Below are 144,179 nucleotides of genomic sequence, written 5' to 3'. Positions count from 1 at the left end.
ATCACATGGCGTGTTTCCCATGTTGCATATATATGACCGTGGCTGTCACACAGGGAAGTTGTCACAAGCACTACATCTCAGTAACAATAAGATTTGAGCAAATGTGTGTTTTCTATAGCTGAGGTTTTGTATGTTGCTTTCAAACACATAGTTGAAAACATTCTTAAATTTCATAATTTTTGTGAATTCTATGCTAAAATGTCACTATCATCATATTTTTGTTATAGTTCTTTTGGTTATTTCTGTTGTTTAATGAATCGTTTTGCACCTCATAATTGTTTAACTTGTTCATTTTTGCTCAATATCCAATAATAGGCTGTTTATTGCAGGTGTATTTTTAAAGAGAGCCGTAGATTTAACACCACTGGTTAAATGGCAAGTTCCATTGTGGCAACTGACCCCATGAGTGTGTTCAACGAACAGTTTGTTTTTCTCTGGCATAAACGGTGAAAATGTTCAATAATTTTTTTTTTGTAGCTTGGACTTCAAGGTATGTGGCTATATAGAAATTGACTTTCAAAAATAAGCCTACCTTGAGAAATATTCACTGGAGTAAAAAGTGTGACAACTAGCCCCAGCCTTCCCCAAATGCAATGATCCACCCCTGACTGTATTGTCAGACATTTTTTGAAAAAGTCATCACACATTCCCTGTGATGAGGACAATAAAGATACTATTTTTTCTTGGCATCGCTTTAATCACTGGATGGATGGATACATTTAATTCACCAAAATGAAAGCTCGCAAGGACACAACACACCACACTGGCTGAAAACATTCATTATCTGTGTTTCTGCAGATCATGCGGCTCTCATCTGTTGGCATACGGTGCCAGCCATGTTGTCTGACGGTGTTGGTCGTGCCAGCTTCGCAGACACAGCCTGTAATGCTGAAAAAAGGCACTTCAAATTGGCTCTTTGATGCTCTGAGACAGAAGTAGAGGAGGGAGGGGGGAGTGCAATGATAGTGGGTGAGTTTGAGTATGGAGAGATTCTAAAAGAGAAAAATATAGAGTGCAAGTAATGAGACAGGAAGCAAGTATTCAGAAGACATCGTCAGGAGAGGATGAAGGAAAATGTGGAGCTGTGTAGGATCAAGAAAAAAAAAAGGATGACACCCTGAAACAAGAAAGAAATGTATACACTGGGTACACTGCAAAACACATTGTCTTTATCAGAATGTATGTCTTATTTTCCAGTTAGAACATCTAAACATATATAAATACATAACTTGAGAAGCAAAATCGAGATATTAAGAAACATAAAATATTGATATTATTATTTACTTTGGAGCTGTACAAAGATTGCACGACATAATGAATTCAGATGATACTGTGAAACAAGGAATGTACCGTATGTGGTTAGATTATTAATTGACTTTTTATTATTATTATTATTATTTGTACAGGGGAAACACTCAGGCTTTGTAGACATTTTACAAAAGGAAACTTTTGAGACAAAAGACCCCCATGATATAATGTCAGATGATTTTTGTTAGATTTAAATTTAACAAAATAATTATTAATTCAAAGGATTTTCCGGGTTCAACAAAAGTTAGGTTCAATCGATAGCATTTGTGGCATAATTTTGATTATCACAAAAATGTTTATATCTACAATATAAATAATTTCCACTAGTCCCTCCTTTTCTTTAGAAAACGCAAAAATCGAGGTTACAGTAAGACACTCACAATGGAAGTGTGTGTGGCCAATTTTTGGAGGGTTTAAAAGCACAAATGTGAAGCTTATAATTTTATAAAAGTGCTTATATTCATTTTTCTGTATTATTTGAGCTGTAAAGTTGTTTAAATCATCCTTGCGCAGACATCGTGCAAAAGTTAATGGGATTACAGTGTTTATGACATCACATCGTCATGGTAACAATGTTGTAAAACTGGAAATCGAAATCAATTTTTTATTAATCAACATTACTCCAAAAATGCTGTTGATTGAGCTTAACTTGCTGGAATTTATCACTGGAAACATTCTAGGGAAGTCTAAAAAAGAGAAAAAACATTAATCTTTATTATGAAATTCCAAATGTACTTATTCTGTGATGACCATTTGAACAGACAGCTCTTTGAATATGCCCACTGACTTAGAATCTCACCGCAACATTGATTTTATAACAACCCCATTTCCATTCTGCTCATTCCCTGCATGCAGATATACAGAACACACTCTGAGTGGAAGTATTTTGAATACGGAATTATTCCATATCCCGGTGCATTAGCCATTTAGAGATTATAGCATACACATGCCCTTTGGTTAAAGCTAATCATTGCCAAACACTCTGCCGCTCTCGGCATAACAGAGAAGAACATTGACATAACATTGAAACTTCAAATCCTCAAATGATGAGTCTCAGCATGGAAAATTGTTGATTAATGATGCTATATTTTGTACATTGAATAACAGTTTATGCAATGATCTAGAGTTCAATTTGAGTTACAACTTGTATTGAACCCGGAATATTCCTTTAAAGGAGCAATATGTAACATTGACCTCAAGGGTTTAAAATGGGTACTGCAGTCCAAATTCAAAATATTGGAGAGAGTTTTCTCCCCCGCCCCCTCCTCCCCAGACTCGAAGCTCACGGGGGTTGCCAGGTTGAGGACACGCAACAGGAATGAGCAAACTGACAATGGCAAGCGGCGAGCCTTACACTGTAAGATGGTCAGCTGATGTACACGTTTGCAATGTTTTTATTGTTTGCAAATTATAAACCAGCTCATGTGGATTTTTTAAAACTCTGTCAATGTTAGCTAGATGTATTGCTGGCTTCCATGGCTGCAACGTGCTGTGTTTGCCCACTAACTTGTTTCAAATCTGCAACCCGGGGTGTCCAAATACTATTGGGAAATGGGCAGTGGGCGGGATCACACAGGCCAAAACACAAACAAAAATTCCGGCTCAGAACGGACATTTCAAAGTAGAATATACTGGCTGTAGCATTGTTTTCGAGAGAAGCCAGTATTTCAATTTAGCATGTTTCCTAAATCTCTGATAACATATTGTGATAATTTTATGCTTTAGTACAGTAAATATATTACATGTTGCACCTTTAAGCTCAATCGACAGCATTTGTGGCATAATATTGATTACCACAAACAATTATTTTGACTTGCCCCTCCTTTTCTTTAAAAAAAGCAATGATCTGGAAGTGAATGGGGCCAATCCGTAAACATTAAAATATTCACTGTTTCAAAAGTTTAGCCACAAGACATAAACAATAAACATGATTTTAGTGAGATAAAAATCCCCTAATAAACTTTTCTGTGTAAAGTTATATCCAATTTTACAACTTTGTTGCCATGACGATGTCAACAAACCCTAAAACGACTGTAAAAATTGCAATTTAAACAACTTTACAGCTTAAATAATAAAGAGTTTTAACAGAAGAATTAATGTAAGTGCTTTTAGAAAACTTTAAGCTTCACATTTGTGCTTTTAAACCCTCCAAAAACAAAGATGGAGCTTAACTAGTATTGAACCCGGAATATTACTTCATAGTCAACATGAAACTGCATTTGCATCCCATTTTATTTCCGTAATTTGACATATTTCTGAGTAAAACAGGATTTTTGTAAGATTGTAATTGTTGAAATTATCAGCATTCCACACATTAATCCACAAGTATACACACATTTCCTGCCAAAATGTGGCTGCCATGAATCTCTTGTTCCTGTTTCTTTATCTGTTCATCCCTCAGAAGTGTTTATTTACTAGTCTTCACTCATATGCTTTGCTATCTACCTCTCTCTCTCTCTCTCTGGCATTCTCAATCATTGTCACCTTCTCATTCTTTCCCCATCCACGGTGGTTATCTTTGTCTCCATTATTTTTCCCCTCAGTTGCTTCTCTTTCCTTCTCCTTTCCTTTTCCGATGATCAAGAAGACGGTAAAAAATTGGGCCAGAATTACTGCCTGAGATAACAGGAAATGTGTGTGTGTGTTTGTGTAAGTGCGTGTGTCTCTTTGTCTCTGTATGTGTGTAAGCGATGTACTGCACAATCCTTTACAGCGTCACAAACATGCACTTGGAATCAACAAAGATAACTGGTTTCTTTCAAATGGGTAGAACAACGAGAAAATGTAATATAGTAAAATTATAATTCATTAATTTGTTGTTTTGTGTGAGGTATTTCAGAGCAAAAACCAACATAGTCTCATAACAATGCACAATAATTCATAAGAGATGGCGAAATTGTAAGATATCGTACAACCTCCTTGTACGAAAAGGTGTGACTACTATGTATAGAGCCCAACCAATCAATAAACAATACAGTAGAATTGTGCCAATAGACGATGATCTCGGGGATCGACGATGGTCAGAGTGATCGCCAACAGCTGATGCCTTTGACCATGTCAAATATGATATTTGGCTCGTTTTCCCATTAATGTATTCAATTATTATTATTATTATTATTATTATTATTATTATTATTATTATTTTTATCAAATTAATATTACAAATAATTTGCCCTGCGGCACACAGACACGCGCTTGAAACACACTTTATTATATTATTGAGAACAGATGACAGAAAAGCCGTCTATGCGCATGTATGACACGCTGTTTGTAAGGAGGAGTGCAGTCTCGTGAAACACGCTCATGTAAAAGGTTCTCACTCTTTCTTTGTTTCTGTCTTCTGAATTTTTTTTTTGTTGCAAGAACAGTATCGTCTATGAGTGCTACAAATGACCTCAGACATCTCAGCTCAGGAGATGCTTTGAGTTCAGTTCACTTTATTTCCACAGAGCAGTTCATTGTGACCACAACTCTGCAGCCTGCAAAAACATATTCACCTCGAACCATGGTTTATATTTCAGTGATTATTATCATCATAATGATTATTTTTACATTTATAATTGTTTTTATGTCTTCATTTGTGTAAGTAATTTTCCACCTGCATGTTTAGACGGATACTTGCCTGACGGTAAACGGAAAGGTGGTTACTTACAGTATATACAGTTGTGCTCAAAAGTTTGCATACCCTTGGAGAATTGGTAATATATGTACCATTTTTAAAGAAAACACGAGTAAGCAGGTAAAACACATTTCTTTTATTTCTTATGGGATTCATATCCAACTGTAGGTTATAACAGAATGGCACAATCATAAAACAAAACATGGCAACAAAGAAAAAAATGAAATGACCCTAGTTCAAAAGTCTGCATACCATTAGTTCTTAATACTGTGTATTGCTCCCTTTAGCATCAATGACAGCGTGCAGTCTTTTGTAATAGTTGTCTATGAGGCCCCAAATTCTTGCAGGTGGTATAGCTGCACATTCGTCTTGGCAAAACGCCTCCAGGTCATGCAAAGACTTCGGTCGTCTTGCATGAACCGCACGTTTGAGATCTCCCCAGAGTGGCTCGATGATATTAAGGTCAGGAGACTGTGATGGCCACTCCAGAACCTTCACCTTTTTCTGCTGTAACCACTGGAGGGTCAACTTGGCCTTGTGCTTAGGGTCATTGTCATGCTGGAAAGTCCAAGGGCGTCCCATGCGCAGCTTTCGTGCAGAAGAATGCAAATTGTCTGCCAGTATTTTCTGATAACATGCTGCATTCATCTTGCCATCAATTTTCAAAAGATTCCCCGTGCCTTTAGAGCTCACACACCCCCAAAACATCAGTAAGCCACCACCATGCTTCACAGTGGGGATGCTATTCTTTTCACTGTAGGCCTTGTTGACACCTCTCCAAACATAGTGCTTATGGTTGTGACCATAAAGCTCTATTTTGGTCGCGTCACTGCTGTGAGGCGTGTCAAGGTGTTGTCGGGCATATTGTAAGGCAACTTGACCATGCAGCTAATTTTTGTTCAAGTATCATCATATTGTGCTCCTTGAAACAACCACACCGTCTTTTTCCAGAGCAGCCTGTATTTCTCCTGAGGTTACCTGTGGGTTTTCTTTGTATCCTGAACAATTCTTCTGGCAGTTGTGGCTGAAATCTTTCTTTGTCTACCTGACCTTGGCTTGGTATCAAGAGATCCCCAAATTTTCCACTTCTTAATAAGTGATTGAACAGTACTGACTAGCATTTTCAAGGCTTTGGATATCTTTTTATATCCTTTTCCATCTTTATAAAGTTCCATTACCTTGTTACGCAGGTCTTTTGACAGTTCTTTTCTGCTCCCCATGGCTCAGTATCTAGCCTGCTCAGTGCATCCACGTGAGAGCTAACAAACTCATTGACTATTTATACACAGACACTAATTGCAATTTAAAAAGCCACAGGTGTGGGAAATTTACCTTTAATTGCCATTTAAACCTGTGTGTGTCACCTTGTGTGTCTGTAACAAGGCCAAACATTCAAGGGTATGTAAACTTTTGATCAGGGCCATTTGGGTGATTTCTGTTATCATTATGATTTAAAAAGGAGCCAAACAACTATGTGATAATAAATGGCTTCATATGATCACTATCCTAAAATTTACATGATCAGTCATATTTTCAAAATCAATGCCAAAATTTCACAATTTCTGCCAGGGTATGCAAACTTTTGAGCACAACTGTATATATTATTTTTTTTATCACTTCGTTATTTTAATTGCTTTTTTTGTTTCGTTTGAAGTGCATTTTGAATTTTAAAATGTATTTGATATATATATATCATGAAGGAGGGATCAAAATAAAATTTATTCACACACGATGTATTTTCCCGGACAACAAAATGTCCGTCTGGTAGAGAATGTACAGATGAAGTAGGTTCTTTGCCAAAGAGATGTTGCCCTTCACAACTGTTGAACAACACACATTTTAAATACACAAATTTTTTTTCCAGTTTAATTTTAATTTTAAGTTAGAATAAATAAAGTTCAAAGTTTGAAATCAAGGTGTCTTGCTTTATTGTGTAGGCTTAACCCTAACCCTGCTTAACGAAAATTACCCCGTAGTACCACCTAGCATCCAACCAGCGGTAATACCGGTGTTCGTCGGTTTGAACGTGAACTTCGCACATCTGAACTGAATTTACTGATATAATAAATCAGTCAAATCCCTTATGAACAAAGATCTTTGTTCAGTTCGTCAAGTCATTCGTTCAGGTTGTCTAACTCGTTGAACAAGAAAAGGGGCTGGATGAATTATGAACAAAAGTGAGTGATGACCACACATTACAACAACATATAGATGTTATTGAAACTCATTACTTATTAGGCTAGTATTGTTGTCTTTTTTGTGTAGCTTGATAAAACATTGTGTTTAGCAGTTTACAATATGATAAATATTCCTTGTTGTCATTTGTGGGGAAACGCTTATGATGCTTAAACACTAGAACTGAAGTCTCTTAGTAGATTTGTAGACATGCAAATTTTAATAAAGGATAATTGAACTTGTTCTGGTCATGAATGAATCTGCTTTGGATTAAATGCAAACTCGTTCAAAAGGTAAAAGATGGTCATTTGATGCCATCTACTGGCGCAAAGTCGTAATTTGCAGAAATTGTCAATGAACGAATCAATGAACAAATCTTTTCGTTGAACGTATTCAAAAGACTCGAATCACTGGGATGAATCAAAATCCCCACCACTACTATCCAACATTAATTTAAGAAAGGAAATTTCATTGAACAAATTTGGTAACTCAGGAAAAATCGTAAGAACGCTCATTCAAAACCCTGATGTTTCTCTTCCATGGTACACAACAATTATTTTTCTGTTAAAATCATGGTTAGTATTGGGTTTGGGTAAGGTGTTAGACTTTATGGTAAGCTTGACGTTTAGGTTAGGGGTTAAGGGAAAAATCGTAATTAGGTTTGCAACTAATGATTATTTTGATAATCGACTAATCTAACAGTTATTAGAACAATTAATCGACTATTTCGACATGTTCGATAATCGACATTTATTGCAACAATTAATAATTAGCTCTTAACCAACTATTCAGCTTGTGCACAGACTTAAAAGGTTGTATTAAATGTGCTTATAAACAATAAAGAGGACAAAATCATCCTATGGAAAAATACTTTTTATTAAGTTTCATTCAGTAAAAAAAGTGTTTTTGTCTTGTTTTCCATTTAAAATAGTTTAAAAATCCTTAAGATACATTTAGAAACAATATATAAGATATTTAGACTTTCTTTCAGAGAATGTATCTTGAATAAAAGTGTATTTTGTATTTAAGTTAGAGCTGTTAGTAGATTGTCAGTAGTAAAAATTTTAATCGCATCATTGTTTTCCATAGTTAATTGCGATTAATCTTTTTATTTTTTAAATGTGCTGAAATTTGACTCTATATATACTTATATCCTGTCAAAATGCATTTATTTCCTTCTTTGGAAAGAACAATACAATAGAAAAAGCTATAAGTAACAATAATGCTTTATTAACATTTTCCAAACTGCACAGTACAAAGACAGAAATTCACTAAAATAGCACCAATTCAAGTAACAATAAACATTTACCAAAGTCTAAGTGGGATGTTGACTGATTGATAGAACTACTATTCACTGCAATGCACATTACTCAAATCAACTCAACTTTATTTATATAGCATGTTTTAAACAACAATATATCTCTTAAACCCTCATCCTCCACAATATTTATCGCCATCAGATAATGCATTTTTCTTCTGCAGTATAGTTCCTAAAGTAAATGTACATTGTTTGAAAAGAGTTTTCGATATTTATATTAAAAAACAAGCCAAAACAAAAACAAATCAAAAACTTATTTTGTTGCACTGTTTAATGGGCGAATACCCTCTTTTTTGGGTCACTTCACGCGACTCATAAAAGAGGCACTGACCGCACAGAGAAATTCGGAGTTTGTGCTTATTTACATGACTTGTTTCCTTATTATTTTAATTTTAATAAAGGATGCATTAAAGATATAACACCGGGGTGTTTCCTTTAAAGACCCATGACACGCAAGATTTGCTTAAGTGGAACTGCAGCTCCGGCTCCACAACGAGAGTTCTTCTGCATTTACTTATTTTGTATTTTTGTATAATTTCCTCATCCTTTGCGATCTACATCACCTGAAGCGGTTTGGGAGTCTGGAGTGCATCTGGACTGTGAGCTATGCCTTCGTCCTCTCCTCAGTCAGGCGTGAGCTGGGGTGCTCCTCTCGCATGCTATTATTAGAGTTTCATATGATCTCATGTTATGTTAAATGAGATCAAACAACTATTCGACAATTAAAATATTTGTCAACAATTTTTTATTGTCAACGTTGTCGATAATGTTGACTAATCATTTCAGCCCTAGTCATTATAACATCGTTCCTTGGTTCGTTTATTTTTCTCTGTAAGAGATAAAGTCATAATATTTTGTATGAGCCAACACATACAATTTCATCATTTTTTACTTTTATTACGACCTGCCATGAGACTGGGTAGCAAAAAACCTGCATATTATTCACTGACAACCCACAATCCAGTGTAACCAGGTGCTAAATGCGCTGAAATAGCGCTGCGCCATAAGTATTAAAATGAATGAATTACCATTAATTTCAGCATAAACACTTCTCCTTTCTATGCAAATTGGGCATTTTATTGATTGTGCTTTATTAACAAAATATAGCCCGATCAGCCTGCCGCAATTAAAGTTGCATTATTACCAACCATGGGAAACAGGCAGTAAACAAAAATGTATTTAAACATTTTTGTTCTTAAAAAGTTTGTGAAAAATTTCTGTTGATCATTGCAGCAGATCAAATAATGATAAAATGATGGAGATGACCATTTTAACCGATCATGTATGTATATAGATGAGTGCGCTTTCAGCATTTTAAAGAGCACATTTATGTGTCGCAACCAACCCGCATAATCGTGTTCAGCACAGAATTTTGGCTGTTTTCCAAAATTCCTTTAGTGCTAAAACAATGCTGAAAGCTTGTGCAAAATAAATCACGCTTTCTGCAGGTGCAATTCAGTCTTAGGAAATTCCCCTCATAATCCATGTTTCGCCTCGCCATCAAACATAAAACTGGGTCAGGCATCAAGCAGGGCACAGACCAAGACCGAACAGCTTTTTTTATTGTGTAAATAGTGCTGTCTTACTGACACCACCAGTATATCATAACTAGCTTGGTTTGTGTGGTGACACAACTCATACGGTACATACGGTCAACGCAATGATCAAACATACGGTCCCTGTCCTCGCCTTTCCCTAGAACTATCTGTCTGCATAGCTTAAATCCTTGCGCAAACACATTACAAACAACAGATGCTCTGTTTTCAAGCACAAAGGTAATATAATCAGAGTGAAGGAACCAAACTAATAAAGTAAGAATTTTCAAAACAGAAACAACAAAATAAATAAATAAATAAATAAATAAAGACAACACAAGATAAGTAAAAATGGGAAAGTGGAATTAGAGAAAGATGAATATATGAACAAACAAGGTCATGTACACTAAGTTTTGAAACACTTATTCTTTATTATCTTTTTTTTTTTTTTTTTTTAACATTTTAGAATAACAGTAAAGTCATCAAAACTATGGAATAACATAAATGTAACTATGGGAATTATGTTGTGACTAAACAAAATCCAAAATAAATCAAAACTGTGTTATATTTTAGCATCTTCAAAGTAGTCACCCTTTGCCTAGAATTTGCAGACATGTACTCTTGACATTTTTCTCAACCAACTTCTTGAGGTATCACCCTGGGATGTTTTTTTAAACAGCATTGAAGGAGTTCCCATCTATGTTGGGCACTTATTGGCTGCCTTTTTGTTTGTGTTTTTTTCTCCCTAATTTGGAATGCCCAATTCCCAATGTGCTTTTAAGTGCTTGTGGTCAGTAGTGATTTGCCTCAATCCAGGTGGCGGAGGATGAATCCCAGTTGCCTCCACATCTGAGACCACCAACCTGCGCATCTTATCACGTGGCTTGTTGAGTGTGTTGCCATGGAGACATAGCATGTGTGCAGGCTTCACACCGCGGCATCCACGCTCAACTCACCACACGCCCCACCGAGAACGCACCACATTATAGTGAACACGAGGAGGTTACCCCATGTGACTCTACCCTCCCTAACAACCAGGCCAATTTGGTTGCTTAGGAAGCCTGGCTGGAGTCACTCAGCATGCCCTGGGGTTCGAACTAGCAAACTCCAAGGGTTGTAGCCAGCGTCTTTTACCACTGAGCTACCCAGGCCCCTGGCTGTTTTAGTTTTATAATGAAATAAATTAATATGGTGGCACAATTATATTTTTGCCTACAAAACTAATTTCAAACATTTAAGCATACGCCTTCAGATCAAAAGATTGTTAAGATCGTTAGAAACATTTCAGTAAAGTGTTTTGACCGGTAGTGTAGATGGATGAACATGGTGATATAGATAGTAGTGTAGATGGATTAACATGGTGATATAGATAAATAAATAGGATATGAATCAACCAATCTGGATGTTGGAGGATAACTGCCACCCCCAGATGATTTTAATGTTTGCATTACATGACCAGCTACATTAACAAGTTTGTTTAAGTGCAATCAAATTGCGCGGTAGCTCAACAAATAGTATGAGCAGTATGGTGGTGTGCCTTTCTGAACATACCCAAAGAATGGACATCTTAGAAGTGAGTAGATACTATGGAACAGAATGATGCTCTGCTGGAGCTGGAAATGACTGCCAGAAAACTGGAGCGAAAATTAATCAGTATGGCACTGTTTTCATGATGATGGACAGTAGTATCCAGCTATCCATAATACAACAAAACACGAATTAGAGCAACACTATGGCAAAATAATAGAATACACATAAACAGATAAACACTCAATATATTGTGGTCAATATGACATCACGTTACTATACCTACATTTTTGCTAAATAATTTTAACATGGCTCGAGACTCCTCCCCCCTCAACAACTTTTGGGCCAGTTTCTATGTAAACTCCTGAGCCAATTTCTCTTCCCAGTCCGCCCCTGATCATATTTAATCAAACTACACAATGATGACTCTAACACTTTATAGATATTACAGTTTAATATTCTGTTAATGCATGATTTTCTGTAAAGCTGCTTTGATACGATGTGTGTTGTGAAAAGCGCTATACAAATAAAAATGACTTGACTTGTTGGTACAGCACATCCCATAGATGCTCAACACCTTGAACTCTTTGTAATGTTCCTCAAACCATTCCTGAACAATTTTTGCAGTGTGGCAGGGTGCATTATCCTGCTGATAGAGGCCACTGCCATCAGCGTTGCACTGTGTGTTCTGACACCTTTCTGTTATGGCCAGCATTACGTTTTTCAGCAATTTGTGCTACAGTAGCTCTTCTGTGGGATTGGACCAGACGGGCAAGCCTTCGCATCCCATGCACATCAGTGAGCCTTGGGTGCCCATGACCCTGCTGTTGGTTCACCGGTTGCCCTTCCTGGGACCACTTTTGGTAGGTACTAACCACTGCATACTGGGAACACCCTACAAGACCTGCCGTTTTGGAGATGCTCTGAACCAGTCGTCTAGCCATCACAATTTGGCCCTTCTCAAAGTCACTCAGATCCTTTCGCTTGCCCATTTTTCCTGCTTTCAACACATGAAATTCAAGAACTTGACTGTTCACTTGCTGTTTAATATATCCCACACCTTGACAGGTGCCATTGTAACGAGATAATAAATGTTATTCACTTCACTTGTCAGTGGTTTTAATGTTGTGGCTGATCAGTTTATTTATCTTTTTCTTTTCTCACAATGGTGCATTTGTGTGCTTATCCTGGATGTCTCAACCGAGAAGAGAATGTGAGATTACCTCTGTATCATGGCAACGCGAATATGTCACATGAGAGATTGCGTGATCTCCACCCCCTCGTGAAGCTTACTGGAAGCATTGGAATATAGTTAAAAAGTACTTAAATATTGATCTTTTTTCACATCAAAAGCAATCGTTTCACTTTAGAAGACATTAATTTAACCGCTGGAGTCGTATCAGTTATGTTTATGCTGACTGTCTGTGATTTATGGAGCATCAAAAGTCGGATCACTTACATTACATCACTAACTACATTTACAAGCTTGTTCAAGTTTGATCAAATTGCAGGTTAGCTCAACTGATGCGTGAGGCAAACGACTGGGGTACGGGTCCCCCTCAGTAAGCAAATCAACATGTTAGCTGAAAGTTTCAAAGAAGCAGCACAAAAAGACATGGTTGCTTCAACAATTGCATTTTTCATCACACATTTGCTTTCATTAAACTATCGGTTACGTTTAGGTTTAAGGTTAAGGGTAGGGAGGTCATTTTTGTTGATTTAAAACAAAATTGAGAACAGATAGAACAGCCGCGATGTGTAAGGAACAGCCTAATCTCATGAAATTTACGTGAACATGACAATATTTGTGCAATTCAAAATTTACGGTTCTCGCCTCCTCCTTTCCATTGAACTGTGTTACACTGGTGCCGAAATCCGGAAAGGAGGAGGCGAGAACCGGCTTAACAATATAAATAATATTTAATGAGACACTGAACCAAAAAGACAAACACACACACACAGGTGTCAGACAGCTGTCCGTAACTCTCTCTCTGCTGCACTGCGGTCTCCAGTCGGCCTTTATCCCTCTCGGGCTAATCAGCCCAATTAGGGGCCAGGAGTGTGGAATCATGACCCGGCCCCGCCCTCCGCCCTGCCACAATATTATTTATATTGTTAAGCCGGTTCTCACCTCCTCCTTTCCATTGAACTGTGTTACAGTGAGCTACCACGCAAGCTAATCATATTGGAATAAGTGTATATACTGTATATAGGTGGGTCTGTAATACAAGCATTAAAATGTACTGTTTTTCAAAAGATGCGTTAGAGTAAAAGTGTGTCGATATCATAAAATAGCACGGTCTGAGTAATAGAGAGAAAAATTAATGTTTATAAAGTCATAATCAGCCATTAATGTCATGATTTGAGTGAAAGTGAATAAAACACACAGTTGTTGTAGCGCCTCTAGTGTTAATTTCACCTGGAAACTGCAGTCACGTTTTCACTATGAGGCCAGGTTGCAGCGGAGCCACTTAACATCATTGTGTTTTTCCTGCGAATTGAATCCATGACATTTACATTTCTAGTGCCATGCTGTGTACTGTAGATGAGCTACAGTAACTCTTTGCTCAAGAATACTACAGGAAGGGGGCCTGGGTAGCTCAGTGGTAAAAGACGCTGGCTACCACCCCTGGAGCTCGCTAATTCAAATCCCAGGGCGTGCTGAGTGACTCCAGCCAGATCTCCTAAGCAACCAAATTGGCCACCCGGATTGAGGCAAATCACTACGCAACCACGAGGACTTAAAAGCACACTGGGAATTGGGCATTCCAAATTGGTTAAAAAAAAAAAAAAAAAAGAATACTACAGGAAAACTTTGCTCACAGACTATACTTTGATTGTGATATAGGCCAATTCATTTGTACAGCATTTCAATTGTATTTTGCCAAGATACAGTATAAAATAGCATCTGAGTGTCACTTTGAGTGTGTTTGAATTATACAGGTTTGTGCTTACCTAACAGTTTTACAGTAGGCAGAAGGGAAACTTTCTTGGCAGGTGGAAAGAATGGAGACTGCAATAAACTGACAAGTTGGGTAATGGACATGCATAGGATAAACTTGTGCATTATATACACCTGTCAGCCACAGTTTAACTAGTGCCATGTGTATCACTGCCAATGCACACATGCACTCATGCAAAAATGCGGAGGTCAAGGGAATAAGCAAAGCAAAGGGCTGTGGGAAATAATAAAGGGGTGGCAATCTCAGAGCACTGATATTATCGCTAATGTAGTGTGAAAGCCTTCTTCCTCCCAGTGCTATCTGCTAATTCGGAAATACCTACAACACTCAATGGCACTTTCATAGAGGAATCATAAATGGAAATCATACAGAAGTGGTGGTGGTGGTAGTGGGCTAAAGCACATAACTGGTAATCATGGGGTTGCCAGTTCAATCCCCACAGCCACCACCATTGTGTCCTTGAGCAAGGCACTTAAATCCAGGTTGCTCCAGGGGGATTGTCCCTGTAATAAGTGCACTGTAAGTCACTTTGGATAAAAGCATTATACAATGCGTGCATTGAAGAAACAGTAAGTCTACTCCTCACAGCCTCGTTTTCATTCTTGTTAAAAATCAAAGATGGCGCTACTATGAATAAGGTCTATCGCGAATGCAGCACTTAAAATAAACGTCTCCCTTATATTTAACGTTGGGAACTCTGATTCATGATTCATTATGGTGACTTTTTTTTCCCCCACACACGTTTCATGTAAATGAACTAGTTCACATAAATGATTCACTGATTCACATGAGCCCTGCACAGCCTTAAAGGGACTTTGCTTTCATTTTTTGTGGTTCAGTAGTTCGCAAGTTAATGTAATCCTGTGGTGATGATAGTGTAAACGAGTTTGGCTTGCTGTCCCTGGAAGAGGGCTCGAGGCTCGAGACTTGACCTGAGCTTGAATACCCCCAAAAGAAGCCAATACTGGGCAGCAAGTCGCTAGTGTCGGAGCCTTGTGAAACACGGAAAGCAATGTGTTTGGGTAGGAATATTGAGATGCTGAACGACAGTCGCTATGATGCTTCTACATTCGAATTTGCTGTGGTGGTGAATTCAGAGCAGCGGAGGAGACAGAAAAAGCGAGAAAGAACATGGCATTGAGCGTTTTGGTGTTGTTTTCTGAAATGTATCCCCGACAGAGTGTGGTCAGGCATCTGGATAAGAAATCAATGGTTAGAGGCTGTCTAGATTTGATTCTGGTGGTTTGGGCTTTTTGGGTGCCCGTGACTAGGAGTGAGATTTGAGGGTGGTTTGTTGAAGAGGAGTTTTTTGCCAAAAAGTATTTTATGGGAAAAATGGATGCCGCTCAGGCACCCCTTGATAGTTCCAGCATAAAGATTTGGATTGTTTGAGATTTGAGATGAAGGATGAGATGGAAATCTGGGAAAGGCAGTTTGTAGGTTTCGTTAAATTGTTTTTTAAAAACATTTCCAGGCTGTCCAGTATGTTTAGAGGGTTCGCGGAGAGATGGCTTGGAGAATGGAGTCCAGAGATGCTTGATGGAGGATTTTGAGTGGGTGGTTTAGTGGAATTTCAGCTCTGAACAGGGAGGAACTGGGGTTGGAGTCGGGTTCACCTCTGGAGTCAAGGTTCTGAATCTCTGGAAGAGAAAGTGAGAGAGAGAGTCATCGATCAGATTGACTTGAATGTGCTCGGTCTTAATTATGAATTGGTTGCAGATGGAGATCCATATTCTGCCTTTGTAAATGCACTGGTGGTTAGGTTGACGTAATGGACAAAAATGTTTTTAGCGGTCCATTCCGGCCCCATAGGGAGGCCGATACCATGATGGGGTAAAGTTCAAAAAGGGTGGAGGAAGCTGAGTGAGGAGGTAAATCAATCAGATCGGAGGGCCAGGTGGACGCGAACCAGCAGCCCTGGTAGAATCCTCCGAATCCGATGGACGGGGCAGCATCTGTGTACAAATGGATGTAATCTGCGGAGGAAATGAAATCATCATAAAAGAAGGTGAGACTGTTCCAGTGGTTGAGAAAATGTAGCCATCGTTGCAAGTCTACACAGCATGATTTGTCCAGGGTTACGGGGTCGTTTAATGAACTGACGGATGAGGCTAATGAGAGGAGATGAGAAATGAAAGGGCGGCCTTGTGGGATTATGCGCATTGCGAAATGGCGAGAGGTATGGCTGTCTTAAGTGTAAACATAGGAGGACGAGCTGGAAGTGTTAGGGGGTAAAGAATTCGGAAACATGGTCGCTTGCGGGGGGGGGGGGTGGAATAGTGACGAGTGCTCCGCGACTGGAGAGTATTCTCAGGCCCCGCACTTCCGTGTTTACTTTGGGAGAAATGTTTTTTCCACCTGTTGGTGCTGGTTGGTTGAGAAGGAAGAATTGCTGGTGTTTTGGATGTTTTTTGGCTAGAAGCAGCCGATTAGGAGCGCTTGGAGTGTTTAGGGGGTTAGCAGATGGAGTAGGTGTTGACGGGGTGAGTAAATCACCGAGTTTTGCTGAGACATACAGATCGTAGAGCTGCATTTTGTTTGAACACCGTGAGAACCGGATGTGTGCGTCTGCTAAAGTGTGTTGCAAACCATTAACGGTCCACTTGGAATGTTGGGAATCGCTGGGTAATCGGACATGTTGGAGGTGGCGGTCATGGAGGAGAAGATGTGTTCCTGCGGCCATTCCAAGTGAATAGCTTGGCGACCCCGATTCGCATCTGGAGGTTGAGAAACAGCGTTGGAAGAAAGATGATCCCAGACTCATCAAGCTGTTGTGGAGAGTCACCTCATCGGAGGTGAAGAGTTTGAGTTCGAGGGACATCTTCAGGTTAGGACGGGGCCAAATGCCGGAAGAATCGTCACCACCACAGAGGTAAGCAGCTGTTCATATATGTTTATATACTGTATACTCTGATGATGGAATTGGTTGGATTAAATGAAAATGCTCCTCCCAAACTTTGTTATGAAACTTCATATTTAATTGCTGATGTTTATCACTGTATTTCAATTAAATTTTATAAAATAGGGTGTTTTCCAGTTTATAAGTGTATTTAAGTATAAATTTATGTTCAATTTAATGTTGTCACCCTATTTGTTTAACCCAAAAATTAGCTATGGTTTTACTATAGTAATATTGCAGTAATATTGCAGGAATGTTGTAACCCGGGATTTTTGGCGGAAACCATGGTTTTGATACAATTAATCATGGTTTTACTACAGTAATACTGTAGTATCCATAGAGTAACCATGGTTTTACTATAGTAATATTGTAGTACCCATTACTGTATGAACCATGGTTTATTTTGTGGTTACTATGGTTTCACTACAAATACCATGGATAAAATATGGCTACTGTAGTAAAACCATGGTTAATTTTCACAAGGGAATGTCACCTTGATTAAATACATAACTATCAGATGATATTCTTGAATTTTGCAATCAGAACTTGTTATATATCTAAAAACTTTTTCTTTTTTAAATAGCTTCAATGTAGTTCAATGTAGATACTTTTTGTTAGTAGCTTGTAGTGTAGCTGAGTAATGAATAATTTTTTTTAAAGAGTAGCTTGACGGTAGTTGAACTACTTTAAATTATGAGTAGCCTGTAGCTTGGAAAGTAACAGTTTTAAAGTATCTTCCCAAACACTGACTGGAAGAATATGTGATATTGCTAACATATGCTTTGGAATTAGTTAAAGACATCTTGAAATTTGGTAGTAAATGTCCCTGGTCTTTATTCTAATGAAAATAATTCCATATTCATTCATCATTTGCTTTGAGTCCATGTCTATTAGCTTCAGAGGCCATCTGCTAGTGTACTTCTAAAAGATTACTAAACGTTTTAGCAGAAATGCACTTAAAATGCACAATATTTCTCTTCCAGGAAAACAGACCAAAAATACTGATGACTCATCTTGCACTCACAGGTTTATAAAAAAAATTTCCAATAAAATCACCAGCAATAGCAAGTAGCAAATCATGGTTCATATGTTTGACGTAAACTAAAGGCTTTCACTGATGTAAAAAATAAATAAAACTAAAACTAGCACATGCCCCTTCGAATTGTTCCACCCAAATTTCCTGTTAGGAAATACATCAACATATATCAACATAAGAAATTATACACATGCACAAACTATGCACATCAAGCCACATCATGGGGTATTTAACCACATGATAAAAATTTCTTGCTTTAGAAGACTGAAGGAAAGGCTTGAGTGAAAACTAAGTATACTCTGACAGAAAAAAAGGTTTCTGCCTTTTATTTGCCTGTCAGTGAATGATTGTAATTGCTATAATCTCACAGTCTCTCACAAAAAACAAATCCACACACTGCCAGAGAACATTCACATTATTGCTGGGCCAGAGCAGGTTTCCATTGACACCAGTGCTAAAGGGGAGCCACGGCAGAACACTCTGTCAGGCTATAGTTGCACAGGGCAGCAGGTGTCTTAGTGAAAATCTGAGGGGGCATTGCTACATTTCCATCACAGCAGGTGTGAGCTGTAAGGTTGAGTATAAAGGTGGATTCTAAAGGCTTGTAGCTGTCAAATGGTGGGTATATTGATCAGGGGTCTGTTCTGATAGGGTCAGGGAATGCACAGTGAAAACAAATATCTGTCAAATTGATGGTAAATTACCAGCAGATGTGGTTGCCAGACATTTACCATAAAAATACTGTAACCATGTTTCAGAATTTACGGGATGTTATTTTGATGTTCGTATATTCTATGGTGCATTACCGTTTATATTATTAAATGATAAACTTGATATTAACCTTCTGAAACAGTAAAAATCTGCTTTTCAATTTACAATATATTGTTAATCACCGTAGTAATTAAAGAAGGGCACATGCTAACATGAAGTTCTCAACAGTGGCCTTTCCAGGAGCAATGACCAATAAACATGTAGAGACAGTGCTCAGTGTCACTCACACAAACTCTAAGAACCATCAGAGTAACACATGTGAAATTTAAACATTAACTAAACTACATTAAATATAAAACAGAACACCCCAATGTACGTAACTGATATTAAAAATAAGAAGAAACATAACTATTCCCCTAAAATAGGGGGCCAGTGGTAAAGATGCTGGCTACCACCCTTGGAGTTCGCTAGTTTGCTAGTTCGAATCCCAGGGCGTGCTGAGTGACTCCAGCCAGGTCTCCTGAGCAACCAAATTGGCCCGGTTGCTAGGGAAGGTAGAGTCACATGGGGTAACCTCCTCGTGGTCGCTATAATGTGGTTCGTTCTCGGTGGGGCACATGGTGAGATGAGCATGGATGCCACGGTGGATGGCGTGAAGCCTCCACACATGCTATGTCTCCGTGGCAACACGCTCAACAAGCCACGTGATAAGATGCGCGGGTTGACAGTCTCAGATGCGGAGGCAGTTGGGATTCGTCCTCTGCCACCCAGATTGAGGCGAATCACAAGGACTTAAAAGCACATTGGGAATTGGGCATTCCAAATTGGGAGAAAAAGGGGAAAAAAATCAACAACAAAAAAAAATATTCCAATAAAATATAATGAAATGTAATGGGGAATTCTGGGAACACCTGATTATTGTTTTTTACCATGATTTAAACAATAATTTACTGTAAAAAGTACTCTGTTGACAAAATCTCTTGTTAAACATAATATACATTTTTACCGATAATTATACAGGAAAATCATACTTTACACATCTAAAAGTAAAACTATTTTTACAGCATTTTGCAGTAAAATTACATATATTTTCTTACAATAGAAGTGGCACTTACAATAGAAGTGAATGGGGCCAGTCCATAAACGTTAAAATACAAATTGTTTCAAAGGTATAAGTACTAGATGTAAACATTATACATGTTAACATGATTTTTGTCTGATAAAATCACTTACTAACCTTATCTGTGTACAGTTACATCCAATATTACAACTTCGTTGCTATGACGATGCAACACATTAAATCCTTTAAGCGCTTTTATCACACTAAAATAATGTAGAACAGAAATTTTAATCACACTAAAGTCAGGTAGTCACATATAATGATTACGTCTTGTGGCTATACTTTTGTAACAGTGAGTATTTTAATTTTTATGGACTGGCCCCATTCACTTCCATTGAAAGTTGCTTTTACTCTAAGTCTGTCTCATAAACAACTGCTGAGAGATATCAATGTTGTGTCACCCATATAGCCTACAGCACAGAAATCACTGACTATATAGAGTGTCCTGTTGTTTTCTGTCACAATCATATAAATGAATGCTGCATGAACAAGCTCACATGCAGAGTTTACCATTTATTTATCTTTCTTTCTTCATCCATAAACATTTGTCATATGGGTTCATCATAACATAACCATTCAATAAGTCAGCACTGATTGAATAATCAGTTTTTGTTAATTTGCTTTCGTCTCTATGATTGTGAATCAACATGTAATCAGAAGCATAATGCATCAAATATTACAACTGTATAAGCATATTGACTGGATGTTTTGGATATTAGTAAAACATAGTGATTTGTGTTTTTGATCGGCTCCTTATTTCCCACGCTATCATTGTCGGAAAGCTAAAGCAAGACGGTTTAGTAAACTAATGGGTCTTTTCCCAATTAGGTTGAAATCAATTACACTGTTATGTGAAAAGAACCATCCATACTTTGTGCTGGCAGTAATCTCAAGCATGACAAAAAGTATCAATCGACCGGTCTGAATTTCCTGGGGCACAGCAAATGTTCTCAAGCTAACACTTAATTAACAAATGTTACAGATCAACAGAAAATGCATTAATGCAAGTCACATGTGAGAAAATCAAGCAATACTGACAACTGGGATATTTGCACTCTTGCAGCTAATATAAGGTCAGAAATCCAGAAGGAAAGTGTGCAAGATTCTTATTGGAATTTGTATAAAAATTTGGAACCAATCATAAATATGACTCCTTCAAGAAAGGGGTCCTTCTGGATAAAGTTAAATTCCTACAGTATTTTTTTATTCTTATTGAATTACAATAGCCCTATTGGATTTTGTGTTACCTTTATCAGACCTCCTAATTGTTGTACTGGAATAATGCCTTTCTTCTGGACAAAATTTATTTTGATGTTCTACCGAAGCATATTATAGTTGATCTGAACAGTCCTATTGGGAACCATATGCTCTAGAAGAGCTCATATTTGCCTATTATTAAATTCCAAAAGGAATCCTTTAGGATTGTTTGACTTAAGGATGCTATTAATCTGCGTGTCAATCAGAATGCCACAATGCCAGCATTAATTAAGTGAACTTGACTTGAGGTTGCTCTGTAGGGAAGCTCTTGTTCAAGTGGTGCTGATAATGAATAACTAATATGGTATACACTGGAAGGTTCATCTTGATATAAACCAGACAACTAAGTCAACGTTTAGACACGCTCTGATAAATTAGAGCTGATATGGACCAATTTGAGGTCCAATCTACTCCATGGTAAAACACGCACAGACTCTTTCAACATCTGCGCACGTGAATCTATCTTAGGTGTGGTACACTGTAAAAAGTGGTAACCTGTAATCATTATCTTAAAGGGATAGTTCACCAAATAGTGAAAATTCTCTCATCATTTACTCACCCTCATGCCATCCCATATGTGCATGACTTTCTCTCTTCTGCTGAACACAAAATAAGTTTTATGTTTTTAGAAGAATATTTCAGCTCTGTAGGTCCTTACAATGCAAGTTAATGGGGTACCAAAATTTTGGAGCACATAAAGGCAGCATAAAAGGCTCCCACTGGTTAAATCTAAATCTTCAGAAGCAATATGATAGGTGTAGGTGAGAAACAGGTCAATTTTTTAGGTCCTTTTTTACTATAAATTCTCCTCCATGCCCAGTAGGCGGCAATATGCACGAAGAATGCGAATAGCCAAAAACAAAAGAAGAAGAATGTGAAAGTGAAACTGAAGATTTATAGTAAAGAAGGACTTAAATATTGATCTGTTTCTCACCTACACTTATCAAATCGCTTCTGAAGACATGGATTTAACCACTGGAAGCGTATGGATTACTTTTATGCTGCCTTTATATGCTTTTGAAACTTGAAAAATTTGGGACCCCATTTACTTGCGTTGTGAGGACCTACAAAGCTTAAATATTCTTCTAAAAATCTTCGTTTGTGTTAAGCAGGAGAGAGAAAGTCATACATATGGAATGGCATAAGGGTGAATAAATGATAAGGAACTATTTCTACTTGAAACTTTAAAATCTTGAAATTTTTGTTTGTGCTATAGGTTGATTTTGACATTTTGAATATTTCTTTTTTTTTACTTCAATTAAACCTATTAATTTAGATGTTGCCACACGAAGCACATTTTTAGGTTAACAGTGCACCTGTAAAAGATCGAACATCAAATCGCAGTCTCGAAATCTGTAGCGAAATAGCGAAAAACATCGCTATTTTACACAATATTTACAGCGGTCTACGGGTATCTCGCGTCAACCAGTTTCAACGGACACAGATCGCATTTCCTAAAGTTATCATTTGTAATTTTATTTGGGCATAAAAAACGAATTATCTCGATATTATGATCATTTTCTCATTAAAATCGACATGCACGAGCAGTATCGTACCAGTATTGCAACCCAGTGAGTACTAAACACGAGCTCAAAGTTTAGATTATTTTGTGAGTGGACAAGGAAAAATGCTTATAAATAAATAAATAAAAAACAGTTACGCGCAATAATTTTCGGTATGGGATTATGTAACATCGCCTGGTGTTTCGCATCTGAACTCCAGTGGGCTTTAAACCAGGTTCCTCGTGTCATGTTTGATGAATAAGTGCTCCGTCACAAGCACAAAACACAATAAATAATGCAATACACATTGACACACCAAAATCAGCTCTATCCCATATGATAACAACAAACTCTAATGATGCTTCATGGACAAACGGCGTCTTCTAAAATCCAGGTTCATGAAACGGGAGAAGGGTGGCATATACAGTCGCCAGGGCAAAGTCATCATTACTCTACTAGTGCAGCATTTAAATGACCGAGCGTGCATCAGCAGACTTACCTTGCAGAATGATCACAATCCACTAGCGAGCGTCTCCAAAAAATCTTGTTTATTCCTTTCTCCGGCCCCAAAGCCCCTCCGTCCACTCTTATCCAAGTCTGGCAAACGTTGAGCAATAGAGTCTGACAGCGGCGGAACCCTCCGTGAAGTCTCCGGTTGCGCGAACGAGCAACTGGGCGGCGCTTCAGTTTCTTCACCAGTGCTAATTATTTGACATTTTCAGGCGCACCTATTCCGATTAATGGTCTGGTATTCTCCCTATATCAACATATAAAGAATCATGCAGAATTCATTTTTATTATTATATCTTTAGAAAAAGGTAGCAAAAAAAACAGTTTTAAAATATTAGGCTAATATTTGAAAACGTTTTGTCTACCAAATTAAAGTAATTTGGTTTAATCAACACGCAGCTTGCCATTTTATTGTCAAAAAAAAAAAAAAAAAAAAATCGACATTTTACGAAAAGGTACATTTTGTTCAGGTCATATAGAGTAACCTTGACAAAAGTTCTTAATATTCTTGAAAAAAAGATTTCAAACATATTTTTCAAGTAATATATATATATATATATATATATATATATATATATATATATATATATATATATATATATATATATACTTATATATTACATATATATATATATAAAATATATATGTAATATATAAATTATATATATATATATATATATATATATATATATATATGTAATATATAAGTAATATATATATATATATATATATATATATTACTTATATATTACATATATATATATAAAATATATATGTAATATATAAATTATATATATATATATATATATATATATATATATATGTAATATATAAGTAATATATATATATATATATATATATATATATATATATATATATATATATATATATATATATATATATGTAATATATAAGTAATATATATATATATATATATATATATATATATATATATATTACTTATATATTACATATATATATATATATATATATATATATATATATATATATATATATGTAATATATAAGTAATATATATATATATATATGTATATACATATATATATATATATATGTAATATATAAGTAATATATATATATATATATACATATATATATATGTAATATATAAGTAATATATATATATATATATATATATATATATACATATATGTAATATATAAGTAATATATAAATTATATATATATATATATATATATATATATATATATATATATATATATATATATATATATATATATATATATATACATATATATGTATATATATATATTACTTGAAAATATTTTGAAATCATGAAATCTTTTTTAAATTAATGAAGCAAATTGTGTATACAAATGTTTAATACCTTTTACTTGATGGTTACACAACATAACATTTTTAAAGTTATTAAATCTATATATTTTTTTGTAGAAAATGCTACAAATGTTTTTTTTTTTATTTATGAAACCAGTTGTACACAAAAATTGCATTTCACACGTGTGCTTTAAATAAGGTTTTTAAAAGATTTCTCATTTTCATCACCATGGCCAACCTTATTTGTCAATGACCCTTTAAGTAAGTAGAATTATACAAAGTGGAATGAAATACTAAGAAATTGCTCAAAATTAATTACATAACTGTTTATGCTTTGTCTCAAAGTTTGTGTTGGACTAATGAAATTCCTGTTTGGTGACTGAATTCCTCTTTCTGTTATGTCATCTCAAACTGCATTTCAACATCTTGTGGGGTGTGGACAATTCAATTCAGATTTCAACTTATGAATTAAAAGGGAACCAATTCTTAAATTCTGACTTTTGTCCAACTCTGATAGACAGATAGATGGTTTTAGCCTATAGGTAGAGATTTAGGACACAAATCTACCAGTTCAACAGCACAAACTGTAAATGCTGTCTCACCAGCTGAATTAATTTAAATGCATGCACACACATTTAAATTTTAGGTGAGCAGTGTTACACTTGATTACAGAATGCACACAGAATGCACAGACATGCTTTACACATGGCACATTTTGAGCTAAAGAAATGAACATCACATGTCTCCATGTAAACCAAACAGACGTTGTCTCTTCCTTCTATGTCAATATAGCTGAAGCCAAATATTTTTAGAAGAATATTTCAGCTCTGTAGGTCCTTGCAATGCAAGTGAATAGGTAACAAAATTTGAAAGCTCCAAAACAACACATAAGTGCAGCATTAAATAAATCCATAAGACTCCAGTGGTTTAATCCATGTCTTCAGAAGTGATATGATAAGTGTGGGTGAGAAACAGATGAATATTTAAGTCTTTTTTTTTTTTTTACTATAAATTCTCCTTCCTGCCCAGTAGCTGGCAATACGCACAAAGAATGCAAATCGCCAAAAACAAAAGAAGAATGTGAATGTAAACGTAGAGATTTATAGTAAAAAATACTTAAATATTGATCTGATTCTTTTTTAAAAGATAGACTACCACCTAAACATAAAATAATAATAAAAAAAAAAATAATAAAAAAAAATCAGTCATAATTTACTGACCCTCATGTTGTTCGAAACCTGATTGCCTTTCTTCTGTGGAACACAAAAGGGGAAGCTGGACAGAATGACAGCCTCAGTCCCCATTCACTTTCATTTTATGGATAAAAGATGCAATGAAAATGAATGATGAGTGAACCTAAGATTTTGCCCAACATCTTTTTTGTGTTCCATGGAAGAAAGTAAGTCATACGGGTTTGCAACAAAATTTATTTTTGGGTGAACTATCACCAAGAACAACCTCAGACATACTGTATCTTGATGTGTTCTGATTTGCTAATTATGTCGATGTAAAATTTCAGTTGATATATCCCCTGGAGACATCAAAACAAGCACTTAATGATCTATCGTTACATAAACAATACTCTGGATGAAACAGTTGTCTTGTCTGCTGCCCGTGAGACCCAAATCAATCGACCGTCACCAGAGCAAACATTGGCACACAATGCCTAAACATAGCTTAGTGTTGCCAAGGAGAAGCTTCCTCCACATGCAACATGCACTGCAAATGTCCTTAGTGCAATCCAAGATTAAACAATTTCTCTAATTACCACTTTCCCTTACTGAGACAATTGTCATCACGATTCAGAGAACTGCTTTCTAACCATTTTATCTCTGCAGGCACAGAAAATTATACAATTCTGCACTGAAGGATTAATATGGGATTTGTGAGTATAGTGTATACTTTATATGCTGTGAATTGCAGTGCAGGGGATTGTTATATACATTCTCATAATCTGCCCAGTGATTATAAGCATTTACAAAGATGTATTTTTTTGTATTATTATTATTATTATTACCATAATTATTATTATTGTTCTTATTATTCTTTGTTAAAATACCTTCTAATATCCCAGATTAATGTGCAGTGTGTAATAAGATTTCCCAAAAGAATGTTGAACACTGTGGCTCTGTAGCACAGGGGGTCAAAGTTTGGCTGGTTAGCATAGGCAGTTAACCGCTGCTGGAAGATGCCATTACTACACCATTAAGCAGGCAAAAAGCATGATTCTTGATAGACAGCCTTTTAAAAGTCAAGTCAATTTGATCTGTATAGCGCTTTTTTACGATATGCATCATTTGAAGCAGCTTTATGGAAGGTTTTGACTTAAAGGGATAGTTCACCCAAAAATGAAAATTATCTCATCATTTACTCACCCTCATGCCATCCCAGATGTGTTTGACTTTCTTTCTTCTGCAGAACACATATTATGATTTTTAGAAGAATATTTCAGCTCTTTAGGTCCATACAAGGTAAGAGAATAGGTGCCAAAATTCTGATGCTCCAAAAAGCAAATCAAGGCATCATGAAAGTAATCCATACGACTCCAGTGTTTTAATCCATATCTTCAGAAGTGGTATGATAGATGTGGATGAGAAACATCAATATTTAATTCATTTTTTGCTAGAAATTATTCTCCCTGCCCAGTAGGGGGCGATATGCAGAGAAGAATGTGAATCACCAAAAACAGAAGAAGAAGAATGTGAAAGTGATCTGTTTCTCACCCACACTTATCATATCGCTTCTGAAGACATTGATTTAACCTCTGGAGTCTTATGGATTACTTTTATGCTAAATTGTGATTTTTTTGGGGCATAAAATTTTGGCACCCATTCACTTGCACTGTATGGACCGAAAGAGCTGACAGATTTTTCTAAAAATCTTAATTTGTGTTCTGCATAAGAAAGTCATACACATCTGGGATGGCTTGAGGGTGAGTAAATGATGAGAGAATTTTCCTTTTTGGGTGAACTATCCCTTTAATGTCCCCATTGAACAGCTTTATGGAAAATCATGTCTCAAGTGTAGCAGTGTGAATTCTGATTAAATAATTCTTCCTAAATTATATATACATAAAGAATTTCATTATGTTATAGTAGAAGTTCTACCACTGAAATAATATCGCAAAGGTTACTATGCATGCTATACACACACAGATACATAAAATATATTGATGTTATCTTACCATATTCAGTGTGAGGGTTTAGCCTGTTTCTGAGAGCCCATCGTACCAATTAGGGGTTCACTGATCGATCGGCCTCTGATCTAAATTGCCCGATCAGCGTCCTTAAATCTGTGATCAGCGATTGGCTGATCGTGCCTAGATTCATGTCTGATCTTTTTTCAATTGCATCATGCATGAAATCACATATACACTGCTACTCTAATATATGAGCCCTTGCTCAAGCATGACATTGCGGCCACTAGGGGGCAAGTTGATGGAATTTCTAAGCATTTGCAAATTTAAAATTTCAGACATGCTGTAATTCAGAAGAATATGCTGGTATGTTTTAAAAATATGTAAGTATACTGTTTGTATTATATGTGTATAAACTGTAAGGTGCCCATTTTCAAGAGTCATTGTCAGGGCTGTATCTAGCTATAAGCGGCATAAGCGGCAGCTAAGGGCCCCCGAGCCACCAGGGGGCCCCACAATGCAAGGTTGTTTTAATTATTATTATTGGTTTTTTTTTTTTACTAATTAATAAAAATTAAAAAAAACATTTTTTTAATATATATACTAAAAGCTGCTAGTAAGACTCAGGCAGCTGTGATGGCTCAATTAGACAGTTATAAGGGCCCCCTTGTGGCCTGAGAAGGAAGGGAAAATGTAACTGCAAGGAGAGAAATGTAGCTAGATGTGACAGGCACGCTCAAAGGGTTTTTCATCATCATGAAGTGCATTAACTGCAACATATAACTTGCAAAAATGTGGCAAAGGGCACTTTAAAAAGAAAAATCAGGGATCGATATTGGCCGATGTTTTGGTTGTGAATGATTCTGTTTTTAACGAATCATAAAAACAAAAGGCTTATTTGTCGCTGTCTACTCACCATAAATATACTGTAATCTATATAACTGGTGACTGAATCAAGGAGCTCAATCTCCCCACAGGTTGAAAAACCCTTGCTTTCGCCAGGTGTGGAGTTTAGTCAGAGTAGCGCTATATTTAATTTTTGATGAGAATGAAAACGGAGTTGTGAGGGATAAAAACGGTTTATTCAGTGGGTTATACTGTTGTTTAAATTGGGCGGTGGTGAATGAGATGTGATCTAGGACCTTTATACAGTGCATGCCAGTGCCAGTCTATACTTCACAGTCTCCTTTTAATCCCTGTGCAATTCAATATGGTGTCTTCCCTAACTAAGGTCTATTTTAGGGGTGCTTCTCAATCAGAAGGCTGCAGGCTAGTTAGGCTGTGTCCTTTCTAGACCAGTCCTTCTGAGGCTGTATGCTTGGCTCGTTCTCAGCATTCAGTGCTAGAATGACACGGTCATGGCGCAATAACAAGCGGCATCAAAGATGACAGATGTGGAAATTGTGCTGATCACCTACAAGTTCTTTGCACTGTCCTGGTTTCTTCATCCATATCTTCACAGTCGTACAATAGCACGCAGAAGGACTTGTTTTCCCAATTATTATTATTTTTTTTTTAATAAACTGGGACATGTGCAAGGGATTGAGAGTGATTGAAGTCCATGAAGGATGCACTTTATTCACCCCTCAAAATATGGCAATTGAAGGCTGTGAAACAAGGCTGCCTTCCAAAGGTCCTGACAATTGAGATGGCCTTCAATGTTGCTTGATGACGTGGCAGCCGTGATATCCAGACTAACTATGCTTTGTTTTGGTTGTCTGTTCACATCTTTTTCAGGTTGTGCACTTGTGATATTCTTTTATAATCACTAAATGATGTGTTTAGTGCAAAAGATCATTTGCACCAAAAACAAGGTGAGGCAGTGACATATCATCTCATGTTATGTCAGCTTGAAAGAGAACTGTTTCAGGAAATTAGCATCACGGTGGAGGTGAGATCGTTTGATTGTACATGAAAGAGAATGATATGTTGATGCCTATTTGTGTTTGACTGTGGAGAGGAATATTGTCCCTCAGGGATCAATAAAGTGCATCCATTCAGCCGTCTTTCCATTTGTGTATAATTGTCTGTGTGTGTCTCTCTATATATTAAATTAATTTGCTTATCTTTGCAATGCAAAGCAAGTGAATTTCCAGGGAAGACAATGCAGCAGATTTATTACACCACTGGCTTTATTATCCACTCATTTACCAATTGAATAACTATATTTTTACATTTTATGAAGAAAATGTGAGTGGTTCTTGCCCATGCAAAACTACCCGGCACAATGCTAGGGTGATATGGATGGTTGCCAGGGTGTTCTGGGTGGTTGCTTACACCCCCAAGTCTCTAAAATATAGTTTCTAGATTATGCAAAAGCACCTTCAATTTACAGTGACCCCAAAAAGTACAGTATTTTGCACATTTAGGCCACACCTAAAGTATAAATGTTGTTGCATTAGAATCTATACAAAATATCAATGCCAGTGTCATTTAGCTGAGATAGAATAAATGATAGAATAAACACACTTTTCAAGCTATTCAACTATTTCACAAAAAAGTTGTTTGGTAGGTTAAACAAAGCTAAAACAAAAAATTCAATATCAGGACAATCAAGTAAGTTTCAGAAACATACATCCACTAAAACTCACCTAGAACCAGTTTAAAACATTGCAAAAATGTGTTCAGAAAAGTGGTTAGTTCAGAGAAAAGTTCGAGCATAATTTGTTTGATGATGCCACTTACTTTGATATTTTGTTATCTAATGCAACAAAATCCATACATTATGCTGTATGTGTGGTTAGAGTGTCCAAATACTTTTTGGAGCCACTGTAAATGCAGTGCTCATATTTGCATTCACTAGGTAAAATAGTCTGACCGCTTAGAAAAGCATCAGTTAGTGAACATATACAAAACAGGGCTGTCAATGGATTAAAGATTTTTATCAAAATAATTACAAGATGTGCCAATTAATCAAATCAATCGCAATTAATCGCACAACAATATTTATTGAGAAAGGTCCCACAAATAAAAGCTAAATATTTAAGTAAAATTATAACAAATATAACAGGCTATATAATAAATGTTATAATTCAGATGATTCAAATACATTAAATCATATAAATATATTGTGGCAGCAGACAAGTAAAGCATTTCAACAATACAAAAAGTGGTTTTAGAAGTCAAAATATAGTTTGTTTTATTTCTATATCACTGAACATAACCCCATTATTGGCCTACTTCCATCTGCGCTTTTTTTTAATTGCTGGTCTATCTGTGTAATCATGTATCAGACAAGTGCATCTCACTTTGGTTGCATTGTGTTTCACAAGTTTTTAGCATCTCTAGTCACAAATGCTGCATTTTTAGAGTGTTAAACCGTAGAAAAACGCATCTTGAGATCCCTGCATTCTGTTGTGCTCAGTCCTGCTGTCTTTGGGTGCATCATCCCTGGAAAATACTAATAGAAATAGAAAATACTGCCAAAACATCAGTCAGGCAAAATAACAAATATACATTCCCTCACAGAGCCCAAGCACCCTGTACATCATTACACTGGCATTCAGCCTCTGTTATAGATTGTTCAGTCCTCTGCGATCAGACAGCTGGGTAATATAGTACATATTGGCTGGGTCGCTTGGAGGTATGATGAGGCTCTTTGCTGCCTACAGTTTGCTGCACTGTCTAAAAACAGATGTATACCTATATTATCTAGTCCACACAACTATAGAAAACAATACAGTTTAGTGCTACCATGTAGTTTGGCAAAGGAACTGAACCAACTCAATAAAAATTGACATAATAAATATCAACTAGTCTAAAATTCTTTAGAAAAATATTCAAATGATGTAATTGCTGATATACAGTTATTATGGTTACTGGATACAATAGCTAAATTATAATTTGGTCTATAAGAATGTTATGAGACGACTTCCATTTTAGACCTTGGTGTCCTGGCAAATGTGAGCAACGTTTGCAGCATTTCTGAGATCTCTTAGTGGTGATGTGAAATTACTGGAGTCTTTTTCTCATGAACAAAATAAGAGAAGCAGAAGACTTGAGTCTCCATTTAATCTCATTGCATGCTGTCTAGGAGAAACAGTTGAGATATTAAAGAGATCTCATTTGTGATTTTGTGAGACGGTCAGTTTGACAGACTTGCTGGCCTTTGCAATCTTGGATGGAGAGCATCCATCACATATTCACATTTTAAATGGCAGTTTCCATATCATACCCTGTGATAAACATTATGGTATAAAAATGACTAAATTCGCATTTTGCCTGCATATAATACATTCGTATTTGTGTGTGTGTGTGTGTGTGTGTGTCAACAAAAATCCAATCTTTTCTAATCATATGTGGTGCAGCAGTAACAGATCACAGCTATGCATTAAAATGCCACCTGCTTCTTTTTATATACAGTTGTGCTCAAAAGTTGGCATACCCTGGCAGAAATTGTGAAATTTTGGCATTGATTTTGAAAATATGACTAATCATGCAAAAAAAAAAAAATGTCTTTTATTTAAGGATAGCGATCATATGAAGCCATTTATTATCACATAGTTGTTTGGCTCCTTTTTAAATCATAATGATAACAGAAATCACCCAAATGGCCCTGATCAAAAGTTTACATACCCTTGAATGTTTGGCCTTGTTACAGACACACAAGGTGACACACACAGGTTTAAATGGCAATTAAAGGTTAATTTCCCACACCTGTGGCTTTTTAAAGCACAATACGACAATTAGAGCACAATATGACGATACTTGAACAAAAATGAGCTGCATGTTCGAGTTGCCAGAAGGAAGCCTTTACTGCGCCAATGCCACAAAAAAGCCCGGTTACAATATGCCCGACGACACCTTGACACGCCTCACAGCTTCTGGCACACTGTAATTTGGAGTGACGAGACCAAAATAGAGCTTTATGGTCACAACCATAAGCGCTATGTTTGGAGAGGGGTCAACATGTATTGTGCTCCTTGAAACAACCACACCGTCTTTTTCCAGAGCAGCCTGTATTTCTCCTGAGGTTACCTGTGGGTTTTTCTTTGTATCCCGAACAATTCTTCTGGCAGTTGTGGCTGACATCAAAGAATGACATACATTTCTTGCAGGAAAAGAAAATCACATTCTGAATAATAAAATGTGTGGAATTGTTCTGAAAATGGTACATCATTCAAACACATGTAAGGATGTCAGTACAAATGTCAGAATACAATAGCTATGGAATATGGCCCCATGTTTTAATAGAAAAATGTCATTCTCTTATATCAAAATTTCATCATATTCTATCAATAAACTACAAAAAGTGGCCACTCTTTAAAACTTTAACAGTCTGTCTGAAACTTTATTTACATTTACAGTGGGGTCCAAAAGACCATTAGAGAAAATGCTATTTTCTCATTTAATTCCAATTTATTATTATTATTATTATTATTTTAGAAATTATATCATCAGTAAAACAGTTTGACAGAAACATTAGCACTTACTAACTCTAGCTTACTCTTGAACATTTATTGTGATGTTCCTCATGTGAAAGTCGCTTTAGATAAAACATCTGGTGTATGATTTAATGCAAACGTAAACACTGAATTTAAGAATTTCTTAGTATTTGGGATGTAGCCCTTTTGCTATAATGACAGCATGCACTCAAACTGGCGTGGACTCCACAAGTTTTGCACAATCTGATAATGTTATCCAACATGACTGGAAAATGCTCCAAAGAGCATCTTGTGTCCTTCATTGGAAGCAAGGAAATCTGACCTTTTGTACAAGAGGGTTAACATTTTACATCATAACTGTTCTTTGTTTTAAATTATTCAAAATCCTAAAAATTGCAGTTTATTTCATGGTTAAAAATACAAAATAAATTCCAAAGTGATCTCAGACTTTTTTATTTTTTACATCTTTGTACATTTATTTACTTAGCAGATGCTTTGATCTAAAGTGACTTAGAAATAAGGAATCACACCACAGTGATTAATCCATAAGAGACAATAACATTACAGGCAGTAGAGACATCAAAATTCCCAACACTCTGTTCGGATAGAACAGAACTGACCTTGTTTGTCCCCCCATCACAAGAACGGCAACAGTTTGGATGGATTGTGGGTAAAACCGGATGAGTCAGACAATGTTCTTCATACAGCTGTCTCCCTTTTTAAACAGTCTCCAATCCTGCTAGAATATGTTTGACAACCCTCAAACTCATCCGCAAGGACACAAAGATCATTGTGTTAAAAGGCAAGACAGAGAAGTCAATTATATATGTTATACAAAAGAGGGCATTGTTCTTATAACATATTGGAACAATAAAACAACACAACCAGGGCTGTAACCACAATATACATTGAGGGGGGCAAGTCCCCCACAATAATCAGTCTGTCATGTACAATTCGTGATTCGTATGTCATTCATAATTGTGAATGTGAAAACATTAACGGAGTCGTTTTCAGCGTATCAGGCTTAAGATAAAGAGCAAATGTGTGTACATTATGAATGCATTGAATGAATGTGGTAATCTAGCAAGGTTTTGAAGTAGCTTTTTTAGAAAATTCACTTGACCTTGTCTAAGAAAAACAAAGTAGAGCGTTATCACCCACAGATTAGAACTAGAACATGGTGAGACCTGTGACTTGTGGCTTCCATTGAGTTTTTAGGTTGTGGCAAGGACAGTGTCATATATTTTCAATGCAAATATTATTAGGTAATAATTTACAATCAATTTAAGATTTTCTAAATAATTTCTTTTTGTCTTTAATTCTGAATTTTGTACAACATCTCCTAAGAGTCTTCTTTTATAAGAGACTATTTTATTTTTAGTATGTCCTTGTCATGTCTGTGCTTAATAAAATGGCCACAAAAATAGCCACCAGTTAAAGTAGTTCACCTAAAAATTGGAAAATGTACTTTTACTCACTCATTTACTCACTCTTATGTTGTTCACATCCCATATGCTGTTGCTTTTTCTTGGAACATGAAAATAGATATTTTAAGCAGCTCTATTCCATAGAATAACAGTTTATAGTGAGCAGGAGCTGTCAAGCTTTATAAAGGACAAATACTATAGAGCACTATTAAAAGTTCAGTATAAAAACATCATAACAGTAGTCCAAATGACTTGTGCATTTTATTCCAAGCTTTCTGGTGCCATTCAACAGCTATGTGTTGAATGGACTACTTTTATGGTATTTTTATAATGATTTTTTTTTCTCTCTCTTTGGACCTTGACAGGAGTGCTCAATATGAACTGTTTTTGTATAGAAAAGAGCAGCATTATGATTCTTGAAGAAAAGAGTGTGTTAAGATTCTACTGGGAGGAAAAAATACAATGAGGGGCAACTTGAGGGCAGTAAATAATTTTGTGTACTTTCTTTTTGCTAGCAAGCTGACACAGTCAGGTCATTTTACAGATGCATCAGTGATGAAAAGAAATTCAAATTATATTAATATTTTCTTTGAGACAGCACAAAAAATAAATAAAAGATGACTGAAACAGCTAGCAAAGCAGACACAGTTTGTCTTGCCCTTAAAAAAAAAAAAGTAAACTTAAAAAAAAAAAAAAGATCAACTGATCAAATTTTGGGCCTTTTATCACATTTAAAGCATTTATTCTGAAAATTATCACATTCAATGCCATCACTATTTTAAAGAACCAAATAGGGCCATTATATTTGTAACCTCAACACCAGCAACCCCCCACCCTCCAAAATGTTTTGTCACCACCAATGTTCAAGATATGATTACGGCCTTGAACACAACCACAAAATGCAGTTATGTGCTTAATTTGACAGCCATTGTTTGGTACGATCGATATAAGATAGACAAAAATGTTTGCTGGTAGTACTTTACACTAAGGCTATATCCATTAAAGGGATAGTTCACCCAAAAATGAAAATTCTCTCATAATTTCCTCACCCTCATGCCATCCCAGATGTGTGGCTTACTTTCTTCTGCTGAACACAAAGATTTTTAGAAGAATATCTCAGCTCTGTTGGACCATTCAATGCAACTTTGAAGCTCCAAAAAGCACATAAAGGCAGGGTAACAGTAATCAGTATGCCTCCAGTGGTTTAATCCATGTCTTCTGAAGTGATATGATAGGTGTAGGTAAGAAACAGACTTTAAATTCTTCTTTTGTTTACTTTAAATTCTCTTCTCTGCCCAGTAGATGGTAATATGCAAAAAGAATGCAAATCTCCAAAAACAAAAGAAGAATGTGAAAGTGAAAGTGGAGATTTATAGTTAAAAGTACTTAAATATTCATCTGTTTTTCACCCACACTGTTTATCATATCGCTTCTAAAGACATGAATTAAACCACTACAGTAGTGTGGATAACGTTTATGCTGCCTTTATGTGCGTTTTGGAGCTTCAAAGTTCTGGCCACCATTCAGTAGCATTTCAATGGACCTACAGAGCTGAGATATTCTTCTAAAAATCTTTGTTTGTGTTCTGCAGAAGACAGAAAGTCATACACATCTGGGATGGCATGAGGGTGAGAAAACAAGTGAATTTTCATTTTTGGGTGAACTATCCCTTTATCAGTAGTTAACGCAATAATTAACATGAACCAAAAAATAACAATTAACTAACAATTAACAATTATCTTTTAACAGCATTTATTAATCTTGGTTGATGTGAAATTCTACATACTAATGCATTTTTAACATTTAAAGTTACATATGTTAAAATTAGTTAAGAATGCATAATGCACTAACATAAACAATGAGCAAGTGTATTTATAAATTAAAGCAATAGTTTACCTAAAAAAGAAAATTCTGTCATCATTTACTCACCCTCGTGTCGTTCCAAACCCATATGATTTTTTTCTGTGGAGCACAAATGGAGTTATATTTAGAATGTCAGAGCTGCTCTTTGGCATTTAATGACATTAACCCAAAAATGTCAATATTTGCGGGGGTCAATAATTCCTGTAATTGCATTAACTAATGTTAATTTATAGAACCTTACGGTAAAGTGTTAATGCTTTGTTGTATAGTGAACCTTAAATATGTTTTAATGCATTATGAATACTGCACCATAAGTTCATCAGAAAGACAACCAGCTTTTAAAATTTGGATTTTCTACAGTCTGACCTTTTCCTTTATATTTTTTAGCGTTCTCTGCACTATTTTTTTCTCACTGGTGTGTTTAAAGCATTTAAATTTAGCCTCACTCTGTGTATCTGAGCTTTGATGAGGTTGAAAGCGAGAGTGCTCTTCACAGAGCAGAACACTGCATTATGGGATAAATGCAGCTGTATATTGTGGCTTCTTTCACACAAAAGCCATTGTTGACAAAGGCTGAGGGAAGGTAACTGATGTATGTAAACACAAACATGTGCAGACACATACACACACATTGCAGACTGGTAGCTGGGTTCATCTGCCCAGCAGGGATAACAAAACAAAGGCAGACGAGAGAGAAGCAGAATGGAGAAACGAATGGACATGGAAAACATTAAATAAACTTGGTTGGAAGCACCAAAGGAGTGGCATGCATACAAGTGCTAATGTGTGTGTGAGCATGCTTGGGTGTCTAAAATGCATGTTGGATGAAACTGGTTGGGGAGAGCAGAGAGAGAGAATGACAGTGGGAGGATGGGGAGGGAGGGAGGGAGGGAGAGGGGCATGAAAACACAAAGGATTCTGAGAAGAGAGAGATTGTTATTGCCATAGTGCAGTAGTATACGAAGGCCTGCTACAGCCTCAGGGTAGATGGAGAGAGCACAGTAGGACTGGCCTGGTATGCTCTTGGTAAGTTTAATGGCCGGCCTACCTCATTCTATTCTGCCAAATTACTGCCAAGCAGCATCACCCATCAAATATTTTTGCATCAGTTGAACTGATACAAAAATCCCTCTAGCACTACTGATTGTGCGTTACGCAAGTGACCTCCGAGAAGACGTGTTCTGTGGGAACCAGGAAGTAAATGCATCAACAAAAACAACGGTGAGCGCAATTCATACGTTGCATTTTTGCTTTAAAATGACAATTTTACTGCACTGACCATTAGGTTTAGTGTTTTGGTTAGGGCGAATGGTTCATAAAATATGCGTTCCTGTTGACTGTTTTAAATTGTTTACAATTACAAATACAACCTGCTTTTGGCACCACTCTGTAAACATTTCACCTGGAAACTGGAGCTCACATGTGCCCATACATTCAAGAAAATTTCCAGGTTCAGCCACTGGGGGGCAGTGATTTGAATTAACGCAAGCACATACCAATTTCAGCAGCAGAACTTAACTTTTGAACCTACTTTTGTCGAATTCACAAAGAGATCTGAACAGTGTTTATTTCCACGGTTTTTACTTTTTAGTCTTTTTACGAAAAATTCCTTTAAATTGAGTCAATATTTCATCATGATATATTCTTTAATAATGGGATATTACAGGTTCAATACAAGTTAAGCTCAGTCAGCAGCATTTGTGGCATAATATTGATTACCACACAAATTAATTTTGATTGGCCCTCGTTTAAAAAAAAAAAAAAAAAGCAAACATCTGGGTTACAGTGAGGCCCTTACAATGGAAGTGAATGGGGCCAATTTTTCAAAAGTATAGCCACAAGACATAACCAATATGCATGTTAACATGATTTTAATGTGATAAAATCACTTACTAACCTTTTCTGTGTAAAGTTATAGACAATTTTACAATTTTGTTGCCATGACGATGTAATGTCAACAAACCCTAAAACTACTAAAAATTTTCACAACTTTACAACTCAAATAATACATGGGTTTTTTTAACAGAAGAATTAATGTAAGTGCTTTTATAAAATTACAAGCTTCACATTTCTGCCTTTAAACCCTCCAAAAAGTGGCCACATTCACTTCCATTATAAGTGCCTCACTGTAAGCTCGATTTTTGCTTTTTTAAAGAAAAGGAGGGATGATTCGAAAATAACTTTTGTGGTAATCAACGTTATGCCACAAAAGCTATTGATTGAGCTTAACTTGTACTGACAAGTTAACGTGAATTCCTCACATTTAGTCAGTTTAGGATATTGCGTCACGTGTAGAGTGTTTTTAAGGAGTGGCCGCGGCCCAAGCAACGAACACAACTATCATGACTGTCTGGCGACTGGATATGCCTTGGAACACTTGCGGAATGAAGTCTTTAAAAAGACACATCCACGTAAGCGGCTCTTTTTTGATACATATATAAACACAATATCAGCAATAATCTTATAAGGATACAAAACTCCTGCTGAAGCGGCCCGTTCACCAGTGAAGCGTCAAGCAGCTAGGTGGAGTAAATGTTCGGCAGAACACTGCAGATGAGCGGAGATTCTTCTCGTTGCCGTGAAGATCGTGCCGCTGACTCATGTATGTCGACGGTGAAGTCGTACAGGGCCTCTAGACGAGAGAGATGCTCGCAGACTTGAAGAAAATTCTGAGGAATGGTGTTTGTGTGCCCGCTTATATACCGGACAGCTTCGCACCTAAAGGGGCAGGGCTTAAACGCCATAGCCAATCTTAGGATTGCCGTTTCTGTAGAATGGTTTCAACTAGGTCGTCGGAAAAGGATTTCCCATATGCATCAGCATGACGCACTGTCGAGTGAACTGAATCGTAAAGGAACTGCACATTCACAACGCAAGTTACGCATTCTGACTAGCGCGTAACTTAAAGTTCACCTGTTCAGTGGCTTCATTGTCTGTGCAGATTTAAGATGTAATATTATTTATGTTGTGGATATAGCTGATTAATCTCACATACTGTATATAGAAAACAGAAAAACAAAAAGAAAAGGTTAGAGTGGGTAAAGAAACACAGACATTGGACAACAGATAATTGGAAAAGAGTGTTATGGATCTTAACTCCATTGAGCTTTTGTGGGATCAGCTAGACTGTAAGGTGCGTGAGAAGTGCCCGACAAGACAGCCACATCTATGGCAAGTGCTACAGGAAGTGTGGGGTGAAATGTCACCTGACTATCTGGACAAACTGACAGCGAGAATGTTAAAGATCTGCAAAGCTGTCATTGCTGCATGTGGAGGATTTGTTGATGAGAACTCTTTGAAGTAGTTTAAGAAGTTCTGAATTTTTTTTTTTTTTTTTTTTTTTCAGTGTAATAGCAATTTTCACGTTATTAATGTCCTGACTATACATTGTGATCAGCTGAATGCCATTTTGGTGAATAAAAGTACCAATTTATTTCCATAAGAGCAAAATCTGTACATTATTCCAAACTTTTGGCCGCCAGTGTATAAAACCACTGTAAATGTGATGAGTGGACTTTTTAGAGAAAGAGCTAAAATAAGTGCTTTATAGTTCACACAAATAACATGTACGAAAACTTTTTTTCCAATATTCAGATGTTAGGTTCAAATGTACATGAAAGTACAAGGGAAAGTGAGTAGATTAGGTGCTGTGACAAGTCAGCATTTCTTAATCTTAATCTTCTTGATCTTAATCTCCTTTCAACTTTTTTTCCAGAAGTGCAAATAAACTATTGTCTTAGTTAATATGAGGTTGTGGAAACAACAAGTATAATAATAATATATTATATATGTATATATAGCTATACAAGATCATAAAATGTGGTTTAAAATAGTTAGATGAAGAAAGTGTCACACAGCAGGACACTGATGACAATGCTTAAAATTTAATGCCAATTACCCACAATACTATGTGTAAATGTTTATTTAAAAAAAATATATATATATGAAAACAAAGTTGGCCATAATATGTACATATATAAATATAAACAAATATTATATTTGTTTATAAATATATGTAAAAGTAATAATAAACATTCCTCTTAAAGTGCAGATCTTTGCAGATATTTTGCAGATTAATTGCCAGTATTTTCACTCTATGTGTGTTTGTTTCATCTTTATATCTGCAGTTTTAATTCCTTCCCCAGATTATTCTTGAGAAAAAGTGAAAAGCCCAGTGCTTTGACAAGCACTGTTTCTGCTATCCTTTAAACAAAGTAAGCCTCAAAGACTCAAATAGCCACAAGGTAATATTTTTCATGACTTATTTTCTGCATTTTTATCAGGTGTGAGCATTATTCAGCAAGCTGTACGTCAGCTCCCTGCAGTATGAATAAATTACGCAAATGACTATGTACTGCTCATAGCTTTACTGTTTGCAGATATTATTTACGTTCCTGTTATTGTAGTTGTTGTAATTTGCAGTTAATTGTCATTTTGTGATTATTCAGAGCTCATCTTATCCTTAATATGTTGTTTTGGTTGTCACCATTATTGTGATTTGTATGTCAAATAAGTCCATGAGTTACAGAGTAAATATGCTTAAACAAAAACCATGCCACTGTGTAAGCGATTTCAAAATAAAAGTCATTTCATGATTTTAAAAATAAAAGCCATTGTATTGTTATGACCTTACTAAATTTATTGAATTCTTGCTCTGTTTCGGGTTCTGCGTGGCCATGTTGGAGCCCAGAACGGCCGCCTATATCACCTGTAGGACGGGCCGGTACTTGCCAGCGGGCCATTCCAAATTACCCAGCTGCCCATGAGGAAAACACTTGGTGCTCCCAATGGCCAGTCCGCCCCTGGTTTTACGATTACATTTAGGAAACAATTGTAATTGCATTGTTTGTTGGTTTGTTTATTTTTCTCTTTTGGAGTGAAGTCGTACGTTTTTGCATGAACTAACTCATAGAACTTCGCCATCTCATACTAATATTACTAATTCATTGTGACGGCAACTTCTGCACGGACAAAGACCACTTACATTTTCTTGAGAAAATTTTAAAATCTAGTTATTTGTGAATGTCATGTTTGGGTAGTGAACTAATGATATTTAAAAATTCTCAAAATGTTCAACTACGGTTTTTGCCCATGGCTGGTTGGCCCAGAATAGCCTGAAAATATGAAGCTGGTTCAAGATGATGAATAATTTGCCCTACTGCATCTTAATGGCTCTAATGCAGTGTGACATGTCCGTAATCACTACAGGCTCAGTTCATACATACAGCACAGCTCTCCAGAAACTGCCTCTGCAGTTGAAAACATGTGTTCATTATGAAAGTTCACAAGCATGCTGCTGCTATTGTTTAACTAATGTACCATTTTGTCATTGTTGGCTGTGCCGCTCGCTCTCTGCCAATTGTGGCAATAACGGATTGCACTTTTAGAATAAGATGTGTACTAGATAAACAAAAATACATACAGCACTATCATTTGAGACACATTCAGAAAAGCTGGAGATAAAAGATGGAAACTACAAAGGTTTTGTTTTTATTATTATTTTGCAAGAATGAAGCCTCATGGACATTCTGACCTTTGAAAGTAATTGTTTCAAATAAAGTCTCAAAGATAACAGAAGAGAAAGTACATGATCACATTTTCGGAGGTAAATTTGAGTGGTGCTCGTCCATACAAAATTTAGCTGTTTAGATCTCTACACTGGAATATATGAACTTTAATTAATTAATCATCACATCTGGAAGACATATTTTGTTAGGTTGTTTGCTCATCTGCAATATGTCTATGTGAGACAATTCTGCAAAACGCTTCCTCTAGGATGCCTTTTCGCTGTCTGTAGGTGTAAAACAACGTGTTTGCACTATCTGTGAGTGTATGCGCACAAACTGTGGGTGTATTGTATGTTAATGAAGTAATGCAAAGTGCAATTTGCTAATTTCCTGAGAAATAGGTCATTGCGCTAAGACGTTTCAGAAGAACGTCTGTTTTCAGTCTAAACTCAGTTCCTGCATTTGCAGTATGGCGATTCCACAAGCAGTTGGTCATAAAGTTCATGACCAAACTCTAAAAATATAGTGGAACCTCAAATCATGTCCCTTATAATCACTGTTTTAGCCGTTTTATGAAACAAATTTTTTAGATTTGTGTAAAACCTTCCAGAGGTCATGGTTTATTTTTCAATTATTATGATTTTCACATTTATATTTACAATTGGATTTATGATCTAATTTGTTTTTATATTTTTTGTTACAGAATGTTTTTAAGTCACTGCAAAAGAGGCTGGTGGAAGAAGTTGGAGAGGGTAAAATGGATATTACGGGAGGTGGTTATACAGGATTTTTTGACTATTTTGTTGTTTTGATTTTATTTTCGTATTGTTTGATGTGTAATTTGAATTTATAAATATTTTTGGTAAAATATTTTGTGTGTTACAATAAATACATTTTTAAAGCAAAATCTATCAGTAGAAGTGAAGTGTGTGCAAAAAACCACAGCCTAACATCCAAATCCTGTCAAGAATCACATTTTCTTTGCATTTAAAAGAAGCATGTCACTAGAAATACAGTATACCAGAAATTCAACAAGGACGCAGTTAATGCACAAAGGAACGCAAGTCCATATTTCTATTCTTCTAATTCATTGCATACAGTCCATTTACACTACCAGCTTCTAATGAATGTGCCATATTTGTTTATATATCACTGGTACTTGACAGGGAATGAACTACATAATAGGATGCAAACAGTGCAATAACCAAAGAAGAACCTCAGAATTAAATTGCACTTGACCCAGCCCATTAGCGCTTTGCCCGTGCGATTTCACCAAACCTACTTGCACCTAGACTAAGCGCATGCTTGCACAAAAATTCCATTGACTTTGTGTGTATGACTTAACGCATAGATCTGCACTTAGCGTTCTTAAAATTGGGTCCACTGTCTGTCAGTGTATTCGAGAAAACGTATGCACATTAGCTGAACCAGCCTGAGAAAGTGTTTTTTGCATGATCTGAGCAAAAGATTTATAGATGATGCTTTTATTGTTGTAACATTTTATTGCTTATTTGAAATTTTAGAAATTGTATTGCTTTCTGTCTTTTCCCATTTAAGTAAATAAGAGCTGTACTTGTATCCATAGAAAATAGCTGCCTGGAGCAGTTATGCACATGGCCGCCGAGTGACCTAACTTCCGTTTACAAGACAAGCAGGAAGTAATGTGTTCACAACACTAAAGATCATATTTTTCCTAAGAAACTGTCATTCCTTAAACATTGTAAATTTTATATTGATATATACAAAAATGTTGCAAGCAAAACAGTGGCATTAAGACTGTAGTGTGCACTGAACGCTGTATCAGCTTAAGGGTGTTTCAATACTACGAGCTAAGCTTATTTAGCTTACTAAGTCTACAGAGGAGGAAAGCTTAGCTGGACTTTTAATTAGATGATATTACACTTTTAGCTATCCCTTTCCTTTACTCTCGCCATCTCTTTCTCCCAGTTTTCGTTCTCCCCCAGTTCAACACCCCAAAATATACAACCGCTCTTTTGCCCACGAGGACAAATGGGCAGATGAGTTTCCAAAACCCCATAAAGAAGTGATTTACGTAGGCTCATATTTTGAGATTACTTTGGTCTTCCAAATGGCAGAAACCCACCCTCATCCAGACTCTCACTCTCAGAGGAAAAACCATGCAAAGTGACTCTGGATTTGACTGACATGGGCAGGCTAAGCTGATATTATGCCTGCCGAGGCTGCCTTTCACATGTCACTCTGTATGTCATGCTGCCCTGCTAGAGGAGCTCAGAAAAAACTGGCACTGCAAATACTGATTGCTCTTTAAAGGGATAGTTCACCCCAAAATTAAAATTCTCTCAACATTTACTCACCCTCATGCCATCCAGATGTGTATGACTTTCTTCTGCAGAACACAAATTAAGATTTTTAAAAGAATATTTCAGCTCTGGCAAAATTGGCAAAATTTGGCAATTTTGAAGCTCCAAAATCCACATAAAAGGAGCATAAAAGTAATCCATACGACTCCAGTGTTTGAATCCATCTGATCAGATACGATATGATAGGTGTGGTTGAGAAACAGATCAATATTTAAGTAATTTTTTATCATAAATTCTCCTCTCTGCCCAATAGGGGGCGATATGCATTAAGACTGTGAATCACCAAAAACAGAAGAAGAAGAATGAGAAAGTGAAACTGAAGTGGAGATTGAGCAGTGAGAATTTATTGTAAAAAAAAAAAAAAAAAAACTTGAATATTGATCTGTTTCTCACCCACACCTATCATATCACTTCTGCAGACATTGATTTAACCACTGGAGTCGTCTGGAGTACTTTTATGTTGCCCTTACGTGGATTTTGGAGTGTCAAAATGTTGGCACCCATTCAAAATCTTAATTTGTGTTCAGCAGAAGAAAGTAAGTCATATACATCTGGGATGGCATGAGGGTGAGTACATGATGAGATAATTTTCATTTTTGGGTGAACTAATACTTTAAATGAACTATACTTCCACTGATGAACAATGGGACAAGGTTGTCCGCTATTACCTAAAAATATAATTTTAAGATAAGGTATTTTTCATGGGTCATAATCTACTTGTATTAAGGTATCGGTCTTGGAGTGCATGTTTGTACAGCCTGACCTCATAAAAAGTACGTGAATGTGGTGACATTTTTACAAAATTAACTCTTACAAAAAATATAGAGTTCTAGCAAATTTGCCACAAACTTGCAGCAAATTCGCCACTCATTATTTTCACATGAGCTTGTTATGCGCTGCAAATGTTTGCCAGAAGTTTGCAGCTCTTCACTGGTAGTGGTGAACCTGCTGCAAACCTTTGGCAACAATAAAGAGTTTGCTGGAAAACTCAATTTGCATGTTAAAATTAATGTGTCGCTAATTTGCAAGTCAAGTCAAGTAATTTCTCTTTGTATAGTGCTTTTCACAACATACATTGTTTCAAAGCAACCTTACAGAAAATCATGCTTTAACAGAAAATGAAACTGTAATATCTATAAAGTCTTAGAGTCATCATTATGTAATTGTAAATTGTGTATAAAAATAAATAATGAAATAGTTAAATAATAATTGTATTTAGAACCCCAGTGAGCAAGCCGAAGGCGACTGTAGCAAGGAACACAAAACTCCATAAGATGTTGGTTAATGGAGAAAAATAACCTTGGGAGAAACCAGGCTCACTGTGGGGGCCAGTTCCCCTCTGGCAAAACAGCATGAATTTAATGCCAATATTAGTTATTTATGTGCAGTACAAGTCATTGTTTAAAATTTGTAAACTAAGTAAGTGTTAAGGGTCAGTGTTTAAACAAAGATTTTGTATGAACTATAAGATTAATGACTAATGGACTAAAATCCATCCTGGATTAACTGCAAAAGTTCACATTGATGCATCGTCCTTTGTTAGTTGGCTGATGAAGGCTTATGTTGGTAATTAATTCATAGTCTATGTATTCCATTTCAACAGTGTAGTCCATCAATAAACAAAGGTGATGCAGGCAGAGATCAATGAGGTGCATCAAAGTTCAACCGGCAGGTCATTTCGGTGAGGTTCGGTGGGGTCCATCCTAAGTCCAAGGTCCAGGCAGTGGTATATGAAGTATCCAATGTCTTACAGTTGGAGTTGGCATCTGTTCATCCTCTGAAGTCCATCTTAAAAGACTGAAGTGATGTCTGGCTAGCACCGGCTGTATTTTGTCGTCATCACTCAGCGACACGTAGCAGTGGAGTCTGACACCAAGCAGGAACGGAGCTGGATCTGGTCGGCTCTAGTAACCTCGGTATATGAATCCCAAAGTTGAGACAGATTTATAGATTTATTTCAGATTTATAAATTATGAGAAATGTTTCTTAGAAATGTTTCTGGTTCTGGCAGACCTAACTAAAGCAGCCTAATTGTGAGTTGATGGATAAATTAGGTGTATTCCTGGCTAAATAGATGAGTCTTTAATCTAGACTTAAACTGATTAAGTGTGTCTGCGTCCTGAAAAGTGCAAGGAGATAATAATATTAAGAAGAGGTTCTGAGATTACAGGGAATACCTCTTTTAAGAGCTTAGTTGGTATTGGATCTAAGATAATGTTGTGTCTTTTGATTCTTTGATAAGTTTTGTTAGCTCTTCATGACCTATGACAGTGAAGGATTGAAGTTGCTCATGAGGAAAATTATGAGACACTGTTTTCTGAGGTGCTGTGACTGTTGATTGCATAATTCCAATTCTATTTCTGATGATTTCTATTTTATCAGTAAAGAAATACATGAAGTCATTACTATTGTGCTGCAACGGAATATCTGGTTCAGTCGAGGCTTTATTCCTAACCACTTTAGCCACAGAACTGAATAAACACCTAGGATTGTTGTGGTTATTTTCTATGAGTTTGCTAAAATATGCTGACCTAGCAGCTTTTAGTACCTGTCTGTAGCTACAGACACTGTCCTTCCATGCACCACAAAATACCTCTTATTTTGTATTCTTCCACTTGCGATCCATTTTCCGAGCTGCTCTCTTGAGAGCAGAGTGTGATCATTGTACCATGGTGCAGGGCTTTTTTCTTTAATTTTCTTTAATCGAAGGAGGGCAACACTATCAAGAGTGCTAGAGAAGACTGTATTTATATTTTCTGTTATTACATCAAGTCCTTCTAGACTTTTTGGCTTACTGAGTAAGTAAGACAATTCTGGAAGATTATTAGTGAAGCTATCTTTAGTGGTCAAAAGAATAGTTCTACCTGAACGATAGAGTGTAGATTGAGTGACATTAGCTGATCGCAGCAAACAAGAGACGAGGTAATGATATGAGATGTCATCGCTCTGCTGAAGAATTTCTGTAGTATCAAAATCAACTCCATATGACAGAATTAAATCTAGCGTATGATTATGCCGATGAGTTGGTCCTGTCACATTTTGTCTGACTGCAAAAGAGTTGAGAATATTGATAAATGCTAATCCCAGTGTGCCATTTTCATTATCTATGTGAATGTTGAAGTCACCAACAATTAAAGCTCTTTCTACAATAACTACTAGATCTGAAAATGTGCAAATTCACCAACAAAATCAGAATACGGCCTGGGTAATCTATATACTGTAGCAAGGGCAAAAGACGACAGAGATTTTTTATTTATATCTGATGGTGTCACATTAAGCATTATTATTTCAAAAGACTTAAACTTGGTTGGAAGAGATCTAATGAAAGAGATCAAGTTTGCAGCAACTCAAAATTTTTTGTAAGGGATATCACGCAATTCCTTACACATATTGCTACAGTGGCACCAAAAGTGAGTTGTATTTTTAGTTGTAAATGTAATACAGTCAACAGAAATGCATATCTTATTTACTCTACCCCCTTACCTAGACCCCAACCCTGAACCTAACCATCGGTGGAGGAAATATATAATTTTTAGAGTGAAAATGCAACCTCTAAATTGTGCTCACCATTGTTAATGTGAACACCATTACTTCCTGTTTCCCACAGGGCAACACATTATCAGTAGCAGTAGAGGGAAATGTGATCATGCTCAAATTGATGCACAAATATCTGATGGGGGATGGTGCTTGTCAGTAATTTGGCAGTATGGAGTTGATTTCAGGGTACTTGAACCTTTAGAGGCAACATGTCAATTTCACACATGTTGGCTTTTTGCCCCCCATTACGGTATATACCAGCAGAGGCTAAATGGACCATGCTAGTCAGCTAAATCTTGACTCCTTGGACTCAACTGCACTGTAAATGCAGGCAACATCGGCTATGAAATGGGTGTATTAAGACTTGTCAGTAACTTGCAACATACCTCACTGTACTTAAAAAAAACAAATTGCAAACTTGCCAAGAAAACATATTTAATCTATACAGTTGCTATTTTACTCTGTATGAGCTTTATGAAAATGATCCAATGTAATTCTTCAACCAAATATGCCTGGTGTTTCTTGACTGTTGTCCCGTGAAGAAAAGTAATGTGTCAAACAGTCAACAAACATGAGTGACTACATAAGTGTGTGGGTGAACGACTGTTGTCATTGGGTGTGCCTGGTAGAGTACACTGGTGGAAAACAAATGAAAAACCATGTACCAAAAGGACAGAGAAAGTGGGAGGGAGAAAAGAGAGAGAATTGACATAAGGAAAAAAGAAATAAGAAAAGATTGTGAAGTCTTTCTGAAGCTTCAACTAGACACGTTTGGGGACTCAGATAAGTGCAGGGGAGAGAAAAACGTTCAATGGGTGGCAGCAAGGGAAAATAATGACAGTTCCCTGTGGAGTTGGATAAGAGAGCTTATATTTGGCTGGTTTCTGCACGACAGAGCCTATGTCGCCAATGCATAATTGACAAAAAAAAGTGATACATAATGGAAGCAGTAGGAGGGGTTGTGAAAAGCAGGAGACAAGGGGCGAACGGGGGCAGCTGAATAATTTATTTAAATGTAGTTTGGATCTGGTTCTCACACATCTATTATTGAACATTAGCATGCTGTCAGAAACCGAGACAGCGGCGGCAATTTCACAGATTTAGCTGAAGCCTTGTCTTCAAATCGGAACATGAAGCTTTTAAGGGATGAATTGCTTGCTTTGAAGTCATTAATAAATGTTAGGCGAAATTAATTTTCATAATGCTGAAAATATGGCACAATATCACTAGGCCCTCACGGGAGCATTTAAAATGTATTTGACCACACGTTTGGTCTGAGGCTCCCATGTATGCAATGATTTCTTTCATTTACAATTAAACATTTGTCAAACGCTATAAGTCTTCATATATCGGTATGCATGTTCACTGGGAATCGAACCCATGTCCTCGCCATTGCAGTTAAGCAACAGACACACAGCAAGAAGAGGAAGATCTTTCTGTTGAACAAAGCGTAAAATATTAGGCACCAAACAAAGTTAATGAATGAATTTAGAATTCTATTAAATGTAAAGAGAATGGCCTCTCAGATTGGTGACCACCTAAAACTGCCCCATGGGCAAAAACATCTCCTAATTAAATATTGATCTCTAAAGAAGGTAATTAACCAGCTGTGAACGTAACAAGGCAAAAATGATTTTATTTGAAAGTGTTGCTTATATGATTTTGGGAGAGATCAGCATGCTTTTACACTGACTTAGGAGAACAATTTCCTTTTTCTGAACAGCATTCTCAACCGAGAAACCGTACAGAATATCTGTGCATCCAAAAGTAATAAGTACAGATAATTTTGCTGACATAACTCAAAAACATAAAGGAATATACAGTTCTGCATGTGGATACCTAGTGATGTGATGAAAATATCAAAATTGATGATCATTTCCCTTCAAAAAGTAATTGAAATTACTCATTTTGATTAAGAGAATTCACATTTTGTTTACGGCAACTGCAAGCCATATTCTTTATTAAAGCTACACATCCAAAAACAAGCTGAGAACTGTGTTCACATCAAACATAAAACATGCAGATTGCGCTAAACAAAAGTCCCTTTCAAGGAAAGTCAGTCCATTCGGTAGCCATCTTGGAAACGCATAAAAGTACAGCTGCTATCTCTTTTTTTTTTTTTTTTTAGCTTTCTAGCCTGCCTAGCATTGCTTATTCCTCTACATTCATAATTTTGTCCTTTGCCATTTTACCACATGCTTCTGTTTTTTCCCCCCGCTTTTCTACTGTTTCAACTGCGTGTATATTACTGTGCGCACAAGTACTCTTTTTTTCCTTTTTTTTTTCTGCTTGTCTACATCTTGCATTTCGACTGCGTGCATTCGTTTTCTCCTCTGTGTTTTACACAGATTACTGCATCAATCTCAAATCTCTGCTGATCAGGAACCACCACAACAACAGCAAACAATTGTGTGAGGGATTCTCATCGATCTCAAACCCTCGCCGCTCAAGAAAAACCAAAACAACAACAACAACAACAAACAATTGCGGTAAGTCATGGCATTTGCTTATGTTATTGCTTCCTGCATTGCATGCCACATGTTTACTATAGCTTCTTTCGTCAGCAGTAACGGATTTACATGTGAAAAATGTAAGGAATTAGTCAGGCTGACGGAGAAGGTTAATGAGTTAGAGACACGCATCTGAATGCTAGTGGAGGTCAGTGAGAAAGAGAAGCCAGTAGATACTGTTTTGGATGCGGGTAATACAACGAGCAACACACACACATTGGTTCTGGCTGGAGCCCCTGCAGCAGGGCGTTTGGGTGACGTCTCGGCGGCATACTCGCTCAGCAAAGTGACACCACTCTCCTGTTCCTGTTAGGGTTTCCAATCGATTCTCCCCACTCAGTGATGCACCCACTGAGAATCATGTTGAAAGTGCCCTTGTTATAGGAGCTTCTATTGTAAGGAACGTGGAAATAGAGTTTCCAGCCACTATTGTTAAATGCATTTTGGGGGCTTGGGCATCTGACATCAGATCAAATTTACAAGTGCTGGTTAATGCTAAACATAGATTTTCTAAAATTGTTATTCATGTCGGCACTAATGATGTCCGTCTTTGCCAGTCGTAGATCACTAGAGATAATGTTAAAGAGGTGTGTGAACTTGCAAAAATGATTTCAGACACTGTAATATGCTCTGACTCCCTTCCTGCTCGTGGTGGTGATGAGGTTTATAGTAGATCAGTGTCACTGAATGGTTGGATGTCTGAGTGGTGTCCGGAGAATAGCATAGGATTTATAGACAATTGGAAGAGTTTTTGGGATAGACCTGACCTGCTAAAGTGAGACAGACTCCATCCCTCCAGGGAAGGTGCCGCTCTCCTCTCTAGTAATTTGGCTCATATTCTTAATAGTCATAGTATTTGACTAACTGGGGCCCAGGTCAGGAAGCCGACAACCTGGCTAATCCGAACGTCTGCTAGCTGCCTTGAGATATCACACAGGTCACATAAACTACGACACATGGGACTGTATCACCTATATATCACACAGAGACTGTGTCTGTTCCCCAAACTACCAAACACAAACCCCTCACTAAATCATTTAGAAAACATTTGATTAAGGTAAAACTTTAAAAAAAAAAAATGAAGATAAACATCATATAAAGGTAGGGTTACTAAACATTAGATCTCTTTCAACCAAAGCACTAATTGTAAATAAAATTATTACAGATCATAGTTTGGATGCACAGTTTGACTGAAACCTGGCTTAAACCGGATGAATATATTATTTTAAATTAATCTACTTCCTCGGGTTATTGTTATAAACATGAGCCTCATCTGAAGGGTCGAGGAGGAGGTGTTGCTGCAATTTTCAGTGAGGTTTTGGTATTACTCAGAGGACAGGATATAAGTTTAAGCCTTTTGAACCAATAATGCTTAATGTGACACCATCAGATACAAACAAAAAATCTCTGTCGCCTTTTGCCCTTGCTACGGTATACAGATCAACCGAATCGTATTCTGATTTCCTTGGGGAATTTGCACATTTTCTATCAGATCGAGTAGTTACTGTGGATAGAGCTTTAATTGTTAGTGACTTCAACATTCACATAGATAATGAAAATGACACATTGGGATTAGCATTTATTGATATTCTCAACTCTCTTGGAGTAAGACAAAATGTGACAGGACCAACTCATCACCATAATCATACGCTAGATTTAATTCTGTCATACAGAGTTGATGTTGATACTATAGAAATTCTGCTGCAGAGCGATGACATCTTGGATCATTACCTCGTCTCTTGTATGCTGTGATCAGCTAATTTTATTCAATCTACACCACGCTATCATTAAGGTAGAAATATTCTTTTGACCACTAAAGATAGCTTAACTAATAATCTTCCAGATTTATCTCATATACTCAGTAAGCCAAAAAGACTAGAAGAACTTGAAGTAATATCAGAAAATATAAATACAGTCTTCTCTAGCACTCTTGATAGTGTCACCCCCCTTCAATTTAAGAAAATTAAAGAAAAAAGCCCCGCACCATGGTACAATGATCACACTCATGCTCTCAAGAGAGCAGCTCGGAAAATGGAGCGTAAGTGGAAGAATACAAAATTAGAGGTATTTTGTGGTGCATGGAAGGATAGTGTCTGTAGCTACAGACAGGTACTAAAAGCTGCTAGGTCAGCATATTTTAGCAAACTCATAGAAAATAACCACAACAATCCTAGGTGTTTATTCAGTACTGTGGCTAAATTGGTTAGGAATAAAGCCTTGACTGAACCAGATATTCCATCGCAGCACAATAGTAATGACTTCATGAATTTCTTTACTGATAAAATTTTAATCACCAGAAAAATAATTTGAATTATGCAATCAACAGTCACAGCACCTCAGAAAACAGTGTCTCATAATTTTCCTCAAGAGCAGCTTAAATCCTTCACTGAAGAGCTAACAAAACTCATCAAAACATCAAAAGACACAACATTATGTTAGATCCAATACAAACTAAGCTCTTAAAAGAAGTATTTCCTGTAATCTCAGAACCTCTTCTTAATATTATTAACTCCTCGCTATCCTTAGGACATGTCCCATGAAACTTTAAAATGACAGTTATCAAATCGCTTATTATGAAGCCACAGCTTGATCCTGGGGAATTGGCAAATTACAGACCGATTTCAAATCTCCCGTTTATGTAGAAAATACTAGAAAATGTAGTGTCTTCCCAACTATGTTCATTTATACAGAGAAATAATATATATGAACAATTTCAGCCAGGATTTAGGTCCCATCACAGTACAGAGAGTGCACTTATCAGAGTATAAATTACTTATCAGAGTTACAAATGACTTGCTCTTATCATCTGATCGCAGCTGCATTTATCTTCTAGTGTTTTTAGATCTTAGTGCTGCCTTCGTCACCATAGATCATGACATTCTCTTGAATAGGCTTGAGAATTATGTTGGCATTTGTGGACTTGCATTAGCATGGTTTAGGTCCTATTTAGCAGAACACTACCACTTCTGTGTAAATAAGGATTTGTCAGATCAAACAAAGTCTGGAGTGCCACAGGGATCAGTTTTAGGGCCTCTGCTTTTCTCCTTATATATGCTTCCCCTGGGAGATATTATAAGGAATTGTGGAATAAGTTTCCACTGTTATGCTTTTTATATTTTTTTACAATTCTCCAAATTAGCAGAGTGTATCAATGAAATCAAAGATTGGATGGCCAGAAATGTCCTTCTACTCAATTCCGACAAAACAGAGGTACTAATTACTGGACTAAAAACCTCTAAAAATAAGCCGCTAAAATCAAATTTGACTCTCGATGGATGTACTGTTACATAGTCTTCTACAGCAAAGAAATTAGATGTTATACTTGATCCAATCTGTCCTTTGAAAATCAAATTTCCAATGTTTGAAGAACAGTATTCTTCCACCTCAGGAATATTGCTAAGTTACAACACATGCTCTCTATTGCTGATGCCGAAAAACAAATTCATGCATTCATACTAGATTATTGTAATGCATTACTGGGAGGATGTCCTGCAAGTTAAATAAATAAACTTCAATTGGTTCAAAATGCAGCAGCCAAAGTGCTAACTAGAACCAAGAAATATGATCATATTAGCCCCATTTTATCGTCATTACATTGGCTACCTGTTAAATTTCATATTCATTTTAAAATTCTGTTAACTACGTAGAAAGCTTTGAATGGTCTAGCTCCACAGTACTTAAGTGAACTTCTACCATGCTATATTCCGTCATGTTCATTAAGATCGCAAAATTCTGGCCAGTTAATAGTTCCTAGATTCCAAAATCCACAAAAGGTGGTACGTAGATCCTTTTCTCGTTTGGTTCCTAAACTATGGAATAGTCTCCCTAACACTGTTCAGGACGTAGACACACTCACTAAGTTTAAGTCTAGACTAAAGACTCATCTATTTAGCCAGGAATACACCAAATGTATCCATCAACTCACAATTAGGCTCCTTTAGTTAGGTCTGCCGGAACCAGAAACATTTATCATGAACTATACCTCTGCAAAAAATATAATGGCATCTACGCTAATATTATTCTATTTTTTTCCCATCTCAACCTCAGGAGTCATATCCTGCGGTTACCAGAGCTGTCCAGATCCAGCTCCGTTCCTGCTTGGTGTCGGACTCCACTGCTACATGTCTCTGAGTGATGATGACTAAATGCAGCCGGTGCCAGCCAGACATCACTTCAGGCTATAACAATGGACTTCAGAGGATGAACTGATGCCAACTCCAACCATAAGACATGGGATATTTCATATGCCACTGCCTGAACCTTGGACTTCGGATAGACCTCACCAAAATGACCTGCCGGTTGAAATGCGATGCACCTCACTTATCTCTGCCTGCATCACCTTGGTCTAATGATGGACTACACTCTTGAAATGGAATACATAGACTATCAATTAATTGCCAACAAAAGCCTTCATCAGCCAACTAACAAAGAAAAATACATCAATGTGAACTTTTGCAGTTAATCCTGGCTGAACTTCAAAGACATTAGACATTAATCTTATAGTTCATACAAAATCTTTGTATAAACACTGGCACTTAACACTTACTTGCTTTACTGATTTTAAACCATGACCTGCACAGCACATAAATAAATAACATTGGCATTATATTCATACTGGTTATCCAGAGGGGAACTGGCCCCCATTGGGAGCCTGGTTTCTCCCAAGGTTATTTTTCTCCATTAACCAGCATCTTATGGAGTTTTGTGTTTCTTGCCACAGTCACCTTTGGCTTGCTCACTGGGGTTCTAAATTCAATTATCATTTAATTATATATATTTATACACAATTTACAATCATATTTAATTAAACTACACAATGATGACTCTAAGAATTTATAGATATTACAGTTTCATTTTTTGTTAATGCATGCTTTTCTGTAAAGCTGCTTTGAAACGATGTATGTTGTAAAAAGCGCTATACAAATAAAAATGACTTGACTAGCTACTTGAATGGGGAAAGACCAAAATCTCTAAAACATTTGGACAAGATTATGATCAAAGAACAGATTTCAAATCAGCAGTAAATACTGACAACACTGGTATCATAAATCATACTACTTTAGCTCAGATCACATGAAAAAAAAAAAATCTATTTTTCAGGCTGGCCCAGCTAATGTGCATGCACATTCTCAAGTTGACTGACTGTATCTGAAAGGCGATTGGCTCTTTTACCTATAAGGCGTTCCTTTTCTAAGGAGTTCCTTTTCTACATCTGCCATATTCTGTGTTCCAATTCCTCCCAACTGCTCTGGCTCGGGCAAAATTGTCTCTGGCTAATTTCAGTCTTTAAGACTATTTCTGATAGCCATGTGGAATCTGCGTATACAGAATTTAGTGGAAAAACCGCAGATTTCTGCAGAATTCTGACGTGCATCATTCACAGATTTCCATACATTCACTGCCACTTATGAGTTTGTGCAATTATTATTTTAGCTGATTTAATAATACCTTCAGGCAAGGGCACATTAACACATAGGCTTACATGGGCTGAAGCCCAGCACACCCCCGAGCCCGATGAAACTATGATTCAGCATTGCATTCATGTGCACAATGAATATGAAAAAAATTAGTATAACATTATAAATAGAAAATAGTCACAACTGGAGTAAACCTAAAGGGTATTCTGTTACTGACATTTTTTTACGATTCTTTAATTGCACCAGCCTTAACTGTAATCTTGATTATATTTATGATTAATTGTGCAGCCCAAATCAGACAGTCAGTGAAAGAATAAAAAAACTATAGGAGTTGCTGTAATTTTAGCACCTGGTTACTTTTTGTACCTTTGAGTTATTTGCCCAATATTTTGGCATTGTGCTGAAAATTTTCAGTGCTGAAAACTTTTCTGCTTTAGAGTTTAGCAAGCACAATATCAAACACACTAGCAGATAATAAAATGGACAGTATGATTGAATCTCGCAGCTCACTTCTACCTTTGATCAAATCTATAAGTTTAGTATTAGCTGCCCATTCCTCTTAATTATTCAGCTATCACCATCCCAGTGCAAACAGAGGATGTGGGAATGAGGACTGCAGCACTCTGAGCCCCAGGCAGTTTCCCGGGTGAATATAAAGGTGCTGACAGTGAGATATATGCCAGACAGTTTTACCTAAACGTTTGCTGCATGAATATTTGTTTGCGCCTGTGTGTGTGTGCGTGTGTGTGTTTGCAAAAGTTATAGTACCTGAAAGTTGCAGTAAAAGGACCAAAGACAAATATACTGGCGGCCAAAAGTTTGGAAAAATGTACAGATTTTGCTGTTTCCGAAGGAAATTGGTACTTTAATTCACCAAGGTGGCGTTCAACTGATCACAAAGTATAGTCAGGAGATTACTGATGTAAAAAACAGCACCATCACTATTTGAAAAAAGTCATATTTGATCAAATCTAGACAGGCCCCATTTCGAGCAGCCATCACTCCAACACCTTATCCTTGAGTAATCATGCTAAATTGCTAATTTCGTACTAGAAAATCACTTGCCATTATATCAAACACAGCTGAAAGCTGTTTGGTTCATGAAATGAAGCTTAACATTGTCTTTGTTTTTGAGTTGCCACAGTATGCAATAGACTGGCATGTCTTAAGATCAATATTAGGTCAAAAATGGCAAAAAAGAAACAGCTTTCTCTAAAAACTCGTCAGTCAATCATTGTTTTAAGGAATGAAGGCTATATAATGCTTGAAATTGCCAAAAAACTGAAGATTTCATACAAAGGTGTACACTACAGTCTTCAAAGACAAAGGACAACTGGCTCTAACAAGGACAGAAAGAGATGTGGAAGGCCAGATGTACAACTAATCAAGAGGATAAGTACATCAGAGTCTTTAGTTTGAGAAATAGACGCCTCACATGTCCTCAGCTGACAGCTTCATTGAATTCTAGCCGCTCAACACCAGTTTCATGTACAACAGTAAAGAGAAGACTCAGGGGTGCAGGCCTTATGGGAAGAATTGCAAAGAAAAAGCCACTTTTGAAACAGAAAAACAAAAAGAAAAGGTTAGAGGGGGAAAAGAAACACAGACATTGGACAACAGATAATTGGAAACAAATGTTATGGATCTTAAACCCATTGACAGTTGCTAAATTTGACAGCTGAGGGAAAAGAAGTCCCACCTTATAGTTAAAAGAGCCAATCACCTTTTGATAGAGTTTACTCCAGAATGTGCATGCATATTAGCTAAAATAGCCTGAAAAATAAAAACAATGTGTGCGATTTAAGCTAAAGGATCATAATTTATGATCCCATTGTTTTCAGATTTTATAGCTAATTTGAAATATGTTGTATGTTCGTAATCTTGACCAAAGGTTTTGAAGATTTCGGTACATTCAAGTAGGTAGAAGCTGTACTTGAATACATAGAGAATAGCTGTCATGAGGTGTACAAACATGGCCGCTGAGTGATCTGACTACCCTTAGGGCACTTACACACTAGGGAAAGCTCAGACGGAGCGTTTGATGCATGGGAATGCGAGAGGTCCATTTGGAAGGTGTGTACTTGAGGGAGAAGCTGGTTAAGTTTGAAAACAAGCAGCAAACGCAGACAGAGATGGCTATCTAAAATATAACTTTTCGACTATGTACCAGTAAACATAAAAACGTTGTGTGTTGAACATGTGCTACACGGACGCATTTCGCGGTTGCGCTCCACCTCCGTGTCAACAAATGTGTCTCTCTCTGAAAGCGTATAGACACGGTCCTCCCACAAACATGGATAGGGGAAAATGGGGTGGCGGATGCCACGAGCTGGGCCCCATGGGAGTTGTGGGCCCCTGGGCTTCAGCCCATGCAAGCCTGTGCGTTAATGTGCCCCTGCTCAAGTCTTTTTAAAATCTTTTTAGCATGGCAGAGAAAAAGAATTAAAGGACAGGGAGTGAATACACCGCATGTATGAATTTGTCCGCCATGTTTTTTTATTTCACAGTGCAACTAGTTCCGATCTGAGATTCTCATCATTGGTCAACACATGCCTATGTCAGAGTGCATTGCAGCAAGTTAAAATGCTTTCAATTTTGTCACATGACGGAGTGTCACTATCGCAAACCCTTGCGTTAAACTCTCTGTACCAACGAAGCACTATCCCCATTGAAATCAAGCATTCAGAGCGTTCTCTGACGCAACGTAAACTCTAGTGTGTAAGAGCTCACACTTCTTGGTCTGTGTGCGCCAGCCGAGCGACTGCCATTGAGATGAATGGGAATGTTAACAGATAGGTCTTTGCCCTTTAGTGGAATCACACCGCTCCGTTAATTGATGTGAACAATCAAACCCTGTACGCTGTAATTGGCTCTGTTAGTGGTGTCTATTTTTGATTTGTTGACACTTATATATAGAAGGAAGGCAATTAGAAAATGTTTGGAGCTGGGGGTGGGGGGCATATATAAGTTGTATACATATGTCTGTACATTTAAAGTGAAAGAGAACAGGCTGTGCATTTAAGAGAACAGAGGTTCTCATCTGGCTATAATGAGTGCACATGTGAAGGGCCAATTTATAAAATGTCGGCGTTGTTCTCATAACCCTGTAGGGGAGGGTTTATGAAAAATGATATTGTCAGAAAACAAGCACTCTGCCTTAGTTGCTTTGGGACAGAAAAAAAAAATGTCATTTTATGTGTATCTCTCTCTCTCGCTTAACTAACACATATGGTGTTTCAAATAAGAATTATATTCTGAAATGCCCGTAATTGTCCACCGATGCATGTGTTTTGGAGGCGCCAGCTGTCAAGGATGATAATTTTTCCTTCTCTTCTCACTGAATGTGTATGTTTGTGTTTGCATGGAAGTTATGGTAGACATACACTTTAATAACTACCCAAGAGATTTAATTAGACTATATAAGGGACTCCATCTAAATCTATATGCTGCTGAAATATGCCACCCCTTATAGAGCAATTACATAAGTTAATGCATTATGAACTAACAACGAACAATTGTACTTTAAGATAACATTAACCAAGATAAAATAAATTCTGTGAAAATATATTGTTCATTGTTAGTTCATGATACCTAATGCATTTTACTCATGTTAACAAATGGAACCTTATTGTAAAGTGTTACCAAAATGATAATACGTTTTTTTCTGCACTACTAATATCAATATTTATTTTTGTTAAAGAATTTCAAGATTAAACTTTTCTGTACTGTCTCTCCGATCGGTTACACCACACAAATATTCTACCCCAGAAAAATCATAAAATGTCTTTGAACTCCAGATTAAAGTATTTTTGTGTGTGTGTGTGTGTGTGTGTGTGTGTGTGTGTGTGTGTGTGTGAATAAAATGTTTGTCTTTTTGAATAACAATAAATCTGGAAAAAAAAAATAATAATAACATTTAAAAAACGTCATTGACGCATAAAGGGCACCCAAAATATAAAAAAAATGCTTTTACGTTGCTGTGAAAACCTAATTTGCAAGCCTTTTGAAATGAATACAGAACTACGAATCCAAAACACCTTAACAGGTAACATTATGCACTGTAAAATTTTAAAAAGGTCACGGTGTCAACTCCAGTCAAAACTGCTCTGCACATTTCAGACAGCATCTCCAAACGATGCAACAGGAAAACAGACTCTACACAGTTAACAAAGCCCCTTGCATCTTGAAACCAACTCAATATCAACAAAGTTTCGTTGCCATGGCACTAAGAGGTTTCCCCCGGTGATTTTAAGAAATTCCAAATGGATCCGACATCTGGGCCAAGCACCAGCTCTCCAGCAGGGAGCTTCAGCTGCACAATGACAAATTATACAGAAGCTGCCTGGATGTTGACTGCCACAAACTAAGGAGCTCTAAGGATGGCATCGCATGAAAGCAACAAACATTTAACTCAAGATGTTTCCCACACTCAAGGCATTTTGTTTCAGTGACATCCGTTTAATTTCGAGAGACTAGGCACAACATCAACATGAAAGGCCTGTCTCATCTCTCCATGTATAATGGAAAGGAATCAGATAGACTTCAAGAGAACCTTCATTCTTTGATACAAATATATGAAAACATTTAATTACACCATGATGATAGCTAACATCAGACAGTAATGACATTTACTGAAAAGAGTATATATACCTAGCAATTCACATACAGACAACTGAGAGGCAGATTTCTATATAACTGTCATTTTGCACACAGTATTTAGCAATTTGGGGAATTTTCTCAAGGGTACGCATTGCTTTACAACACATCTGTAATAGCATTGGTATGGTATTGTACTGGCTGTCTTTTGGCAGTAGTGTGTTAGCTGTGAATTATAAGAGCAAAACAGTACTGCATTAATTAGCATTGGATTTGTGCATGCATAACATCTAGTGTGTGCCCTAGAAATGATCCTCGAAATACATTATCTCAATTTATGGTTGACAGTGGACCGATGGAGGTGAACATCTTTAGAAATCCTTTTCAAACACTTTCCAGGCTTAGGAACGTCAACAACTGTTCTTCTTAGATTCTCCGAAATCCTCTTTAACCTGGCCAAAATGGCTCTTGAACTGAACGATATAGTGAAGATCAAATTTCCGACATTGTGTTTTTATGGCAGTAGGCCTATAGGTAGAACCCACAAAATTTAAGGAATCAGTAAAATCAGGAAAAAAGAAACAAGAAAATCGTACCTTTCCTATCTGAAATTCTGCGCTGCTCTTTGTCCAAGCTCTAGTCATTTCAAGACTGGACTACTGCAATACTCTGTTGGCCGGCCTCAAGCTAGCTAGCACAATTTAGAAACTGCAGATGATCCACAATGCAGCAGTGCATCTGGTTTTCAATCAACCAAAGAGGGCTCCCATCACCCCCCTCTTGTTTTCACTCTTCAGGCTACTTGTAGCTGTCCACATCAAATTCAAGTTTGACTCTGGCCTTCAGGACAGCCAATGGAACAGCATCCTCTTACTTCAACTCACTCCTACGTGTCTATGTCCCAAATCGCTCCCTGTGATCAGTGAACAAGCAGCGCCTGATGATCCTATAGCAACGAGGCACAAAGTCAGTTTCCTGATCATTCACTTTCTCTGTTCCTCTGTGGTGGAATGAGCTTCAGCTGAAAACTCATCTCTTCCATGAGCACACAGTAAAGTCACTTAATATTTAATTTAATTATTTAATAATAATAAAAAAAATTGAAACTTCCCTTGTCTGTCTCTTTCTTCTGTGCTAGCTTCTATAATACTCTAGCTACTCAATTTACTGTATATGTCAAATTGCTTTTTATGTTCCTCATTTGTAAGTCACTTTTAAGTGTCTGCTAAATGACTGAATGAGACCACCTGATTTCACTTAACTACCAGGTCAATAGACAAGTAGGCTACTTTTTGCATCAATGACCTTGATTACTCAAAACATTGGCCCACAGGGCACTTTCAAATGTTTGTTATTAGGAATATATCTTGAAATAAGGTCAATGAATGTTTACATATACTGTATGTCTTGTCATTTAAAAATAGGTTTGATAATCTTTGAAATAACCCACTAACAATAGTACAATGACAATGTCATGTTTTTTGAATATGTACCATGGTAGCACAATGGTATTCTTTGAAGTACCTGGGAGTGCCATGTAAATACCATGGTATGTGAATATGGTAATCATTCAGAGCCATGATATCACAACAGTACTTTTTTGTAAGGGTAAGCACAGAATATTCAGTGGTTAGATTTCAAAAGAGATTTAAGAACTTTAAAACTTTAACAGAATTGTCAGATAAATCAATAAAACCTCACTGACCATTATCCTTTAACCACTACTAAATAACAATTGTGTTAGTGCTGTACTTCTTATTGGCTCAGCACATTTGCATGAATGTTACACTTATATATTTCTGACACTACACTCAAAGCACTTTACACAGTGAAAAGGGGACTCTCCTTAACCACCACCAATGTGCAGCATCCACCTAGATGGTGCAACAGCAGCCATAGTGCACCAGAATGCTGCACTATGGAGGGGAGAGGAGGGATTTTTTATGACCACAGGTGGTTTCCCATCCAAGTACTGGCCAGGCTCAACCTTGCTTATCTTCAATAGGAAACCAGTCTAGAGCTTCAGGGTGATATGGCTGCTGACCATTTCAATTTCAACTGTGCTCAACCAAAGACTACTTAGCCCTAGAAGGAGCACTTGTATTAAAATGAATGGGAGATATTGGAATGTCCAATATGGAGGATGAAGAAAAGGAAGTCTCGTCTTATAGGTAAAAAAGCCAATCACCTTTTAGATATAGACATCGCCTTTCAGTCAACTCAACAACGCGCATTAGCTGGACCAGCCTGAAAAATAGCGGTTTTTTTAGCGTGATCTGAGCTGAACAAGCACTATTTATGATATCGTTGTCATGTTTAACTGTTAATTTGAACATATGTTCTTTGATCGTAATCTTGACCATCTGTTTTGGAGATTTTGTTTTTTTCCTCATTCAAGTAGATAGGAGCTGTACTTTTACACCGCTTGTTTACTCTGAAAATAGCTGCCCGGAAGCGTTCCAAAAATGGCCGCCGAGTGGACTGACTTCCTTTGGGTTATAAAAGGGTTCAAAACAGTGTTACTGTGAATGCAAACTTTAATACAGTGAAAAAGACACTCTATTAGCATAACATAAATATATATAAATAAATAAAATTTCCAACATTCTTTTGAATGTCCATGTGCTAAAATAAATTATTTGATGCCATGAGTGTACCTTCATTTACTATTACTATTATTTTGAATGGCCATGGAAAATGAAGCAATGTGATAACAATTTTACCTGGTTGCAAAAGGTAGTCTGTTAATTTACCTGATGTACTTTCACCTTTTGCCGACCCTTTATGCTTCACAGAGCTAATGTGTGCTTCTAAATCACTTGCACCTTTATTAGCAACTGACACAGAAGTGCCAGCTTTACATGTCATACATTCTGCTTCCCACGGATCTCGATCTGGATGAAAGCATGGGAATTTTTTGTGTAAATCTTCTGTAAATTTGCACTTTCGTTTGGGCATTGTTTCCACTCAGCTGTCATTTGCCACTGCTGTCAAACAACTGTTTGATGCCGAACACAACAGCGCTTCGCGCGTTCACGGAGAGATTGACAGGCAGGAATTTGGCCAATAGTTGCTGCAAGCCTCATATAATCGACCAATTGGTGTGCGAGAAGGCGGGACATACATACATACTTTTTTTTAAAGCGTATGGGAAAAAGAGGACGTATGGTCACCCTATACATAGCTATAAATGTTAGCCTACTCATTATAGGACATGCATGCAACCTGTAATTATTTTACATAATGTATATTTCTCGGAGTATGTATACTTATCAAATTTTGCCCTATAACTATTGCCCCTATATTAACACGATTTCACTATAAACCCCCCAGGTGGCCTTTTACACTTTTGCTCCCTCGCCACCTTTTATATATATATATATATATATATATATATATATATATATATATATATATATATATATATTATCAATTATGATTGATATATTTGGAAATAATATGTCGTTGATTGTCATCCTGTTACGCAATTTAAGGCATAGAGATGCGTTCAACTTAATGATGTGATATTTACTACTCTTGTGCCCTCTACTGTGCAAAACGAGAGAACCGGCCAGTTTGAGCAAGTTGTCTACTCCAGACAATAGCAACCAGGGTCACACATAAACCAGGGCTAGGGGACAAAAATGCCACTAAAAGTGACAAAATTCCCCAGATGTTTAAAATGTGAGAGCAGAAAATGTCGCTGTAGTGTACACCTATTTTTTATTTTATCTAATTGTTTTGCATATTTTTTAGAATATTCAATTCTTGGCCTTTCTAGTGAGACGTTTAGTGCTTTTCCTGAAATCACTTAGACCTGTAGCTGATCTGTCTTTGCTGTCTCAGAGGCAAATGTTGCTGAATGCATAGCTTATATAAACGTTATATAATACGTAATTCCCAAATGTGATAATCCTCAACAGTTGGTCAGAACACCGTTATACATTGGGTTCTTCAACTTATTTTGTTACTTTGGAAGAAAAATACCCATATTGCTATGAAATATTGGTGTACAATATTCTCCAGATTGACTTGAATTACTTTCTCACACAAAAGAAAAATACGAGCACCAACATTTTCCTATTAAGGCTTGCTCCTATACTGCCACATAAGTTGAACTTACCTTTATGCAGTACTAAGGAATGTACAGGCAACATAGGGCCACAGTTAGTGTATCAAACCTTAATTATTCTATTTCCAGTGCAAAAAAAAAAAAAAAAAAAGATCAATATTGTTTAAAACAGTGAACCATCAAAGTATGGGATATTGTTTATTCCAGACCAAAAACAAAAAATATTACAAGTTTAGAAAAATTTAAATTATGCATACTGTGGAAAAATAAGGGTTAAAAAGGCAGTTATAGATGCATATTAGAGACAAGATGGGGTTTCCGTGCTTTCCAATGTAACCCTGAAGCAGGCAGACCCACATCATAACTAAAATGCAGGTTCTGTATGGTGGTATTTAAAACAGGAGCTAAGAAAACAATCTTAAACTGCCTCATCTGCTCCCCGCCCATCAACTTAAAAGATTGTGCAAAAGTGGAATCTGAAGGTTTTATTGAAATGCCTCATACAAAACAATGATAAAAAGTTACACAGAATTACGCTTATGAGCAGCACAAGAACTTAAAGGACTAAAGGATGGGACAAGGAACAAAAATGATTCATCCCGCATAATTTGCCTTGCAAATGTCAAGTCCATGGTTGAACAGGACTTGACATTTTGAGGGTGCAATACTAAAAGTCTCAGATCTGAGGTAATCATTTTCAGCTTTTTTTCCTTGAAGGGGGGCTGCTGGGGTGGGGGGTAACCGCACCACAGCAGTAGGGTAGGTTGGGTAAAGTGTTGGGGGAGAGGAGGGGTCAGTTCCAAGCAGCTTCTAGAACCCGTGGACTTTGAGCTGCTCCTCTTTGGCCAGTTCAATCTGAAAGGGAAGAGGAAACGAGTTGGTTGAATCCAAAGTTAGAAAGGCCAATGGGTTAGTGATTTCGAAATCCAGAAACTCACACTTACATCGGTCAGAAACTGGCAAATGTTCTTGCGCTGATCACCTTGCAGCTGAATTACTTCACCATACTCTGGGTGCTCAATCACAGTCCCATTGCAGGCAAATTTCTGAAGATGCAATTTGGAAAATGTTAAAAATACACTTCACCCAAGCAACATAGCAAGAATATAGCATGAAACCATCAAGCGAAAATGGTAAGGCGAGCGAGTCTCAAATGAGGACAACCTTCTTGAAGGCCTTGACTAGCTTCTTTTTATCATAGTCGTCAGCTATGCCCTGAACCGTGGTCAGAGTCTTCCGCCCGTTCCGCTGTTGGATTCTTATGTGGATGTAGTCCTCAGTCCCAGCAGGGAGCCGATCATCACCCTTAGTTGCATCAGCAAAGGGGTCTAAGCAAGAGAAAATGCAAACGTTACCATTTCCTGCTTTGCTGGTTCTTGTCAAGGCTGAAAGTACATTTTTCACCACAAAACTTGAACTAAAATTAATTGTGACCCAATGATTTACGTTTAAATTGACGTTTTTGCGCATAAACGTGCACTTGAACGAACATGTTGGGACAAAGAAAACCATCGGGATTACGTCAGACCTGGCTGTTTCGTTCCGGGAGGAATATCGTCCTTACACTGGATTTTTATTTACACGCTTTTGCTTTGAAGTGACCTTTTGGGATTTTGTTTTACTCTGAAATCAGCCAAAAGGCGCAGTAAACTCGAGACGTGTCCCCGCGATTGAGTCTAAATAAATAAATAACCCGTCATCGAGTCGCGGAAACCATTTTGTTCCAAGTACAGAAAAACAAGCTCGCTATCAAAATGGATTTGATGTTCGTCGACAAGGAGCGAAATTATTACGAATTTCGGTTTAAACCAAAAACATGACCATAAAGAACCGAAAGAGTTCTATAATGATTAAACGTGGATAACTTTCCTAAATTAAGCGATTAATCGATATTAACTGCGTCAAAAACCAACGCTACTTTAATTTAACTAAAATAAGTGCTTTAATGAATATGTACATATTTGTGGTAAACAACGTGTCCTTTTATAAGATGTAAGAATTATTCGTTTAAGATTAAACTGATTGTGTAGTTTCCTTTCGCCCTTCCCCCCATACACACACACAAGACAAATATGAATATGTTTTATCAATATGTCTTACCAAAGGTTTGGAGGTTCTGGATAGCGGACATACGATAAGATTCCCTTTCCTTTCGGACGACAACGGTTGGTCTTGCGGTTTATTGTCTTGAGAATCTGGCCTGACTTTGCTTTTCGGAGAGAGGGGGGGATTTCGTCTCACTCGGAGCCTCTGAGCGTTCGCTGAGCTTACAAAATGACGCCTGTTGGTGTCACGGTCTTGAAAATAGCTCTTTATAGCCCCGCCCCCAAGTGAGTGCGTGACATTGCTGGCCCTGTGCCGATATCCACTCTAGCGGTCTTGGCCACTTGAGTGCGCGTGCACGCGACAGGAAGTAAGCGTTCAAGACTGTCCCCGTGTCTAAAACATGCCAAAGCTCAGTACACTTAACCCGCACTAAATATTCACTAGTGCGAATACCTCTTCGGAGCGGTCTTTCAGGCTAAGGGTATCCCAGAGCTCATCACGATCACGGGCCGCACCCCTCCTACCCGAGCGATAGGTGTATTTTCGACATTATGACGTCAAGGGAAGCTTTTCAAAAAAAAATATTATTATTATTATTATTATTATTATTATTATTATTATTATTGCTCCTTTTTTATTATTTACAAATTAAACAATTTATAATATCAATATAGAACGTAGAAAGAAAAAAAGGAGGAAAAAGGTAAAAGACAATACAAATAGTAAGGGGTTTCAATTCAAACAGCATAATGTTAAATTATACAATTTAAAGATCTTTACAAATCTTTTGGCTTTAATGTTTTTTTTTTTACAAAGTTTAATCATGTTGTAATATCCTTGTAAGTCTATCAAAAATAGGTTAATATTGGGTTTCTTTTCTGACCATTTCAACTTGTGTAAAAAGTATCTTCCATAAATAATTATAAAATGTACAATAAAAGAAAAGTCATTATCTTTGTTATTGTGATGAAAATAAAGTAAAACGTTGTTTTCTTCAATGGAAAAAGTATAATTTGTTTTTCTATACATAAATTGATCGACATAGTTCCAGAATCTTTTGACAAGATGGCAATTCCAAAATAGATGGGATAATGTTTCTGGTTCAACTTTACAGAATGCACATTCATTATTAATTTCAATTTTACATCTTTTAGTAATATAATCTTTGAAAGGATATATTCTATGAATAATTGTAAAAGTTACCTCTTTAATTTTATTAGTTATAATGTATTTATTACCAGGGTTGTGAGCAACGGAATACATGTAACAGGATTACATATTTAAAATACAAAATATAAGTAACTGTATTCCACTACAGTTACAATTTATATCATTGGTAATTAGAATACAGTTACATTCAAAAAGTATTTTGATTACTGAAGAGATTACTTTGCATTTTATTGTCATTTGTTTCATTTAATATTTAGTTCTTTCAGATGGAAAACATTTATACATATAAATGATGTGATCCAAAGTGCATTTGAACAGCGGTGAAACACTTTCTTATGATGTGTTACATTCATACGAGCAGACAGAGAAGTAAGTTTGAAGTAAGTTTGGAGCAGAAGAAATAGAAATAAACCTTGTGTAAATTGTCAGCTTTATGCTAAGCTAAAATGCTATTTCTTGCCATTTTACATGCACATGTTACCAGACACGATCATATTTTTTTTATCAAGAAAATTCACGTTGGATCATAATTTTTTTCTAGTAAGATCTTTAATATTAGGGCAAAAATCTTATTCTTGATAATAATGTTTGTATTGTTTTCCTGTAAAAATACCCAAAAATCCTTAAAACAAGATCAGTTTGATTTCTCTCATTTTAGAAACAACACTGCATAAGATATTTAGGTTTTTCAGAGAATGTATTTTTAACATGTTTATTTTGTCTTACTGTACTTGCAGAGTTTTTATAGTCAAAACAAGTGAAAAAAATCTACCAGTGCTGAAGAAGTAATCCAAAGTATTTAGAATACATTACTGACTTTGAGTAATCTAACGGAATACGTTACAAATTACATTTTACAGCATTTATTCTGTAATCTGTAGTGGAATACATTTAAAAAGTAACCCTCCCAACCCTGTTTATTACATTGATTCCATGTATTTTTCCAGTGTATATATTCCAAATTAATATTCCAGTATATGACAGTAGGGTATTATTGTTTCCACACATAGATCTGATATTGCTTACATTTTCTAATATCTACACCTTCTAGAGGAATCTTCTTTTTTACAGATTGGAAAATCTGATAAATTCCTGAACAGCAATCTTACTCCTCAAGGGATGGATCTCAATACTTTTTCCAAACTCTTTGTGAGTAATGGAATTACCAAAACGGATCAAAAACTCTGAATAATTTAAAAAAGAACCATCCTACTTAATTAACTGTATAACTCATATTGTCTTTTTCAAACCAATCTTTTAGGAAAATTGTTTTTCTATTATGTTTTATATCTCTATTATTCCAAATTGTATATTTGTGAGGTGAAAAATTATGTTTGTAGGTTAGGGTCCACAAAAGAAGCACCTGTCTATGAAAGTTTGACAGTTTCATTGGTAGTTTCCCAACATCAAAATTGCACTTCAGTAAAAACTCTAGTCCACCAACCTGTTGAAATATTAACTTTGGGAAAATATTCCACATAGAGTCTTGTTTTTTTGTTGTTGTTGTTTTTTTTTTTAGATAATTTTGTATCCATTTTATCTTAAAAATCCTATTTGATGTCCGGTAGTCCAAAGCATTTAGGCCTCCTTTTGGATATCACATATTATCTCTGTTTTTAGATAATGAGGTTTATTCCTCCATATAAAGTTAAAGAGCTTGGAGTCAACCTTTTTCAAGGGCTAGAGAAGCATACACTAATCTTGACAATCCTTCAGATTTAGAAATAAGTACACGGCCATACAGTGAAAGGTCCCTCAGTAACCACAAATTGAATTTTTTTACAATATTCCATCAAATTTGGTACAAATTTTGACCTGTACGTTCTTTCTGGTCTTTACAGATTTTGATACCAAGGAAGGTGACTTGATTCCTCACAGGAATATCACATAGAGCTTAACGTGCAATTTTCTAAGTGGTAACAATTCACATTTTTTAACATTAATACATAAACCAGACACTTTGGAAAAAGCTTCTAAACACTCAATTGCTTTATGAACCTCATTGCTATCTCATAAAAAATTAAAATTTAAAATTAAATAATAATATTTAGTATCGTCCGCAAGTTGACGAAGCTTTTCAGCATAAGTTATTTATTATAATCAGTTAGTGAAAAGTGAAGCATATATTTATTTTAGTATAAATGAAAGTAGTCAACATTATGTAACGTGTTTGGGATGACTTAATATCAGCGTCATAATTACAAAATATTATTTATGTGTATATTTATATACCTCTTTGTTATACTTCTCACCCAATAATCACATTATTTTGTTTCTTCTTGCTTAAAACTGCTGGTCATTTTGCTCATTTATCAGCCAGTGTGGCATACAATATACGGTCTAGCAAATGTTGTTTTAAAATTAAATATTTATCAACTATTACCACAGGTTCTTTCTCATCTTTATATATTTAAAAAATAAGTTTTAATGCTTTTTATTTGTTGTATGAAATCACATACTGATAAGTTAAGTAAAGCAGTCTTTGGTCATCTTATATAAATGTCAAGCCAAATCATATAATTTAAATGGTTTGTATTAGTAGTTATTAATGAATCACACAGGTTTATAGAATAAAGTTTTTATTTTCTTAAATTAAGTTTTATGCAGTGTATTGAGAAACAAAGTAGAAAGAAATTGCTTATATTTCATATTTTACAGCATTTATGGATGATGAAATTTTACAGTTAAACTTTTTTTAATGTGCAAAGTATTGAAAATCAAAATGAGTAAAAATAATTAACTTTTACAATTATTTACACACAATAAAAACATTATAAAAAATGTTACTTACATATTTCTATACAGCACAATACACTTCCAATAACCAGTGGTGTATTAATAAATGAAAAGATGGGTAACATTTTCAGTTATTTATTATTTTAAGTAGGCTGTAACAGTCACTGCTACTAAAAACAATCAGTCTTCAGATGAGTGAAAAGACAAAAACAGCTGTCACATCCAGAACCAACATCTTTAAATCTACAAGTGTCCCAACATGCAATCAAAAGTCATCCACACACTCGCAGTCTTCACGTCTAATTGCACACTAGTGGCCAAACACCGGAAATACGTAAGACAAGTGAGTAAGTAGACAAGACCAAAACCGCAAGTGGGGGTATTGGGACACGGCTGCTGTTTTATGTAATTTTACCGGAATAGACCTTTTTCACAGACTGTGATGACGCGTTTCCGCCTTATTTAGCATCGCAAATCTAGCAACATTTTTTATGTTATAATTTTTTATATATATTGGGAGTAAATTTATAACATTATATTTTGTGTTATGTTACCCTGGAATTAATAATAAAAAAATAAAAAATAAAATAAAATAATAAAAAAAATGAATTACCACAGCTGTGAGGGGGTTTCTATTACAGATGCTGAGTGACAGTAAATTTGGCATCTTAATTTTAATCTTAATTTGGCGTCCTAATCCACCGCTCTCTATTTTTTAACTCTTCTGGAAAGTCATTCAGATGTAACAGTTGATTTTTTCTTTTGCTCCTGGAGCCAAATGGGTAAGTGAAAATAATATTTGCTGTGCTATCTCCCATTCACTCCCATTCACCGCTGTTGAAGTTTACCCTGCAAACATTCACTTCCGCCTTCCAAAACGCGGAGTGTGAAAAGGGTCTTTTAAACGTCTCTGGACTTCTTCTTCTAGAGTTTTATGGCAGATTGAACGACATTCGGCGCATTGCCGCCACCAACAGGACATTTTAAACCTCATGAGAAAAATGATAATAATAATACAAAAATATTACATATTTTGAGGTTTCAGATAGTTTGTCTTTTGGGCCAAGAAGTGAGGATAGGGAACAGGGTAGGGTTGCACCAGCTGTACGTAAGGTCTTACTTAAACTGAAACATAACATTCACACTAAGGGCTTAGTAACTACTAGTTAGTTTGTAACTAAGTCAGTGCTTAATTTGGTTGCACCACCTGTTCTTAAGGCAAGACTTAACTAGTAGGTCTTAAGCTCTCCGTAAAGTAATGCGTAGTCGTGTAATATGACGTTTACCTGTATTGATCCAATAAACAGCCTTCAATTTAGTAAACACAAGTGTTAAAAAGCTGTGCATTTTAGTTTGATCTTGTTCAAACCTTGTTTGCTCACGTAACTGTCAACTGTAATAAATGATATCCCCATTGAAATACGATACGCAATAAAACAAGATTTCATTAATGATATATTTAGCTTATATAAATAACAGTATTCAATAACTATATTTAAAATGAACAAGGGACAATAAATAAATAAAAACTAATACAACAGGCTGGAAAAAATAGACATTTATTTATTTTAATATCTATTTCGTATGTTGAAACTTGACACCGGATGGAATACACAGGAAAGTGCACCGTTAGATTGGTTTCATGCTGAAGAAGTACGTTTTTTACATAATATTTTCTCCCATAAATGTAAACGAGTGTAAATGTCAACACCATCATATATATCGAAAGGATTGAAGCCTGTCAACCAAAACATGAGCTCATTGATGTCATAAAATTTCAGTCTGCTTTTTTATTCCAACCGTTACTCCTGGTCGGAGTCTTCGTAAATATTTAGTTCATACGTAGGGTTACGTTCTACCTAAATTTAATGGTGCAACGCTCAAATATTTAGTAGTGTGTAAATTGTGAATTAGTGCCCCTTTACGCTACAACTAGGCTAAGTTGTAACTTACGTATAGCTGGTGCAACCCCAGGTGGTTACACCAATTTTCATAAATTTATCATATAATTCCTTCCTCGCTTTTATCAAATTTCAAACATTCAAGTAATACATGGGATACAGTTTCAGACACTCTACATACATCACACAATCCATCTGGATATTTTCCTATAATATAAAGATTTGCATTCAATCTACAATGGCCAAACCTAAGTCTGAACAAGACAACAATACTTTTTGGAATCGGTTATTTCCTGAAATGTATCTACCATGAGTTTTAACATATGGCTGTGTTGAGAAAAGATGTCTCCCCCTACTGCCTTCTTCCCATTGTTGCTGCCATAGTATCCCAAAACCTGACACTAGTTTACTTCTTAATTTGGTTCTTCCAAATTCCACTCTAATGCCTACTTTCTCATTTTAATGACTCCTTAGCGAGTTTATCTGCTTCTTTGTTGCCCTTAATTCCATTATGTGCAAGTACACATAAAAACTAGTGTCACATTCTGAATGAGTAATCATTCTAAAATAAGATCTGGCCTCTTTTTTAATGTCAAACATGGACATTTATTATAATAAGCGGCGATAAATTAAAGAGAACTTAACAATTAAAAATACAATATGAAGGACTGAATTGTTTAAAGGTTTAAAAAATCAATCAAACTCAGAGCATAGAAACAAATTTTAATAGCTGTTAAAAGATGCATTTAAGAATCAGGGTGATGTAAGTAGCCTATCATGACTTTTTCTGAATCTTATGAGAACTGATTCCAAACTAAATTTAAACTTGATTCAACATGCTTCAAATGTCCTCCATAAATAAAATGTTACATTACTTTGGTTAGCTTTAAATAACTAATAGATGCAATGAATTTTCAAAGGCTAATATTCTCTGATCGATTCCTGTCAGTTGTCTGTTTGGATTCCGTTTGGAATTGCAAAAAATAAACATTGTTTTCAAACTTCTTTCTGAATATCCTTTATCTGCCATTGGTCGAACTAGCAGATAGTCCGGCCCCAAACTCATGCCATTGGTTGAGCCAATGTTGTAGAGTCGGGCTGGACAGGTCGCTCAAAACAAACAATGAATGTTGAAAGTCCCACAGAGCCACAGTGTTTGTACTTTTCATGAAATCATCCTACTAATTGTCTACTTTTTAATTGTTTCTGTAGTGCCTGTGCCACTAGTGCCACCAAACGGAATTGGAATATGCACATTTTTGCAGTAGCATGACTAGTCTTCAATGAACCCAAGACAGAGCATGTTACACCACTCTAATCTTGGCTAGTACTTTGCTAATGCAATTGAAATTGAAACTTGAAAACTGAAAAGCAGCACTTTTCGTGTTAATGTCTCCTTAGCTGAATCGTTTAGGTATCCTTCCTCATTTTGTAAGTCGCTTTGGATAAAAGTGTCTGCTAAATATAAAAAAAAATGTATATATTTACTAATGCACGTTGGCAACTAAAAGCTTCTTCCATGCCAATAAAGGTACTTGAATCTTGAAATCTAGTCCTGCCCCAATTTCCCGCCATTGGTTGAATCAGTTGCAGTTTTGGGTTGTCCGAATCCCTCAAACAAAGCTACATTTTTAAGTGCCACAGAGACATTGTTTACAGTTTTTGAGGAAATCAATCTATAAATGGCTTACTTATACTGTAGTTGTCTCTGCATATTAGGCTGGGATTGTGACATCAAAAAAGTTACACTTCTGCTTTAAATAACTAATCAAAGAAAGCTGCTGGCAGAGCATCTGTTCCCTGGTTGCACACATACAGTACATCACCCATACTATACTACTCCATTTCTCACCCACACCCATCATATCACTTATGAAGACATGGATTAAAACACTGGAGTTGTGTGGATTACTTTTATGATGCCTTTATGTGCCTTTTGGAGCTTCAAAATTTTGGCAATCATTCACTTGCATTTTATGGACCTACAGAGTTGAAATATTCTTCTAAAAATCATAATTTGTGTTCTGCAGAAGGAAGGAAGTCATATGCATCTGGGATGGCATGAGGGTGAGTAAATGATGAGATAATTGTAACTTTTGGGTGAACAATCTCTTTAATTAAAATGCATTGTTTTCCAGATAAAAATGAAAACAGACATCTCAGAGACGTACATGTGCTATGATCTGGGTTTACTTCAGCAACAATAGTTTTCTACAGTTGAGTGGTTCCGATAACTGCTTCTTTTGTTAATTTGTTTGTTGTCCAGAATCAGACGATGAAGGCAATGGGGCAAAATTAAATTTGCCTACTTCAACTTGAATAACCAATCACTATCAGAGGTAATAACCTTTCAAGCCAATTAGGTTTCAGTTACAGTATCGCTTTAGTGTCATCAAGCCTGCCTGTGTTTAATGCAACAGGTGAAGACTAAGAGAGACTATAAGAAGCAGCAAAGTTATCAATAAAATCCGAATTATTGAATGATGTCACAACAAGAGAAAGATCGGTCGACAGGACCACGAGTAAGTAGATATGAGATGGAATGGGGCCCTCCATTAATTTACAGATGTTTGTTTTGGTCTCTGTATTAATAACAGAAGAATTTTGATGTCAGAGCGCACGCAGTGTGAAAGCAGACCAGTAGGGGGAGCAATTTCACCGGTGCTTGTTCGGTCTCAAGCAAACCGGTCTGTACCGGTTTACCTCTTTCAACAGTAGATGGCAGTCTGTAGTATACTGTATGTTCAAAGAACTAGCTTGATTTCGGTTTTCTGTTGAAGGAAGATGGTGAAGGACTGTATTTATTTAGTCTGTGACTTTTTGGTCCTTCATTGGCAAGTAAATAGTTGAGTAAAAACAGTTATCTCAGAGGAACAGAAGGCATTGTGTGGACAAGATTATTTCCCACATACCACACGCACATCTCTGAGATGTCTGTTTTAGATCTTTTCATCTGGAAAGCATAACAATCTGCTAAATGTCTTAAAAAGATCACATTTACAAACATTCTAAATCATAAATGTCTAAAAGACATCTGCCGACATACTTATTGGCATACATCTTATAGACATATTGCAGATGAACAAACAATGTAAAAAAAAAGACATCTTCCAGATGTAAACACATACATAAAATAGGGTGCATCTCCTTGATGTCAGTTTAAGAGCATTACATCTGAAAGCATTGTATTCTAATTTACATCTGCTAAACATCTTAAAAAGATCACATTTACAAACATTCTAAATCATAAGCATCTAAAAGACATCTGCTGTGCATTTTTTTTTTTTTTTATGTCCATGAGAAAACATCTTATAGACGTATTGCAGATGAGCAAACAACCTAATAACACATCAAATAGACATCTGAGTGGTGTACGTGTGCTATCAGGGGTTTTATTTGATTTATATTTAGTTATTTATTTTATTTAGAAGCCTTACGATAAGATAAAAGAAAACTATCGCCATAAGGACACACTTTGCAAGAGGCCTCTACCTTTGACTCAGAGAATTAAAGAGCACTCATAGAAAGTTGGTGAATCAGTAGTTAGATATGAAAGACATCAGACACTCCCTTGTTCGGAATAGCATACTATACTACTCCTACTATTTATGTAGTATTTTTATAGTGCTCAGTCAGCAACACAAAACAAGCTTGCGCAAAAGCCTAAAAGCTCTTTTTAAAACTGTCTTGGGAGAAATACTTAAGTAGGACGTTGATCCCAAACACAAGGCCACATTGTCACTGGAATGGTTCCAGATCAAAAGGTGAATGTCCTACAAAGACCTCATCCAAAAGGACAATCTATGGCTCTGAAAATAATTAAAATGTATGTTCCCAACAAACACTTTCTTACCAAATGGAATGCACTTAAAACATCACAGGGAACAAAATATAAATGTAGAATTATGTAATTTATTTATTAAATACACCAGTTTTACACTGATATGGCTTGGTCTTACAATGCAATACACAAGATGGGGACGGGATATCTTATAGAGTGGTTTTCAAGAGGAAATAAACCTAATCAATTTAAAACCTCAGATCTATGCAATTAGCAGACACTTCTATCCACAGCAAATTATAGTTAGTAGTGTACAGAAGTAGAATGTAGTATACATAATGTGACCTTATGAAAACATTGGACAGTGTTATAGTGGGTTGAGGTGACGCACACCATAAAAAAGTTGTTGTTTTTTTTCTCCATGACAACATAATGATAACAGGTGTGATTTGTGTAATGTTTAATGTGTTTGTTCATGTGTTTCATGTCATGTGGTTCCCTGGTCATGTGATTTCATGTTTCCCTCCATGTTAACGTGTCTTGCTTTCATTGGTTTATTGTCTTGTTACCTTGTTAATATTTCTGTCTTGTCATTGGTTAACTTGTTTGTCTTTTTACCCTTTTCCATGTATTTAAGGCTCATGTTTGCTATTGTCCATGGTCAGGTATTGTTTGTTTGTGTAATGTTGGGTCAAGTCATGGTTAAGCCAAGTTCATAGTCAAGACTAGTTAAGTAGTTCATGTTTTTGTATTTGTTCACGTTTGTAGTTAAGGATTCTGGATATCACATTTTTAAATAAAACTTCACTTGGGTTCATCAGACATCATTGTCTCTTCGCCTACGTTACGGTTTGATGGTCAGACGCTGATTTCTTGTTTAAGATCAGACTTTAAACACCCTTCCCAGAACTGCATACTGAGAGCAAGGCAACCAAATGGACAGCTCTGGTAACGGGTAAAACAGGTTGGAGCAGACTTAAGTATGTTTGCTTGGGAGTTTCAATGAGAGTGAGATTTTTATGTACGCAGCAAGTCAACATCTGAATTTTGGCAAACTGCAATTGTTGGTGTGAGGAGATCATTTGTGCATGAATTTGTCTGGTGTTATATACTCGGCCCTTGTGCTGGCGTGCATTCCATGGATGTTGACAGATTAATTGATACTAAGGATCAGAATTCAACATGAATATAAAGCAGTTAAAAACAAGATGTCCTCACCTTGAGCATTCTGATTGTCTTTTGAGATCCCCTCTTCTAAGCAACATGACATAATGGCAAAAACTCAGATAATTTGCGATAATGTCAGTATTATGTATGATCAGTAGGCATGGTTGGGGAGTAATGGAATACATGTAACAGGATTATGTATTTAAAATACAAAATATAAGTAACTGTATTCCACTACAGTTACAATTTAAAGCATTGATAATTAGAATACAGTTACATTCAAAAAGTATTTTGATTACTGAAGCGATTACTTTGCATTTTATTGTCATTTGTTTCATTTAATATTTAGTCCTTTCAGATGGAAAACATTTATACATATAAATGATGCGGTCCAAAGTGCATTTGAACAGCTGAAACACTTTCTTACGATGTGTTACATTCATACGAGCAGACAGAGAAGTTTTAAGTTTGGAGCAGAAGAAATAGAAATAAACCTTGTGTAAATTGTCAGCTTTTCGCTAAGCTAAAATGCTATTTCTAGCCATTTTACATGCACATGTTACCAGACACGATCATATTTTAATCAAGAAAATTCATGTTAGATCATAATTTCTTTTTTTCTAGTAAGACCTTTGATATTAGGGCAAAAATCATATTCTAGATAATTTCTGTATTGTTTTCCTGTAAAAATACCTAAAAATCCATTTGATTTATCTTGTTTTAGAAACAACACCGCATAAGATATTTAGGTTTTTCAGAGAATGTATTTTCAATGTGTATTTTGTTTTACTGTACTGGCAGAGTTTTTATAGTCAAAACAGTGAAAAAATCTACCAGTGCTGAAGAAGTAATCCAAAGTATTTAGAATACATTACTAACCGTGAGTAATTTAACGGAATACGTTACAAATTACATTTTACAGCATGTAATCTGTAATCTGTAGTGGAATACATTTCAAAAGTAACCCTCCCAACTCTGTCAATAGAGCTTAACTGTGTTTACAGAACGATTGCTTACTAATAAGGTCCTGTGTCGTGCATTGGAATGTAAGCTTACAGTTGTGCTCAAAAGTTTGCATACCCTTGGAGAACTGGTAATATATGTACCATTTTTAAAGAAAACATGAGTGAGCAGGCAAAACACATTTATTTTATTTCTTATGGGATTCATATTCAACTGTAGGTTATAACAGATTGGCACAATCATAAAACAAAACATGGCAACAATGAAAAAAATGAAATGACCCCTGTTCAAAAGTCTGCATACCCTTAGTTCTTAATACTGTGTATTGCCCCCTTTAGCATCAATGACAGCGTGCAGTCTTTTGTAATAGCTGTCAATGAGGCCCCAAATTCTTGCAGGTGGTATAGCTGCCCATTCATCTCGGCAAAATGCCTCCAGGTCATGCAAAGTCTTTGGTCGTCTTACATGAACTGCACATTTGAGATCTCCCCAGAGTGGCTCGATGATATTAAGGTCAGGAGACTGTGATGGCCACTCCAGAACCTTCACCTTTTTCTGCTGTAACCACTGGAGGGTCAACTTGGCCTTGTGCTTAGGGTCATTGTCATGCTGGAAAGTCCAAGAGCGTCCCATGCACAGCTTTCGTGCAGAAGAATGCAAATTGTCTGCCAGCATTTTCTGATAACATGCTGCATTCATCTTGCCATCAATTTTCACAAGATTCCCCCGTGCCTTTAGAGCTCACCCCCCCCCCCCCAAAACATCAGTGAGCCACCACCATGCTTCACAGTGGGGATGGTATTCTTTTCACTATAGGCCTTGTTGACCTCTCTCCAAACAAAGTTCTATTTTGGTCTCGTCACTCCAAATTACAGTGTGCCAGAAGCTGTGAGACGTGTCAAGGTGTTGTCAGGCATATTGTAACCAGGCTTTTTTGTGGCATTGGCACAGTAAAGGCTTCTTTCTGGCAACTCGACCATGCAGCTCATTTTTGTTCAAGTATCATCATATTGTGCTCCTTGAAACAACCACACCATCTTTTTCCAGAGCAGCATGTATTTCTCCTGAGGTTACCTGTGGGTTTTTCTTTGTATTCTGAACAATTCTTCTGGCAGTTGTGGCTGAAATCTTTCTTGGTCTACCTGACCTTGGCTTGGTATCAAGAGATCCCAGAATTTTCCACTTCTTAAGTGATTGAACAGTACTGACTGGCATTTTCAAGGCTTTGGATATATTTTTATATCCTTTTCCATCTTTATAAAGTTCCATTACCTTGTTATGCAGGTCTTTTGACAGTTCTTTTCTGCTCCCCATGGCTCAGTATCTAGCCTGCTCAGTGCATCCACGTGAGAGCTAACAAACTCATTGACTATTTATACACAGACACTAATTGCAACTTAAAAAGCCACAGGTGTGGGAAATTAACCTTTAATTGCCATTTAAACCTGTGTGTGTCACCTTTTGTGTCTGTAACAAGGCCAAACATTCAAGGGTATGTAAACTTTTGATCAGGGTCATTTGGGTGATTTCTGTTATTATTATGATTTAAAAAGGAGCCAAACAACTATGTGATAATAAATGGCTTCATGTGATCACTATCCTTAAATAAAAGACAATGCCAAAATTTCACCATTTCTGCCAGGGTATGCAAACTTTTGAGCACAACTGTATCAACGGGAAAGAAAAACTGTTGATCGTGACTAAAATGAGACCAAAGCTATATATCATATAGAGTAGCAAAATGGCAAGGAAAGAAGGGTTTTATCTTTATTTTAGATTCAAGAAAGAAAAAAGGTCATCACAGAGATCAAGAAAGTCAAAGTTAATCAACTCTGAAATGCAAATATGTTTAAAATTCAGTAAAACAGTTTTTCTCTAGGGTGCAAGAGGGTGAAAAGCCCCCTGGGTTAAAAGGCCGTTTTGATTTTATTTACTTCCAAAACAGTAAATAGCAGTAAACACCACCAAATTGCGTGCGATGACAAAATATACAGTTGGAGTTAAAAATATTTAGTTTAACCTTTAATAATTTTTATAATGTTTTATAATGCAGATTTATGTAGCAAATGGCAATCCCTTAATTAATGTTCTGGATTTAATACAAATTATCAACTGTATCAACTCTATCAACAGCATTTGTGGCATAATATTGATTACTACAAAAAATTATTTCGAATCATTACCTCCTTTAAAAAAAGCAAAAATCTGGGTTACAGTGAGGCACTTATAATGGAATTTTTTTTATATTAAAATACTTTTTCAAAAGTACAGCCATATGACATAAATGATATGTGTAAACATGATTAAAATGTGATAAAATTACGTACTAACCTTTTTTGTGTAAAGCTATAGCCAATTTTACAACTTGACAATGTAATGTCAACAAACCCTAAAATGACTGTAAAAATTACAATATAAACAACTTACAGCTCAAATAATACTTGTTCAACTGAAGAATTAACATAAGTTCTTTTATAAAATTATATGCTTTATATTTCTGTCTTTAAACCTTCCAAAAATTCTCATTCACTTCCATTGTAATTGCCTCAATGTAACCTCGATTTTTGCTTTTTTTTTTTTTTTTTTTTTAAAGAAAAGGAGGGATGATTCAAAATATTTTTTGTGGTAATCAAAATTGTGCCACTAATGCTGTCGATTGAGCTCAACTTGTATTGAACCCAGAATATTCCTTTAAATTATCACTTCAATTCATTTTTGTTTAAGCTGACTAAATCAAGTTTTTTTTTTTTTTTATACCTGCTAAATGGGTGAATGGATAGTATTTGGGGACAAAAAATAAATAAATAACGTCTATGTTAAAAAGGCAACAAAAAATACTGAAGAAAACAAAGCACTGCAATAAATTATTTTAAATGGTTTTTATATATTTTGCATTTTAATTTATATTTCGCTGGTGGGTCTTTAATCCCAAGTGTTTCCACCCCTCACCAGATTTATTGTTTTTACATATTAACAAATACTTTTATTAATTTATTTTAACTAAAAAAAAAAAACTTTCTTTTTAATTTCTTTACAAAAATTGTTAATCCATCATTATTTATTAAAAAGAATATTTTTTTTCCAATTATCAAACACTATGTTACTAAAAAAAAATTGCGAAACCTTTACGTCTGTTGTACCTATACTTTATATCTGAATACAGATTGAAATCTTTGTGATACTACACTCAATCTGGTGTTGCAAGAAATCCAGTTATGTGTGTTTCAGGGTGGGTGAACAAGCTACTGGCCACACTCTGTTGCACCAGCATTTGTTTTACTAATGAGACACTTGTTGTTTGCAGGATTATGTGTTGCTGTTACATGTTGTTTTGTTGTTAAAGAAACTGCTTTTATGTACCATAAAATGTGCAACTTCTACATTTATCCCAGGTCACAATCAGTCAGATGTGAGAATTGTGCTTTCAGACCAATCTCACAGTGAAATCGGAAACAAAATTTGGACTTTTCTTTAGCTAAAATTGGTCTGTGCTTACCGAAATGTGAAACACTGCCCCCAGTGGCCAAAGTGGTTTGTATTGTTGGGCAGATGGGAGTGTGTGATCTCCATTTTCCAGGTGTAATGTCCATGGAGGGGCGCCAAATGCGAGTTGTGATGTAAGTTATTTTCAGCTGTACAGGCTGTAATACAGTGAATAGGATACAAGCATATCCTCTTAAAGCATATTTTATTAACTAAACCCCCAAACATCAAACCTAAACCTAACCATCAGTTGAGGGAAAATTGCCACTGATTATGCGAACACGATTATTTCCTGGTTTCAACACGAGATCCGAATTCAGATCTCAATGCACTTCCAGGAGAAGGTAAACGCCTGAGCCAATGCAAAAATGTCTGATGGGAGATGGCGCTTGACAGTGAGTTGGCATAATGTGGCCGATCCTAGGGAACCGGAACTCTCGGAAACAACGTCCTGTCTTCCCATGTGTTCATGTTGGTGCTTTAAAGAGGACCTTTAATTTGAAGAATGAAAAAAAAAACAAAAAAAAAAACAAATATATATATATATATAATGTATATGTATATATTGTGCTCACTCACAGTTGCAAGGCCTCATTCAAGAAATATTTGCAGAACATATAAACACAAAGGGCCTCATTTATGATACAAAACCAGAATAAATTTGTGTAATTATTTTTATAAATTCATTCCTGCACAGATTTTACCACAGAATTGAATGTGACAATTTAAGTAAGAATGGTTTTATAAACAATGTACTCAGAAATCCATTCTGCTTGTTTTTCATGAATGAGACTCATTGTTTGTGTGTTGTCTGCTTTAATGAGCATGTTAACATGCACACCAAAATGTTGATAACTATAAAAAATCAGCTTACTCCAAAAATCAGACAACACAAGAAAAATGCGTTCACATGAGACTTGAAATAATTGTGTTATTCTCTGCTTTTGACGCCAAAACTTACAGTAAGCAATCACACACACCACATACGCCCATTGAATAAACCGGTAAGAATGCCAATAAAGGTGTTTACATGCAATGCAAAATCAGGGTAATGGGCAAAAATCTACATGTGCTTAAACCATTTATGACCTTACACTGACTAAGGCAAACATTTCAAGGTGTTTACATGACCTTATACATTACATTTTTGGCTTATTACTGTAAGCATAATTGGTGTAAGATTGTGCATGTAAACACTCTCACTGTTAGTGGCAAAAATGTGTGTTTCTTCATGTGGAAATGCTTTTAAATCAGCAGAATTATGATTCAGCTAGACCGCATCATTGGAATCTTCTAGAAGAAATGTGTAATCGGGCTGACACTCTGGCTATGGTTACATCATCTGTTTTATTTTTATTGGAGCTTGTGGGGTGTGATTTAGTTACAACAGAATCTTTGAATGAAACTGGGTGTTAAAAAAGCTTTCTGCAGCTCACAGTTCTGTCTGAACAAGTGTTACATTTATTGCCTTATATTCAAATTGCCACAATGCAACATTTACTCAAGCACTTTTCTTAAATGTTGCCCTATTTGAAAGACCCCTGTTTTACAAAGCCTTTGTGTGTGCATTCCTTTGGTACGTTGGAATTTCTACCTTCTGTATTTCACAGCAAAACCACCGTGACAAGGGCAGGACAGACAGGTTTCGACAACCCTGAGATTATTAGAGCATCTTAGGGCAATCTTAAAATGAGTGTCTTCTTACACCATCCGAGAGCCGAGTAGGACTCAGAAAGTTACACATGTTCAACATCAAAGAATTTAATTGCATTAAATAACAAAATTTCAAACCAAGTGGCATCTGTAAACAATAATTATGCTAAAGCTAACATTTCTGAGCCATTTTTACAATACTTTTTAACCAACTGGTCTCAGTGTGATTTTAAGTGGATGTATGAAGTCGGTTTGCCTCAAAGTTCACACAGTTGTCCTAGCAGAGTAATCACAGGTTTAGTTCAGCACATTAGCTATGGACATGATCCACTAACATTTGACAACCATAAAGTGTCTAAATACCTTTAGTCTTTTGAACAGTAAATCTAATTTTGAACAGCATATATTGTTTAAACTTTGTTTTGTGAAATGTTTCACTTCAAAAGTGTGCTTATCCAGTCTTTCTTTAAAATAAATACCACTTGGTGGGATAATTGTATATAATTTGACATTTGTAGATTTTTAAGTGTGGCTGAAGTGCCACTGTATATGTTGTTGCTCATTTTTAAAATTGCCAACAGGAAAATGCAACAATGCTTGTCTATGGTAACAAAACATTCTCACTATCACAGCCACACAATAAAAATAAGTTTACACACAAAACAGTTTAAGCAACAGTTTCTTTCCCGCTGGGCAACAGCAGTATAAATGTCAACAGTCTAATAGTCAACAGATTATTTTAAATAAATGTAAGAACTAAATGCAGTATTTAGTTGGTTGTTTTGAGAATCATACTGCACTCGTGTGAATGAAATTGGCAAGCTTCTTTAGAATCCACTCACAGAAATGTTCCAACATTGTTCCCTAAAAGGGAAAATAACCTATGGCAGAGTTGACACAAGCCTAACAATATTACCTCAGTACATTTTAGGATATCTGACTAATCTGGGGTTCATTACGGATCTACTCTGCTCTCATCTGAATGTGCTTCAGTTTTAAAACGATTTCAGGCCTACATTTAATTATAATTCAGATTAAAAATGCCAGGAGTACACAGACTAGATTTGTTGTTGTTGTTGTTTTTGAAGAAGAAGAAGTAGAAGTTTAAAGTAAAGACTGTTGGATTTTTTTTTTTTTTTTTTTTTTTTTTTGTCTGTTTATAATCCGCCAGGCAAAAATCATAAATCTGTAATATCACAACTCTCCTCAGCAATCCACACAATTTGAGGTTTCAATCATGTCTGCAGCACAATAGTTATGAAGTCTAATTCACCAAATACCAACCTGGTCTCATAGAATCATGTTACTATATCTACATTTTTGCTAAATTACTTTTAAGTGGCTGTTTTATGCATTGCAGCACTTTTATTCCCTAGTAAAACAGCAGATTATCAGTTTGTAAACACTTGCTTTTCGCCCAGTTACTCAATGCTACCATATGACATCAAGACACTTAATATACTGCATGATTTGTAAGGCAATGCATTTTAACATTTGCATTACAAAATCAACTACATTTACAATCTTATTTGAGTGTGATTAAATTGCACATTGGCTGAACTGATAGAGTGTTGCAATTGCAATGCAAAGGGCCAGAGTCCTGAAGAGCATGTGAGTCGACGCCTGAGCCAAAAGTGGCACCACAAAATGAAGTGGTTGCTTGTGCAATTGTGTTTTCCATCTGTTATTTGCTTTTATGACACTGTCAGTTAAGTTTAGATTTTAGGTTTAGGGTAGGGAGTTTGGTTTTGTCAATATAAAACTCAATAGAGCATTAACTTTAAAAACGTCATCTGTTCAGGAGATAATTTAACTCACTTTTCGCACCACACAGTGGAATTTCACCTCGGAACTGCCGCGATACATGCGAGGAACCACTTAATATCATTTTGCAAAAATATTGTCACAGACACGTCATTTTCATGAGATCAAGCTGCCAAATGTGTATATGACACAAGCACATAACATACAAAGCAGAAGCAATAATTAATGAACAACATAAAGTATAGAAGGCATATAGTAGTAGCTGTATCCATCCCTTGGCTACTTCTATCCCATCTGTGAAGCAGATACACACATGTACACTATAAGTCATAGAAGCTCTCATAAGTTTTATTTCAACCACAAAATGAGGAAAGTGTTTGAATGAACAGGGTGAGTGATTGATAAATGGCGGAGGGCACCAATAGCACAATTTCTCTGCTGTCATCTTTGCATATACTTGCCAAACCCTGATGGAGAATGAGCACAATAACCTGTCTCCAAGCTAGTCTCTGGATTTACCTTGCCTGTGCTTTGAATGTACGACACACCCTCTGTCTTCAAACGCTACCTGGTTTGGGCTTTTGAAGGGCCACATTCACAGCAAAAACATAGTGCAATCATGTAAGAAATCTCTTTTTACTCAAATAAGTATAAATGTAAAAGACTATGCTTGCCCTCAAAAAAAAAAAAAAAAAAAAAGAAAGAAAAGCATGCATGTGTCTGGATTAAATCCAGATTTATGGTTAACTGTTTTACTGAGACACATTGTTGCACTATAATCTGATTACAGTAAACAAATTATTCGGTTATGACTCACAATATTTCCCATGAATGAATGGGTTCCTTTCATATTTGTGTTTTTTATGAACACCACAAAGACATAAGCCCTTGTGGCGTCGGGGGCGTGGTCGAGCGTTCATCCGGAGAAAGAGAAAACGGTATGGGTGCACACACCTTAGCGCTATAATGTCTAACACCTGTTTCTGATTGCATTAAGCACTGGGGAGAGCAATAAAAAGGGACCATGCCAGAGACGATGAGAAAGGGAGCCACCAGTCAAAAAGAGACTGTGTTAAATTGTGAGTGTTATGCTGGAAAGCTATCTTTCGTTTGTTTATTTAAAGTCATACCTTTGAGTTGAAGTCCCAAGTTTCCTGTGTCTTCCTTTTCCACCCAATGAACCTGGTACACTGGTGCCAAAACCCAGGAGAACTGGAGGAAATATGCCGGCATGGAGTCCTCGTAGTTGGCGGAAGTCATCAAGTCCCTCGCCAGTATGCACCATGCGCAACATCAGAGCCCTCCCACTCTCTCTCTCCCCTCCCCCTGTGTCCCCCCCCCCACTCTGTCTCTTTACTACAGCCCATCTCAGTACCCTGAAGGCGTGGAAATGTCCTGCCGAAGCCAGCTTCCTGTTCGCAGGGGTTTGTCCCGCCGCTGATGGCCCCAGTGTCTCGTCGTTCTCCCCCTCAGGTGGATGTACCTGGGCCGGCCTGTTGGAGTTGCAGGGATCCAGGGCACTTCCGGGACCAATGCCTAGTGATGGAGCTGGAAACTGTGGTCCGAGTCCCCGACACTTCACGGGCTGCACCGATCAAGCTGGAGCGTACAGAATACGTATGAGTGTCAAGGGGAGAACACATAAAGCCTTGGTGGATACGGGCTGCAACCAGACCACTATACACCAATGTTTGTTTCAAGACGAAGCTTTGGGCACAAGCAAAAGAGTGAGGGTGAGGTGTGTGCATGGGGATATTCACAATTATCCTGTAGTGACAATCATTATTACATTTTGGGGACTAAAGCATAGAGTGGAGGCTGCAGTTAGTTCCCATCTCAACCATCCACTAATTTTGGGAACTAATTTGCTGGAATTTAAAAATGTATAAAAGGGAATATGTGTGGATGGGTCCTGTGAGAAAGTTGTTTGATGTGAAATGTACGATGCCTTGGCAGGGGAGGCAGAGCCGTGGTGGTCTTTGTCAGATTCACATCAGGATGACGTAAGGGAGGGGGAAGCTTCGGCCCCTCCCATCCTTAGAGGATTTTCAGAAAGGGATTTCCCTCTAGAGCAGTTGAGCGACAAAACCCTTAGGCATGCCCTTGACCAAGTGAAAGTTATTGATGGTCAACGACTCCAACCAACCATCGCACTTTCATATCCATTTTTGGCAATTATAAAAGAGCGGTTGTATTGAATGACGCAGGACGCTCAGACAAAAGAAGATACAACCCAACTGTTAATGCCGCAGAGCCATCGGGATATGTTATTCCAGACAGCTCATTATAATCCAATGGCACGTCACTTAGGGCAGGAAAAGACACTGAACCGACTAATGGCCACTTCTATTGGCCGGGCATTCGCGCGGATGTTCGCAGGTGGTAAATCTGCCAGCTACCCCAAGAGCGCCATTGCGCCCCCTTCCGTTAATCAAGGTCCCCTTCGAAATAATTGGCATGGACCTCGTCGGGCCATTAGAGCACATAGCACACGGATTCTGGAGGAAAATGCAATGCGATATCCAGAAGCAGTGTCCCTGCACAACATCTCAGCACATAGTGTTGCGGAGGCACTCTTCAGAATAATCTCCCAAGTGGGGATTCCGAAAGAAATCCTTACTGATCAAGGCACTATATTTATGTCATAAACACTCCGCAAACTGAATGAATTATTGGGTATTAAATCGATTCGCACCAGTGTTTACCATCCACAAACAGATGGGTTGGTGGAACGATTGAATAAATCTCTGAAAAAAATTATTCTTAAGTTCGTTCAAGAGGATGCTAGAAACTGGGATAAATGGCTCGAACCCCTGGCGAAAGCATGACCCAAAAAAATTGAGAACCACTGGTATAACTGGGATACTCGGCAATGGGAATTTGCACCAAGAGATAAAGTGCTTGTATTACTCCCCACATCGAGCTCCAAATTACTCACCTAGTGGCAAGGGCCCTTTGAGGTCACACAACGAGTTGTGAGGTAAAACAAACAGATAGAGGTGATGCATATCAAATATACCATCTCAACCTCCTGAAATTATGGAGAGAGGCGGTCCCTGTGATGTTGGCAACAGTAGTTCCAGAGAGGGCAGAGCTTGGACTAGAGGTGAACATAAAAGCCAATCATGTCACTCCAGTCACTTGTGGAGACCACCTCTCACAGTATCAAGTCACAGAGTTTGCCAAGTTGCAGAAAGAGAGTTTGCAGACGTACTTTCTCTGCCGGGTCGTACAAACCTCATCCAGCACCACATCGAGACTGCGCCCGGGGTAGTGGTACGTAGCCGTCCCTACCGACTGCCCGAGCACAAAAAGAAAATAGTTCTGGAAGAATTAGATGCAATGCTTAATATGGGAGTAATAGAGTAATCCCACAGCAATTGGTCCAGCCCGGTTATTCTAGTTCCTAAGAGCAATGGGTCTGTACGGTTCTGTGTGGATTATAGGAAAGTTAATGCGGTGTCTAAATTTGATGCATACCCAATGCCTTGTATTGATGAGTTGCTCGAATGGGCACAATGTCAGGCGAAAAAATGGCCTTCTCCACACCATTTGGCTTATACCAATTTGTGACACTTCCATTCGGTTTGTTTGGGGCCCCGGCTACGTTTCAGCGACTTATGGACCGAGTCCTCAGACCACACTCTACTTAAACAGCTGCCTATCTGGATGACATCATTATATACAGTAATGATTGGCAGCGGCACATGCAGCATCTGAGGGCTGTTCTGAGGTTGCTGCAACAGGCGGGACTCACTGCAAACACCAAGAAGTGTGCAGTTTGACAGGTGGATGTATGGTATCTGGGGTTCCACTTGGGCCACGTGCAGGTATGTCCCCAAATTGATAAAACTGCAGCGATTGCAACCTGGCCGAGACCCAAGACCAAAAAGGAGGTGAGAAAGTTCCTGGGGCTGGCTGGCTATTATAGAAGGTTTGTGTATTATTCGGACGTCACCAGCCCGCTGACTGATCTCACTTGAAAGGGAGCTCCAGACCCATTCCAGTGGATGGAGCAGTGTCAACAGGCATTTATGCAGGTGAAAGCTGCACTTTGTGGTGGACCACTTTTTAATTCACCCGATTTCTCTCTCACTTTCATTTTACAGACGGACGCTTCAGACAGGGGCCTGGGGGCAGTGCTTTTGCTGAGGGAGACTAAGTACATCACCATTGAAAAAGAGTGTCTTTCTATCAAGTGGGCCATCCTCACTCTCCAGTACTACCTGTTGGGGTGGGCCTTCACACTCTGGTCAGATCACACCCCACTCCAATGGCTCCACCGCATGAAAGATACCAATGCGCGGATCACCCATTGGTATCTGGCTCTTCAGCCGTTTAGGTTCGAGGTGGTCCACAGACCTGGGGCGCAGATGGCTTTCGCAGACTTCCTTTCCAGAAATGGGTGGGGGGAGTGGTGGGCAGACTGGATGACTCCTGGCATGAGTCGGGTGATGGGGATATGTGGTGGCAGGGGCGTGGTGCACACACCTGAGAGCTATAATGTCTAACACTTGTTTCTGATTGCAGTAAGCACTGGGGAGAGCAATAAAAATGGACCACGCCAAAGACGAGGAGAGAGAGAGCCACCAGTCAGAAAGAGACTGTGTTAAGTTGTGACCTGAGGAGTGTTATGCTGGAAAGTTATCTTTAGTTTGTTTAATTAAAGTCATACCTTTGAAGTCCCAAGTTTCCTGTGTCCTCCTTTTCCACCCAAGGAACCTGTTACAGCCCTGTTTCAAGTTGTAGAAAAGGACATCTGAATCATTCTGTTGTTTTACACATCTAAGAGCAGTTACAACCTATACTTGTTATTTTTACCTTACTGTACATTTTGAATAAGGTTTAGGCATACTATTTACTCATATTTATTGACATACGTAATAACATATAATTATATTTTCTGTACTCATTGAATAAGGTGCAGGCGTCCTATTATGGGATTAAGCTGATAATAAGTTCTCACTCTCTATGTAATAGAATTCCAGGCAATTATGTTACAATAAAAGAACAGATGTTTCAAATGAATCAGATGTTTTCAAATTATGTTGCAATGTTTCAAATTGTCTTCTTTTTTTCCAATTAATTTTTACTGTTACCTACTGACACATGCAAAAGCCCAGACATTTTCTTTGGGCATTCTTTTCTTTTCAACCCATGTTGATTGACCACTAATTGCCCCTTAATATCAATCTATATCTGAATAGATTTAATGAGAAAACTGTCAAGCTTTATACCCCTTAGCCCAAACTGCACTGCTGAGTTTGTTGGTTAATCTCCTTATATTCTGTTCAATATCGTATTGAACCGAGAGATTCAGATCCGAACTGCAGTTGAAACCACCACAAGAACACAACCTTCATAATTATTTTTCTTCATTACAGTAACCAGGTCTATGTAAAATATAAATACTCTTGCAAAGGAAACATGCACTGAGTGTCAAACTATTTGGCCTAAAAGCTGAAGTAATGTGAGCCGCAATGGGTGTAGTGGGGTGGGGATTGGAATAGTCCAATAAAGCAGAAGCAAACTGAAACCTCCTCTTAAAATGTTCCAAGAAGTCTTATGTAATAAGTTACAGTTGAGAAGATCTTTAAAATGAGAAATGAAATAAATCAGCTCAGTGTTTTGCTTATGATTCAAGCGATGTCTTTTCAAATGTCATGATGAGAAAATATAAAGCTTCCAGAAGTGTGAAGTGTTGTTGCCACTGCCCCATTGTAGCTAGTCTGTACAAGACTGATTTAAGGTTATTGTTATTGGATGGGCGATTTTTATCAATGCAACACTCCCAAATGGTGGTAAGCTCACGGTATCTCGCATGCATGATTGTTATAAGAGAACAATCATGCAGGAATAACAGAGAAGTATTGATGCGTGTTTGATGAACCACTTGACAATCACCTTTTTCTGTCAAGATTCCCATTAACCATTGAAAACCACATAATACAACATGATTATATTGTCGGACAGATCAGCTGAACAGGAAAGATCTACACTGGTTGGGGCCAAGCAAACATTGTGGCAGGGCCATACATGCCTTTGTTTGCACTTTCCAGACTGTAATATCTGTTTTTAGTACCTTAAAACTTTTTAGTAAGTTTAGACAAACTGACATGGATACCTGACAAACAACATGGACATGATTTTTTATCAGCATCAATGTTTTAGTGCCTGTAACTGGTCACAATTCCCAATGTTTTTTTTTCTTTTTTTTTTTGTGCCATTTTTGATCTCCTGTTAGCTTATTTGCAGTTCATTTATATTGTCCTACAGTGTGACAAATACATTTTTACTAGTATAAATATCCCATGCAGTCTCTCAATTAATATTAGGTCATTGAAAAGGCATGTATAATATTTTTTTTTTATTATTTATTTTGTTTTTTTTATGTATTATGATAAATAATCCAGATTATCCAAATGTGCCATTAAAATTTCCTGTGCACATCTTTGTTGACAGGGGGTTTATAAGGCACTACTTTTTGTAAAAGTTTTTTGGAACAATATACAGTATATTGTGAAAAGCGCTGTACACGTATTGTAAACTGAACTGAAATGTAATATAAATGGAAAAATTAAATGCTAACAGCAAATGCAGAAATTATTTTTGAGCTTTGCATTGATAGATTGCATCTATCACTTCTTGCTCAACAAAACACTATTTAAAAGGCATATAGAGTAGGTGATAAACCACATGTCTGCTTCGGCTAAATTCTTTCATCGCTTCATTGCAATTTTCTTAAGAACAAAAATGTTGCAAGATCACTTGAGAACGCATGAAAAGGATTGAAAAGAGAGATTGACTGATAGAGGGCGGAGGGCACTGCTAGCACAGTGTACCTGGGCTCATACTTGTGTATACTTGTCAAGCCCTGAGGGAGAGAATGAAAGATTTTGCCCCCTCTCTAGTTTCAGGATGCTACCTAACTTGTGCTTTGAATGTATCTGACACACCCTCTTTCCTTAAATGCCTATCTGGGTCAGGTTCATAAAGGGTCACATTCAGAGTATGGAAATGCACAAAAAGCAATGTAATGAAAGTCCAAACACAATGCAAAGTAAAACACTAAATACTTCCTGAATAACTTATAATAATGGCTTGATTGGATCAACAGCTGTTCATGAAAGTTACTTTCAGTGCAAATCCATAAACCTATTTTTATGTCTTTTTCATTTAAACTACTTAATACTTTTATTGCATTAACTAGGCCTAAATTATCCAAATATGTCTTGCATAATGCAATATATTACAATAATAGAATCTTCTTTCTCTTCTTATGCAAAAAGGCAACAATGAACAAACAGGATCTAACAGGTGTCTCTTCTGTATATTCTTTTTTAAAGTATTTAATTTTTAATAGAGAGCAACTACCTCTATAGACCTCTACAGAACTACAGAACTCCTATTTCCCTGCTACACATATCCAGCTTTGTTGTGTAAATATGTGTTCTCTGAAATTTTCATGTATATCTACATTATTGTTTTGCACCTAACTGCTATTTTCCTCTTTGAAAAGGGAGGCGTTATATATAGCACTCCTCTATTTGTCATACTTGAGCTGTGTAAAAAGAGTTACACAAGTGTGTCAGTTGTGGTACAATTAAACCATATATCATTTGTGGTTTGTTGGATTTTATTTTATTTGTATTTTTTTCTTATGTACTTCCTTTTACTTAGATGCTTACTTTTAATTTAACATAAAACAGCGGAATAAGGACCGTCCTTTTTGACAGCTAGTAGATTTAAAGGGATAGTTAACCCAAAGATGAAAATTCTGTAATATGACTTTTATGTGGCGCACAAAGCGACAGTCTCAGTCACCATTCTATTTCATTGCATCTTTTTCCATACACTGTGAGTGAACCCATTATGTCCCACAGATGAAAGAAAGTCTGTAGGTGTTTGTAAAAACCTTTTCATTAATGGCTGAACTTAAATGAGAATGGTCCACCTTACTAAGTTCATACCAGTCCATACTCATTGACATGCTGGTCTCTAAATGTACATTTAAAACATTAGAAATACTCACACTTTTGAATGCATACCATCTGACCTTTATAGCATCATAAACACTTTGCTAGTTTACAGTCACCAGGTCTATGTACAATATAAATACTGTTGGAGAGAAGCGTCAAGCTTTGGTTTCTAGTGTATTAGCTGGAGTAATTTGAGCCAGAATGGGTGGGACAGAAGCTCGGGAGGGGAAAACCATGCCCTACTTATGCAATGCACTTCAAGACTTATTGCCTTCATTTCAAAACCTCTTCTGAAAAAGAAATTGTATTAGGAAAGATCCCATTTCTAGTGATTTTTAAGGACATTAAATGATCTTCATGCATAAACAGTCATGCCAAAGAAACCGGTTAAAATTTAAAGAAGCACAACTTGTTTTGATCAATCTGTTCCTTGTTGCAGTGCATTTTGTGTGCAATCATTATTTCTTCACTATAAACCACACCCTGATATGAGCAAAAGCTAATTATTGAGGGGCTTCCTGTTCACGTATCAGGTAATCAAAGTTAATGTTTAGACATTAAAGGTTTTCCTCTTTTGTTCTGGTGGGTTCTTTTTTTTTTTTTTTTTTTTTTTACTTTGAGCTTGTAAAAATATCAACAGCATTACAACTTATCTTTATGCTTTGGGATGAACCAAGACTTAACCCAAAAGCAAACAATGTTACTTAACAGAATGATTTAATCCAGAAAACAAACACTTTATCACTTCAGATGAATAACTACATTTTGGAATGCAGAGCTTCGTTCATAGAGATGTGCTTGACAACAGGTTGTGCCACCCTTTTGAAAAGTTAGCAAATAAAATGTACGTTTGTTATATGATCACCTGATATAATTTTTTTTTTCTAATTTAGAAATACATGAAAAGTAATAAATGTATATATCCTTTTTTTACACATTTTATTGTATATTCTACGTGTATAACAGCCACAGTTTAACGGTGGATTTGCTATAGCTTGTTCTCTGGGTATGACTCATTATTGGGGCCCTGAGGGCAGACTATCTCACTTTTCTAGTTTGTGTACATCTAGAACCTTGTCCAGAGGCACATACAGCAGTGTAAAAACACACTGCATCTAGTGTAAAAGTAGATGAGCATATCCGCAGAAACTTTGGGAAGCATCGAAGAACTGAGACGAATGGAAAAGGCAAAGTCGAAAGTTAGATTATAAAATGTTGCTCTTGATAAAATTAGTTTCCTACAAAAGAGCCAAACACTAAAATGGAGTATGCACAAATTACCACTGCTTGATGGCAGTATTACTCAACAAATAATAGAGCAGTTCGAATGAAAACATATGCATACTTTTCAGATTTTGTCAGCAACCCTGCAATGGTAAAATGCTACAAATTATTTCCTATAAAAGCAGCCAAATGCTTACAAAGGTGGAATTTGTGCACAAGGTTCGCATTGCTTGATGCCAACATTACTTAACCAAGCATAGTCCAGTTACTTTACAGGGTTTGGTAGTGACCTTACAACAATAAAATGCCTTCTTATCAAAACAAACCAAACCACATTTCTTATTCTTAAACATATAATTCAAACCCATCTCATTTGTGTGCTTTGTGTGTGTATATGTGATCTCGTGCTTGTGTGTTTTCTTTGGGGAGTGATGCAATGATTTCTCCCCCTCTGGATAATCTACAACGCCCATACTGATGGTTTCCTCCCACAATTATACAATAAAAGGATCATTATGCTTCTTTTCTTCACTTCTCACACAGTCTCCAGTCAGATTAGAAAACAGCAGCAATCTTCCTCCAAAATTATGTCTTCCTCCTCCACCCACAGCTACATGTCCTCAGGAAGGTCCATGAGTGGAGGACCCTCTCGTCCCTCCATGTCTGGAGGAAGAAAGCATGGGGGTAGCGTTTATGCGGGTGCTGGAGGATCAGGAGTCCGTATCTCTAGTGCCTCTTCCTCTCGTTCCTATTCTGCTGGTGGTGGAGCAGGGTTTGGAAGTGGTACTGGCTATGGAGGCGGTGCTGGCTATGGAGGTGGTGCTGGCTTCGGAGGTGGTGCTGGCTTCGGAGGTGGTGCCGTGGATATCTCTGCAAATGAGAAAGCCACCATGCAAAACCTCAATGACCGCCTGGCCACCTACCTGGAGAAAGTGCGCTCTCTTGAGAAAGCTAATGCTGAATTTGAGCTGAAAATCCTTCAGTTCCTGGAGAGCAAAACTGCCCCCACTGCTCGTGACTACAGTGCCTATGAAGCTACAATCAGTAAACTCCAGAACAAAGTATGTGGTATCAGGACAAAGAACATTATAAAATGTCAATACAAGCTATTGTTGTACAAATTAAATGTTTGAATCATTCAGAAGTTTGACCGTTTTAAATATGAAGATAAAAATATGTAGATGAATGTGATTACACTGAATGTAGGAGATATTTTGTCATTACGCAATATCTAAAATTTGGCTTTACTTTTACTTGAATTATTTTCCCACCCTGAAGATCCAGGATGCCATTCGTACAAATGGAGGCATCTACCTCAACATTGATAATTCCAAGCTGGCCACAGATGACTTTAGAGTCAAGTAGGTCCACACACGACTAAGAATAGTAGACCATCCACTCTCAGAATCTCTAATGGACCTAAATGATTTATAATGGTTAATGGTCTTTTCTGAGCAGATATGAAAATGAGTTGAGCATGAGACAGTCAGTAGAGGCAGACATCGCTGGCCTGAGGAGAGTGCTGGATGAGCTGACAATGGCCAGATCTGATCTGGAGATGCAGATCGAGGGGCTAAGAGAAGAGCTGATCTTCCTCAAGAAGAACCACGAGGAGGTCATTTGGTGGCTGGCATCAAAACTTTACACTCAAATTGAGTCAATAGTCCCTCTTGATATGTGGTCCGGCAAATGCTCAGTGTTTTATCCATGTCTCCTTAGGAACTCTTGGCAATACGTGGCCAGATGAGCGGACAGGTCAACGTAGAGGTAGATGCAGCACCACAGCAAGACCTCTCAAAGATCATGGCTGAAATCCGGGAGCATTATGAGGCCGTGGCTGCCAAGAACCGCAGAGAGCTCGAGTCCTGGTTCCAGGCCCAGGTAAAATCCTGTTCTTTGCCAATTTTTCATCATCAGTGTTGTAGTCTAAACCAACAAAGGACTTGTCTGATTGCTTTGCTATGGATTGCCTCTCATAGACCGATGCCCTTAACAAAGATGTCACCGTCAGCACAGAAGTCCTCCAAACATCCAGATCAGAAATCCAAGAGGTTAAACGCACACTACAGGGTCTTCAAATTGAGCTACAGTCACAAATCAGTATGGTAAGCTGGTCAACATATCAACCCTTAAAGGTGTGTTTTGATTTATCATGCAGTGTAAAGAACAATGACTTTCCCCTCACAGAAAAACTCATTGGAAGGCACATTAGCAGACACAAAGGACCGCTATTCTTCCCTGTTAGGCAACTACCAGAGACAGGTAACCAGCATGGAAGAGCAGCTGGTGAAGCTTCGTGCAGATCTTGAGCGTCAGGGCTATGAGTACAAGATGCTTCTGGACATCAAGGCTAGACTGGAAATGGAGATTGCAGAGTACAGAAGACTGCTCGATGGAGAGGCTGTTGGGTGAGAATTCCCTGCATCTCTCCACAGCTTTCAGAATACACCAACATAAGGAAAATTAGATGATTCTGAAACTTCCTTAACTTAATACAATTTTTCCTCTACCTCAACAGAACTCAGTCTACCACAAAATCATCAACAACACGCAAAGTGGTAACCATTGTGGAGGAGGTGGTGAATGGCAAAGTGGTCAGCTCATCTTCCAACGCTGTGAGCCAGAAAAAGTGAGATCCCATTCAAGAAGAAACAGCACTTTTGAGATAAAACATCTAAATTGTGTGGAGTGACAAAAAGCAATAAACTTGTCTAAATGTGCATTTATGTGTTTGAATCATTATTTTGCTTTCAGTTGTTTTAACATGAATCCATAATTGTTTCAAGTTATTAGAAAAGTTATTTGCTTTACACGCAAAATAATCATAATTAGTAATTAACTGCCATGATAATAACTGCTAGTTCAAGTCTAGGGACAACTGGTGAAATCACATGTTCTATTGAACCTGCATTTCTGTAAAATGATATATACGGTCACTCTTTTCTGACCAAATAATAAAAAAACAGGAGGCTAAATGTGGCATGTCCAAAAGGTTGTGGATCCCATCAGTCATCTGTTTGGACAAAAATGTCAGCTTTTAAATGTTTCTTGTTGCCAGCTAACAGTCCTGTTCTTGACCCCTTGCCCTTGTTCACGATAGTCAATGGTGAAGGGCTTGGGACCAAATGGTCAAGGCTTGGCTGGATAGCATGGTCCAGTTAACCCCTGTAAGAACTGTAGATACTGTATCTACACCATTCTGCTGCCAAAAAGCATCCTTCTCCATTGAGAACCAAGCAACTGATTTTAAGATGAATGGGAATACTAAACAATTGCTTTCTCCAAGTATTATACTGTAGACCCTTGCTTGGATTTGTGCATTCTAATGGTGCCATCAGCCAGTGTTATCAGGACATAATTTTCCCGCAGATCCAAAGTAATCAGTCACATGTCATTTACGGCTCAGGTGATGGGCTCAAAAATGTTTCCGAAAAATATGGCAGCGTCAAGGTTAACAAATATCATTTTTTTTAACTAAAAAGACTATGAAAATCCTTCATTCCACATACTGTTATAATTCTTGTACATGTATAAGTGACAGTAACGGTGGCTGTGCTGTAGCTCATTCTCTGGGAGTCTCACAATGGAGGCACTGGGGGATTCACTTTTCTAGTTTTAGTGGCACCATTTTCCCCTCAGGTTCAGAGAAAATAAGGCTAGTTTTGCTATACCAATGGACTGTAAGCATGTAAAATTGAATTGTAATGTTTAAATAAGATGAATAAAACCATATAATTGTATAGAAGGTACATACAGCAGTGTGAAAAATACATAGTGTAAAAGCAGATGTACTTTAGTCTGTATTGTTAAGGTTGGATACATGTATTTGATCCTGAATGGATATAACAGTGCAGACTTGCATTCATAAAAGCAGAAACCTCAGAACGAACTAGATTCAAAAATTAGATGCTAAACTGACACTCCTATAAATTCCTAAAATTGGCATTTGTGCACAAGGGTCCTTTAAACTTTATTACTAAACCAAGAATAGGGCAGTTTAAATAAAACATTTATGCAAGTAACCTTGCGACGGTAGCATACGTTCTAAAAAAAATCTGTACAAACCATATTGTTTTTTTGCTGGCAATTATTAAAACAAACTTCAAAATACTTTAGTAACATGACCATGATCCATCTGCAGCTCAAACACAGTAAAAAATCAGAAACAGGAAAAGTTAAACAAAACACAACAACCAGTTTAATCCAAATTAAGCACAGGTGGTAACAGTAATGAATTATGTCAGCGGTGGGTTAATATCAAGTTTATTTTAACTACATCTACAAAAAAACATGGGTCATTAATTCCACCCTCAAGAACAGTTACTGTACGTTTCCACTGGTGCAGAAGAAATCAGCTCAAAGCCACTCACAACACTAGGGAACATCGTGCTCCGCACCAGTCAATCCCACAATCCACCTCGCAAGCATGGCTCTCAGCGTTCGTGGATGGTTCATGTTCTCATTGCGAGAACATGACCATGGCAAAGTTGCAGTCGCGGCTTTCCTTCTTTTGAGGGAAAGCCACTTCATCTGTCCCCTCCACTGGTCCTTCTACCTACGGGTACGTGGCGCCCTGGTTGATGCTGAAGGTGATTCACGTACCGCCCCACTCCCCGGTACGCTCGTTTGCGCCCGTCCAGTTCTGGAATGAGAGAGGCAGCTCGCCTCAGTGCCAGCCTAATGTCTCTTTCGGAGCTCGTGAGCCAGATGAGATGTCGATTGCTGCATCGGAGAGCACCTTGGTGATGTCGGACGCCAAGGACTCGACCGGGCTGACGCCTTCGGGTGTGGCAGCCTGGTCTGAGGCCGACGCAGAGCTGACCGCCATGCTTGCCCGGGCCGCTGCGAGTGTTGGGCTTGAGTGGAACCTCCACCCGCCCCTAAGCACTTGCGGTTTGACGACTAGTTTCTGGGTTTGGCGCGCCGTTCGCAGCCATGCCCCCCTCCAGTCCCCTTCTTCCCAGAAGTGCACGACGAGCTGACGTGATCGTGGAGGGCACCTTTCGCTGCCTGATCCTGAACCTTCAGTTCGTCCGCTCTCACTACCCTCGACGGGTGGGGCAGTCAAGGGTTAAGTCATGATACCCCAGGAGGATAAGGCGATCGCGGCACACCTGTGCCCACTGAGCGCCACCACCTGGCAGAGTCACCGGCACTCCCTTCCCGAGCCTGTAGGACAACGTCGTCTCTGGCAACTAAAGTCTACAGCACTGCCAGTCAGGCCGCCTCTGCCCTGCACACCATGGCCCTCTTACAGGTCCATCAGGCCAAGGCTTTGAAAGAGCTACACGAGGGTAGTTCTGATCCCGGTGTGCTACAAGAGCTGTGCTACAATAGTTGCACTCGACGATCGATCTCGTACTCCGTGCAAATAATGTCACAGCACACGCTTGTGGTCCAGGATCGCCACCTGTGGCTGAAACTTGTCGAGATGAGGGACGCAGACAAGGCGTGATTCCTTAATGCGGCCATCTCCCAGGTCGGCCTCTTTGGTGACACCATCGAGGACTTCGCCCAGCAGTTCTCGGCGGTGAAGCAACAGATGGAGGTCATTCAACACATCTTGCCCCGACACTGCTCAAGAGTACACACCCCGTCTGTTTGCCGAGGCCGTCCCCCTGCGGCGACATAAACTCAACCGGCTCCGCCCCAGCCTGAGCCCAGCCCTCGGCCCCGGAGTAGAGCCCGCCGCAGGAGAGGGACACCCCCCGCTTCTCAGCTGGCTGCAAAGACCCCCAGGAGGGCTCCCAAGCACCCCTGAGATGGGACACCCGAGGATCAAGATGTCTGGGGGAACTCCGGAGCTGGTAGCCAGACCACTCCATCCCCCAGTGGAGGGCCGGGAGGAAAATCTTTTGTTCCCTTTTTCTTTTCTGTTTGCCACACCCCGTATGGGCTGCATTACTCACATTGTCAAATAAAGATCAGTTTCCTCTCTCCTCGGATCACACCGCCAGTGCTCGCGGTCGCCGTCCCCACGGTTACCAGACACTGAGCGCCTGCAGCCTGGACCTCATGAACGCGGCCCCCTACCTTCACGTGCCCCGCTGCATCACACAAACCACACCCCCGGCCAGCCGATGGTGACGAGTCTCGAGGACGACCCGAGAGTACCTCCTCCTCAGTCACCGGCCCGCCTTACGCCGGGCATGTGGAGCAAGGTAAGTGCTTCGAGGGTCCCCTCAGTACGGCTGCCTCATGTCGGAGCACCGCTCCCCGACGCGGCAATCCCTGCTCCCCCCCGCCACGAGGCCCCACCCCCAGGAATGTCGGATGCGATCCTTCCATTAGTGCCCCTTTCCTGGAGTTTGGATGCGTGGCTATCGCTTTCCAACCTGTCGCGCTGGCTGGCCAGAACCATCGGACTCGGCTATGTGATTCAATTCGCCAGGCACCTGCCCTGGTTCCTCAGCGTTCTCTTCGCGTCAGTGAAGGACGAGAGCGCCACCATCCTGCGTGGGCTTTTGCATACTCAATTACCTCGATGACTGGCTGATTATAGAGCACTCTCGAGAGTTACTGTGTGCACACAGGGACCTGGTGCTCACGCACCTCAGCCGTTTAGAGCTTTGGGTCAACTGGGAAGAGAAAAAGCTCTCCCCGGTTCAGAGCATCTCTTTTCTCAGCATGGAGTTAGACTCAGTGTCAATGATAGCGCACCTCACATGCGAGCGTGCACAGCCGGTGCTGAACTGCCTGAACTTATCCGAGTGGGAAATGTCGGCCCCACTGAAGTACTTTCAGAGGCTTCTGGGGCATATGGCATCCTCAGCGGCGGTCACGCCACTCGGGTTGATGCATATGAGACCGCTACAGCACTGGCATGGCGCAGCGGCACACATCGCGTGGCTCTCATGCCCACCTGCTGCCACCTTTTCAGCCCTTGGACAGACCTTGCGTTCCTGTGGGCTGGAGTCTCCATACAGCAAGTGTCCAGGTGCGTCGTGGTTACAACGGATGCCCCCAAGACAGGCTGGGGCGCCGTGTGCAACAGGCATGCAGCCGCTGGCTCCTGGATAGGACCTCACCTGCGTTTGCACATCAACTGCCTCGAGTTGCTGGCAGTACAGCTCGCCCTGCTGAGGCTATTTCCGTTGATCCAGGGCAAGTACGTGTTGGTCTGGACGGACAACATGACGACAGTGGCTTATATAAACCTGCAAGGTGGTTTACACTCTCGTCACATGTCGCAACTCACCCGTCACCTCCTCCTCTGAAGTCAGCGGTGACTCACATCCCTGGCAACCTCAATGCCACAGCAGATGCTCTGTCATGGCAGGTGACACTCAGGGGAGAGTGGAGATTCCATCTCCATGTCTGGTCCCTGGACGGGCTGCAGAAGACCTAACTGGTCTACTGCCTGCAGTGGTTAACACGATCACTCAGGCCAGAGCTCCTTCTACAAGGCAGCTGCATTCCTTAAGTGGTGTATCTTCGCTAAGTGGTGTTCTTCCCGTAGCAAAGACCCCCAGAGGTATGCAGTCGGGTCAGTGCTTTCCTTCCTGCAAGAGAAGTTGAACGGGCAGCTGTCCCCCTCCACTCTCACACCACGACACTGTTGAAGGTAAGTCTCTCAGTAAGCACGACCTGATCATCAGGTTCCTGAGAGGTGCCAGGATGTTGAACCCTCCTTGGCCGCACCTCTTTCCCTCATGGGACCTCTCCGCGGTCCTTTTAGGCCTACGGAGAGCCCCGTTCAAGCCCCTAGAGTCAGTTGAGTTAAAGGCCATCTCATCGGAAGACCGCCCTCCTGACTGCACTCACTTCCATCAAGAGGGTCGGGGACCTGCAAGTGTTCTCTGTCAGCGTAAGAGTGCCTAGAGTTCGGTCCGGAAGACTCTCATGTGATCCTGAGACCCCAACCGGGCTATGTGCCCAAGGTTCCCACGACCCCTTTTAAGGATTAGGTGGTGAGCCTGCAAGTGCTGCCCCCAGAGGAGGCAGACCCAGCCTTATCGTTGCTGTGTCCGATGCGTACTTTGCGGACCTACTTGGATCGCACGCAGAGCTTTAGATGCTCTGAGCAGCTCTTTGTCTGCTTCAGCGGACAGCGGAAAGGGAATGCTGTCTCCAAACAGAGGCTTGCCTACTGGATCGTGGATGCCATCGCTTTGGCCTACCAGACCCAGTCCGTGCCCGCCCCCTTGTGGATTCGAGCACACTCCACAAGGAGTGTGGCATCCTCGTGGGCACTGGCCAATGGCACCTCTCTAGCAGACATCTGTAGAGCACCGGGCTGGTCAACACCCAATACCTTCGCGAGATATTGCAATCTCCAGGTTGAGCCGGTTTCGTCCTGTGTTCTTTCAGGTACGAACAGGTAAGTTTCATTACGCGGGACAGCTGGCCGGGTGTACCGCTTGTGTATAGCGCCTTTCCCCTCCACGAGGTGAAGCCATGCGCTCTTCTCTCCCATGCATGTTCACGACCTGTGAACCCTGGATGTCCTTCCTCCTAGCCCTTTGGCTCACGAATTCAGTGGAGGAATTTGTAGTCGGACCCAGTATGTGTGCTAATGTGCCCTGTACTGGGGTAAGTGCTCCACAGGTCTTGGTTACCCCGGTAACCTCCTGTGATGTATCTTCCGCTGTACGGTCTCCCTTTTTCAGTAGACCCGCGTCTCCCTTGGCAAAGCCCTCTCTGCCCCGGTCGCTGCGTTTGTAGAGCTCCTCCCCTACGAAGGGCAGGACCTACCGCAACACCTCTTCCATGTGCGGCCTTAGGCCCATATGACGTATTCACCACTTTTTTACCCTCCCCTTCAGGGCAGGGTGTGGCCTCCGTGGGGTCTTTCTCCTGAAAGAATAGAAACAGAAAAGAACACCTTCCCCGGCGCATTTTATGAGCAGTTAAAGGCCCCAGCCAAATCATTTTTTCTGTGTAGAGATAAACTTAGAGAGAAAAGGCCGCAGCTGGCACGGCCTGCTCCATTACTAGATACGTCTCCTTCCCCCCTTCAGGGTTGTTGGGAATTACATGACATTTTGGGGCATCTGGGGAGGCTACGTGCAGTCTGAGTGCATCTGTTCTTACGCTCACAGTAGCTTGCCTACACCTGCATCGGCAGTTCACATAACACAGTTCAGCAATTGTGGTGTTTCGTATAGGGACCCCTAGTGTCACCACATTGACACAATGTCGAGTGAGTGACAGAAGGGGAACATCTCGGTTACTGTCGTAACCTCCATTCCCTGATGGAAGGAACGAGATGTTGTGTCCCTCTTGCCACAGGCTGAACTACACTGCTGTAATGGCCAGGACCTTGTCTTGTCTCCTCAGTGCAAAAACCTGAATTAATCTGCATTCCAGCCTCCCTTTTATACCCGTATGTCGGGGGGAGTGGCGTGCAAATTCTAGTCGCCAATTCTCATTGGCCTTTTCTCAAAGATCTGAGGTGTCTCGGGCTCTCATGATCAACCCCTAGTGTCACTACATCGACACAACGTCTCGTTCCCTCCATCAGGGAACGGAGGTTACGACAGTAACCGAGATGTTTTTTAGCATAATATGAGGTAAAAAAGCACAATTTATGAGACCAGCCTTGTCAGTTTTTACTGCTGATTTGAAATATTTTCTTTGATCGTAATCTTGACTGTTTTTGAGATTTCGGTGTTCCTCCATTCAAGAATAAAGGAGCTGCACTGGCATGACTGGAAATAGCCTCCTGAGAGCATCCCAAACAGTGGACTGACTTGCAACAAAGACTTTGCATGAGCACTAGATGGTGCTAGGAAGTATTATCGAGCTTGAAATCATGATCAACATGGGGAATGCTGATGTGAAGATTTATTAGGAGTTATATTTTGGACTGTTCTCAAAACTTATTGGATTGCTTACAACAACATATTAAAACCACTGGAGTCATATGTATTACTTTATGCAGCCTTAATGCTTTTTTGGACCTTCAAAGTTTTGGTCACTTGCATTGTATGGACATACGAGCTGAGATATTCAGAAAATAATAATGAATCTAGTTTGTGTTCTGCAGAAGAAAGGCATACACATCTGGGATCCCTTACAATATGAAAAATAAATCTTTGCCACTCATTTTTCACATGCATATGCTAGTGATTTTCCGCAGATGTTTTCCAGAAGTTTACAGCTCTTTACCAGTATTGGAAAACCTGCAAACCTTTAGCAGCAATGGACAATTTGCCAGAAGTTTTCAGCAAGGCTCATTTGCATGTGAAAACAATCAGTGGTGAATGTGGCAAATTTGCAGTGAACTCCTGATTTTTGCAAGGGATGGCATTAGGGTGAGTAATGAGAATTCACATTTTTGGGTGAACTATACCTTAAAAATATAAGGTTAGGGAGAAGCTATTATAAAAAACAGACACACAGGTATGTTACACCCAGTGACATTAAGACCATGTTCTGCGCATTAAAATGCATACTTTTTTCAGGGTAACAATTTAAACAGAAAACGTCCTGGTTCGGGGGGGTGTCCCTCCCAAGGAGAAGACATCACGGAGACCACACCTCACCCAGAGAGAGGGGGGGTATTTAAGTGGAAATACGTCACATGGTCTTGCCGAGCTATGTTGAAAGTATGCCATGTGGAGAAGTCCCATGGTAGGTCCTACCCTACGGGGGAGGAGTTACTACAAGCATGGAGACTGGGGCAGAGGGGCCTCTGCCCAAGGAAGACGCAGTTTGCCAACAGTGAAATTAATTAGTGGAAGATATACATCGCATGGGGTTACCTACGGGGAACCGCCACATGCGGAGCACTTACCTCAGTACAGGGCTTTATTTAGCATGTATACTGGGCCGGCAGCGAGTATCTCTGAAAACTCGACTGCCACAGGGCTCGGAGGAAGTCAACCAGGGAACACAGTTTGTGAACACTACTGGGAGTTAACGGTGCACGTCTTCAGCTCAGGGGAGGTGAAAGGCGCTATGCGCAAGCGATACACCTGGCCGGCTGTCCCGGACTTACCTGCTTGTGCGTGCCACTACATGGGATGAAACCGGTTCCACCCGGAGGTTGTAGAACCTCGCAAAGGCAAATGTCTGTTAGAGAGGTGCCCCTGGCCAAGGCCCATGAGGCCGCTACACCCCTGGTAGAATGGGCTCGTAGCCCTAATGGGGGCTGCACGTCCTGGGCGTGATAAGCCATAATTATGGCGTCAATGAGCCAGTGGGCGATCCTCTGCTTGGAGACAGCGTTTCCTTTCTGCTGTCCATCAAAGCAGACAAAGAGCTGCTCAGAGTCTCTAAAGCTCTGTGTGCGATCCAAATAGATGCGTAAAGCGCACGCCGGACACCGTCAGGGCTGGATCTGCCTCCTCCTAGGGCAGCACTTGCAGGTTCACCACCTGGTCCCTAAAAGGGATTGTGGGAAGCTTGGGCACATAGCCCGATCGGGGTCTCAGGATCACATGAGAGTAGCCCGGACCGAACTCCAGGCACGTTTTGCTGACAGAGAACGCTTGCAGGTCTCTTACCCTCTTGATGGAAGTGAGTGCAGTCAGAAGGGCAGTCTTCAAGGAGAGTGCCTTAAGCTCAGCTGACTGCAAGGGCTCAAAGGGGGCTCTCTGTAGACCCTGAAGAACTACAGAGAGGTCCTATGAGGGAACGAGGGATTCAGTCTGGAGGAATTCAGCCTCCTGGCGCCTCTCAGGAACCTGATGATCAGGTCGTGCTTCCCTAAGGAATTACCGTCCACTGTGTCGTGGTGTGCCGCTATAGCGGTTACATATACCTTCAAGGTGGAAGGGGACAGCCATCTTTCCCACCTCTCCTGTGCCACCATCGAGGGTAGTGAGGGCGGGGAAGCTGAAAGATTGGGACCAGGCAGTAAAAAGTGCCTCCCACGACATTGTCAACTCTTCATGCACTTCCGGGAAGAAAGGAACGGGGGCGGGGTGTGGCTTTGAGCGGTACTGCGAGCCCAGGAACTAATCATCAAGCCGCGAGGGTTCAGGGTAGAGCGGAGGGTTCCACTCTAGCCCAACACTCGCGGCTGCCCGGGAAAGCATGTCATCATCTCTGCGTCAGCCTGTGACTGGGCGACCGCACCTGACGGGAGGAGCCCAGCTGAGGCTTCCACGAGCCTGCTCTCCGATGCTGCGCTCGAGAGCTCATCACCTTCGCGGGCTCTTAATAAGAGTTCGAACTCGCCATGAGACGAGCCGGCAGACTCATCTGGAAGCCTGATAGGGGCAGACGAGCGTGCTGGGGAATGGGAGGTCCGTGGGGGATACCCGGCGGAGGTGGTCCCATTGGGGTCCCCAAATCGCCCCCAGTGCTAGCCACGCTGGCCTCATACCTGTGGGTAGATGGACCAAGGCGGGGAGCCTCTGGGGTGGCTTGCTTTCTTACGAAGGTAAGCCGCGACTGCATCATTGCCATGGACATGTTCTCGCAATGAGTATTTGACCCATCCACGAATGCTGTCTCCACATGAGCAGTGCCCAGACACAAAAGACAGTGATCGTGACCATCAGAAAGTGAGAGATAACGAGCGCAACCAAGAATAACACACAAACGGAAAGGTATCTTTAAAAAGACGCGTCTTTAAAAAGACGTTCCGTGTGTGCCACTCTTTTAGAGAAATATACTCTTTTAGAGAAATATACTCTTTTATTTCTGCCAAAGTGCCCAGGGGCATTCTCTGCAGTGCACCAGTGCAGAGGGGGGAGAAGCCGCTGAAATGCGCCGTCAGATCCAGCAGAGGTTAATGAACAGTCGTGGGAATTCAGCTCAGAGAGCAGAGAAAATCTGAATGAGTGGTTGCATTCCAGCTCCTTTTATACCCGTATGTCTGGGGGAGTGGTATGCAAATACAACTCAACAATTTTCATTGGCCTTTTATCAAAGACCAGAGGTATCTCGGGCTCCCAAGAGTGACCCCTAGTGTCACTACATCGACACAACGTCGAGTGAGTGACAGATAGGGAACTAGTCATTACAGTAGGTAATTAAAATACAATTAATAAAATACTATTTTTAAAACAAATTTTAACAATACATTAAGGCTGGCCATCAGGGAGGCACAAAAGTGAGCGAAACAAGTACTGTTCTTAAACACCAGCTGTACTTCCAGCACTGTTCACTATGAGGGAAAAGAAACAAATAACACAACAGCCCCAGTCAGTGAGTGACCAAGGAATACCACACACACCAGCAATACACACCAACAACTTTTTTTGGGTACTTATATTGCCTGTGCAATCAACCTAATTAGCAGAGGCACAGGTGATGGTAATGAGTACAGTTGTCTGAAACAACACCACTTAAAAGAATAGTTCACCCATAAATGAAAATTCCCTCATTATTCACTTACCCTGATGCTATCCCAGATGTGTATGACTTTCTTCAGCAGAAAACAAATTACGATTTTTAGAAGAAGATTCTGAGCTCTGTAGATACATAGAATGCAATTAAATGGGTGCCATCACTTTGACGGTTCAAAAGTCACATTTAGGCTGCATAAAAGTAATCCATGCGACCCATGCGAGCAATGAATGGCTTCTGAAGAGAATTGACAGGTTTATATAAGAAACATGGTGATAATTAAAATGTTTTTAACCTTATATCATTGCTTCCGTCCAGTGTTGAATTTCAGTTTGAAATGAACTAACTATCGTGTGATATTCATTACTCTTTGTATACAAAGTGCGCGATTCCGACTTCTCATTTGTGCTTATGACTGCTGGCAGAAAGTAATTTTTTAAAGTTAATAAAGTTTTAATTATTGACATGTTTCTTACATAAACCTGTCGATTCGCTTCAGAAGCCATTCATTGATTGACTGGAGTTGCAAGGATTATTTTATGCTGCCTAAATGTGACTTCTGTTGAAGAAAAACAGTCATACACATCTGGGATGGCATCAGGGTAAGTAAATAATGAGGGAATTTTCAATTTTGTTTGAACTATTCCTTTAATAAGGAAACCAGAGCTGTGACTCCTGCAACAATCAGATTAAAGCCTAACCATTAAACCAGTTCTGCAATTTCGCATTAACCCAAACTTTTGCAAACAGTATGTTCTTTAAAAATAATAGATTCTAATAATTAAATAATAGATTATAATAACTGAGCAATATACCTTCTCTCTGTGTCTATCTATAATGTATAAATTAACTGTATGATCATTTATTATTTATTACTGAATACAGTACATGTATTATATTTAGTGGCACCTCAAAATTTTAACAAATTTTTAACAGGCTGGCCAGATGGGGACAGAGAAAATATCAAGGTGGCACACAGGAAATCCAGAGCCAGAGCTGTAACATAGACTATGCAAATAGCTTTAGATTTGTTGATAAGAAGATTCCAATTTACCTGAGGTTGGTCAATGAATCATCACCTTTAGTATGTTATGCCAGGTAAAATGTTTATTGCCAGAACAAAGGTTAAAACTAGAGGTGTGTAACTTACTATTCCATGATAACAGCTATAGCAGGCCTACTCTTTACCAGTGTTACACAAGTTCAGGAACTAATTTTGTGTTAAGAAAATTATTTTAACAAAAGCCTAAAAGACAAATGTGACAGCACAAGACCTTGAAACTGTATTCTTACAGTCAAATGACAGATTCTTTAATGCACAAATGTGTAGCTACACATTAAATAATGGATAAAAGAACATGTCATTCCATGTTTAATCTCTTAAAAAAGCAGAAAAACACAATTTGTTCCATTTCTTATTTTTCATTTCATATTGTCCATTCTGGTAAAACACCTTCAATACTATCATAAAATATTTGCTTTATACATACCTATTTTGCTTGGAAAACATTAATATTTCAGCAGAATACACAGCTATGTCTGAATGGTCGTCAATGGAAAAAGAGGCCTTTTGGAACCATATGGTGCAGTTACGGCATTTACCAGCAGGTCCTAACTGGACCATGCTAACCAGCCAAACCAAATATGACATGTGCTGGTATTAAATATGTCTTTAACATGTGTGATGAATATATACATGTTTGTAGGTTTCACAAACACTCGCTGCACATATTTTACTGCCATAACATTTTGTTATGCCCGGTAAAAATTTTATTGCCAGAACAAAGGTTAAAACTAGAGGTGTGTAACTTACTATTCCATGATATCAGCTTGTAACATGGCTGGCAACAGGTAGACAAAGAGACGATGATGAAGTGTGATGATCCCAAGTGCAGTTTATTTACAGTGCTTACAAATGTGAAAAAAAACATAAACACAACTCGACTATAAAACAAAACATAAACATGGACTTGACTTCCAAACAACGTACATTAACAATACTCGACAATGGCAAACATGAGTGTTAAATACTTGGACAAGGGAGAACACATGACAATGAAAACCAATGAACACTTAGGACTCTAAACAAGATAATGTGACTAACAACCCAATGAAACAATGAACCAATGAGGACAAGACACAAGAAGATGGGAAACACATGACAAGATCACATGACAAGGAAACAGGAACAAACATGGCATGGAACAAATTTATCAAAGTAAAAGACATGAACAAAAACACATACAACCCTGAAATATCCCCCCCCCCAGGGGCGGCTCCCAACACCCCAAAACAAAAACACAAAGTTCAAGAGGGAGCTGGGGGGCACTTGACGTGGTTACGTAGCAGGACATGGAAACATGGTGACACAAGGTGTGGGTGTGCCTGGTGAGACAGGGCGTGGAGCCTGGTCCAGTGAAAAATGGCATGGAGCATGAGACCAGGGGGAGCCCGTGGGGATGCTCAAGGGGTGGAGCCATGTAAGGTGGAGCCGTGAGAGGCTCGAGGGGCGAAAACCATGGAGAACCGGATACCCGGAGAGTAGCCGAAGACTCGAAGGGCCAGGGTGGAGCAGGAGGCAGGGAGGACCAAGGTGGCGCCGGAGGAGCAAGGCAGACCTGGGGGATCAGAAGACTGAGGTGGAGCCGGTGGGGCTGAGGACCAAGGCGGAGCCGTAGGGAAGGAGGTCCCCGGTGGAGCTGAAGGATCGGAGAGACAAGGCATAGCCAGAGGAACGGAGAGCCAAGGCGGAGCCAGGTGACCGACAGACCAAGGAGGAGCTGGAGGAATGAGGGAACCTGGTAAAACCAACAGGCTGAAGGACCGCGGTGGAGCCGAGGGAACATAGAGCAGAGGTGATGTTGAGGGATCGACAGGCCAAGGCAGAGTCCAGGGCTCGGAGGACTAGGTGGAGTCAGAGGTTCAAAATTTCTCAGTGTCTGGGATATCTCAGAGGGCGATGATCGAGCCGGTGGCTTGGGGGAAACCGGCTGATCAGGAGAACTCAGGGTGGGCACAAGGGTGGGAACCAATTCCAACTCAAATAGCCCAGTGAGAGATGGCTCTGGAACAGATGAGGCTTGCAACGCTAGTTCGTTGGAAGTGGCAGACGTGGGCGTTGGCTCGTTGACCGTGGTAGACTTGGGCGTTGGCTCGTTGACCAGAGGCGAGCCTAAGACATTGCATGGAGTAGACTGAGTCGTGGCTGTGACATGGTATGGAACAGTCTCAGGTGTGGCTGTGACATGGCATGGAGCAGGCTCAGGATCCGGGGCAAAAGCTGGCGCTAGCTTGGCTGCCATGACGTATAACTCTGTGACATAATCCTCCAGGGGATGATTCCCCTGGCGTAAACAAAGAAGCTGGATTGCTGGGTTAATTTTGGTCGGTCAGGTATTCTGTAACGTGGCTGACATCAGGTAGACAAAGAGACGATGATGAAGTGTGATGATCCCAAGTGCAGTTTATTTACAGTGCTTACAAATGTGAAAAAAAACATAAACACGACTCGACTCGACTATAAAACAAAACATAAACATGGACTTGAATTCCAAACAACGTACATTAACAATCCTCAACAATGGACAATGGCAAACATGGGGGTTAAATACTTGGACTAGGGAGAACACATGACAATGAAAACCAATGAACACTTAGGACTCTAAACAAGATAACGAGACTGCTAACAACACAATGAAACAGTGAACCAATGGGGACAAGACAGAAGAACATGGGAAACACATGACAAGATCACATGACAAGGAAACAAGAACAAACATGGCATGGAACAAATTTATCAAAGTAAAATACATGAACAAAAACACATACAACCCTGACACAGCTATAGAAGGCCTACTCTTTACCAGTGTTACATAAGTTCAGGAACTAATTTTGTGTTAAGAAAATTATTTTAACAAAAGCCTAAAAGACAAATGTGACAGCACAAGACCTTGAAACTGCATTCTTACTACAGTCAAATGACAGATTCTTTAATGCAAAAATGTGGAATAAAAGTAGCTACACATTAAATAATGGATAAAAGAACATGTCATTCCATGTTTAATCTCTTAAAAAAAGAAAATAAGCAGAAAAACACAATTTGTTCCATTTCTTATATTTCGTTCCATATTGTCCTTTCTGGTAAAACATCTTCAGTACTATCATAAAATATTTGCTTTATACATACCTATTTTGCTTGAAAAACATTAGTATTTCAGCAGAATACACGGCTACGTCTGAATGGTCGTCAATGGAAAAAGAGGCCTTTTGGAACCATATGGTGCAGTTAACGGCATTTACCAGCAGGTCCTAACTGGACCATGCTAACCAGCCAAACCAAATATGACACATGCTGTTATTAAATATGTCCTTAACATGTGTGATGAAATACAAGTGTTTGTAGGTTTCACAAACACTCACTGCACATATTTTATGCAATTTCTGCCAAACATTGCATGATATTTTTTTTTTTTTTTGAGTTAAGGTGGAGGCTATTTGGCCTTTGTGCCTCGGGGAGGCTGGACCTAATATCATTCCTTTTGTGAGGGAAATAAAAAATACCGTGAAATATATTGTTTAAATACTTGTGTGTTTTGTTGATTTCAAGCTCAAAACGCTTCTCTCATGAAGAAACGTTCTAGTGGTGTGAACAGACAAAAGTGGGAGAGGAGTTTGAGAAGGACTTCTAAATGCTCACTGCTCTTTGAATTTTGACATACAATTTTAACCCCCCCCCCCCAGAAGTTATGTTACCTGCCTGTTCACTTGAAACCTGATGACCAACTCTCTGAATTTGTCTCTTTATTGTCACTTGGAGTTATTTGCCTGATGGGTAAGGTGTGAGGGGTGAACAGTTTTTTTTTTACTCTCTCAATCCACTTTAAAAGCTGTTATATTTATGTTGAGAGAAGTAGTTTTATACAAGAACAGAACTCTAATGGTATAATCAATGAATAAAACAGGTCTGGCTTGCCTGAGAAGGGTTTGGGATGTTGTGAAGGGATGGAACTGTTGTATTTTAAGAGGCACATAGAACATTTTAATTTTGTGACTTGCTTTTTATGTGCAGTTGCAACTTTGAAATGTTTGCTTTTGTACTATAAGCCACAAGCATGAACATATTTAACATAAAACACTTTGAGGATTTACATCCACCCATTATAAATAAATAATATCTAATATTGTAGAATACTTTACATCTTATTTAATTATCAACTAACAACTATTCAGCTAACTTCTGAATGGTGAATCTTAGGATTTCCACTGCAATATTTTGTTTGTTCAAAAATTTCCCAATAAACTACATTAAAAATACTGTATATATATATATATATATATATATATATATATATATATATATATATATATATATATATACCATAGATATCCTATGATTCCATGTTGATGTCTTGGGACAATCTTTATATAACTAACAATTATATATGTTTATACAGTACATTTGAGCACTGATATTTGTGCCTACAAAACGACAAATTAAAATATATTTTATAGATACTAAACTAAACTCTATTAAACTTGCAGGGCAAGCATAGTGTGAAGAATGACAAGGAATGACAGCTCAAAACCGCATTACCTACTAGCGATTTGTTTGTTCTGGTGAATTCTTGAAACTCTAAACGATAAAATACCTTTCAAATCTGCCTTAGGGAATCGGGCAATGTTTTCTCACTTCACTTCCTAAGGCAATCTTTATGTTCCCTCCCCCATTTGTCAACATAAAAGGAGCAAGGATCATCTTCTCTTCACTCATCTGCTCACTCATTCTCCAGCCAGAGCTGAGAACGACAGCAAGCCTCCTACAAAATGATGTCTTCTTCTTCCACCCGCACCTACATGTCCTCAGCAGGGTCCTCTCGCCACTCTACCATGCGTGCCAGTAGCATGTATGGGGGTTCTGGAGGATCTGGGGTCCGTATCTCCAGTGCCTCTGCTTCTCGTTCCTTTGCAGCTGGTGGTGGAGCAGGATTTGGAGGTGGTGCTGGCTTCAGAGGTGGTGCTGGTTTCAACTTGTCTGATGCTGTTGATGTCTCTGCAAATGAGAAAGCCACCATGCAAAATCTCAATGACCGTCTGGCCTCCTACTTGGAGAAGGTGCGCTCCCTTGAGAAGGCTAATGCTGACCTCGAGCTGAAGATCCGCCAGTTCCTGGAGAGCAAGGCTACTCCATCTGCTCGTGACTACAGTGGCTTCTATGCTACTATTAGTGATCTCCAGGCCAAGGTACATGGAATTATCAATGAGAAAATAGTACTAAGTAACTATTATCTTATAATTTTACTCACTTAGTATATTCAAATATTACATTCAAAGCATGTAAAGAATACGGTATGTCTCAAGTACTCAAGTAACTGCAAAAGATATCTAAATTTGTCTTCTTTTGTTTATGCGTTCTGTGCCCTTAAAGATTCAGCATGCCATTGGTGTAAACGGAGGGATCTACCTGAACATTGACAACTCCAAGCTGGCTGCAGATGACTTCAGGGTCAAGTAAGTTCATGCATGAACTACTTGGAGACTAGTAGTATAAAGGAAAAGAAGATACACTTCTAAAATCTCCAAAATGTCCAGAGCATTTATAGTATTTTAATTTCTGTGCAGATATGAGAATGAGCTGAGCATGAGACAGTCTGTAGAAGCTGACATTCTTGGCCTGAGGAAAGTGCTTGATGAGCTGACAATGGCCAGATCTGATCTGGAGATGCAGATTGAGGGGCTAAGAGAAGAGCTGATCTTCCTCAAGAAGAACCATGAAGAGGTATGCTGTGGTGGTGCTAAACCAAACTCTTCAAATTAGTCACCGTTGTTATTTGGGTCAGGCAAATACTCAGTGGTTTATTATTGCATCTTTAGGAACTCTTGGTAGCTCGAAGCCAGATGAGCGGACAGGTCAACGTAGAGGTAGACGCAGCACCACAGGAAGACCTTTCCAAAATCATGGCTGAAATCCGTGCGCATTATGAGGCCATTGCTGCTAAGAACCGCAAAGAACTCGAGGCTTGGTTCCAGGCCAAGGTATAATCCTGTTCTTTGGCAGTTTTTCTTTATCAATGTTGAAGCCAACACTAACAAATAATTTGTCTAACTGCTTGGCTATGGATGGTCTCTCATAGACCGAAACCCTTAACATAGAAGTCGCTGTGAGTACAGAAACACTCCAAACATCCAGATCGGAAATCACAGAGGTTAAACGCACACTCCAGAGTCTTGAAATCGAGCTACAATCACAACTCAGTATGGTAAGTTCATGGATAGATTAATCTTTTTAATTTATATTTTGTTGGCACCTCACACAATGCATAGAATAATAACTTTGTCCCAACAGAAAGCATCTTTGGAAAGCACCTTGGCAGAAACAAAGGCCCGCTATTCTGCCATTTTGGCCGGCTACCAGATGCAGGTGACCAGTCTGGAAGAGCAGCTGGTGCAGCTTCGTGCCGACCTGGAACGTCAGGGCCATGAGTACCAGATGCTTCTGGACATTAAGACCAGACTGGAGATGGAGATTGCAGAATACAGAAGACTGCTGGACGGGGAGGCTGTTAGGTGAGACTTACCTTTATAACCCCTAACAATGTTAATGTCCTAGTTGTCAGTGAGCAGGTACAGTTCACTAAAATAAAACAAAATTACGGTCAGATAGTGATCCCTGTCTGGCATTTCTCTAACTTTATGTTTTTGTTCTCTACCTCTTCAGTGCCTCAACCACAAGCAAAACCTCTACTACACGCAAAGTGGTAACCATTGTGGAGGAAGTGGTGGATGGCAAAGTGGTCAGCTCATCTTCCCAAGCTACGAGCCAGACAAGCGTGTCAGTGCAGAAATGAGAGAAATATTTTTTCGATGAAACATCTAACTTAGAGTGACAAAAAGCCAATAAAGTGCTCTAAATATGTAACTTTGTGTTTAAGTCTTGTTATTTTATGAGGTTTTTGTATTTTTTTTTTTTTTTTTTTGTCATAAATTGCACCTTGCATTATGACCAAACAAATTTTGCCTGGTGTGGAAATATGTTTGTTTTTTAAATAAATAAAAAAAATTATAATAAGCTACCATACTAAAAAAAAACGGTTAATATTATTCATGGTATTAAAATCAGAATTAGAAAAAATAGGGTAATAGCTAACTCACGAGCAATTCAAGGCTATTTTGATTCTTATTGTCATTCTTTCAATGATACCTGATTACTTATTGGGGTAGTGGTCATTAAAAAGTTTTATAAAAGTAAGTAAAGGATTGAGTACTTTAAAGCAGCCACATCAACATACCCTTTCAACCAGTTCAGACTCTTTTTTTTTTTTAATGCTTTTTGGTTTATGGTTTTTGTGCCACCCAAATTGTAAAGGACATTTAGATTGGATGCTGCTAAGCCAATCAAGACTGCCATATCACACTGATTCTTTTTGGAAGAATGTTTTATTTATTTATTTATTTTTTATGAACCATGGCTTCCAGTGACGAGGCAGAAAATTAAGCATATTGTTTATAACATTTTATATTTAAATAAATAAATACTATTTTGACTGTTTCAAAGTGAAGCTGAGAGGTGATATTAGTAAGGCAAGTCATAATATCGTCTTGCCGTGTGCCGAATTTGTCGCCTCTTTGGATGTGTGCACAGGCCTGAACACGGAATGGATAAACATCAGTGTTTCGTCCTCCCTTACAACTGTCTGGGAGCTTTGACTCTTCTGTGTATTAGCAGAGACTATTTAGCAGAAACAGGTCACTTCTATTCAAATTAATGGGAGAAATTTGAGCGCCCAGTGCTCAATGGATGTAGAAAGGAAGTCACAGGTGAAAGAGCCAATCACCATTAAGATACAGACATTGCATGTCAATCAACTCGTTAACGCACATGCGCATTAACTATACAAGCCGGGGAAATTGTGTAAATAAATACAGTAAATAGATTATAGATAACAAATAATAGATAAAAAATTATTTCTGGAATTGTATTAAGTGTTTCACTGGAAAAGGTGAATTGGTCAACTTAAGGCCAAAGTACACTTTGGTTATCCGTGTTGCTGATCGCTTGCGCACAGTAGGAGTGACACAAATTTTGTCCTCAACCCAGTCCACACAGACTGTCCGCGTGTGGCCCAGATTTTGTAGGCATGCGGACAGTCCTTGACCGTGCACATCGTCAGCCATTGACTGTATTAGAGGTGTATCACAAAGCAGTTGTAGTGGGCATGCATCGAACGCGCTTGTATTCGCTTGCAGTCAGAAGAATATATTTTGAAAGTCAGCCAGGTGTGATCCGATCTGGAAAGCATAAAAAAAGAAGTATACTCGGGTCTTTACCCCCAGATGGCTCATCTTACCCACTGACCAATAACAATGGGTCACATTTTTCTAAAGGCCATATGTTTGTGGCTTTCTTTCACAGACTCCTTTTTATAAAATCAAATGATAATCGGCACCTGAAACAAAGGTAGCTCTATTAAATTTACCTCTGTCTAATTTTTCCTTGGATCACAGACAACATATGTTCAAATGGACTCATCTTACCCCACTCTCCCCTACCTTTTCCCTATTGTCACATGGAAACCAGAAAGTAATCGCGTTTACAAAATCACAGATGAGTGCAATTCAGTGGTTACGTTTTTCCTCTATGATTACATTTTACTTCACTGATAGTTAGGTTTAGGGTTGGGGTTTGGGTTACAGCAAATGGTAAATAAAATACTGTATGCTTCCCTGTTCACTGCATTACAGCATTTACAACTAAAAACAACTCACTTTACAACTCACTTGTGGCACCACTCTGTGAATATTGCACCGGGAAATTGGTGAGTGGTGGTAGCCTTGTGGGCTAGAGCACATAACTGGTAAGCAGAAGGTTGCCAGTTTGCCACCACCATTGTGTCCTTGAGCAAGGCACTTAACTCCAGGTTGCTCCAGGGAGATTGTCCCAGTAATAAGTGCACTGTATCAAGTTATAAAGAATTGTTCATTAGTTCATGTTAACTAATATTGTTAGCTTATGTTAACAAATGGAACCTTATTGTAAAAAGGTTACCAATTATTTTAATAATAATCCTCCTACAACTTCTCTTCAGTTGTCAACAAAATTGGGCAAGATGACCTGTAGACTTAACCTGACCGAATGGATTGTTGAATTTTGGATTGTTTATTGTTGACAACTTTCCAAATAAAGCCTTAATGAATTTGACTGCAAAGATATCAAACAGGAAGTGAGGCTATATCTTAGCCCTGTTTTGGATTATTGAAATAATCTTGAAATAACCCTGCCTTGACCATCTGAATCACATTGTCCCCTGGGGCATGCAGAGTACAATGATTAACATTTTTAATAGTAGCTATTGTATTACCCTCTTGTCAATCTTTAGTTTATCAAAAGCTGTTTTCTTTGCTACTCTTCTTATAAAAGTTTGTCCACTCCTCACCAAATTTTTTTTCTGGTAATCTTCAGATAATGGCTGAGTTTTCAAAAATGTTAGCCTGTAAAAGCAACAGAAGTATCTCAGCAAAGCTCTTGGAGGTGTGGCGCATTTATAAAAATCTGTCCTGGTAGCTGGGGGAAGTGTGGTTCGAATTTCAGTAAGCTAGACCAATTTCAACTGAAGAACTTTCAACCTAATGTCGCTGGATTCACAGTGAGATCAGTCTGGTTTTACATTGTATTTTAATGTCCTTTGTAATGAACAATGGGTCTCAATGTACACAATAGAGATATGTGCAAAATTATTATAATAATAACCCTCCTACAACTTCTGTCCAATCATCACCAAAATTGGGTAAGACGACCTGTAGACCTAACCTGACAGAATGGATTGTTGACTGTTGACAACTTTCCAGATAAAGCCCAAATTAATTTTACTGCAAAGATAACAAACAGACTGTGAGGCTGTGTCTTAGCCATGTTTTGGAGTATTGAAATAAATCTTTGCCACCATGCCTTGACCATCTAAGTCGTGCTATTTCCTGGACCATGAAGAATACTACGATTACCAGTTTTTCATAGTCGCTATTGTATTACCTATTGTCTCTCTTTGGCTTATAAAAAAGTTTATTTTTTGTTTTTTGCTACTCTTCCTAGAGTTTGTCCAATCCTCACCAACAATTTGTTGGGTTATCTTCAGTCAATGACTGACAACAGTTATAAAATAGATGAGGTTTTCAAAACTGTTAGACCGTAAAAGCAACAGAAGTATTTTTTTTCTCCCCTTTTTCTACCCAATTTGGAATGCCCATTTCCCAATGTGCTCTAGGTCCTCGTGGTTGCGTAGTGACTCGCCTCAATCTGGGTGGTGGAGGACAAATCTCAGTTGCCTCAGCGTCTTAGACTGTCAATCTGCGCATTTTATCACGTGGCTTGTTGAGCATGTTACCACGGAGACATAGCACATGTGGAGGCTTCACAATATTCTCCGCGGCATCCACCCACAACTCACCACAAGCCCCACCGAGAGTGAACCACATTATAGTGACCACGAGGAGGTTACCCTATGTGACTCTACCCTCCCTAGCAACCAGGCCAATTTGGTTGCTTAGGAGACCTGGCTGGAGTCACTCAGCACGCCCTGGATTTGAACTCGTGACTCCAGGGGTGGTAGTCAGCGTCTTTACTCACTGAGCTACCCAGGCCCCCCCAACAGATGTATTGTGTAATAAAAAAAACTGGAGTGGTAACTGAAAGGTTGTAGGTTCAAAACCTTTTGAGCATGCTAAGAACCATCACTCTCTGGCCTTGATCAAGGGACATAAGTTAGCTCTAGGGAATTTACTTTCATTCTAGGAGGGACCCTGTGAATTATTTGGGATATTTTCTACTATAGATGTAAAGTAGGGTTAAATCTGTCTGTAAACCTTGATCTAAAATGATACTTTTGCTGTCTATTGAGCAACTTTGAATGCATATGTTATTTTAGAGATAAACATGGTTTACATCTACCCTTGTTTCATTCCAAATGTAAATAAATAAAATAAACAGATTTCTATGTTGAATACTTTTACTTCTCATTTCAACTAATTTCTGAATGACTAATTTCGATTTGTTCTGAATTCTAAAGTTCTAATTTGAATTAAATTGTCAGTTAAAGAATGTACAAGTAAAATATATCTTAATCAAACCATGCTTTCATGATGATGTCTTGGCACAAACATAAGCTTATCACTTTAAAAATGTAAAAATGTCTTTATCTATACAAAGTATTTTAGCACTGATATCAGTGCCAACCAAATGATAAATTAAAATAAATTTTGCAGAGACTAAAACCTTTATAAGCTTGCCAAGCAAGCACTGATGTGTTAAGATTGATAAAGCCTAATAGCTCAAAATCACGTGACCATTACTTTTTCTTCTGAGGAATTCTTTAAAAGAAACTTACATACCACTCAAATCTGTCTTCAGCCACACCTTCTGCCTTGGAGAATGGGGCAATAGTTTTTCACTCCACCTCCTGGGCTATCTTAACAGTTTGTCACCTCCCCCATTAGTCCACATAAAAAGGACAATGGTCGTCTTCTCTTCTCTCATCCACTCACTCTTTCTCCAGCCAGCGCTGAGAACAAGAGCAAGCCTCTTTCAAGATGATGTCTTCATCCTCCACCCGCACCTACATGTCCTCAGCAGGGTCCTCCCGCCTCTTTGGGTCTGGTGGTGGAGCTGGCCGTGTCACAGCCATGCATGCCGGTAGTGTGTATGGGGGTGCTGGAGGAACCGGGGTCCGTATCTCCAGTGCCTCTGCTTCTCGCTCCTTTTCTGCTGGAGGAGGTTCTAGCTTCAACCTGGCTGATGCCATTGATGTCTCTGCAAATGAGAAAGCAACCATGCAAAACCTCAATGACCGTCTGGCCTCCTACCTGGAGAAGGTGCGATCCCTTGAAAAGAAAAATGCTGACCTTGAACTGAAGATCCGCCAGTTCCTGGATAGCAAGACTGCTCCATCTGCTCGTGACTACAGTGGCTTTTATGCTACTATTAGTGATCTCCAGGCCAAGGTATGTGATCTTATCATAAGAGTATTGAGAAACTAGTACTAAGTAACTATTGAGCATGTTTTGATAAAAGGGTCAATCATTTAAAAAATTATCCATTCTTAATACCTCATCATTCTTCTTGCTCATCTATTCAGATTCAAATACTGCACATTCACATGCTTTGAATATGCTTATACCAGTTCAGTAGTTTGATAATAATAGCCTAAATATGTAGATAAAATATGCTGAAACTACTTTCAATTAATTTACTTTGAGAAACAAATCACTTGTTGTGTATATCCTCTCTCTCTCTCTCTCTCTCTCTCTCTCTCTCTCTCTCTCTATATATATATATATACAAATTTTTAAAAACTCTATGTTAGATCAAAACCTTTTTTTATTTTTGCCAATCTGAAGTAATTCCAAGAGAGATCTAAATTTGTTTTTTTCTGTTTATTTGTTCTGTGCCCATGAAGATTCAGCATGCCACTGGTGTAAATGGAGGGATCTACCTGAGCATTGACAATGCCAAGTTGGCTGCAGATGACTTCAGGGTCAAGTAAGTTCACGCATTAACCACTTGGAGACTAGTAGTATAAAGGAAAAGAAGATACACTTCCAAAATCTCCAAAATGTCCAGAGCATTTATAGTGGTTTCATTTCTGTGCAGATATGAGAATGAGCTGAGCATGAGACAGTCTGTAGAAGCAGACATTGCTGGCCTAAGGAAAGTGCTGGATGATCTGACAATGGCTAGATCTGATCTGGAGATGCAGATTGAGGGGCTAAGAGAAGAGCTGATCTTCCTCAAGAAGAACCACGAGGAGGTAAGCTGGTGTGGTGCAAAACCAAGAGTCGCTCTAGAGATGTGAGCCACACAAGTGCTCAGTTCTTTGTTACTGCATCTTTAGGAACTCTTGGCAGTTCGCGCCCAGATGAGTGGACAGGTCAACGTAGAGGTAGACGCAGCACCACAGGAAGACCTCACAAAGATCATGGCTGAAATTCGTGAGCATTACGAGTCAGTTGCTGCTAAGAACCGCAAAGAACTTGAGGCTTGGTTCCAGGCCAAGGTAAAATCCTGTTCTTTGCCAGTTTTCTTATCAGTATTGTAGTTAAAACCAACATAGAACTTGTCTAACTTGCTATTGACTGTCTTTCATAGTCTGAAACACTAAACAAAGAAGTCGCAGTGAGCACAGAAACCCTCCATACGTCCAGATCGGAAATCACAGAGGTTAAACGCACACTACAAAGTCTTGAAATCGAGTTGCAATCACAACTAAGTATGGTAAGCACAAGGACAGATGAATCTTGAAAAGTGCTGTTGTGTAGTCAACACCACAATTTATAATTAATTTCTTCCAACAGAAAGCGTCATTGGAAAGTACATTAGCAGACACACAGACCCGCTATTCTGCCATGTTGGCCGGCTACCAGATGCAGGTGACCAGTCTGGAAGAGCAGCTGGTGCAGCTTCGTGCCGACCTGGAACGTCAGGGCCATGAGTACAAGATGCTTCTGGACATCAAGACCAGACTGGAGATGGAGATTGCAGAGTACAGAAGACTGCTGGACGGAGAGGCTGTTAGGTGAGACTTGCCTTCACAACCATAATACAATCTTTCCAGAACAGCATTAAGATTAAATATTACTGTCCCAATTTGTCACTGAGCAGGGACGGTTTAACATAATAAAGAAAATGAAAGTGAGATGTGATATCAGTCTGGCATTTCTGTAATTTTTATAATATTTTTCTTTATCCCTGCAGTGTCACAAATACAAGCAAAACTTCATCAACACGCAAAGTGGTAACCATTGTGGAGGAGGTAGTGGATGGCAAAGTGGTCAGCTCATCTTCCCAAGCTGTGACAGAGACCAAAATCTCTTGAGATAAAACAATCTAACTCAGAGTGCCAAAAAAACAATAAACTGGTCTAAATGTGCTTTCTGTGTTTAATTCTTGTTATTTTAGTGTTTTTAAATCAATTTAACCTTGCACAATCAACCAAACATTACATGAAAAGTCTTGTGATTTGTCTTTTTAATTTAAATCAATAATTGGCAACCATAATAAAAGCTGTCAGTATTAGTCAAAGAACACAAAAAGTAATTGTTATATAGGCCTATTTTGTGACAGCTCACTCAAAAAACCAAATACATTGCAAGTATGTATTTGGCAGTGTTCAATAATTCTAAATAATCAGCAGTTGTGATTCTCACTGATTTACTGGTCATTACGAAGTTTTATTAAGTACTTTAAAGACTAAGGTTAAGTACTTTTAAGAAGCCCCATGAACAGCCCTTTTAACAAATGATTTCCTTCCACTTTTATAAAACTATTTCTCAGAATTTTTCAGACGAATTATTATGTTTGCATTCTGTATTTTAGAAATGAATTATTATGGAATCATTACTTAGTATTCTTACTGACTGTATCAAAATGAGCTAGACTGACAATTAAGACAACATTAAATAATTTAAAAAGAAGCTTTTAATTGAAAGTAGTAAATCGTAGGAAAGCAGATGGAAAGCAAGTAGATGTGCGACCACGAGGAGGTTAGATATGTGCAGAATGAGAATTGGTTGTGTTGGCCATTTTAAAGAAAGTAAAAGTGAGAGATAAAGAATTATATGTATAGTGTCTTCTTTATTTATTCATCCTGATTATCCACTTTTGAAAATGAGGGCTGGATGTCTTTGAAAGTTTATTTTAAATCAGAACACATGGGAGATTTGGACGATTTTCATGATATCATTCATTGATTGCATTTAATATATTTGGTTACATTTCATTAACCTTTGGCTACATCTGACTATTCTTGCACAATCGCAAGTTAAATTTCCCCTTAAGTTAAATACCATAAGTTACACAACCAACCTGATAACCTCTGCTCTTTCAAAGCATCAGGGTAGGGTTGCACCAGTTGTGCGTAAGGTCTTAAGTAAGTTGGGACGTAAAGTTCACACTAAGTGCTTCTAGTTAGTTTGTAACTATGTCAGTGCTTACTTTGGTTGCACCACCTGTTCTTAAGGCAAGACTTAACTAGTAGGTCGTAAGCTCTCCGTAAATTAATGCATAGTAGCCTAATATGACGTTTACCTGTATTGATCCAATAAACAGCCTTCAAATTTGACACAGAAGTGTTAAAAACCCATGCATTTTAGTTTTATCTTGTTTCGGTTTATGTTCAAACCTTGTTTGCTCACGTAACTGTCAGCTGTAATAAATTATATCCCCATTAAAAAACGATACGTAATAAAATTCGATTTTGATAAATAGTATATTTGATAAATAGTGTAAATAATATATAGGAACTGTATCTAAAATAAATAAGGGGTGATAAATAAATACTAATACAACAGGCTGGAAAAATAGACATTTATTCATTTTAATATCCTATATATATTTTGAAGGTGTTGAAAGTTGACACTGGGTGACGCACCCTGAAAACTGCACCGTTAGAACAGTTTCATGCCGTAAATGTAAACGAGAGTAAATGTCAACATCATACTGTATGTCAAAAGTATTGAGCCTGTTATGCAAAACATGAGCTCATTAATGTCATAAAATATCAGTCTGCTTTTTTATTCCAACCGTTATTCCTGGTCGGAATCTTCCGTAAATATTTAGCTTATACATAGGGTTACGTTCTACCTAAGTTTAATGGTGCAACGCTTAAATATTTAGTAGTGCGTAAATTGTGACTTAGTGCCCATTTATGCCACAACTAGGCTGGGTTGTAACTTAAGTATAGCTGGTGCAACCGGCCTCAGTCACTTAAGGATTTCATTCTTGACCTGTCTTACTGACACTTCATTGTCTCTCTTTCAATGGGTTGATCAGATTTATTTGCCTTATTAAGGGGTGAGGCGTACACATCCATAGCAAAGAAAAATGCAATTTTAGCTCATCTGCTTGCTGCAGTTGTCAGTACTTTAAGAAGGACTATTATGAATATGGGCCTAGCTATGAATATCACAAAATATCAAAGTCTTCAAATCCTTGTGGATAGTGCACATTTGTTCAAGTAAATGCGGAAATATTATTTTGAAATATAATTAGATTAACTTCAACTTATGGACATATACTTAATGGAAGTATTATCATGATTGCTGCAGTATGTCTGTGTGGATAGGGCTATCACCTTAGTCTACCAGGAAGTCAAATTCAAACAAATTTAAGATAGGCTTATCCCTAAAATACTCATTAGTTCAGACCACAGTTTTCCACCGTATTTTTACTGTTATATTTTGATGGTATTCATTTTTATTTATTTATTTATTTTTTATGTATTTCTTTTTTCTTTTTTTTTCTTTTATTTCACTGATATTTAGGAACTGCTGTGATCTCAAGTAATTTAGCCACATTATATGGGCAACATTGCTAGTATTCTTTTAGCTGTGATTCTTTGTAACTCCGAGCTAATTAAGATTTTACTATTTATTTTTTCAAGTCGGTGATATAAATTTGTTATTAAAGTGCCTTACCTCATTCTCTGAACTGCCTTAGGATATTCGCGCCATTCTTTTCATACGCGCGCTCTCTTGTGGTCAAGTGAGAAAATTCAGTATTTTCAGTTTATCTTCATGAACTCGCCCGTATATCTGATATATTTTGGATTCAGAACGCCGAGTTTCTTGTGGTTATATAAGACCGTCAGACACATACATTTTTTTATTCGACGGAATGTATCTTGTAGAATTAAACAGACCTGAATTAATTCTGTTTACAACTAATTACAACTATGGCATGTGGAAAATGTGCAAAATGGTTGAAATAGACAGTGCCATATGTAAATTCTTGCTGGTCAGGCAATTGTCAATTATCACATATTTTCTCAGAAAATAGAAATAATTCCTGAGAATGGAAAGTTAATTTTATTAAGTAATAATTATAATTAATACAGTAATCTGTAATGGAGGGCTGTAACTGGGATTCGTATTTCACCTACGTAATCAAATGTAAAGAAAGATTTTGTGAGCATATGAATCTGTATAATTTCATCCATCCATCCATCCATCCATACATACACTATATTGCCAAAAGTATTCGCTCATCTGCCTTTAGATGCATATGAATTTAAGTGACATCCCATTCTTAATCCATAGGGTTTAATATGACGTCGGCCCACCCTTTGCAGCTATAACAGCTTCAACTCTTCTGGGAAGGCTTTCCACAAGGTTTAGGAGTGTGTTTCTGGGAATTTTTGACCATTCTTCCAGAAGCGCATTTGTGAGGTCAGACACTGATGTTGGACGAGAAGGCCTGGCTCGCAGTCTTCGCTCTAATTCATCCCAAAGGTGCTCTATCGGGTTGAGGTCAGGACTCTGTGCAGGCCAGTCAAGTTCTTCCACACCAAACTCGCTCATCCATGTCTTTATGGACCTTGCTTTGTGCACTGGTGCGCAGTCATGTTGGAACAGGAAGGGGCCATCCCCAAACTATTGCCACAAAGTTGGGAGCATGGAATTGTCCAAAATCTCTTGGTATGCTTTCAGAGTTCCTTTCACTGGAACTAAGGGGCCAAACCCAGCTCCTGAAAAACAACCCCACACCATAATCCCCCCTCCACCAAACTTTACAGTTGGCACAATGCAGTCAGACAAATACCATTCTCCTGGCAACTGCCAAACCCAGACTCGTCCATCAGATTGCCAGATGGAGAAGCGTGATTTGTCACTCCAGAGAACGCGTCTCCACTGCTCTAGAGTCCAGTGGCGGCGTGCTTTACACCACTGCATCCGACGCTTTGCATTGCACTTGGTGATGTATGGCTTGGATGCAGCTGCTCGGCCATGGAAACCCATTCCATGAAGCTCTCTACGCACTGTTCTTGAGCTAATCTGAAGGCCACATGAACTTTGGAGGTCTGTAGCGATTGACTCTGCAGAAAGTTGGCAACCTCTGCGCACTATGCGCCTCAGCATCCGCTGACCCCACTCTGTCATTTTACGTGGCCTACCACTTCGTGGCTGAGTTGCTGTCATTCCCAATCACTTCCACTTTGTTATTATACCACTGACAGTTGACTGTGGAATATTTAGTAGCAAGGAAATTTCACGACTGGACTTGTTGCACAGGTGGCATCCTATCACAGTACCACGCTGGAATTCACTGAGCTCCTGAGAGCGGCCCATTCTTTCACAAATGTTTGTAGAAGCAGTCTGCATGCCTAGGTGCTTCATTTTATACACCTGTGGCCATGGAAGTGATTGGAACACCTGAATTCAATTATTTGGATGGGTGAGCGAATACTTTTGGCAATTTAGTGTACATACATACATAGCTCTAATCATGAGGGATTCATTCTTCAACTCAAAGGCCTTAGGGAGGAATGTAATATGTAAAGCTAAACATGGTGGGAAAAATGCTGCTTTCTGTCTAATGCATATAGTTGCGTGCACCAACGTGAGAAATTTCTGTCAATCATCCGATCTTACCTCATGTGCGTGCTTATAGTAAGTTACAAATTATGTGATGTAGGCAATCTTCAATTGTCAATGAGATCAAAATGCTTCAAAGTAGGCTAAACTCAGATCTTGTCCAATTAAACCTTTTTGTACTTTGATAGATTTACTGTAGTCACATTTCTTCCAACACTGTGTGATGAAACTGTTTTGCCCCTTTTTTTGTCTCAGATTTTTTTTCTTTTTGAGTTATAAGTAGTATAATTTTACTCTATAAATGAGTGCATCATATTATTGAGTCAGCTACTGGCCTAAAGGTATTCAAGAGCATGAGATGTTGGGTTTCACTACAGTAAAACTGGCAGTGAGAAAAAAATGTCCACAAATATCTGAGCATGTACAGAGCTGCTCTTGTTCGAAAAAAGTTTTGGGGGGAAATACAAGCGTCTTTCTTACTATCAATCACCAAATTTCTTTGTTTAGCGTCATCTTTTGTGATATATCCTGACAGAATTCCTTGCTGTCAGCAATTGTTTGATGAAAATAAGGTCAACATATCCTTCCATGTCAAGTTCACCCAAAACTGTGGTTCAGTTCCCATACCAACATATAAAAAGGACCTAGAGTTTCTCCTCGGTACTCACTCTCCAGCCAGAGCAGTGTAAGACAACCAACCATCATCCACATGGCTACCACCTTCTCCAGCAGCAGCTTCATCTCCAGCAGGTCATCAATGGGCTCCTCTCGTCTCTCTGTCTCAAGTGGAGGAGGTGGCAGCATCAGCACCATGAGGGCTGGCAGCGTGTATGGGGGTGCAGGAGGTTCAGGAGTCCGGATCTCCAGTGCTTCTCGTTCCTTGGCCAATAGATGGTCAGGAAGTGGCTTTGGTTCTGCAGAAGGCTTTAGTGGAGGATTTGGTGCCTCTGCAGGAGACTTCGGTGGGGGATTTGGTTCTGTTGCAGGAGGTGGAGGTGCAGATGACAGCATCGTTGGCAATGAGAAGTTCCCCATGCAGAATCTTAATGATCGTCTGGCTGCCTACCTGGAAAAGGTGGGCACCCTTGAAAAGGCCAATGCTGACTTGGAGTTGAAGATCTGCCAATTCCTTGGGAGCAGGATCGCCCCCACTGGCACTGGCCACAATTTTTCTTCCTTCCTGGCTACTATCAGTGACCTCCAGGCTAAAGTAAGTCTAACTAGACCCTTCGTGGCTCCTACAACAACAAAATTGAATAGACTGAGTAACCTTAATTCACAATAAACAAACAAAACAAAATGTCTTATGTCTTGTTTATATCACCACATCCTATCAAGAATACAATTTTGAAGATTTCGTAATAAAATAGACCATTTTATTTCTTGTTTTTTCTCTCAGATCTCAGATGCCCTGCAAGTAATGAATACAGTCCACCTCAGCACTGACAATGCTAGCTTGGCTGCAGACGAATTCAGAATGTATTATTTATATTTATTTGTTTCCTTATTCAGATATGACTAAAAAGATACAGTTGTGCTCAAAAGTTTGCATACCCTGGCAAAAATTGTGAAATTTTGGCATTGATTTTATTTAAGGATAGTGATCATATGAAGCCATTTATTATCACATAGTTGTTTGGCTCCTTTTAAAGTCATAATGATAACAGAAATCACCCAAATGGCCCTGATCAAAAGTTTACATACCCCTAAATGTTTGGCCTTGTTACAAACACACAAGGTGACACACACAGGTTTAAATGGCAATTAAAGGTTAATTTTCCACACCTGTGGCTTTTTAAATTGCCAGTGTCTGTGTCTAAATAGTCAATGAGTTTGTTAGCTCTCACGTGGATGCACTGAGCAGGCTAGATACTGAGCCATGGGGAGCAGAAAAGAACTGTCAAAAGACCTGCGTAACAAGGTAATGGAACTTTATAAAGATGGAGAAGGATATAAAAAGATATCCAAAGCCTTGAAAATGCCAGTCAGTACTGTTCAATCACTTATTAAGAAGTGGAAAATTCGGGGATCTCTTGATACCAAGCCAAGGTCTGGTAGACCAAGAAAGATTTCAGCCACAACTGCTAGAAGAATTGTTCAGGATACAAAGAAAAACCCACAGGTAACCTCAGGAGAAATACAGGCTGCTCTGGAAAAAGACGGTGTGGTGGTTTCAAGGAACACAATTCGACGATACTTGAACAAAAATGAGCTGCATGTTCGAGTTGCCAGAAGGAAGCCTTTACTGCGCCAATGCCACAAAAAAGCCCGGTTACAATATGCCCGACAACACCTTGACACACCTCACAGCTTCTGGCATACTGTAATTTGGAGTGACGAGACCAAAATAAAGCTTTTTGGTCACAACCATAAGCGCTATGTTTGGAAAGGAGTCAATAAGGCCTATAGTGAAAAGAATACCATCCCCACTGTGAAGCATGGTGGTGGCTCACTGATGTTTTGGGGGTGTGTGAGCTCTAAAGGCACGAGGAACCTTGTGAAAATTGATGGCAAGATGAATGCAGCACGTTATCAGAAAATACTGGCAGACAATTTGCATTCTTCTGCACGAAAGCTGCGCATGGGACGCTCTTGGAATTTCCAGCACAACAGTGACCCTAAGCACAAGGCCAAGTTGACCCTCCAGTGGTTACAGCAGAAAAAGGTGAAGGTTCTGGAGTGGCCATCACAGTCTCCTGACCTTAATATCGTCGGGCCACTCTAGGGAGATCTCAAAAGTGCGGTTCATGCAAGATGACCAAAGACTGCATGACCTGGAGGCATTTTGCCAAGACGAATGGGCAGCTATACCACCTGCAAGAATTTGGGGCCTCATAGACAACTATTACAAAAGACTGCACGCTGTCATTGATGCTAAAGGGGGCAATACACAGTATTAAGAACTAAGGGTATGCAGACTTTTGAACAGGGGTCATTTCATTTTTTTTTTCTTTGTTGCCATGTTTTGTTTTATGATTATGCCATTCTGTTATAACCTACAGTTGAATATGAATCCCATAAGAAATAAAAGAAATGTGTTTTGCCTGCTCACTCACGTTTTCTTTAAAAATGGTCCATATATTACCAATTCTCCAAAGTTATGCAAACTTTTGCGCACTACTGTAAATCTGATACGTAAGTTATAATGAAAAAAGACAATTTCTGCTTAAACGTTTCTGTAGGAATAAATAAGCAGTTCTATTTCACAGATATGAGAACGAGCTGGCAATGCGTCAATCTGCGGAGACTGATATTGCAGGGCTGAAGAGTGTGCTTAGCAACCTCAACATGAGCCATAAAGACCTCAACCTGCAGATTGAAGGACTCACTGAGGAGCTGGCTTACATGAAGAAGAATCATGAGGAGGTAGTAAATCCTTTCAAAACACACTAGTCTCCATAATGTTTTAAGGCAAGCTAAAACACTCCAAAATGAGGTAAATTTTAGATGTTTAAAGATGAACTCAGTAATTTTTTTTTTGCTCATTAAAAAAGTTGTAATTGTAAAGCATATGTATACAATTTAGATAGAGACAAGAGATGTCTGTTTTATAAGCTGTTTTATTCTACATGGAGAGGGTCCCCTCATGGGGGCTGCCAAGTTAGGATCACATGACCAGCCAAATACTTGCTTAATCTGCTTTAATGCCTTGTTATTGGATACATTAACTCATGGGTTAAATGAATCATAGCTAACTGTAAATAGTGAATTTCTACAATAACATCTGTAGTGGAAAACTACTGTTTGAATGATGCTACATCCAGGCCCCTAGGCGTCAGTGTAAGTCCAAGATCACATATTCAAAAAAATACTGAGTGCACCTTTAAGAAGTTATTTTCTCAGACAGGAGCAAAAATCTTGTGTTTTACTGCTTTCCCCTTGGAAGTAACTGAGATGTTGACAGGTTTCAAAATAATGACATTCAATGTCAAGAAATACTGGTGGTGATGTGTAGATACTTGGAATTCTCTGTTGGAAATATTTGTTTTGACATGAAAGGCACATCCAAATATTATATATGATATCTTTTCAGGAACTCTTGACTGTACGTGATCAGATGAGTGGACAGGTCAATGTGGAGGTTGATGCTGCACCACAGGAAGACCTTACCAAAATTCTAGCTGAAATTCGTGAGCACTATGAGACTGTTGTAACCAAGAGCCAGAGAGATCTTGAAGGCTGGTTCCAGCAGAAGGTTGGTTCAATCCACAACCTCACTCTACGTGACAAGCTAAAAAATCATTATCAGTGGAGCCCAGCTCAAATATCTTGAAATGGCAAAACTGAGGTCCATTTTATAGTTAATGAAAGCAAAGCAAACCAAAAACATTTACACTGAAATGAAAAAACATAAAAACATTGGTCACAAAAAAAAAATCTTGCAAAGATTCTGAGACAAAAAGACACAGAGCATCCACATTATAACTCAATGGTTTAATGCTTATTTTGCAGTCTGAGACCCTTAAACAAGAGGTCGTAGCAAGCACAGAGACTTTCAACACAGTGAAGAGCACAGTACAGTCCCTAGAGATTGAGCTTCAATCTCTCCATGCCATGGTGAGTGAATGTAGAAAAAAGTACAGAGTCTCCAAAAAGTATTTGGACACTTAAGCTACATAAAAATGTATGTCATTGCATTAGATAAAATATCAAAAATCCAAAATGAAAACAAAATAAATTTGGGCCATTGTAAAAAAATAAATAATATCTGTACTTTTAAAAGAGACAGTTTCTTTTGGTGTCCCTACCTCCCTATCACAGAAATCATCCATGGAAAGCACCTTTGCTGAGACTCAAAATCGCTACTCCATGCAGCTCTCTGGCTACCAGATGCAGGTAATGACTCCAAGGCATAAAGCTAAGAAACTTATTAAAACTTACAAACAGAAAACCTCAATGTAGGCAGCTCACTAATATGACTTGTATTAGGTCTAAAAGTTCAGTTCTCTCCCCTCGGGCTTGTAGGTAAGTGGAATGGTAGGACAATTGGTGCAGCTCCGTGCTGATCTGGAACGTCAAAGCCAGGAGTACCAGAAACTTCTGGATGTCAAAACCAAACTGGAATTGGAGATTGCAGAGTACAGAAGACTGCTTGATGCTGAAGCCAGCGGCAGGTAAATCATAGACCACTTTTACATGCACATTTTTAATTTAAGATCTGCATTCTGGTTAAGCCTTTATACTGAAAATTTAATTTGTGTCCTCCGCATCTATTGGAATATCCCTGTGTAAATGTAATGAGCATATTCCGAATTTTACTGTACACTGTACTGGAGTGTTTACTGAAAGTCACTGTAAAAATGTTTTGTCAGATAACCTGAAAATGTGCTTCATGTATTAACATCTGAATTAACTGGTTTTATTCAAGTCAAAAAATGTATTTCATCTGCCTATGTCAACCTGGATATTTAGTTTACACCAATGAAAGTAATTTTTATAAGTAGAAATAGATCCTCGAGGTCACAAATTGCAGGTTACCACTTCAGTGTAATTTAGTCTTGTTACTTTGTATTCATGTCATTGCCAGAATTACACAAGAGTGCAATAAATAGCAAAATATCTGTATAAATATTGATTTTATGTTCATTTCTTTGAATATTTGCAAAAATATCTCTGCTTTGTGCTAAAAAATTTCTTCTCAATTGCTTTATATAATTAAAACAAATTTTTTTTTTAAATAATTGCCTGTTTCAAGTACTGGTACACCCAGGTTTACTTCACTTCGGACATAAATAGAAATCACAACAGACATATGCTTGCTGTCATAATATTGTCAAAAACAGAATATTGGCTTAATTAGGTTATGACAGTAAAGTTAATAAGTTAACATGACATATGCATAATCAGAATGTGAACTAATTCCAATTATGATAGAAACATTCGTGTGAATGTCATACTTGACATTTGTTTGAGGCTTTGTGAAAGTATAGGGTTTTAAACAAGAGTTAATTCTGTAGTACAAATTGGGCATTACAGGTCTAACTGGTTTGGCCATTTTGTCTCCTACCAGCCTCTCAATCTCAGCCGGCTCCAGCTCTACATCTACCAGCAAAACAGCAGTAATCACTGTCATGGAGAAGGTGATCGATGCAAAGGTGATTTCTTCCTCTTCAACATCCCTTGTTAAATGAAGCATACCAGACTGATAATATTTGGGAAATGCACCAGTAGCTCCACTAGTGCTGTCAGTGTGGTGGTTGACTTTGAGCACTTGCAAAAATAAAACTAATTTCAATAAAACATTTATGTGTTTGTGCCATTTATTATGAATATATCAAATGTATTACTATTTATTTCAGTATTAGCAACAGTAGTTGATAAACCTGGGATTAGAACGAAATGCTTAAAAAGGTTTCTGGTATGGGCTTTTGTCCTGTTCAGGATTGGATTGGTGTTGTTCTTATAGCTCAATTGGTAGAGCATGGTGCAAGCAATACCCAGGTTTACTTCCCAGGCATCACACGTACTGATACAATTGATACATTTCCAAATATAAAGTAAGAAGATTTAAATAAGGGTTTTAAAAAAAATTAAAAGTAAAATCCAACAATCCAAATACATACTAATCCAGTCAGAAAACTTGCTGATAAATTGCACACTATTTGACTTCTCAAAGAATGCTGGCTTCACTCTGTCATAATTTTTAACCACACATAGTAGACAAACATCATTATAAGCTAAGAAAACAAATGTAGTACTGTATGTAAGACTGTAAGTTATGTGAGTAAATCACAGAGGATTATATACTTCATGGAGGATTGGTTTTCTTAGTAGCTGACTTCAGACAAAAGCATCTGCTGAATAAGAAAACATTTCAATAAATGAAAATAATGATAGTGGGAGTAAAACAAAGACTCTTGTTGAATGTGTCCATCTAGTGGATAATTGCTGAAAAGACCAGCACAGGGTCACCATTACATTGTTTCTTGGATGCTGGTCACCAGAATGGGATGCTTGTGTGGTGGTATTACCATCAGTCTTCTTAAATAGTTCACCAGCTAGGTGTCCTTAGACAACCAGCTTTGCCAGAAAGACAGAGCTGGTCAAGATAACTTTTGCTGACTAGCTTGGATATACTGGTCCACCCAAGGTGGTCTATAATACCTGGAGTGAGCTATCTGACAGCATTCCCATTCAATCTCAATGGAAGTTGATTGGCTAGCGCATGCAGCCCCAGAAGTATGCGACTTGCATGTTGCCATTTTTACTCAGTTCTGGAAACATTTTTAGTCATAATTTTCAAATTTCAGCAAATTACTCCAGAACCACAGGGAAGTGATATCCTGATAATACTGACTGGCTAATGGCACCACATGAATGTGTCAACTCAATCTCAAGAGAATTTATAAGAATAGAATAAGATGTCGAAATCCTGAGAAATCGAGTTGACTTGTACAAAACGTACAACTACTACTGATGTGTTCCTCTGAAGAAAGAGTAATAACATGGTTTCAAAGTAGACTTCTGGCAGTTTATCGTAAGTTTAACCTCTAACCTAAACCGCTTCCATGGCGGTTTGGAAAGCGACAAGGGACACATTACAGGTTATTCACATACATAAGTCTTTTAATTGCACAATGAGAAACAAAATGTGTCCACAGACACTTCCTTTATTAAAAGAAATCGTTGGATAGGAGGCTGGCAATATTGTATGCGTGTATTGTATTGATTTTAAATTTACGTCGTAACTGCCAGCGCCGGAGCAAACCAACCAAACCCTGACCTGGTCCACCAGTTAGCAGTCACCAGCTTAAACCATCTTAAGTAGGTAAATAGGTTCTAGATTTTTTAATAATCAAGTAGCATTAATCACACAGATCACACTGATCTTATGAAGCAATAATATTAATCACATACTGTAAATCCTAGTGACTCTACTGAATTAATAATATTAATAAAACAGACCACAATGACTCTATACTGAAGTAAACTTGGAGCACCAAGAAAAAATGGGATAAGATAAGATAAGAAAAGGGGCATTAGTCATCAAAGTATGAGGTCATATAGTGCATAAAAGCTGTGAGCATTTCACAAGCTTGACATTTCACAAGCTTGACATTTCACAAGCTTGACATTTCACACCTACTATGTTTTAAGTGCATTGAAAGGTCTAACTGGAACAAAAGATGTTTCTGCCTCTGTCAAATACATCAATCGCAAAAGAATTATAATATCAGCCTAGACTAGCCCAAAAAAGAAACCTGGTTTTGTCAGTAAGGATAAATCCCTTTCTTTGTGACAGGCCTATGCCAGAGGAGGTGGCAACAACACATTCTATTGAATATAATTATTGAACTGTAGGTGTTGGAACCAGTCTTTAAAATAACGCTTTTATGGCATCTCTCTTGTGGAATTTTTTTTTTTTTTTTTTTTGGCTACTGGATTGTATTCTTTTATTAAGTATTAATTTTGAACTCCTGCACATATATATATATATATATATATATATATATATATATATATATATATATATATATATATATATATATATATAAAAGAATAGTAACACCACTCAAACAAAGACAGAGATAAATAATCGACAGTGGAGTCAAAGAATTTATGTAGCAAAACCAGATTGCAAAACTTTTGTCTGGACAATATGTCCATATCTTGATAGTTTTCTGTAGAAAAACATGTGGACATACATGTGGACAGTGACATTCAATGGCCCCAAAAGTGTTTGGGCATTAAGCCACACTTAACTGTAAAAATCAAACTTCAAGTTTGTGAGATAAACGCAATTTCAAAGTCGACTGAACTATCTAATATAGAAAAAAGATATGATTATTAAAACAATCAATAAAGTCAATTTTATTCAGGGTGTATTTTTTTGAAAGTCACAATCAGGGTGATTAGTGCTCACTTTGATGAAGTTTATTCAGTTGATGTAATGTCTACAATTTTGAAGTATTTGTTTTCACTGGACCAATTGTTTGGTGCCTTGGTGGGTCTGACACATGAGCTTCTGTAGTAATGTAGATCTACATTTACATTTATGCATTTGGCAGACACTTTTATCCAAAGCAACTTACTGTGCATTTATTACAGGGACAATCCCCCTGAAGCAACCTGGAGTTAAGTGCCTTGCTCAAGGACACAGTGGTGGTGGCTGTGTGGATTGAACCAACAACCTTCTGCTTACCAGTTCTGTGCTTTAGCCCACTACACCACCACCAATCCTCTCACAAGACACTCTGATCTGTTTATAAAAATGTTCATATTATATTCTTTTTCAAGAGTGTTGAAAATGATGGACAGCTGCACTTAAAAATGCAATTTTATTTAACTTAATAATAATTACTATTTTTGAGTTTGCTGAATTGATTGTATTGAGTTTGTGGAACTTACAGTCCAACTTGAATTTTTAAGTTGGTACAACTAATTTACCTAAAGTTGAGTAAACTGAAATATGCTTTGAAGCTGGTTGCTTTACTTTTTAAAGTTAACTTTTTTAATTTTTTAAAATATCAGACTAAGTGGCATCTGCAAACAAAAGCTGCTAGAGATTTTCTCAGAACTAACTTCACGTCAAAAGTAACCACAGGTGCAGTTCATACGAGCATGTTTCATTAATGTTTGACAACCAGAAATTGACCAAATAATTTTGTCTCAGTTATTAACATTGTAGTTTTATCATTTAAACCTTACAAACTTTTTTTATGTTTTACTTGAAAAGTACTTATGCTATCTTCCTTAAAAAATAAAAGCCACTTGGTTTGATATTTCATCTAATGCAATGCATTACATCCATACATTTTAAAGTGTGGCTAAAGAATCCAACTACTTTTTGTGCCCACTGCATTCTCAAAGATAAACACATGTCCTGATTTGTAAAACTTGTCCTCTATTGTTCAATTGACTTTATGTGTGACCTTTCATTTATTATTATTGGAGAGGTTCCAGCAAACATGTGGTAAGATGTCATACATGGAATTCCATGCATTGTGTCTTGTATTCAAATGTACCCTATAAAAGAACCAGAAATTCTCCTTTCTCCACAAACTGTTTTGCCAGAGCAGACATAGACACAAAGTTTCGATCAACATGGCTTCCAGCTACTCCCGAAGCAGCTACATGTCCTCCAGTGGCTCCCTGGTGGGTGCATCAAATAGCTCCACCCGGATATCCATGTCAAGTGGGGGAAGTAGCCGCATCAGCTCCATGAGGGCTGGCAGCATGTATGCGGGTGCAGGAGGCTCAGGGGTCCGCATCTCCAAAGCCTCTGTTGGAGGTTTTAGCATGTCAGCATCTGCAGACAACAGCGTCATTGGCAATGAGAAACTCACCATGCAGAGCCTTAATGACCGTCTGGCTTCCTACCTGGTCAAGGTGCGCTCCCTCGAGAAGGCCAATGCCGACCTGGAGCTCAAGATCCGTCAGTTTGTGGACAGCAAGACCTCCCCTGTTGCTCGTGATTACAGTGCATTCTATGCCACCATACATGACCTTCAAACTAAGGTACAGAATGCCATCAGGGCACAATAATATGGATGGGAATAAAATGGGAAGCATCACTTAGAATGGGTTGAACATTATAAATTAATTACATATGCCAGAATTTTCCTGACATGTATAAATTTCATAGAATTTATAGCTGCCATGTAGCTACAAATTAAAAACATAATAAATTATTGGCTGCAACTTGTTTATTATTAGTATAAATATTGACTATATGTAATAAATATATAAATAATTTTTTTAAATATATTTTTATATGTTTATATAATCAGTTATATATGTAATCTTTATAAAATATATAGAACAGATCAGAACAGTTTGTGGAGAAAGGAGAATTTCTGGTTCTTTTATAGGGTACATTTGAATACCATCTTACCACATGTTTGCTGGAACCTCTCCAACTATATATACATATATAGATATAGATATAGATAGATAGATAGATAGATATTATACTGTGGGATCAGTGAAAATATTCAGATCTGAACTACTGACCCAACCAGACTAGCAGAAAAATCCATATTGCTGATCCCTTGTTATCTTTCTCATAGTTCCATAATATGTCAATTCTGTATCCATATGCATGCAGAAATATTCTAAACATGGAAAAAAATATTTACTTCATGTATTATTTTTTTATAATATGTCTAGATCCTGGCAGCAATTAATTTGAAGGGTGGAGTCCATCTGAGCATTGACAACACACGCCTTGCCATGAATGATTTCAAAATGAAGTGAGTCTCTGCAAGAGTTTCAATGCATTTTTCATGTTACAGACAAGTCATAGCAGAAAATCACAGCACACACACACTTGTTTTTATATCATTGTGGGGACTCTCCATAGACTTCCATGCCGTTTTTGGATTTTATACAGATCTAATGATAATTTCTATACCCTAACCCTAACTCTACCCCTAAACCTAACCCTCGCAGAAACTTTTTTGCATTTTTACATTTTCAAAAAAATATAGTTTAGTATGTTTAATAAGCCATTTCCCTCATGGGGACCGCTGGCTGGGCCCCACAAGGTAGGTGATCCTTGTGGGAACAGTTGGTCCCCACAATGTTGTATAAACATGTACACACACACACACACCCACACACACACACACACAAGAAAAAATGGAGATGCAATGTTTTATGTATTATGATGCTATAGCAGGCAACATTATCTCATTTTGTCATATAGGCTACATTACCAATTATTGTTTGAATTTTTTATTGTTTTCCAGTGAAATGAATGACATCATTTTAATGAGATATAAAGAAATTACCAGCTTTGCTGGTAAGGGTACCAGCCAGTACCACATAATGCAATACTTTTCAGATGTTTTTCATGTCTAAAATGAATGGGATTTAAAAATAGTTGTCACTGAGTTCTAAATAAAGGGTCTGGAGGAACATGCTCATTTAATCCTGTCAATCACAACTTGAAAACCCCTCCATCACCCCAACTCTGCTTCTATTTCTTTTCACTTTACTCATCAATCAAAAAGTCTGGGTGGGGTGTTTAGTGCTTAAGCCTTCAATTATGTTTACCTTTATCTCACTCAACGATTCTATGAAATTGTGAACTCTTGAACTTCAATCTGGAAGTGAATCTGTTATTTTCATGCAGTAATGTTCTTATGTCTGGGTGAATGTTTTTAAATAATATGTTGCTATATCACACAGATTTGAAACTGAGCATATCATGCGACAGTCTGTGGAAGCTGACATCGCTGGGCTGAAACGGGTGCTTGATGAGCTGAACCTCACCAGAAAAGACCTCAGCATGCAGATCGAAGGGCTGAAGGAGGAACTCGTCTTCCTAAAGAAGAACCATGAGGAGGTATAATGCTTCTGTGTGGTTCTTTAAAATGCAGTGTTTACATGCATTAGGGGTAGTTGACATTAAATACTGATTCATAAGGCAAGAAGGTGATTTAAAATGGTGAAAAACAGTTACAGCACTGAAGATATGCAGTTTTTCTTATACATTCATATAAATTTTGATGTTGATTTAAAGAAAAAAAAAGAGTCAGTGGATGTGTTATGTGTCAGTTAAGTAAAAATGAAGCAATTTGTTAGTTACAATTTACTCTACTCCTTTAAAATGCAGGGACTTGTGATTAAACACCACTCAAATTATTGTTTATGATTTGTTATCGTTGTAAATTTTAATGTTTATCAGTGAGGTTACTTTTACTTATGAATAAGGTTGCACATGTCTGTCTAGGATCTCTTGGCCGCACGCACTCAGATGAGTGGGCAGGTTCACGTTGAGGTTGATGCAGCTCCACAGGAAGATCTCATCAAGGTCCTGGCTGAAATTCGCGAGCACTACGAAGCAGTAACAGCAAAGAACCAAAGAGATCTTGAGCACTGGTTCAAGACAAAGGTGAGATTCAAAGTATCACAAGCATACCAATACAGAATACTGCTTTTATTTGAGTTCATTTACATCAGGATTCATGACAAATTGGTGTGCGACAGTTCTTGTTTCAACTGATGTAATGTTCCTCTACTTTTTATTTCAGACAGAGACTCTCAAACAGGAAGTTGTCACCAGCACTACAGATTTGAAATCATCTCGCTCTGAAGTCAATGTGGTCAAATCTAGACTGCAGGCATTAGAAATCGAACTCCAGTCCCTTTTAACCATGGTTAGTAAAAAGTAATTGGAGCCTGATCTCATGAAAATTATGTGACTGTGATGAAATTTTTGCAAAATGACATTATGTGGCTTCTAACTAGTTTCTTGACAGTTCTGAGGCCAAATGTCCACTGTTTGGCGCTAAATGCGAGGTGAGGTTTTGAAGGTGAATGCTCTATCGAGTTTTAAATCAACAAAACTGACCTCCCTACCCTAAGCCTTACACCTAAACCCAGGGGCGGACTGGCCATCTGGAGAACCGTGACTTTTCCCGAAGGGCCGGCCACGAAACGGGGCCGAATGGGCCACGATAAGCTGAAATGAGCCACCACGTTATGTAGAACTGGCCACAAAACGGTGCCGTGATATGCCGAAGGGGGCAGCGATATGCAGAAAAGGACAGTTTATGATAGATAATGTAGATTGTTATCTTATGCAAACATTATAATGCATCACCTTACGTCATGTGCTATAGTAAAGATTTTTGGTATTATTAGATGGCATTGTGTGAGGAACAGTGCGAAAAGTATGTGAACTGAACTGATAATATGCCGTTTTACTCTTGATTTGAAAGGGAATAAAAGTTATTGTTGTTGTAGCTCCTCTAGTGTTCATTTCACCAGAAAACTGCTGCGATACTGTACAACGAGGCATGTAAAAATCATATTGCAAAAATTTAGGTAGTAACATGTTTCTATGAGACCAGATTCTACACATACAAGTGAATAAATATAAACATATACAGTATATATATAATGTAATATACATAAATATAATACAATACATGTGCCCCATAACCCTCCTATTACAATGTGCCTTATTTCATTCAGAGCTTGTGTGTTCTAATCAATGTAGAAATCATCCTTGGAGGCCACATTGTCTGACACGAAGGCTCGTTATTCCATGAAGCTGAGTGGTTACCAGAATCAAGTAAGTAGATTTGCAGTCAACATTAACCTGACATTACTTTGGCATTACTGAATTCAAACTTCATGCTTTATTTCAGAAAATAGTTTTTGATTGTTATGGACATGAACTGTATTTCATCTTAAAGGGATAGTTCAAATATTCTCTAAATCATTTACTCACCCTCATGCCATCCCAGATGTGTATGACTTTCTTTCTTCTGCAGAACACAAATTATGATTTTTAGAAGAATATTTCAGATCTGTAGTCCATACAATGCAAGTGAATTGGTGCCAAAATGCTGACGCTCCAAAAATCACATAAGGACAACATAAAAGTAATCCACAAGACTCCAGTGTTTTAATCCATGTCTTCAGAAGTGATATGATAAGTGTGGGTGAGAAACATATCAATAAGTTGTTTTTTTCTAGAAATTCTTCACCCTGTCCGGTATGGGGCGATATGCATGAAGAATGTGAATCACCAAAAACACAAGTGAAAGTTAAAGTGGAGATTGACTGAAGAAGGCAGGAGAATTTATTGTAAAAATGGTCTTTAATATTGATCTGTTTCTCACCCACACCTATCGTATCACTTCTGAAGACACTGATTTAACCACTAAAGTCTTACAGATTACTTTTATGCTGACTCTTGTGATTTCCGGAGCTTCAAAATTTTGGCACCTATTCACTTGCATTGTTTGGACCACACAGTAGCTCACACCTGAAGAAACCTTTTGTATTCCTAGATAACCTTCCTGGAAGATCAGCTGGTGCAGCTTCGTGCTGATCTGGAACGTCAGCGTAACGAGTACCAGATACTTCTGGACATCAAGACCAGACTGGAGATGGAGATTGCAGAGTACAGGAGACTGCTGGATGGAGAAGCCACGTACGTTTACAAACTATTGATTGTAGCCATCTCCATTTTTGCCATTATGGTCTATCACTGTCTTTCAGGTAGAGTAAGTAGTTGGGTTTATTTTCAGAGACTGGACAAATTGCAATACCAGCCATTGTAACCACAACAGTAAAACAGCACCAATCGGAATTGCAGATATAATCACTGTTTACAAACAGGATTCCTCAACTCGAAAAACAGACAGAACAGCCCTAAACTAATGTCATTGGTTGAGCCAGTGTTGCCAACATAATCTTATGACAACTTGTAGTAACTCATATGAGATGGCGAAATCAAAAGATGTTGTACGACTTGGCTCATATGAATAGGTACGACTTTTATGAAACACAAAATATTTAATCGATGCATAACAGGCATCAAATTTTTAGCTATAGCTTCCAATCCAACACTGTATTTTAAAAAAAGGAAACAAATTTGTGAACAAATTTGGTGACAAATTCTGTATCTATTTATGTAATATACATGACTGATGAATGTCAATAGCCTGTAATATACTTCCCTCATCTCGTTCCAAACCTTTTCCTTTCTTCCGTGGTACACAACAGTTACTGAACATTTTATTTTATTGACAATTAAAAAGGAAAGCCCCATAGCTGTTGCATAAAAAGTACAGTTATTTTGCTCTTGTTCTGTCTTCTACAGTGTCAGAACAGCATCCAGTTCCACTTCAAGAACAAAGGTCATCACAGTTGTGGAAGAGGTTGTAGATGGAAAAGTGGTCTCCACCTCCAGTTCCTCAAACATGTCTGCTGCTCGCAGAGTGATTTCCTGATTTGCTGTAATGTTTCTTTGTGTTTGCTGTATGCACACAAACTAAAACCAAATAACCAATAAAGCAGCATTCTAAAATGGATTCTGCAGGAATGGCCTTTTTTCAGTAACTGTATAAGAGAAGCTAATAGAATTCTACACATCTGAAAAGTGGGGTTACATTTTGTTTTCTTTGCATTGCATCATCATATACTGAGACTCAAACACATACAAAATATGTCTATTATTAATTTGATTAAAATTCACGTGCAGGGTTAAATCTTTAAAGAAAAAGAGCCTAAAGGGATGAATTAAAGATAATAGGGGGGGAAATGGAAGGAAAACAAACCATGCAAGACTTCAGAATGAACTAGAAACAGTTATATATCACAGTTTATGGTTGTGTCCATAATCACATACTGTCAGAAAATGATGAAGTGAAGAATGCACTTTTTGGCCGGTAAAAAGTAAAGTATTTTCTTTAGGTATGCAGGTGAGCAGGGCTGTAGCTAGTGGGGTGAAAGTGGGATTCTAGGAGCCAAAGGTACAGGGGACCCCACAACAAATTCTAAACTGTATTTTTTAATAGGAAAGGGGCCCAGAGCAATGTACAGTCAGGGGGCCCAGATTACCTTGCCATGGCCCTGCAGGTGAGCAGTATACATTTCTGGACATACTTTATCCGGGAATGTGGGCCGAATATATGACGTATAACAATTACAAAAATAATCTACTCTGGTTTTGTAAAACAGGCACAATTTAACCACAAGGAACAACTTTCTTGGTATGGCACTTACAATTGAAAAGAGCCGCCCAATGTTGCTTTTAAATTCAGCGTTATGAATATGATATCTCCTAAGTTCCTATCGCATCATGGTATGGTACAGTGTTCAGTTGATGCGCCTCGCTGGGTGTAGGAGGTCACCCGGTATTTTTTGCCTGCTCTTTTATGAATACTAAGGACTGGGATACCCACTCCATTGGCATACTGTTTTTGGCATACTATATAGTAGGGAAGTATGCATATTCGGACACAGTATAATCAGGGTCAGTATCTAGAATTATGAGTAGATGTGTTCTAAACACTGTTAGCAAACTGTTCAATAATGAGGTGACAGAGACCTCTGATGGCTGACCTAAAAATGACATCAAGACTGTGACATAATACAAAAGACATGAACTGAATTGTTTTCACCAACTTTGGAAATCAAACCTCAATTAGAATATATACTTAATGTTTTATGGCAGATTTTATATATATATATATATATATATATATAAATTACTTATCCACATATTGTACCCTCATAATATCTAGCAAATAATAAATATCCAGCAGTTATGCCAGGACCTGCTAATATTGTAAGTACATGAACAGAGCCTGCTGGATATAAAACATCTGGAGGCTTAACAACACACATCTCAAATAAGTCCATCAGTATGCATGGAAACAAAAGCT

At 38.2% G+C, this 144,179-nt stretch overlaps 8 protein-coding genes across 8 annotated transcripts in view; 6 read left to right on the top strand and 2 right to left on the bottom strand.

Annotated features, from left to right (window-relative positions):
* Positions 1-23,617, bottom strand: part of LOC127421197 (junction plakoglobin-like) — a 98,217-nt gene extending 74,600 nt beyond the window's left edge. Inside the window, exon 1 of the mRNA XM_051664040.1 lies at positions 23,470-23,617. The gene's annotated coding sequence lies outside the window, so the exon portion shown is untranslated. The remainder of the gene's footprint in view (positions 1-23,469) is intronic.
* Positions 23,618-62,581: 38,964 nt separating this feature from the next.
* Positions 62,582-90,210, top strand: LOC127420845 (uncharacterized). Its single transcript, XM_051663407.1, has 5 exons — positions 62,582-62,687; positions 74,472-74,508; positions 86,250-86,331; positions 86,460-86,985; positions 89,362-90,210. The coding sequence occupies exons 2-5, from the start codon at positions 74,487-74,489 to the stop codon at positions 89,761-89,763; spliced, it is 1,032 nt and encodes a 343-aa protein (XP_051519367.1). The 5' UTR covers positions 62,582-62,687; positions 74,472-74,486; the 3' UTR covers positions 89,764-90,210.
* eif1 (eukaryotic translation initiation factor 1) lies at positions 64,774-66,878 on the bottom strand. Its single transcript, XM_051663411.1, has 4 exons — positions 66,689-66,878; positions 65,753-65,916; positions 65,533-65,634; positions 64,774-65,443 (listed from the first exon to the last, which is right to left on the bottom strand). Exons 1-4 carry the CDS (start codon positions 66,717-66,719, stop codon positions 65,399-65,401), a joined length of 342 nt encoding a protein of 113 aa, XP_051519371.1. The 5' UTR covers positions 66,720-66,878; the 3' UTR covers positions 64,774-65,398.
* Positions 90,211-94,969: 4,759 nt separating the features above from the next.
* LOC127420841 (keratin, type I cytoskeletal 13-like) lies at positions 94,970-97,175 on the top strand. Its single transcript, XM_051663402.1, has 7 exons — positions 94,970-95,516; positions 95,734-95,816; positions 95,914-96,070; positions 96,175-96,336; positions 96,435-96,560; positions 96,643-96,863; positions 96,974-97,175. The coding sequence occupies exons 1-7, from the start codon at positions 94,971-94,973 to the stop codon at positions 97,086-97,088; spliced, it is 1,410 nt and encodes a 469-aa protein (XP_051519362.1). The 5' UTR covers position 94,970; the 3' UTR covers positions 97,089-97,175.
* Positions 97,176-113,451: 16,276 nt separating this feature from the next.
* LOC127420843 (keratin, type I cytoskeletal 13-like) lies at positions 113,452-115,612 on the top strand. The gene is made up of 7 exons (XM_051663405.1): positions 113,452-113,937; positions 114,122-114,204; positions 114,316-114,472; positions 114,568-114,729; positions 114,828-114,953; positions 115,040-115,260; positions 115,412-115,612. Exons 1-7 carry the CDS (start codon positions 113,521-113,523, stop codon positions 115,539-115,541), a joined length of 1,296 nt encoding a protein of 431 aa, XP_051519365.1. The 5' UTR covers positions 113,452-113,520; the 3' UTR covers positions 115,542-115,612.
* A 4,595-nt stretch (positions 115,613-120,207) lies between these two features.
* Positions 120,208-122,609, top strand: krt92 (keratin 92). Its single transcript, XM_051663406.1, has 7 exons — positions 120,208-120,684; positions 121,140-121,222; positions 121,334-121,490; positions 121,575-121,736; positions 121,829-121,954; positions 122,035-122,255; positions 122,435-122,609. Exons 1-7 carry the CDS (start codon positions 120,274-120,276, stop codon positions 122,553-122,555), a joined length of 1,281 nt encoding a protein of 426 aa, XP_051519366.1. The 5' UTR covers positions 120,208-120,273; the 3' UTR covers positions 122,556-122,609.
* A 5,135-nt stretch (positions 122,610-127,744) lies between these two features.
* Positions 127,745-133,270, top strand: LOC127420848 (keratin, type I cytoskeletal 13-like). Its single transcript, XM_051663410.1, has 8 exons — positions 127,745-128,260; positions 128,450-128,529; positions 130,260-130,416; positions 131,084-131,245; positions 131,503-131,607; positions 131,812-131,886; positions 132,016-132,164; positions 133,061-133,270. Exons 1-8 carry the CDS (start codon positions 127,760-127,762, stop codon positions 133,179-133,181), a joined length of 1,350 nt encoding a protein of 449 aa, XP_051519370.1. The 5' UTR covers positions 127,745-127,759; the 3' UTR covers positions 133,182-133,270.
* A 3,779-nt stretch (positions 133,271-137,049) lies between these two features.
* On the top strand, positions 137,050-142,817 carry krt1-19d (keratin, type 1, gene 19d). Its single transcript, XM_051663409.1, has 8 exons — positions 137,050-137,508; positions 138,160-138,242; positions 139,183-139,339; positions 139,727-139,888; positions 140,028-140,153; positions 140,999-141,073; positions 141,798-141,940; positions 142,613-142,817. Exons 1-8 carry the CDS (start codon positions 137,095-137,097, stop codon positions 142,740-142,742), a joined length of 1,290 nt encoding a protein of 429 aa, XP_051519369.1. The 5' UTR covers positions 137,050-137,094; the 3' UTR covers positions 142,743-142,817.
* The last annotated feature ends 1,362 nt before the right edge of the window (positions 142,818-144,179 follow it).

Source organism: Myxocyprinus asiaticus, chromosome 30, assembly GCF_019703515.2.
Source record: "Myxocyprinus asiaticus isolate MX2 ecotype Aquarium Trade chromosome 30, UBuf_Myxa_2, whole genome shotgun sequence".
NCBI classification, from domain to species: Eukaryota; Metazoa; Chordata; class Actinopteri; order Cypriniformes; family Catostomidae; genus Myxocyprinus; species Myxocyprinus asiaticus.
The sequence above is the reverse complement of the archived record's forward strand: the minus strand, read 5'-3'. Positions and strand labels throughout refer to the sequence as shown.

Coding starts and splice junctions, on each gene's coding strand:
- LOC127420843 (XM_051663405.1), top strand. CDS start 113,521: ATGATGTCTTCTTCTTCCACCCGCACCTACATGTCCTCAGCAGGGTCC. Junction 113,938..114,121: donor TTAGTGATCTCCAGGCCAAG/GTACATGGAATT, acceptor GTGCCCTTAAAG/ATTCAGCATGCCATTGGTGT. Junction 115,261..115,411: donor CTGGACGGGGAGGCTGTTAG/GTGAGACTTACC, acceptor CTACCTCTTCAG/TGCCTCAACCACAAGCAAAA.
- krt92 (XM_051663406.1), top strand. CDS start 120,274: ATGATGTCTTCATCCTCCACCCGCACCTACATGTCCTCAGCAGGGTCC. Junction 121,223..121,333: donor GCAGATGACTTCAGGGTCAA/GTAAGTTCACGC, acceptor ATTTCTGTGCAG/ATATGAGAATGAGCTGAGCA. Junction 121,955..122,034: donor TGCAATCACAACTAAGTATG/GTAAGCACAAGG, acceptor TTCTTCCAACAG/AAAGCGTCATTGGAAAGTAC.
- krt1-19d (XM_051663409.1), top strand. CDS start 137,095: ATGGCTTCCAGCTACTCCCGAAGCAGCTACATGTCCTCCAGTGGCTCC. Junction 137,509..138,159: donor TACATGACCTTCAAACTAAG/GTACAGAATGCC, acceptor TAATATGTCTAG/ATCCTGGCAGCAATTAATTT. Junction 141,074..141,797: donor TGAGTGGTTACCAGAATCAA/GTAAGTAGATTT, acceptor TTGTATTCCTAG/ATAACCTTCCTGGAAGATCA.
- LOC127420841 (XM_051663402.1), top strand. CDS start 94,971: ATGCTTCTTTTCTTCACTTCTCACACAGTCTCCAGTCAGATTAGAAAA. Junction 96,561..96,642: donor TACAGTCACAAATCAGTATG/GTAAGCTGGTCA, acceptor TTCCCCTCACAG/AAAAACTCATTGGAAGGCAC. Junction 96,864..96,973: donor CTCGATGGAGAGGCTGTTGG/GTGAGAATTCCC, acceptor CTACCTCAACAG/AACTCAGTCTACCACAAAAT.
- LOC127420848 (XM_051663410.1), top strand. CDS start 127,760: ATGGCTACCACCTTCTCCAGCAGCAGCTTCATCTCCAGCAGGTCATCA. Junction 131,887..132,015: donor TCTCTGGCTACCAGATGCAG/GTAATGACTCCA, acceptor TCGGGCTTGTAG/GTAAGTGGAATGGTAGGACA. Junction 132,165..133,060: donor GATGCTGAAGCCAGCGGCAG/GTAAATCATAGA, acceptor GTCTCCTACCAG/CCTCTCAATCTCAGCCGGCT.
- eif1 (XM_051663411.1), bottom strand. CDS start 66,719: ATGTCCGCTATCCAGAACCTCCAAACCTTTG. Junction 65,917..66,688: donor CCAGAACCTCCAAACCTTTG/GTAAGACATATT, acceptor TCTCTTGCTTAG/ACCCCTTTGCTGATGCAACT. Junction 65,444..65,532: donor TTTGCCAGTTTCTGACCGAT/GTAAGTGTGAGT, acceptor CTTCCCTTTCAG/ATTGAACTGGCCAAAGAGGA.
- LOC127420845 (XM_051663407.1), top strand. CDS start 74,487: ATGCATCTGGGATGGCATGAGG. Junction 74,509..86,249: donor GCATCTGGGATGGCATGAGG/GTGAGTAAATGA, acceptor GATTGCATTAAG/CACTGGGGAGAGCAATAAAA. Junction 86,986..89,361: donor GCACAAGCAAAAGAGTGAGG/GTGAGGTGTGTG, acceptor TTCATTTTACAG/ACGGACGCTTCAGACAGGGG.